At 40.3% G+C, this 127778-nt stretch overlaps 6 protein-coding genes across 7 annotated transcripts; 4 read left to right on the top strand and 2 right to left on the bottom strand.

Annotated features, from left to right (window-relative positions):
- The first annotated feature begins 9775 nt into the window (after positions 1-9775).
- Positions 9776-29553, top strand: LOC125178728. Its single transcript, XM_047883193.1, has 3 exons — positions 9776-10705; positions 29050-29267; positions 29488-29553. The coding sequence occupies exons 1-3, from the start codon at positions 9793-9795 to the stop codon at positions 29551-29553; spliced, it is 1197 nt and encodes a 398-aa protein (XP_047739149.1). The 5' UTR covers positions 9776-9792.
- A 33-nt stretch (positions 29554-29586) lies between these two features.
- On the top strand, positions 29587-42630 carry LOC125178729 (paired mesoderm homeobox protein 2-like). The gene is made up of 5 exons (XM_047883194.1): positions 29587-29927; positions 30349-30492; positions 34335-34392; positions 37697-37968; positions 41977-42630. The coding sequence occupies exons 1-5, from the start codon at positions 29640-29642 to the stop codon at positions 42448-42450; spliced, it is 1236 nt and encodes a 411-aa protein (XP_047739150.1). The 5' UTR covers positions 29587-29639; the 3' UTR covers positions 42451-42630.
- Positions 42631-45944: 3314 nt separating this feature from the next.
- On the top strand, positions 45945-69288 carry LOC108672215 (SAP30-binding protein). The gene is made up of 7 exons (XM_018159850.2): positions 45945-46370; positions 62705-62880; positions 63560-63632; positions 64126-64328; positions 65741-65893; positions 66751-66861; positions 67396-69288. The coding sequence occupies exons 1-7, from the start codon at positions 46139-46141 to the stop codon at positions 67594-67596; spliced, it is 1149 nt and encodes a 382-aa protein (XP_018015339.1). The 5' UTR covers positions 45945-46138; the 3' UTR covers positions 67597-69288.
- A 7577-nt stretch (positions 69289-76865) lies between these two features.
- On the top strand, positions 76866-86546 carry LOC108672203 (putative aminopeptidase W07G4.4). The gene is made up of 9 exons (XM_018159835.2): positions 76866-76898; positions 79684-79887; positions 80487-80631; positions 81096-81314; positions 82610-82788; positions 83033-83331; positions 83944-84102; positions 85213-85365; positions 85590-86546. The coding sequence occupies exons 2-9, from the start codon at positions 79728-79730 to the stop codon at positions 85725-85727; spliced, it is 1452 nt and encodes a 483-aa protein (XP_018015324.1). The 5' UTR covers positions 76866-76898; positions 79684-79727; the 3' UTR covers positions 85728-86546.
- Positions 86547-88292: 1746 nt separating this feature from the next.
- On the bottom strand, positions 88293-94995 carry LOC108672212 (pyridoxal phosphate homeostasis protein-like). Of its 2 annotated transcripts, XM_018159846.2 has the most exons (7): positions 94526-94995; positions 94363-94456; positions 93227-93445; positions 92428-92547; positions 91881-92045; positions 89503-89601; positions 88293-88581 (listed from the first exon to the last, which is right to left on the bottom strand). In XM_018159846.2, coding segments are annotated over exons 1-7 (771 nt in total). In that variant the 5' UTR covers positions 94528-94995; the 3' UTR covers positions 88293-88509. The 2 variants fall into 2 exon arrangements, with proteins under 2 accessions (XP_018015335.1, XP_018015334.1); XM_018159845.2 differs by having other exon boundaries at positions 94363-94995.
- A 3864-nt stretch (positions 94996-98859) lies between these two features.
- On the bottom strand, positions 98860-120470 carry LOC108672214 (zinc finger protein ubi-d4 B). The gene is made up of 10 exons (XM_018159849.2): positions 120358-120470; positions 112842-112951; positions 111855-111991; positions 111243-111440; positions 110660-110791; positions 109956-110085; positions 107153-107569; positions 103519-103758; positions 102913-103025; positions 98860-102294 (listed from the first exon to the last, which is right to left on the bottom strand). Exons 1-10 carry the CDS (start codon positions 120402-120404, stop codon positions 102166-102168), a joined length of 1653 nt encoding a protein of 550 aa, XP_018015338.1. The 5' UTR covers positions 120405-120470; the 3' UTR covers positions 98860-102165.
- Positions 120471-127778: the final 7308 nt, after the last annotated feature.

Here is a 127778-nt window from a genome sequence, read left to right on the forward strand (position 1 = left end):
AATTCGGAAAACATATCCGGCTGGTAGTGATTAAACTATTGAAAACAGCCATTTGAATCATAGTTCGCAATGATATGGTTTCTGATATATGAATACAGTTGTGCGCAATGCGCATCAGTGTACGTCAGGATGACTTTGCGTAACTAGTAAATCTCAGAGTTGCTGGACACCGCGGCAGGAATTTCCGTCTTGGATTTATACTAGTTCAACCACCCCATCCAACTGTGCGGCTTCACTAGCTTTGAATTGAGCTACGTTACTGTTTAAGAGAGCGACGTATGTCTTCGGTCTCCATTGCATCGCATATAAGGATTTTGGAATCGCTGCATAATTTTGAAACAGTGTTCAATCCGCGATGCTCTGAACGTGGCAGTGAAACATTTTGTGCGTTCAATGGGAGAGCGTTTTTTCCGAGGGCAGTGAGACTGTCACAATGAGTTTTGATTTTTTTGCGCGCTGAAGATTATATTGGCTGAGTGATCACTTTTGCATCGAGGTTCAGAACACCTGCCCGGGATATTATACGGAGTTAGGGAGAGGGAAATTACATGGAAATTTCCTTCCACTTTGAGTTGGAGGGGTGGGGAGGAAGGTGCAACCCATTAGTCGAATTAGTTGGCATTTTGCTTGTTACGTAAGAAGCTGTTCGAGTAACTGCTCTTTGTAGCTTCATTTTTATTTGTCTTTTATAAACTTTGATCTTCAAATGAGACATTCTTTAAGGAGTCGGGACATATTATCTCCCGATCAATATAATCTACTGCTATCCATAGGATGTTTTTCCCGTCATATAAATGGAAAACACTGATTGAATACTTGCTTATGACAGCTCGAAGCTGAGGTCGATTTGCTGAATCATGAACTTGTTCACAAATATATTCTAAATTTTAATTAGAACAAATTATTCCTGATACACTTTACCTTAAAATTATTATTTATAATAATTATTTAATTATTAAAAAATACAAGCACATACAACATGCCGCACATATCATGAACGTACAACAAATTTCTTATAATGGATATACCACACGTGCAATCCCTCACCCCACGACGCATCCCTCGTATCCACGTGCCAGCCCTCACCCCTCATCATTCACCCCTCATCCCTCGTATCCACGTGCTCTCCCTCATCCCTCGTATCCACGTGCCATCCCTCACCCCTCATCCCTCGTATCCACGTGCCATCCCTCGCCCCTCAACCCTCGTATCCACGTGCCATCCCTCACCCCACATCCCTCGTATCCACGTGCCACCCCTCACCCCTCGTATCCACGTGCCATATCCCTCACCCCTCATCCCTCGTATCCACGTGCCATCCCTCACCCCTCATCCCTCGTATCCACGTGCCATCCCTCACCTCTCATCCCACGTATCCGCGTGCCATCCCTCACCCCTCACCCGTCGTATCCACGTGCTCTCCCTCACCCTTCATCCCTCGTATCCATGCTCCGCAAGTCGATGGATGGCGCCACTTTTGCGACTATATTGTTCCTCTTGTGGTTCGTCAATACGTTTTTCCGTAGAGTTTTTCTGGAGGTCTCGAGGTCCGCCTTTAGTGGTTTGCTCCACCCAAGATTATAGCGGCGCCGCCCTCTGGCTGACATTTAGAGGGTTTACCCTCGGACTTTAACAGAGGTTCTTCCCCTCTGTCCAGCCCTCCGTTCCCCTAGACACGACCCTCGCTAACTGGGGATTGATTTCTTACAAGGTTTGTCGAGTTAGTGCTGTTTGCAGAGAATTAAGCTGGAATTAACTAATGCCTGGGCCAAACACGCCGCTCGCCTGCCGTTCTGTTTACTGTATTTTCGAGGGGACTGGAGAGGCGATCTCGCGCTGGGGACTTCCTTCTTACCCAAAGCGTGGGATTTTTTATGAAGCGGGGCAGGACGTGGGGAATGAAAATGTTTGATTGCGGCACAGCGCTGGAATAAACGCGATTACATCATTAGCAGCTGCTGCCTCTAGCTGGCGACTCATATAGAGCCTGGCGTTTGCGGTGAGATGCAAATTAATGTGTAGGTGAGGTAGTATATGAATTAATTGGCATTGATTACTTAATGGACACTTAATTTATTATTTATTATTTGTTTGTATAATGACTTTCAACTTTGAGTTGATAATTGTTTGAATAGTTTATGGTTTTAAAATGGGAACAATTTATGAATGTTCTGGAGAGGAATGTTTTCCTCGCGATCGGAAGACTGGGTCACAGGGTGTTGTGTAAATTTATCTTATCATTCAACTCGTAGAATCCATTCACTATTAGCAACTTAATATTATAAATACAACATTTCCCACGCTTCACCATGCAGAGTGCTAACTCCCACAACGTGCTCAACCTTATATGCAATAACTCGTAGCTAAGAATTTTCAGCCATCACCCACGTGCATATCGTGAGTCGAAGGTCTTGATGGTTATACCCGTAATACAAGGGTGACCACCAAGATGTCACTGCCACATAACGGTACTGTTTCCTCTACCGCTACTTTGTGCTAGCATCTTTACTTAAAAAGAAATATTCACCTATTTAACCCAAGATATAATCCTTCTCTTGCATCAAGTTTCATCCTTCCCTTTTCTACTGGAAAGAATTCCTTTCTAAAAGCTCCTTCTTTGAATTGAATTTTTTCTTTATCCGTTGTCATGCCATGCACTCCATATTCCTATTTAGGAAAGTCATCTTTCTCTAACCTGCAAATGTAACTTCAACTTTTTTATTTCACAGGGGAAGAAACCTCCTGTCTACCCGCAGGTATTACATCTTCTTCGATGCCTTGAAGTCCCACTTCAAATTCCCCTCTAGTATTGAACAAGCTCCCCAATTCCTCTAAGGGAGGTATATTCCCCCATTCCCCGCCGCCACTCCCCACGTTACGCCAGAAGCTCTTCAAACTTTGGCCGGCGAGGCTATTTTTCATGCAGTCAACCTAATGTTGCCTGTCACTCCTCAACCCCCCTTCCCAAGCTCCCCCTTTGATCCCCATCTGTAAACCCCGTCTGCTCCCAGCCTCTTCATCAGCACCCCATCCCTCTTTTATTCCCTCAGACCCTTCACCCTCCTCCCTCTAACTTCCCCTCTTTTCAAGGACATTGTTCAGCCTCTTTCTGCGGACCCCCACCCATTTTTGTGTGCTCCTCTTTTCCCCTCTGCTCCCCATTCCTACTCCAGCTGCACCAGATCCCAGGAGCCGCCCAGTATTCCATATTACCACGACTCCAATTACCGCCCACTGCCATTCCATTTAAATTCCAGACGCTCCGCCCTGCGCTCAGATAACATCTCACAGATTGCATGCTCCTCCTAGCAGCCAGATACAAATTTACGGCCACTCCTCCAATTCCCACATTCCAGATGAAATTTTCCGCTGCCAGCTTTATTCCCAGGTCACTGAATGATATTCCAGACTCCTTCTTCAATTCCCAAATTCCCGTCAAAACTGCTGACCTAGTCGCATCAGTGGAGATTCTCGTTGGAATTGAAGGAAACAATCCCGTAGGTTCTTCATCCCAGCATTACAACGAACTTAGAAGTCCATTAAACCACCATTAAATTCTGCCCATATCGACAAGACGATGCGAGTTTAACGCTCAGAGTCCCAGGCATTAACTGCTCATCGAATTCCCTCAGAATTCAGAGGGAAGATTCCGCCAGAATTCCGCTTCATGTTCATGACTGAGGACGCTTCATGACTGAGGACGCTTCATGACTGAGGACGCTTCATGACTGAGGACGCTTCATGACTGAGGGCGCTTCATGAAAACTATTTAGTAAAGATCATTTAATTATCTTCATATTGCAATATTAATTCTTATTCTGTAAAATTTCCGAAACATTTTCTTACTGAAATTCCTGTTCACAAGGAATTTAAAAGCAAAGAAAACGCCAAGAAAATTCACCATATCGATATTGAAAACGTTTCGGAGTCCAGCTCCATCATCAGTTCGACTAAACTAAAAATGAATAAAATCATTTTAGAAGTGTAAATTCAAATACTGGCAGAAAACCTAAACAAGACCTAAGATTATATCGAAATTTAATAAACACGACTAGATTGGAACAACTTAGTCCTAGGGGTTATTTCGATATAATTTTAGGTCTTGTTTAGGCAACAGGCCATGGGCCTATGTCTTCAACGCCGACACTTCTATTTTTTAGGTTTTATGTCTGTCTTTGAATTTTGACTTATAAAATGATTTTATTCATTTTTAGTTTAGTCGAACTGATGATGGAGCTGGACTTAGAAACGTTTTAAATATCGATATGGTGTATTTTCTTGGCGTTTTATTTGCTTTTAAATTCCTTGTGAACTTGCGATATAAGCAGACTGATAATAAGAAATTCCTGTTGTTAAGAGCGATCAGGTGTCAAAAAAGTCTTCTTCCGAGTTAAATTACTAAGCAACTAAAATTCCTTCACTTTTTTTTAAACCAAGTTATATATAAGTAAAAATAATGTAAATCAAACTAAATGAATCTAATGGCGCGAATATTGGAGTCTATAAGTCTCGTTAAGCGAGAATTTCTTAATTGCCAGTTTCTAATGACCTGATTATGCTTAGTTGTCTTATATTTGATTAGTCAATCGAATATTACGAGTTAAAAGTGAAATGAATAATTAAGTGTAAATGATTTCATGATTCACATCACAAAGTGCATGATTCCAGTGCATTAAGTTCATGAGTCTAAAGCAGCTAAAAAATAAGATTGATATCCAGGCTGAAGTGCATTTGGCGCGCAAAATTCAGAACTTATGAACAGAATTACACTAGAATCGTGTTAGATCTCGCAATGAAAACGAAGCTCCCCCCTGGGAGCGGCTTGCTTGGATTGCCGCCTGACAACACGCTCGCTCCCTCAGGTCTCCTGACGACGCCTGAACATTTCACGGCAAAAGCCACTTTGCGTTAGAAAGCGCGGTGTTGTGAGGTTACAGGAGAGACGAAGTGATAACTTATATTGTGTTGTACGACCTGTGACGTCTCTCCCGCCTGTACAAAACCTGCCGCGGCATTAGCATGTGGAAACAATACAAAGAGTTATACATGTCCAGTACGTGTCAAATTTGTGATGTACGAGCTGTGACGTCTTTTCCGCCTGTACAAAACCTGCCGACGCATCGGCATGGATGGAAACAATACTGCTGAGAGTTATAAGTATGTCCAGAACGTGTCAAAATTGAAATTTTCTATGCTGATGCAGATAACAGTATACAGAATGGAATCGATCGCTATGATGCATGAAAAAGTTATATATACATCGAAGTAGTCGTCGTAACTATAGGGATCTCTCAGGCTGGAACATGGAAATTAGTTGAATAACTACCTCTCTGGCGGGAAAATTAATGAACCACCTGAGATGATATATCTATATATGAAGACGCAAACATCTTACCTTACCCATATGCAAACATTTCCAAGCTGCCAATTCATCTTTTCGATGCAGATGTCAGATGTGAGGTAATCACCTCACAAGAAATACATCGCAGGTAATCACCTCACAAGAAATACATCGCAGGTAATCACCTCACAAGAAATACATCGCAGGTAATCACCTCACAAGAAATACATCGCAGCTATAATCACCTCACAGGAAATACATCGCAGGTAATAACCTCACAGGAAATACATCGCAGGTAATCACCTCACAGGAAATAAACAGGAAATACATCGCAAGTAATGACCTCACGAGAAATACATCGCAGGTAATCACCGTACAGGAAATACATCGCAGGTAATCACCTCACAGGAAATACATCGCAGTTAATCACCTCACAGGAAATACATCGCAGGTAATAATCACCTCACAAGAAATACATCGCAGGTAATCACCTTAAGGGAAATACATCGCAAGTAATCACCTTACAGGAAATTTATCGCAGGTAATCACCTAATAGGAAATACATCGCCCGCAGCGGATGAGGTGTGATTTAAATCACCTGAGGCTGTGATCAAATTTTTTCGACGCTCCGGAATCGTTTTTTACAATTTTCTCCTCCAGCGCCGGCAAACGCATCCACTAATCAAAATTATATTTAAATTTCCCTTTTATTTCTGTTCAAAAATTCCATCCTATCATCCGTAATGATATTAATTTCAAAACTCCAATTTAACGCATTAATCCCAGCGAACGAATATATTCTCATCCCAACAATGCTATTCTTACCTGACTAGTAAAATTAAACGGTGTCGAGGATTAAGAAGCAACGTGCGAGCTTCATTCTGAGTCCGGGCGTCGTTTTGACATCACAAGCAATCTGGAAATCTAATTAATTAGCCTTGAGATTAAGCGAGTGTTTAAGCCAGGCCCCACGTAATTGTGACGTGCGCGGTCCCGCCTCTGGGCCATAGCCCCGCCTGCCGCAGCGGCTGGGCCAAGAAGTCATCTGTGCCAGAATATTGTTGCCGGCGTCGCTGGCCAGCAGCACGCTAAAATGGACATGAATCTTGTAATGTGAGGACATATCATGCTTATGTGTACACTATCATACATACTTGTACACTGACATCATGTTTACTTGTCATGCGGTACACTGACATGCTTACTTGTACACTGACATCATGCTTACTTGTACACTGACATCATGCTTACTTGTACACTGACATCATGTTTTATTATACATGTCATGCGGTACACTTGCATCATGCTAATTCTTATATCCAATGACCATTCTTTTCTATGTCATTGCACGTATACAGATATTTAAATAAATTATTTGAATCTCTTTATAATGCTGATGCCAGCCGCTACTATGGTTGAGTTTGTCAGAATTTTGGGCAGCTATAGTGGATGAAGGCCTGACGATCGGCCAATACTGAGACATGTAAAATTTTTAGAGCGGTGTTAATTCTTACAACATATAAAAACTGTTCAACAAGGTAATAAAACAAATAAAAATAAACAGAATATTTTTACTGTAAAGAACTTTAGGATACATTTAAACGGTATTTAATTTCTGATATTATTTCATATACAATTTCAAAGACCATAGAAGTATTCAACATTTAAATTGCCAACAAGCGTTCATAATAGAAATAGCATCATTGGCCATGCAGGATACACGAGCTCTTGAGTGTCAGCGCCGACGTTCTCATCTCTCCCGATATTTTAAGACTTCTTAATTATAAGTATTCATTTATGGAGAGATTTATACCAAAAAACGCAAGTGTTCACACTAAATACTTCGGGCCTCAAATGATGCACTCACGAGGAGAGTTTCTCGAAGATGGCATGCATGGCTATCCCAAGAATGCGATGATTAATAAAGAAGGTATTTTGTAATTTAGAATTGAAATTAGAAGTAGATCGTGGCTCTCAATACACTACAAGTGATAAATATTTCTCTAACAGTAGTTGAAATGTGATTTTTAATCAAGCAATTGAGTTCAATTTAATTAATGTGTCCCCTCAATTCTGATTATCAAAATTCATGAAATTCATTACGCTTAAACTCGGCGCAAGCTTCACCTGATCTTCGACTCATGTATAAGCGAGCGACGCCTCCCGCCACATTCGCCTTTGTTCAGTCGTTCCTCTGTTGCAGAATATAAAAGCCTGTCTCTACCGACTCCTCCTCTGAAGGTTCCTCCCTCAGATCGTGCCTCAGGACTCCTCCTCTGAAGGATCTTCCCTCAGATCGCGCTCCTGGAGTCCTCGTAACCCTCGACTCGAGCCAAAACTCGTGGCCCTCTTAGCGGCGCCGGTGGCCGGTGCTGCCAGAGCCTGAAGACGATTTCACGAGCTGCGCGCGAACATCAAAACTTTCTATTCATAAGAAAAAATGCGAGTTTCTGTATTAATTTCAGGCCGTGAATGAGAACGAGGTTAATTCCGGAAGATTTCAGTTGAAGACTCGACGGTTTTATGTTTAAGAAAGAGTTTGCGATGAAGTGACTCAATACGAGTACCAAAATTGAAATCTGTTTGAACTCTATAACAGTACCGTTATTGGCTGTTCCAGCGCAGTAAAAGTATCGTTATTGAAGTTTTCCTTAGCCCAGTAAAAGTACTGTAATTAAAAACTGTTTAAACTCAATATCGGTGCTGTTATTGAAGGCTGTTTGGAAGTAGCAAAAGTACCTTTATTGAAGACTGTTTAAACTCAATAACAGTACCGTTGTTGAAGACTGTTTGAACGCAGTAAAAGTAACGTTATTGAAGAATGATTTAACTCAAAGCAGTATTGTTGTTGAAGACTGTTTGAACGCAGTTAAATAAACTTTATTGAAGAATGATTCAACTCAATATCAGTACTGTTGTTGAAGACTGTTTGAACGCAGCAAAATAAACTTTCTAAAAATGATTTAACTCAATAACAGTACCGTTATTGAAGGCAGGTTCGCACTCAATGGAGTTATCATTATTGAAAGCTATTTTCAAAGATGAAGCCTGATTCTGATCGGTTAATTGTGAACTCTTAAAATTTTAAATAGGTTGGAATATAAATTTTAGTAAGTTCATAAAATGAAGTCCTTGTTCTTTTAATTTATAACATGAACTAAAGTTGAATATGCCATTCACTGGCACAGGCTGTGTTAAGTGTGCATGATCGACTGACCGTTACTGGCTCAGAAAGCTGTAATTAACGTAAACTCATTTCATATAAACTTGAATTTTCTTAAACAAAACGGTTTGCGAATATTTCTTCGCGATATTTATGAGTTATCATTTATTCACGATATTGCAAAGTTGGCATTAGTTCTCGAAAATTTCGACCTAGCTTTTCTTTGCATTATTTTCGAATTAGTTTATCTATGTGATATTTTCAAGTTGGCATTTCTTTGCGATATTTTCAAGTTGGCATTTCTTTGCGATGTCTTCAAGTTAGCATTTCTTTGTGATATTTTCAAGTTGATATATCGTCAGAAGTTAACGTATATCTTCGCGATATTTTCAAGTTAGTATTTTTTATTGATTAGCATTAGTTAGTATTTCTTTAAGATATTTTTCAAACATGAAAGATATTTAACAGATTTTTTTACAGTATTTAATATGTTGTTAAAAACGGCATATTATGTTAACGTTAGTAATTGTTTTTAAATAAATTGATTTAGTTAAAAAAAGTAATTGTCGTTTAAAAAGCAGACTTTCTAAACCATCTTATCGCAATTGTTTTCAATCATAAGAATTTAATAATTATCAAGGAAAAGGTAATTTTTTCAATAATAAATGTTGCTAAAAATATCAATGCTTCTTAACACAAATGATTGTTAGCAGCAATAATAATGATTGTTTGCATATTAAGCCATTGTTACTTGTAATTTAAAGTAAACAATGATGATTCTTACCAATTCTTCACTGCTATTGTAATTCTATTAACAATAATAAATTTTGGTAAATAGGGTAATTATTACAAATTGGGCACTACTGTTGTAATTGTAGTTACCAATATTGAAGTTATTAACAATCATAATCGTTATTAAAAATAGTAAATATATATATGAGCATACTGCTAAGGTTATAAACGGTAGGACTTTAAATTTCTTCATTCGTCGTTAGCTGCTTTTCTTATTTAATTTATGCTCGTGTCTGACTTCTGCCGCTAAAATCTGTTTCCTGGCAGAGGGGCGAGCACTGCTGGGTGTGAAACTCCCTGCCATAACGCTTTAAATTTGATTGGGAATGTTCAGCAATATCTCAGTAGATACGGAGTGCTACATAGCGAAAGTTAATAGCCTTCTACATAATGAAATGTCATAATTTCACGTGAAAATTAAAGCTTGTGGATGGGATTTATATTACAAAGTATTTCCAGTTCTATCGAAGCGAAGGCCTGTCAGTAATTCCAGCCAATGCACGCGCGTTCTCTCAACGTTAGCTCCGACAATACCAAAATGGAGAAGCTGACAGAATTTGTTTCGAAATCTTTTGATCCGAAGAAAAGTGCACTGAGCGTTCATTATTTGGCGCAGTCAGCTGCTAAAACAGACCCAGCAAGTGAAGATCTCACTAAATCAAGCCACGTGAAGAACAGATTGGAGTTTCCAGATCAAGGCAACCAGGATCACTTCGAGACCAGCGATCTCGGTTTCGTGGAAGAGGACGAAGCTTTGCCTCTGGTGTGCCATAAGAAAGAAACTCCCTCACCCGTAAATCTAAACGATTCCCCGGACATCGACTCAAACGAATTCAATACGCATAACGAAACCATGCTTCTTGCAAAAGATGATCTTCGGAAAAGGGTTCTGGGATTCCCTTCAAATATTCCAAATGAACTTCACAGGCTAGCCAATCTTTCCCAATTGCACAATTTGAGCAGCCTGCTGCCTCCTACCGCGCATCATCCGTTGACCTACCAACTACCGTTGTTCTTCAGTCATCATCAGAATTCAACAAGACAATCGATAGCTGAACACCAAAAGGACTTTCACCAACACCTGTCATCCCGGGGTTTTGTATCCTTCCCACCTTTCACGTCCCCTCGGCACTCCCCCACACGTACACCAGAGGGTATTTCCCCTCCCACTCTTCCCCGAGTACTGAACCTCTTCCCCGATAGGAGCCCCGGTCGTTACCCTGACAATAACTCCAAAATCGGGGAAACAAACTCTTCTTCTCATGCATCCCCCGGCTCTGCGTCGCATGACGAGGATGAAGACATTGATGTAGAGGCACCTCCCTCTCCCAAGATCAACAAACCAATAAATTCGTCATCAGATAACCGAAGTGATTCACCAGTAACGGCTGAAGAAGGTCTGGTTTCAGGTAAGATACCTGTATGTTTTGCAGGGTATACCATTTTTTGTTGCTTTAGATTTACTTCTATGTTATCCTCTGAGTTCTCCTAGTGGATGTAGGTAGAGAATCAAATTTCTGGCGCCGCCACGCGATGCGGTACCTACGTCATTATTGTCTTCAGCGCTTGCAACCAAATGATAGCTGAGTTATTGCGTTCCACAACAAAAGGAGCAAAATATATGATTATAATCAGAGTCTATCACGCGTACCGAGCGAGGATGCGAGACTACAACTAATAAATTTTTGAGCAGGAACGAAGATTAGCCGCCAACTCGTTTTTCCCGCTCCAAGTTGAGTTGTTTTATTCGTTGCCAGGGCATGAAAAATGAGGGCAAGTGGTTCAAGTCACGGGCCCTGACAACGTATAAAACTAAATTTCATTTCATGAACTCCATGATAATATCATACAGGTTATTTGAGTGCGTTATCCATATACTCATACAATTGGTTTTAATCTTGGTACAATTGTTACTGTAACGTAAAGGAAACTATAACGAACATGAAGCGCTGAGTGACTGACTTTTCAGGGTGTCCCAAAAAACGATACTAAACTTTGAATGGCTGTAACTCAAAAAGTAATAGAGTTAAAAAATTTTGGAAGGTCAGGATTTGTTCCCTATGTTTTTCTGCATCTCTCCGCCAAAAATCAGACAGATCGATGTAGCCATAAGCGTTTGATAGAATTTTCAGTGACATGTGCTAAAATCGTGCTTGCGCAAAGTTTTGGTAAGATCATTTTGCATAATCATTAGGTTGTCTTGACATGTTTTCTTTTCGCCGTTTTATTTTTTGTATCTTTGGGGAGACAAAAACCTGGCAATCTTTGGTGAAAGACAATCATGGCAATCTTCGGTGAGACACAATCATGGCAATCTTTGGTGAGAGGCAATCATGACAATCTTTGGTGAGAGCCAATCATGGCAATCTTTGGTGAGAGACAATCATGGCAATCTTTGGTGAGAAGGAATTTCAAAAACAAAGATTGCCTTTCACCAAAGATTGCCATGATTGAGTCTCACCAAAGATTGCCATGTTTTTGTCTCACCAAAGATACAAAAAATAAAACGGCGAAAAGAAAACATGTCAAGACAACCTAATGATTATGCAAAATGATCTTACTAAAACTTTGCGCAAGCACGATTTTAGCACATGTCACTGAAAGTTCTATCAAACGCTTATGGCTACATCGATCTGTCTGATTTTTGGTGGAGAGATGCAGAAAAACATAGGGAACAAATCCTGACCTCCCAAAAATTTTTAACTCTATTGCTTTTTGAGTTACAGCCATTCAAAGTTGAGTATCGCTTATTTTAGGACACCCTAGCTGTATTTTAACTATATATTGACTATTTGTACAGGTAAGCGCAACATTTATTTTCTCTATTTTATTTGTAGAAAATTAGACCTCAGTGGAAACATATTATGGATTTTTAACAAAAATTATTCCAGAGACGATCGTTAGCCCAAATTGAAATTTCAATTATATGATGTTTGGAAATAAGGTCCAAAATTAACAATATTTTGTCGATAATGTAGGCTATTGATCTTGATCCGCTGTGGACTATTGATCCGCTCGCGACAAATGATTCCTGAGTAACCAAAAACTAATTTGCATGAGGTTATAAATATTCATTAATAGCATATATGTTTTAGAGGTATCTTTCAATAAAAAATCATTTTTTATTTATTTTATCATAAGCCCTTTCTTCCAATTACTTAATGGAAATTTTCGAGCACATTCCTCGCAGAGATTTAATCTTTCTTTAAAGTCGCATCGTAGATTCGTGAATTTCCTCGTAAAAATGTATTCTTAATAAGAAGCTTTGACGTATTTTTCCAATGCAGTTCTCGCTTTATTGAATCTTGCGGCAGGAAGATTCTGTTGTTGATCATTACGATTTAATGAAAACTTTTTGCGGCTGACGTTTTCTTTTATTAATTTTACCCGCAACTGTCATCACCATCAAGAAGATCCTTCGTTTGCGTTCTCTAGTGCACGCTAAACCACTTCCACTTTAATTTCTTAACCTGCTTGCCGGAAAATCTAATTTTCCCTCTAATTTAGAGAGCATTTAGAACCTTCATCTCTGGAGTGCAGTTGCATTTAGGAGATGATAATAAAAACTTAAGGGAACCTTGGCGCTTAGAAAGACGAAACTCATTTCCAGATGAGGAGTAATCTAAGATAGGTACAACCTGCAACCAAAGATCTGGCACAAACTCCTACTACAGATCTGGCACAAACTCGTACCACAGATCTGGCACATACTCCTACCACAGATCTGGCACAAACTCCTACTATACAGATCTGGCATATACTCCTACCACAGATCTGGCACAAGCTCCTACCACAGATCTGGCACGAACTCCTGCCACAGATCTGGCACGAACTCCTGCCACAGATCTGGCACAAACTCCTACCACAGTTCTGGCACATACTCCTACCACAGATCTGGCACGAACTCCTACCACAGATCTGGCACAAACTCCTACTCCTACCACAGATCTGGCACACTCTCCTACCACAGATCTGGCACAAACTCCTACCACAGATCTGGCACATACTCCTACCACAGATCTGGCACATACTCTTACCACAGATCTGGCACAAATCCTACCACAGAGCTGGCACAAACTCCTATACCAGAAATCTGGTACAAACGTGTACGAAAGATTTGTCACATATCCGATTAATAAAACAATAGTTATTTATGCGAGCGTCCCACGCATTTTATATTGGATGCAACATATAAATGATTCGGAATACATATTAGAAGTCAATTTCCGATGCACAGCGGAGTTGATTAAATGAGAGCGTCGATGAAATCTTTACACTAAATTCAGTTATTCATCGGCCCTACTTTTTGCGATGAAAGTCAAGCACAAAATTTCGAGGTTGAATAAGTTTTCAGTGGATGTTCCTTACTTTAGTTGAACATTGGAAGTCGACGTTTATATATGTTTATAATCCTTGTTGCCACAAAACGAGTGGATTGTTGAAATTGAAAAAAGACCATTGCCGTTAGATTGATGAATAAGTGACGAAGTTTATAGGGATTTAAACTAAGAAGAAAAATGTTCATAATTGTCATCTCAAATTTGCTTGAATTTTATGAGGTGTAATGAAAATTGTATAACAAGTATAGTTGAGTTGTAATTCAAAACGCCTCCCTAACTCCCAATACAATAACAATGCAAAGCACCGCCGTAATCCCATCTGACCAACTGCTGGTGTGCTGGGTAGAAGGAATGGGGTGTGGTGGGGTGTGGTGGGTAGTGGTGGGGTGTGGTGGGGTGTGGTGGGGTGTGGTGGGGTGTGGTGGGGTGTGGTGATGTGCGGTGGAGGTATCGTGGTGAGTTTTAGGAAATTTAATAATTAATCGGGATGTTTCGTCTGTCGGGATGTAAGGGCTGCGTTGGTGGGGATGGGGGGGAAGTATTGCAAGATGGTATGAGTGGTGTAAGATGTGTTAAAGAGGGGTGAAATGTTGTGCCATCGCACTCCAGCCGTGACTGTAACACCATCACACCGCAGCCGTGACTGTAACACCATCACACCGCAGTCGTGACTGTAACACCATCACACCGCAGCCGTGACTGTAACACCATCACACCCCAGACGAGACTGTAACACCATCACACCGCAGCCGTAACTGCAACACCATCACACCCCAGCCGTAACTGCAACAGCATCACACCCCAGCCGTAACTGCAACACCATCACACCGCAGTCGTGACTGTAACACCATCACACAGCAGCCGTGACTGTAACACCATCACACCGCAGTCGTGACTGTAACACCATCACACCGCAGCCGTGACTGTAACACCATAACACATCAGCCGTGACCGTACCAAGTGCCGTCACGGCCCATGATTGACAGCCAACGCACGGCAATGACGCGCGTGCGTTAGTGTCACGCAGCAGCCGTGACCGTACAAGTGCCGTCACGGCTCATGATTGACAGCCAACGCACGGCAATGACGCGCGTGCGTTAGTGTCACGCAGCAGCGACAGCCCCACGCGTCCGTGTCGCGTCCAAGTGTCCCCGCGGGGCTCTAAACAATCGCGCAGCGTCGACTTAACCAGATTAAATCACGCGACTTGAGCGCCTGACGAGTGCCGTACTACGCTGGTTTGGGGCGCTGACTGTAGTGCCTGTTGAGCGCCTGACGACTGCTGTACTACGCTGGTTTGTGGCGCTGACTGTAGCGCCTGTTGAGCGCCTGACGACTGCCGCACTACGCTGGTTTACGGCGCTGACTGTAGCGTCTGTTGAGCGCCTGACGACTGCCGTACTACGCTGGTTTAGAGCGCTGACTGTAGCGTCTGTTGAGCACCTGACGACTGCCGTACTACGCTGGTTTATTGAGCGCCTGACGACTGCCGTACTACGCTGGTTTACGGCGCTGACTGTAGCGCCTGTTGAGCGCCTGACGACTGCCGTACTACGCTGGTTTACTGTGCTGACTGTAGCGCCTGTTGAACTGCCGCTGGTTTAGGGCGCTGACTGTAGCGCCTATTGAGCGCCTGACCCGTACTAACGCTGGTTTAGGACGCTGACTGTAGCGCCTGTTGAGCGCCTGAAGACTGCCGTACTACGCTGGTTTGGGACGCTGACTGTAGCGCCTGTTGAGCGCCTGACGACTGCCGCACTACCGCTGGTTTGGGACGTTGACTGCCACTGGGGCAGAAGTCCAAAGCGCGTCTATACCAACGCTGGGTTTGTTTCAAATACACCGCCCGAGATTAATTGTAGTTTGGCACGGGTTTAGGGTAAATATAGTATGCATGGGTTTCAGCGCTAGTCTGTTTTTTAACGCATATGTTAACGCAACGAAGAGTAAGAATCAAGCGTTCAGATCACACTGAGTTAAAGCTCTCGTAGCACACTGAGTTGTAGCTCCCGTAACACGCACACGGGGTTTAAATTTATTCGTGTCAGCGTTGTTCCTTCACTTGTCTGTTAGGACGAAGTGAAGTTGTTCTGCCCGATTAAGGAGTGTGTGCCGTGCAAAAGAGAGCTGGTGGGGCGTGAGGCTGTCCCGTTCTAAAATGACCAGTTTACAATCATGAATTGCTTACCATAGCTGTAGTGACCACCTCACTACAGCTGTAGTGGCCTCCTCACTACAGCTGTAGTGGCCACCTCATTACAGCTATAGAGGCCACCTCACTACAGCTGTAGTGGCCCCGTCCTATACATCTGTCCTTCTTTACGCTGCACTGCTTCCTCTCCCCGTTTCCTTCAGCTCCATCCCCCCTAGACAACTCACGCGCTCCCCAGACGCCGATTATAACCCATTTACAAAATTGACCCCCAATGTTGCAGCTAACAGAGTCAAGCTCGCGCTACAAAATATTGGCGATTAATCGGCGGCGGTTCATCGGCCGCTGGCTGGCCATCAAGAGGCCAACTCCCCGGGCTGCGCGCCACGAGGCCCCAAGACGACGCCTGGGGCCCCGTTTACAGCCGCGCTTCAGCCGGCCTCTTAATCGCCGCGTCTGCAAGGTTCAAATAACGCAGCCTTTGTCGCCGATGGGGGATGTGAGAGCCTTTGTTATCGACTTAGAAGTGAAGGTCTTTGGTTGTGAGGTGAAATTGATAGCGTTTGTTTCGACAGTACAAGTGAGGGGATTTTAATTTAAAGTTGATAACAAAATTGAGAGACATTTTTCACGAGGTTAATTTAATAAAGTAAGTGAGATTGATACAGTGATAAGTTTTTGAGATCAAGTGAAAGCATTTGTAGCGTGGGTAGAAGTGATGACCATTCGGCCTCAAAGTGTGCTTTTCTTGCCTTAAAAAATTGAAAGCTTTTGTAGGCGAAATAAAAAAGAATATTTGATTCCGTCGAAAGGTGGAAGGTTGCATTATCGTGATAAAGGGTAAGGCCAATGTTTCCAAGCTATATTAGAGTAAAAGCCATTTTTGCATGCGGAGGTATAATAAGAGCCGCGCAGCTGAGTTGAAAGTGAAAGCCTTGATGGAACAGATCGATGAGATCACCTACTTTGGCTGCAATAAAATACGAAGATTTTAGTATTGTTGAACCCTGAGACGCGCGACAGAACAAAATTAGAAACAAAGTCTGAGCAACGACGTAACCGGCACCTGTCGAAGACGAAAGATGGGGTGATGGGTGGGAGAGACTCATGATCATGAGGTGTGTGGTGCTGGTTTGTGTCATTCTTTCAAGTTCCGGTAATTCACTTTTTCAAGATTGAGATCAATTTCATTTCCGTTTCTTAACTTCCGTCACCAACTTAAAAGATTCGTTTCGGGATAAAACTGGTACCGTGGGTTCAACTTACTTGTTTTAAGTGAACGATCAATGCGCATCTATGTGATGAGATCACTATTGTGCTTCGGTCACTACTCGACCCAGACGCAAGATCCTCCTGCATGCTCCTTATATAAACAGTATAGGTCTCCTGAATGTATTACAAAATATCTGTATGACTTCTCTTTATGACAATAAGTTTCTTTATTTAAGTAGTTTTCATGAAAATATCCAGATTGCAACGGCTGTTCTCAAGGCCGATGCTTCATTTGGCATTGCACTCGCAACTACCAGGGCAAAACTGTTAGTCCTCAGGTCCTACCGTTAAGTTCTGGACGTCCTAGCTCGCCCACGGTCACGCTGATGCGCAGCCTTCGTCGTCATGCTCCTCAACTACCAATTATAACTCCTCTTGAGTCTGGGTTGTTGAGTGAGTCCACCTTATTAAGATATGCTGGTATAGATGGAAGCCCCTCATCAGAGCATACTGTAACCGGGGGCATCGGCATTCAATGCGTTGAATTAAACACTTAGTACCAAATGAAGCTTACATGACTGAGTGCCATTCGCTGTAGTTTGATGTGACGGTGTTATAAACACGAAAGCTTTTCAGTATAGCAACATGAGCACTAAAGCTTCTTAGCATAGCAACAAGAGCACTACAGCTTCTTAGTATAACGACATGAGCACTAAAGCTTCTTAGTATATAGCAACATGAGCACTATATAAAGCTTCTTAGTATAGCAACATGAGCACTAAAGCTTCTCAGTATAGCAACATGAGCACTAACGCTTCTCAGTATAGCAACACGAGCACTAAAGCTTCTTATTATAGCAACATGAGCACTAAAGCTTCTTATTATAGCAACATGAGCACTAAAGCTTCTCAGTATAGCAACATGAGCACTAAAGCTTCTNATACCAGGGCATGAATGACGCGTGGAGTACGGCTGTAGTGGCCGTGACTCATACCAGGGCATGAATGACGCGTGGAGTACGGCTGTAGTGGCCGTGACTCATACCAGGGCATGAATGACGCGTGGAGTACGGCTGTAGTGGCCGTGACTCATACCAGGGCATGAATGACGCGTGGAGTACGGCTGTAGTGGCCGTGACTCATACCAGGGCATGAATGACGCGTGGAGTACGGCTGTAGTGGCCGTGACTCATACCAGGGCATGAATGACGCGTGGAGTACGGCTGTAGTGGCCGTGACTCATACCAGGGCATGAATGACGCGTGGAGTACGGCTGTAGTGGCCGTGACTCATACCAGGGCATGAATGACGCGTGGAGTACGGCTGTAGTGGCCGTGACTCATACCAGGGCATGAATGACGCGTGGAGTACGGCTGTAGTGGCCGTGACTCATACCAGGGCATGAATGACGCGTGGAGTACGGCTGTAGTGGCCGTGACTCATACCAGGGCATGAATGACGCGTGGAGTACGGCTGTAGTGGCCGTGACTCATACCAGGGCATGAATGACGCGTGGAGTACGGCTGTAGTGGCCGTGACTCATACCAGGGCATGAATGACGCGTGGAGTACGGCTGTAGTGGCCGTGACTCATACCAGGGCATGAATGACGCGTGGAGTACGGCTGTAGTGGCCGTGACTCATACCAGGGCATGAATGACGCGTGGAGTACGGCTGTAGTGGCCGTGACTCATACCAGGGCATGAATGACGCGTGGAGTACGGCTGTAGTGGCCGTGACTCATACCAGGGCATGAATGACGCGTGGAGTACGGCTGTAGTGGCCGTTATTCAGGCCCATAAAGTGCACAAGCTAAGGCAAGCATGCACTATTTGACGCACACTGCAGAATGAATTCATTGATGAATGAATTTTTCTACTATTTAAGCCTCCCCACGGTATGTTGAGAAGGGATACCGTAATAATTTATCCTCTCGCCCGCCGATGCGTGTTTGGACACAAAGGTATCCTACGCTCCTACACACCTCCTGAGTCACCATAATTCCATAATTCACCCTCGATAAACAGCGTCGGACCGGCCGCGCAGCACTCGAGTGGCCTGCTGGTTGATCAGTGTCAGGATGACTGGATGTGGCATCGCAGTCTTTCATAATAAGGACATGTACGAAGTAGGTCTTATGCTGGCGTGTCTGTGTAAAGATGACATGCAGTTCACTCTCATCTTTACACTCTTATGCATGTAAAGATGACATGTAGTTCACTCTCATCTTTACACTCTTGTGCATGTAAAGATGACATGCAGTTCACTCTCATCTTTACACTCTTGTGTAAAGATGGCATGCAATTGATTCCCATCTTTACACTGTTGTGTAAAGATGGCATGCAGTTCACTCTATCTTTACACTGTTGTGTAAAGATTGCATGCAGTTCACTCTCATCTTTACACTGTTGTGTAAAGATTGCATGCAGTTCACTCTCATCTTAACACTCTTGTGTAAAGATGACATGCAGTTAACCCTAACCAGCATGAACCAAAGCACGACCCAACATAGGTGCAGTGGGGACCCTTCGTCCCGAGCGTCCCAGATGTTAAACCTACCGAGCTGTTTCTCGGTCTGAGTCTGCATTCAAATATAGTAACCGATTTATTTGTATTAATTCGGAGTTATTAGGAGTCTGATTATAATTATGTTTATTTATTCATGTTACGCTGGGCAAAGTGGAGCAAATCCTATCTCTTGTTCCTCGCGGGCTGCTTACGTTGCATGGTTTCCAGCCGGCATTGGGTTGTATCTCAACGTTCGTTCGATCAAAAGCATGAGTAAGGAACAAGTATTATTATTGAATCTAAATAACTTACCTCAGTGTTGATTGTGGCTAGAAATTGGATACTTCATGGCCATAGTACTGAAATTCTGAACGTTTGGATAGGAATTGCCATGAACGAACAATTGAGGCTCATTAGGAAAATTATGACAGAATTGTTGCGGGACAAGAAGAGATGTACTTCAATGAAGTATCGGTTTTAGTTTAAGGAAAACAATCAATGGGAGGAACACAATGACCGTTGAGGACCTTATTGGAATAGGAGTGAGGAGCACAGCGATCACCCCAGCCAATCACTTAATTGATTGGCAATCGCAGTTGCTGGAGCAGGATACAGCGGCGCTAATCGCGGCCCTGATCCGCAGAGTGATTGGCAGATTAGCGACGCCTCGGCCGTCTACTTCGTCCTACTGGGGGAGGGGGGAGAGGGGTGTTTGGGGGCGTTTGTGGGGGGTGTGAGNGCATGTGAGTGGTGGGGGATGTGAGTGGTGGAGGGATGTGAGTGCTGGGGGATGTGAGTGGTGGAGGGATGTGAGTGGTGGGGGATGTGAGTGGTGGAAGGATGTCATGCAGTTATAGAGAAGTTTGACTGAAGGAAAGTTGTATGTGGTGGAAAAGTGAGTGATGAAAGAGATGTGTAGTTCCTTGTGATGATGTAGGGGAGGGATGCACAGGTGTTATTGATGTAGGGGAGGGTTGTAGAGGTTTTATATATGTAGGGGAGGGTTGTAAAGGTGTTATGGATGTAGGGAGAGATGCACAGGTGTTATTGATGTAGGGGAGGGATGCACAGGTGTTATTGATGTAGGGAGGGATGCACAGGTGTTACTGATGTAGGGGAGGGATGCACAGGCGTTATTGATGTAGGGGAGGGTTGTAAAGGTGTTATGGATGTAGGGAGGGATGCACAGGTGTTATGGATGTAGGGAGAGATGCACAGGTGTTATTGATGAAGGGGAGGGATGCACAAGTGTTATTGATGAAAGGGGGGATGCACAGGCGTTATTGATGTAGGGGAGGGATGTACAGGTGTTATGGACGTAGGGTAGGGATGAGCAGGTATTATTGATGTAGGGGAGGGATGCAAAGGTGTTATTGATGTAGGGGAAGGATGCACAGGTGTTATTGATGTGGGGGAGGGATTTACAGGTGTTATTGATGTAGGGGAAGGATATACAGGTGTTATGGATGTAGGGGAGGGATGTACAGGTTTTATTGATGTAGGGGAGGGATTCACAGGTGTTATTGATGTAAGGGAGGGAGGGATGCACAGGTGTTATTGATGTAGGGGAGGTAGGGATGCACAGGTGTTATTGATGTAGGGGAGGGATGCACAGGCGTTATTGATGTAGGGGAGGGATGCACAGGTGTTATTTATGTAGGAGAGGGATGCACAGGTGTTATTGATGTAGGGGAGGGATGCACAGGTGTTATTGATGTAGGGGAGGGATGCACAGGTGTTATTGATGTAGGGAGAGATGCACAGGTGTTATTGATGTAGGGGAGGGATGCACAGGTGTTATTGATGTAGGGAGAGATTCACAGGTGTTATTGATGCAGGCGTCCCGTTGGTCTCATGAGGCTCAGCGGTCAGATGCTGGCTGGGGAGATAACTCGAGTGGTCAAATTTCTTGGATAGATGAGGGCTCGTGAATCAATAAATTATCCATTATCAGTATTAGTAATATTTCATTATTATTATTTCCGCCACAAGTGTGGGACGTCTGCATAAAGGAGCAAAATTATGTCAATATGTTGATATTATGTTAAAGTTTCAGTAGTTGTTACAAGTTGCAACTTTGTTCTAGGTTTACGTTGTTAAAGAAGGTTAATTGACGCAAATCACTCCCGTCGCAATAGCAACACCTAATTTTTTCTTCCCTTTAAGAATTTTTGGTTACAAATAAAGAAATTTGCATTTCGATTCTTCTACCTTGATTGTAAGGTAATTAATTTATTGGGTAACTTATAAAAAAAAGATAGTTTAAAAACAAAACTAAACGTGCCTATTGTGCCTTATTCCCGCTGTTCATAATGAAGAATAACTAATTGTGGATTTGTTGCATTAACACAAAGCTATCTTCAGTAAATGACAACTTCTTGTCTCGAGAATATGCCGGAAATTGATCACTGATCAGGCCTTGGAATGGTAGCTTGAAGTGATGCGTTCAAGTCTACAGAATAATGGAATTACTTAGTGTTTAAATCATTAATAAATTTAGATATTTATATTTTGGCATGACTATAGGATTTACCGTTAATATTTATAGAGGTTACTTGAGGTTAAGTAGAATAATGGAATTACTTAGTGTATAAATCATGAAGAAATTTGGATAATTTATATTTTGTCATGATTATGGGATTTACCATTACTTTTTGTAGAGGTTAATTGAGGTTAAATTCGTGTTTTTATAATGAACACGGGTTGAAAGTTGATTTTCCTGCTAGTTAGTCCTTATTTTCTGTCTACATTTCATACGCGGTAGATAGCCAACCCCCTTACTTTCATACCGTATCAGTTCGCTGCAGGCTGTTCGATAACTTATACTTATTATTTGGGCATCTTTCCTACACTTGGTTCCTTGCCTTGCTAATTAATTTTCTTTTACTATAATATCTCTTTTACGTATTCAGAATTATTCTATTTTATCCCTCATAGTTAGGTACTCGCTCGATCATTTCTTCGCTTTCCTCGCTTTATTTTTCCAGCAGGACTCATCTAAGATCAACTTTCCTCAAGCGTCCGGCGCATTTACTTTTCTCTCAACTCTCCCTCCTTTATATTATTTCTCTTCTACCAAATTTTTGTTCTTTCTATACATCTGAATATAATGGATTTCAATTTGCCTCTCATCCAAATCTCCTCACTTCTCCCCTCCCACGCCTCCTTCCCCTCCCACGCCTCCTTCCCCTCCCTTAGTGATGGTCTCAGATCGAGGCCATGATGGATGGCCGAGTCGGAGCCGTCGCGGGCGACCACGATATTCCTGTCCTCAATATTGTAGCGATATTATTGTCTTTATTGTTATTATATTATTGTTATTGATGGCGAAGTCAATCACGCGCACAAACCTCCTGCACAAACACGTAGAAGCAGTAACACTGAATGAAGTTTAAGTAGTTCGTTGTATAGATAACTAATGAAAATAACTACGAATGTGACGCACCAAACAGACGTTTATACGCACAACAGGAATTATGGATGTTATAGATTACCCAGAACATAAAAAAACATACGACGAAAGCAGTGAAACATTCAACACATTTAATAACTGCATATCTGAACAGCCTCAGTATGGGTGTCATTGAAATGATCATGTAATACTAGAATGATGTAGGAATGACGACAGCATAAATGAACACTGAACAGTTCGCTAGTGTAGGATGTGAGGTTAGGTTGCTAGATTTCAGACGAACGCGCCTTAGCAATAAATTATTCCAGTTTGCGCGGTTTTCACGAAAATTATTGATAATCTTGAACTTGCTGGTGCTTCATGCATAATGAGTAGTTAAGGATCCTCACTTCTCGATTCTATAAAATTGTGAGCACATCACACATCAATGAAAAGGATCGTTGACAAATTATTGTATATTACGCATCAAATTTTCTGTCTCCTAAAGAATTCACGTTGGAAGATACGGTCAGCCGTATATCAACGACCGTATGACATCCTCTCTGTCACAACGACCGATTGTGGTTGCCGGCCAGCAGCCGTCTAGGCTGCCTGGTTGCCGGCCAGCAGCCGTCTAGGCTGCCTGGTTGCCGGCCAGCAGCCGCGCCAGGCTGCCTGGTTGCCGGCCAGCAGCCGTCCAGGCTGCCTAGTTGCCGGCCAGCTGCCGCGCCAGGCTGCCTGGTTGCCGGCCAGCAGCCGTCTAGGCTGCCTGGTTGCCGGCCAGCAGCCGTCCAGGCTGCCTGGTTGCCGGCCAGCAGCCGTCCAGGCTGCCTGGTTGCCGGCCTAACCACATTTGACTGCTGCTGCAGGCCTGGCAATCACATCTGCATGCGCCGCTCAAGTGCCTCGGCTTTATGTCTTTACGGCGCGCCGGAGGTCTTTACGCGCTTATCTTGTATGCATGTCAGTCTGAGTTATTCTCTTTATAAGCTTATTAAATTTGCATCCGCGTGCTCGGTAACTGGTGGGTAAATGCTGCTGGTATTCATGCGCATGTGAATTAACGAAAAAATGTTCATGTTTGATTGGATGTGAGGCGTCATTACGCGTGAGTTAGCGACTTCTGTATTTATGGAACGCGCGAAGTTTATATGTATTGAACATTGCGCGAGCGTAATGTATTGAACATTAGCATCATTTATTACATTAGCGCCTTTAACGTATAAATTGTGCATTCTAGATTTGATTAAGCTTTCACCTAGCAGCGTGTTGGCGAGCTCACTTCAACTTTTACCGTAAATATTGATAGCACCAAAATTCTTGTATCGCATGTTTCTTCAAAGTTGTGCATTTTTATTGCATGTGTATGTTTCTTCAAAATCACGTTTTTTTCGTGATGCGCGACTGCTTGTAATGATCTTTTTAATCTCCTTATATTCCACGCGCTAATATTAAACGCATAATTGCATAGGTATTTATGTTTCCATTAATACACATTTACCAAACCCGAACGCAAGCTACGAGCCAAGCACCGATATTCCGCCCCTACATAACTGGACATAAGTGAATCAAGTCGCCTGCCTTGATCTCCTTTCTTAACCAAGTCCACGAATGTCCGCAGGAAAATTTCCCGGGTTCTTGTCGCAAATTCGGGTTGATGTCCCTAAAGAACTGGTCTAGAAACGATTTTATTGCCATTGGCAACGTTTCTCTTTGGGGGTAATTAGATTACCGACGAGTTACCATAATACCAGCCCTCGGGACTCGGACTCATCGATTACTGTGTGGTGTAAACATGGGGACATGTTAGTATGTCCCGGAATATGCGGCATGACGTCCATAAACATGACCACTTTAGTGAATGCTTCTTGTGTAAGTGAATAGACTTATTTATCGTTTATGCCTGGAAATAAAGGATGAGAGGAACCGGCATGCAAAGTAAAGAAGATTGTACCTGATACTCCACTTGTAAGCTAGACCCACTGCAGTATAATATACATTATTCAGCACACACAGAATTGATGGATGTGCTACGAATCTCCAATTACCCGCTTCAATAAGGAAATATCCGTATTATAGAGAGAATAAATACAAGTAAACTGCAATGAAGAAAAAAAGTTTAAAGGACTACTCAAACGTTATATCTGAATGATATCCTCTCCTACATGCTTTTCATGTGCAAGCACTTGCCCTGTATTTGGTGAACTGCAACTGGAAAGTCAGAAAAGGGACTGAACAACATGAGCAAATTTCAACAGGTACAAACAGAGATAATTTCTCCTGCCAAACATTCGTTGCGTCGTCGGGACCACATCAGAGAAAACAAAAGGATGAAAGGATACAAACAGTGGCGTAAAAATCCGCCCCCATTTCGCTGGGATCAGAAAAGACTTCCATTTGGTCTGCGATGAATTTGTTATAACGCGACACTAAACTTGGCTCGCTCATCGGTCTCGAAGGCTGGCCAACTATGCGTCTTTAGTCTGCTGGTGCCGTTGCTGGGCCACCAGCTGGCTGAGCCCTACAGTCTGCTAGTGCCGTTGCTGGGCCGCCAGCTGGCTGAGTCCATCATTCTGCTGGTGCCGTTGCTGGGTCGCCAGCTGGCTGAGTCCATCAGTCTGCTGGTGCCGTTGCTGGGCCGCCAGCTGGCTGAGCCCTACAGTCTGCTAGTGCCGTTGCTGGGCCGCCAGCTGGCTGAGCCCTATAGTCTGCTGGTGCCGTTGCTGGGCCGCCAGCTGGCTGAGCCCACAAGTCTGCTGGTGCCGTTGCTGGGCCGCCAGCTGGCTGGGCCCATCAGTCAGCTGGCACCGGATCAGTAATTGCCTCTTAATTCCATTACGCTCGTCTTATTTCAGCTGGAATTACCGCGCTAAGTTCCAGATCTTCTCTAGACAGCGGAACCCCTCAACCGGGGTCCGTTTGACTGAACGTCATGTCTACTTTTATTCAATTCTGTCTACTTGGAGCCCGTCTATTTCTGTTTAGATCATGCCCTGTCTACTTTTGTTGAATTCTGTCTACTTAGAGCCCGTCTATTTCTGTTTGGATAATGCCCTGTCTGTCTACTTTTGTTGACTTTACCTGAAGTCTCGTAGACTGCAACACAAGTCAAGTTCGTCTCTTTGCATTAGCTTCTGGCGCAGTTTTTAAAAAGGCAAACTCATTCAAGTATTCGAGCAATAAACCGGTGAATCAAATAGCGAATATAAATTTCACGTCGTATGCACGAACTCAAGTTCTTTCTGCTTATTTAATAGTTCTTCAGCTTATTTCTTCTCAAAATTCATTTCCGTCTCACTACTCATTTCTTCTCTCGAACTCAATTCCTTTTCACGAACTCAATTTCTTCTCACGAACTCACTTCCTTTTCACGAACTCAATTCCTTCGCATGAACTTAATTCCTTCCCTGTACTCCCAGTACTCATTTATTCCCACAATTCAGTACCGTCTAATTACTCCTTTCTTCTAAAAAACTCAATTATTTGTGTTGATGAGTAATTGTGGACACTTAAAGTTCTGAGAGTCTAAAACTTCAGACTTTAGACATTCAGTGCTTCTGAAAAAATTTATTTTAGAAGTTGCTAAAATGCATTGTAAATTATCCAGCCTTTCCATCAGTTATCTTCCAGCTTCAAATGCAATTATATTGTGAAGAAACCTAAAAATTATTTAATGTAAGAATCCTGGTATGATTTCATATCTAAAAGTCCTTTATTTGTGCTTAATATGTCGTTACTTAAAACATTCTGGATCGCAATGAGGCTTCAGTTCCCGTGTGTGTGCTATAACATTTTGCTTATTTCGCGTGAATGCCAGTATTTGAAAACATTGTAACTTCCTCATCAATTTCGTATCTCTGACATAATTAGTAAGTCAATTCCCATGTGCGCTTCTAATTCGCGTGTTCTTCAGAGACTTGCTTGTTGCATCACAGTTGCAAAGACCCATCGTCTTAATGACCTCGTCTGGGGAAGGGGGCAAAGGTCCCTCTTTTGCGTCACCTTATTTGCGTCTTGCGTCTCTCCTAGGAACTCTCGTCCTGAAGAGATCGGAGGGCGACGATAAAGCGACGCATCTTTGTTCAGCAGCAGCAATTATCTGATTCTAGTTAAGCTTCCAATAGCCTAATTGATAGAACGAGCGCTCTTAATTACGGCATTGCTGCTCTTATTAAATTAACAGCCTAGATTACGCTGCAATTCTATTTAGTTACCCAAGCAATTTGCTAAAGTAATTCCCTTTAAATTACAGCACAGGATACACTATTCTCGTTTGTCTTACGCACGAATTTTATTCAACTGGAGTAAGTCTAATCAATGCTATTAATGGACAGAACTGAGGCGTTAATGCCGGCGGCGTCGAACTGCTCAGCGACGTGAAGCATATTAGACACTCTCTCACAATGGCTCTCTTGAGGCACTTATCTTTTCAATAACGCGTCAATTCAAGTCAATCTTTTCAATGATTTAGTACACTACCACTCCAGAGCGTGCCTACAGTGTGCTCTAATCTCGACACACTCTCAGTACAATATACTATTCCAGAGCTCGCCTACCTCGTATCTTGTATCTGTACCAAGACATGCGTGTCCAACTCTGCCGCGTGCACAACTCTGCCGCGTGCACAACTCTGCCGCGTGCACAACTCTGCCACGTGCACAACTCTGCCGTGTGCACAACTCTGCTGCGTGCACAACTCTGCCGTGTGCACAACTCTGCTGCGTGCACATCTCTGCCGCTGTCTCTTATACACATCTAGATGTGTATAAGAGACAGGTGCACAACTCTGCCACGTGCACAACTCTGCCGTGTGCACAACTCTGCTGCGTGCACAACTCTGCCGTGTGCACAACTCTGCTGCGTGCACATCTCTGCCGCGTGCACATCTCTGCCGCGTGCACAACTCTGCTGCGTGCACAACTCTGCCGCGTGCACAACTCTGCTGCGTGCACAACTCTGCCGCGTGCACATCTCTGCCGCGTGCACAACTCTGCCGCGTGCACAACTCTGCTGCGTGCACATCTCTGCCGCGTGCACATCTCTGCTGCGTGCACATCTCTGCCGCGTGCACATCTCTGCCGCGTGCACAACTCTGCAGCGTGCTCGGCCCGGCGTTACGCGGTGCTATCTTATTTATGTAACCATTTTTTCACAAGGTGGTCTATAAATGCTAGTTATTGCTATGGTTATTTGTCATAGAAATAACTGTAGGAGTGTAGGTGAACACAAGTTCAAATCTAAACAAGGAGTGATGAGCTAATCGTACCTCAGGTCACCATGAAGCATTTATAAACTAAGCAACTATGACGATTAAGGAAGCGCGTTCATATATGGTTGGTATATTTTCTTCTATTTCGTTTACGTGTATTTTTGACTCGCAATTTTTGACCAACTCTTTTGTTCATTTGTTGACATTTTGGTGATTTGAAAACCTTGCCGCCAGATTTAATCTAATATAAAATTACGGTTTATTAAAGGGCCCATCGCCCAGTTTTGTATTTCCATTATAAATTTAATTACATTGAAGTTAATCCAAGTACAAAAAATTAAATATAAGGTCACTAGCAAGCAAGAATTATTCGTCATAAAGGCACCACATCCTACCAGTACTCAGAATTTGGATGTGAACGGATATTAGGTATATACTTTTCTTGACATGAACATCGATTTGATTGATATTAGTTGAATTCAATAGCACGCAAACGAATAATGAAAATATAGTGTCACTAAAATTACGACTGCCAGAAATTGTTAGCTGCAAAGCAATGAGATTTTGTTTGTTCTATTTCAAACGTAACCTATTCCAACTTAACCTGACCTAACCTAACCCAGCCCAATCTAGCCAAATTTAGTACGAAAAGAAATATCCTTCAGTCCATTCATAATGTAACTTTTCAAAGAACATGAACGGAATTCGAAATTGAAGCATTGCAGTTTCCAATTGACGCTAAAAGTTTGTTATCAGCGATATTCATTTTTGCTTTGTACATTTTAATGATGTGCTACAACTGTTGATTGGTTTGAGCTAAAACAACATTTTGTTGAAACGGTTAATGTCACCGGATGATCAGGCTGTACCTGAATTCTATTCTAGACCAAATATTTTAGTAGAGCTAAATCTAACAGTGTTAACTTTCGTTCATTATTTCCAGAGAAGCCAGCAATGAACGAAAATCGGGAACAGGAGCGCGGGAACAAGAAGCAAGGAATGGATGCTGATTATTCTACGAGTTCTTCACTAAGCATAGATACTTTGAAATCTTTAGCGACTCACGATCAGAAGGATTCATGCAACGATGATTTTTCCAACTCCTGTGAAGTAAACACCGACAAAATTAACGTTTATAATAACAACAACAACAACCCTGGGGTTTTGAACAAGCACCGGGGTGGCGGCAGTTCAACTCCAAGGAAACAACAGAGTAAAGTTACCAGCTGGGACAAGAAACTGACAAGCGTTTCGATGAGAAAAGAAAAATGCAACCTAGCTTCTCAGAGAATGTTCACAGGAAACCAGATGTCTTTAGGAACTGAGATATCTATTGAATCTGATCTAAAACTCAAAAATAGAAACTCCGGTATATCCATAGTTTCTGAAGATCAAACCACAATCGAAGACCCGCCACATCCTGCAGACCTTCGCTGTGCTGAACTAGGATCTGTCCAAGAGAATTCAGACACCGTCAACAAACATGACATAACATGCGAAGAAAAATTGTCTATCAATCTTTCCTGCGATTCTATGGACATCGATGCAAGGACGGAAGCTAAAACAGAGGGTCCTGAAGGTCCTCCAGACGAAGCAATGCTCACCGATCAGGACGAGGGCTCTCAAAGGGACAACTTGAGCGCAAGATCTCCTACAGGTGGATTTACCGACACCGAAATATCGAAAAGTCAGATCACAATGGAAGCCCGAGGCTCTGCAAGTCCCAATGTTGAGTTGCAAGGAACAAGCCATTCTCCGCAGCCGTCATCTGCGTCTGAGAAGAAGGAATGCGAGACCAAAGAGGAAGCCCAGCCCCATAAGGTATGTGACTTAATCTATTTCATTCTTAACATGCTTAAATATTGTAACTTAATGGAAAAGAGTCAGTCTTTATGAAATGAAATCGGGGAAAGCGGTTGATATGACTATCTTGTCCGGTTTACTGGGGGCTCTTTCCAAACTCAATAGCAGTACGCCCGTCGCATAACCCTTCCTTTTGCACCATGCCCGTAAATAGCAGCAACACACCCGTCACGACGCCCATCCTGTCCCCTTCCTGGTGCCCGTACACAGTAGCAGTACCCCCGTCACAACGTTATCTCTAGCCCCATGCCCGGTGCCCTTACACAGTAGCAGCACCTCTGCCACGACACCCCCTCTTGCCCCATGCCCAATGCCCGTAACTAATAGCACTACCCTAGCCAACATGTTACCTTTTTCCCCACAACCGGTGTTCGTGCAGGTGAAGCAGCGTCGGTCTCGCACCAACTTCACGCTAGAGCAGCTCAACGAACTCGAGCGGCTGTTCGACGAGACGCATTACCCTGACGCCTTCATGCGGGAGGAGCTGTCGCAGCGCTTGGGGCTAAGCGAGGCCAGGGTCCAGGTGCGTAAATCAATTTTTAATTTTGGATGTGGATTTCGTAAGTTATGTAAAACGACCTGCTGGTTAGTGTTGATGTTTATGACTGTTAGTGAATATTTTATGACACATATAGATTTGAGTCCACTGTAACGCTGAGTCAATAGTTCATGTGTCTTGAGGACGAGAGCTTTGTGGGCGGAAGCACTAAGTCTATTAAAGGGCTGGGCACTTTAATAAGCCCTCCAGTAGCTTGCACGGCCGCAGCGATGAAGCACTCATTGTAAATGTACGTCGGCCTTGCGATCGATGGCCTTCAGACGTTTACTTGTACCTCCGTAATGCTAATGTATTCAGCCACCGCGTGTAAAGGTAAGCTAAGCTAGAATGAGTCTTACTTATCATTCTATTAGGTCATCGAAACCTTTTCCTCAGGTTTAATCTATCAAATTATGCTCGCTTTACCTCCTCAAATGCACCGGACATCGCGTTGGTCACGCCAATTAGAATTAGCTCATGTTACGACAAACCGACGTGTGGTACATCTTGTGATCGGGGGAGCTCATGTTATGACATACATGACGTGTGGAACATGGCGTGGAAGGAGCTCATGTTATGGCATACATGACGTGTGTAACATTTCGTGATCGTTGAAATTATTTACCTAGGAATATATCTACATGAAACTCGTATGCCGACATTCCATCAAACTTCATAATGCAGTATATTATTGCAATGCATTATCATCTTATAATGATATAAGATGAAGCATTTCAAATAGTTGATCGTTCTTACGTTGAAGTTGTATTGAAAAATTATTTGTATTTTGAGCGATTAGTTTTAGAATTAAGTAAGGAAACATCCTTCATTTGAACTAAATTCAAGTCAGAAGCATGTCATTATGCAATGCTTTAGAAGTAAAACGGTTGCTTGTATCTGCAAGCTTGAATTCCTACGTTTTATTGCATAATTCTGAATAATAAGTCATCATATCTGGCAGATATTTGAGCGTAATAGCCATAAAAAGAATCTTATCCAGCTCAGTGTAGAGCTTAATGATGTGTATGAAGCTCAGCCAACTGCGCACCTCATAAACCACATGGCTGTCAATTACTCGACATAACGCGCGCAGATATTCCTCATGGAGCTCCATGTGCCACATGGAATATTTCTGTACAGTGTACCGCTACAAGCCCGGCCTGCCGTGTCAACAGCGGTGTACAGAGAAGGCAGCAGACTCTGCTGTACCGCTACAAGCGTGCCTGCCGTGTTAACAGCGGTGTACAGAGAAGGCAGCAGACTCTGCTGTACCGCTACAAGCGTGCCTGCCGTGTTAACAGCGGAGTACAGAGAAGGCAGCAGACTCTGCTGTACCGCTACAAGCGTGGCCTGCCGTGTTAAAACCACCCACGCAGGAACATCACGCAGGAACACCACGCAGGCTCATCTGTAATTGGTTGATATGAACGAGCTGTGGGAGGTGAGGGATCAGAGGAGCGATGCTGGTGCAGTGCTGCTGCTGGGATTTTCCTGAGTTTCATTTATTGGGAACATTATATACTTATTTATTGTGGACACTATATTTTCATTGATCAATATTGCTGGAATATCTTGGGAAATTTCACTTGCAACTTCATACGGTTTAAATGCGAGTTTTTCCACCCTGAAATTTAAATATTTTCTGTAATTGTTGCTATTAATCTAATTTATTAATATTATATAATAAATATAATATGTTTTAAGCTAAAATATAAATGGAAGAACTCATGAATTGATCGTGAATTCGTTGAAGACCGGGCAAAAGATTCTAAAAGATCAATAGACTAAATGCAGATAAAGCATTAAACACTAAAATAGACAGTGCACTCGGAAGCAAAAGATTATGGACACGATAACAACAAAAATAAAGAACAAAAAGAGAAAACAATAGCAGTAACGAAGGATGTGGGAACAAGTGACAGACATGAAAGAGAGCAGGGAGGGGCGGAGGCTGATCAGTATAATCTGGTTAGGTTCATACGCCGCAGCGAGCCCCATAAGTTGCGAGGCAGGGAGAACGTCTCCGTAGACCTTCTGCTCGTGGCCGCACCGCGCACGGCATTACTACATATCTCATTTATCTTAATTATTATAATATATTGTTGAACAAACAAAACTTTCAATGGACTTCTGCAAATTTCTCCATATCTCTTCTATCTAAATTCTTCTAAAATATTCTTATAAAGAAGGGATTTCTATAATGGATTTTATTTTTTATATTTTTTTATTCTTATAAAATGGATTTTATATGGATTTTACGCCGCTAATATTGCCACTCTCCAATTCCCAATCAATTCCCACATTTATAATTTCATGTCTGTGGCGCACCACACGCCACACGGTCGAGGCAACGTTTATCTCTGAGCGACTTTGGAATCGAGGACCTCAACAATAGTCTTATTCTGAGACACGCCAAGATTGTGTCAGTTCATTTCCTCCATTTGTAAAAGTCAGTTCATTCTTCCATTTCTACAACTCAGTTCATTCACTCCGTTCATAAAACTCAGTTTACTTGTTTACGTAACAGGTTGAACAGCCTGCCTCATTGATATAGGATCTCTTGGCTATAGATTTTCTTTTTCGTTCACTTGCTTGCACTTCACCGGAGATAAATAAAAGTGGTTATGAGTTTGTTCTGACATTTGTTGCTGAGTTGATGAGTTAGGAACACTTGAGAACAGGGCGAGTGTTACGATCGCAACTTTGGATACATATTGTTTTGTAAGTTAAGGTCACTGGCAAGGCGGAATTGTTTTTTCTTCAAATTTTGACTTTAATGAGTAATTCCTTGGAAATTTCAGAAATTATTTCCGTATGGGTTATCAACGGATCTAAATGTGTTACAGGCAAACGTTTAACATATTGGCTTGTTGTATGAAATCGAGTCAGTATTTTACCATGTGATGCAAGCAATTATTAATGGATGATTTTCATATCATATCACAACGTTTAATTATTATTCATATCACCAGTGTGGTGATCACTTTTTGAATGAATAATTGCTGGAAAATAGCGGAAATAAGTTTAAGGGGTGGGAAGTTGGACGAGAAAAATAGATAGAACAGTAGAAGGTTTTGTTGCTTGAGAAATTTGAGATAAAGACTTAAGACTAAGATTTAAACAGTGATCTTTGCAAGTGACGTCATAAAGAAAGGCCCTTCTAGAGCAAAGACTGCTAAAAAAGTTTGAATAGGTTGATTTGAATAAATCATGAATAAATTAACATCACGAACATTTGAATTTGAATTAATTTGAATTGTAACACTTAAACTAAGTCCAACTTCCCAACAGATTGAATAAATTAATTTAATAGAGCAAAAAATAAACAAAACGAACCTCAAACGACATTCATACAAACCAAGGGATAGAGAAACAGGTTTAAAGCAAGATGGTAGAAATACTTGAACGTTGAAACAGGTAAGTTGACAATCGGTACGGTTGAATGGCTGATATAAGTGGCAATCGGCAATGATTACTGCAGAAATGTCAATCTTTTGAATCTAGATGAGAATATCGGGATTTGAACACAGATTTTGTCACTGGATACACGTATAATTTGATACAATCGCTAACAGATATTGATGAGGACCGTTAAGATCCGCGGTAGAACCCCTGATTTAGACTAATACTTATTCTTCGGCGGAAGTTAGAGAATCTGATTCTAGAAGCAAGATAATTCGATTAATAATAGATCATATAAACAAACCTTAGCATATATACTAATTAACGGTGAGAAATTAGGAATTTCTCACATAAAGTATGAAGGTGATAATACAACACAATAATTGTGATAATATTGTAATTGATGACTTGTCTACCGACCACAGGTGTGGTTCCAGAATCGCCGCGCCAAGTGTCGCAAGCACGAGAGCCAAATGCACAAAGGTGGGTTATTGACTGTACAAAGGTGGGTTATTGACTGTACAAAGGTGGGTTATTGACTGTACAAAAGGTGGGTTATTGACTGTACAAAAAATGGGTTATTGACTGTACAAAAGGTGGGTTATTGACTGTACAAAAGGGGGGTTATTGACTGTACAAAAGGTGGGTTATTGACTGTACAAATGGTGGGCTATTGACTGTACAAAAGGTGGGTAGTGGCAGCCGGGCAATTATGTGGTGGCTTATGCCAATTATTTTTGTACCTTTCACGTGTTAATAATAACCATCAATATTAATAATACTTATTGAATAAACTGGTGGGATATAATCCAACAGTCTGATTCCAACGATTCCATTGTATAGCTTTCTGTTGGATTAGATGAAGAACATGGACATGTTGGAAGAGTGTATTAAACTAACCCTGTGGGCAACACACTTACACCTCTGGAGGGCAACACACCTACACCTCTGGAGGCAGAACACCTACACCTCTGGAGGGCAACACACCTACACCTCTGGAGGGCAACACACCTACACCTCTGGAGGCAGAACACCTACACCTCTGTCAAACTACATAGGAAATCAGTCTTAAGAACATTACAAACTCGCGCAACAGATGGCTGTGTATTTTATTGACTTTTAACTAAACCGGGGCACATAATAAACGGATAATTTTCTAGGAGTAAAGTTTGCATTTGACGTCTGAAATTGACCGTTGACGCAACGATTTCTTGAATCAGATTGATGAACGCGAAGTATGAGCCAATATTTTCTGTTTCAAGAGAATCAGTATCGAAATTGTAATTAAGAACAACTCAGCATCGAAATTGTAATTAAGAATAAATCAATATCGAAATTGCAATTAATAATCAGTATCGAAACCATAATTAATTATAAATGTAATTGTATTTGTAAGAGATCGTGACCAAGAACAATCGAGTGTAGCCACAATCTCTCGATTGCATTTGCGCGTCCGGAGACAATCTCTGGAGGACAAAAACAGGAGGACAAAAACTGGTGGACAAAAAGCGCCGCTCTTGTGGACAATTTGTCCTAAAAAGCAGCGTAATGAGCACACATGGACTGAGGAGGGAGGGACAAACAAGCGTGCCTAACGAGACCAGGGACAGAACTGGATTACAGCCACGGGACAGACGGGGGATAAACGAGGCATGTAAGAGGGATGAACGTGGCACGGTAAGAGGGATGAACGTGGCATGGTAGGAGGGATGAACGTGGCATGGTAAGAGGGATGAACGTGGCACGGTAAGAGGGATGAACGTGGCATGGTAAGAGGGATGAACGTGGCATGGTAGGAGGGATGAACGTGGCATGGTAAGAGGGATGAACGTGGCATGGTAAGAGGGATAAACGAGGCATGGTAAGAGGGATGAACGTGGCATGGTGAGAGGGATGAACGTGGCACGGTAAGAGGGATGACAAGCTCCAGGTCTAAACGCACGGTATGAGGGATGTCAGGGATGTTATAACTCCCCAGCTCATTTATATTGGACTTTAAAAGCCCAGACGTTGGGTTTAATTTAGGATGGTGGGAGGTGGGTTGTCGAAGAGGGGGTCGGGGTGTTGGGGTTGACGAAGAGGGAGTAGGTGTGTGGGGGTTGAGGAGGAGGAAAATAAATAGAAGAGAGAGAGACGAGGGGAGACAGAGAGAGACATAAAATAAATAGAAGAGAGAGGGAGGCGAGGGGAAAGAGAGAGAGACATAAAGTAAATATAAGAGAGAGAGAGGAGAGGAGAGAGAGAGACGAGGAGAGAAAACAATCGAAGAATGACAGTGGTAGAAGAAGAGAAGGAATGATGGACGTGAAGAGATGAATACTGAATAACGAGTAGCGCAGAAAGGAAAGATGTCCGGTCAAATAATGGGTGAACAAAATGGAAACTTATTCACAATCTAGTAAATGTTCACCCACGCATACTTACTTCCTGATCTGCAATATGAATTACTTATGATGATTAACAGGCAACATTACAATTGTGATATTACAATATATTATTGTGATATTACATTTATGATGTTACTGCTGTAACGTTACTATTGCGAAGTCACACTTGTGATATCACATTTATGATGTAATTACTGTAACGTTACCATTGCGATGTCACAGTTAAGTGATCGATTGGTAGATGTAAGAATAATTAGGAATCTACCCACAATTCCTTGTTCGTTGACTTTTGTTAATAATTTAACATGACATTCTGGGGGAGAATGATCAAGGCGTTAACGGTAGACGAGCCCGTTGTGTTGGAGAATGACTGTGACATTAGCGTTAGGCGTCTCGGGGCGTTCATGCTAAACTTTGTCAGTCCAACTTCTGAAAAAAATATTTTTTGTTTTCTGTTGTATGAAGTCAGGTCGTTTTTGAGCGCCAACTAGCAACACTTGCTGCCTTAATGAAAACTAATAAAAACTACTAAAAACTAATAAAAACTAATCAAGACGCTCGCGAGACGTCATTAAACCTCAAGTTTCTGGAAGGTGACAGCCTGGTCCCAAAAAAAGTTCGACTTTTTGCTCATGTCAGAGAGTAGCGCAAGTTAAGCCGTATATTGACTGGGACTACACGGATTAAAACCTACTCAAGTTTGATTAACTTATTTCAACTTTTTACTACCGACCTCTGTAGCAAAGTTAAGTCACTTTACTGTAAATCATTTTTTTAATCCAAATTGTTACGTTAGGAAAATTCCACCAGATAAATCCTCCTGAATTTTCGACGGAAAATTCGTCAAGTTTTTTACTCGAAAAATTTAACACGATTCACCAGTGAGGCGGCGAACTAAAAGACCAACAGCCTTGTCCATCCTCCAGTCATATGTCTCATCACAAGTAAGGCGGCAAACTAAAGGACCATAAAATATGTTCATCCTCTAGTCGGATGTCTAATCATAGCAATGACGTGAACTACAAGACCAAAAACCCTGCCAATTCACCAGTCTGTAATGATGACAGTTCATTATCCCCCAGTTTATGTGAAATTAGTGTTTCACTTCGGGATCTTGACCAAAACTCTCACACCGTCCACGTTCGCCCAACGCCTTATTACATGGTACAATAAATCTCCAACATTGGAATTAGAAGCTTTTACAATTTCAGGATAAGTTTCAGTGTTCACTGCTCCATAATGTGTCAGATATTTTTTCACTATTTTCATTATTGCTGTGGAAGATATATTCGTTGTCCAATGGAGGAAAAAATAAAATGTTAATTAATTAGACTATTATGCACAAGCGAATACAACTTTATTTCTATGGGATATTAAGCTTGGTGTTTGTTATTCCTCAGGTATGCTGCTCTCCCCCAGCCACGGGGGTGAAGGGGTGACGGTGATGGCGTCTGGGGGGGTCCGGCTGCGGGCAGCCCCTGGGGGGTCAATGGGTCTGCCTGGGATGACGATCCACAGCTTGTCTGGGGGACTGTCGGGGCCCGGGGGCTTAACCCCCATGGGGATGGCATCGTTCGTGTCCCCATTGAGGCTACACTCCCCTCTCTACGATAGACTTAACCCCATCCCTGGTCTGCAGCTAGACCCCGCGCTGCTGTCTGCAGCTCACCAGGTGGGCTAGACCATGCACAGCTTACGAGAGAATAATTATTATTATTTTTATTATTATCATTATTATTATTATTAAAGTGGTATAATTAGAAAAACAATAATCTATTGCACAATAAAAGGGCATTGCCAAATAAATGAATTACATTTGAATTTCATTATACAGGGTTATTCTAGATTATGGATGCTATTTATTAAATTCGTATTTATACAATTATGAATTCAAAATAAATTATTCACCGATGTAAAGGAACAGATTCCATTTTTTAACCTATTCAAACGCAGAATTGAATTGGACGGAAGCTGCTGCGGTAGTTGCATTACTATTTGAATCAGTAGCTCCCCGAGCGTTGGGTAGGACGCATAGGAAATGAAGATCAGGCTCTACACTTCTGGCCACCGAGATCACCTGATCTCACCCCATGTGACTATTTCTTATGGGGTTACGTCAAGGAAGCTGTTTACGTCCCGCCTCTACCAGCAACTCTGTTTACGTCCCGCCTCTACCAGCAACTCTGTTTACGTCCCACCTATACCAGCAACTCTGTTTACGTCCCGCCTCTACCAGCAACTCTGTTTACGTCCCATCTCTACCAGCAACTCTGACGTGCATCACTAGAGGGACATATTCAACATTTATAAATATTTAGAAAAAACTGCGAATATTTCTCTTTTCATTGGTGTATGAATTATTCATTTTATTCATTCATTCATTCTCTTCTTAAATAATTATGCATTTATTGAATTGGGTCCATCATTTTGAATAACTCTGTACATTCGGTATCTTTTCGTAACAAAAGAACCATTGAAAAATGCAAGTAAGCCAATAGTGATAGTCACCGTACTCATGGTTTGCTTCATGGAAGTCTTCATAATAATGGGATATCTTTGCATCAATAATAAAGACTTTTGTATGCATAATATTTCTGTTTTTAAAGTGCTTCTATTTCAAAGTGCTTCGTTCTAAAAGTATTGGAGTCATTGAGTCTTTAAGTATAAAACATTCGTATGATGCATGAGAACAGATGTACCTATAGTAAAGTATTAACCTAAAATTCTTAAAGACGCATTATCACACAAGATGACAAGTTATTGCATAATAATTTGCTTATTTACCAAATTATTCCAGAATTTCATAGCAAAGAAGTAAAGTAAATTCATAATAATTCCTTAAAATACGCACCGGAGACCCTGCAGTTCCATCATTAGTTCAGAAAATTAGAGAATACAAGCAAAATTAATAGAGGAATGTCAAATTTACTCGAAAATATATTAAAATCAAAGTACCGAAAAATGTGACTTAATACATTATAACTTATCGAATAGCAATATCAAAACATTTCGCTCTGAACGAGACATTTCGCTATTATCCCTCTTATTCGTCTGCCTCACTCCGCTAGATCACTCCACGCTTAACCGTGCGACGGTTACTGTACGTGTCGGATACTGATTTTTTTGTTCCGTCTCTGGTGATTCTGGTTTAATTTTGAAACGTCTAGGTACATATTTTTCGACGAAACCACGCCTCAACAGCTCTAACCGCTTTCATTCTCATGGGATTGTTAATCGACAGCTTTCTCTTATGTTAATCAAGTTATAATCTATTTGCGTTATAATTTTGCTTTCATTTAGGGATGGTTATTATATTTTCTGAATTTTTGAACTGACGATGAGATATTTACGATATGGATATTTTGAATTTAACTGTCTATATTTTTTTCAAATTATCTAAATTCTCAGTTCATAACTGGACGCAAACCAAATCAAATGGAACATAACCAATGAATTCATGTTGGGAATGCTTAGCATGGAAGATGTAGCAAGTTCTATCTAGCAGCGCGCTGTATTAATGTTTAAATATTAATTAATTTCCAACGACTTTAACAAAAGCTAAAGAAGCTCGGGCCTAAACAGTTGCAAGTGGGTTTTCGGACCCATGATTCAAGAAACCCTTGCAAGTGGATTTCTTCAAGCCATGATCTATATCATAGGTTAATGCAGAACAAGTATTCAAGACATTTATCTCATACTAAGACATCGCTCTTCTTGAAACTTGTTATCTTCAAAAACGTAACAATGAACGTTCACAATCAGTGTTCACTTCTCTCAAAAGAAATATTCATGCTGCCGAGTACAATATTGACGTCAGACCGTCAATATTTTCGCTAACGTCCCTCTTATACCGCATCAATTATCTAATTCTCTGAACTCAAATCCAGAGGGAAAATATTTTCGCTGAAGGTCTGCAAATCTCACGGGAAGAAGAATCGAGGTGCTTCATCAATCGGAATTGGTTTGATGGGTGTTTTTGCGGCGCAGCCCATCCATCAATTGGCGAGCCAGATTTGTTTGACCAATGTTTTTTGAAGACTTCATCAATTGACGGGAAGTGTTTTTTCCAGCCAATGTATGCACGGGGAAAAAAGTGAGCTGTTGGCACCCGAGCGACCGGACGCAAAATGAATAAGTTAAAAGCTGGCAGTGAAGTCCGTAGATTAAAATGTTGAATATTGTATCAGTTCTACGGATTTTATGTGTGTAAATAAGTGATAAAGTTGGCATTTATTGATGGGGCTTCTAAGCCTGATGTCACAACTTAGCTCGAAGCATCTTGCGCATACCGTCTATCGCATGCTTTACTTTCTGTTGCATTCAATATCGTCTATCGCATTCAATATCGTCTATCGCATTCAACATCGTCTATCGCATTCAATATCGTCTGTCGCATTCAATATCATCAATCACATTCAATATCGTCTATCGCATTCAATATCGTCCATCGCATTCAATATGCGATAGACGATCAGGTAACTTACCAATTCAATGTATATTTTTCGTAAGTTTTGAAGTTCCGTCTGTTATTAAGTTCAATTGGGTAAAAAGTTCCATCAGTTATTCTGCATTCAAACTGATCACTATTACTCTAGTAACAAAAGAGTGAACTATGTACAAAGTACTAAAAGTCTACTATGTACTATATAATACCATACTAACTATATATGAACAGTAAGTCACGTATCCATGTCCAAAATGCATAAATGTAATATGCATGGTTGTGATGCATATAGTTTATATGCTATACAATAGAATTTGAATATTCCCCGTACGTAGTAGCTGCAGCTAAAGCATTACACCGCATAGTGCTTACTATTCGTCAATGGTACCACATAATCTGCTGGACCATCTTAGCTGTTCCCTGCTTTATCCAGTAATCTTGGTCGTAAATCACTATATATACCGAGTTGCAGTCGGTTCTAGCGGGAAACACTTCGGTTCTAGCAAGAAATATTCCGGTTTTAGCGAGGAACATTTCAACACTTCGGTTTTTATCGAAAAACACTTCGGTTTTTATCGAAAAACACTTCGGTTCTAGCAAGGTGCACTTCGGTTCTAGCAAGGAGCACTTCGGTTCTAGCGAGAAACACTGCGGTTCCAGCAAGGAGCACTTCGGTTCCAGCGAGAAACACTTTCGTTCTAGCGAGAAACACTTCGATTTTAGCGAGAAACACTTTGGTTCTTGAGAGAAACACTTCTGTTCCAGCAAGTAACATTTCGGTTTTAGAGAGAAACACTAACTTCAATGCACCACAACACCTACGTCGTCGACGGTCTTTAATAGAAAAAATCTTTTATTATGTGTAAAATTTTACAGTAAATTTCTAGCGATATCAATGTTAATCAAACCCTACAAACCATAGTTCTGATCAGCCAGTAATTTAAAGTTTTTATTAATGACAGTTTAGAATATTATTTACTGCTTGCAACTCGTGTGTTAGTGACAGTAGTTTCTCTTCATGCATTTATTTTGCATCCGTCTAAGTACAGAAATTCCGTACAGACCTTCTGGACTTCTGTTTTATTGTGCAGTCAGGTTCTTGAATAGCAACGCAATCTTATGGATTGGAAGCCATAATCCAGTAGGAGGAAATGATAATCTCTTCGTTCGATTGTTTGATGAACATTTGCCCTTTAATTCAATCATCTCATTGAAGTTATTTTGCGTGTGTTGCAGTACGCGGCCGCGGCAGCTGTCTCCATCAGCGCCTCCATCAGCAACATCAACGGCACCCACATCAGCGGGGACGGCCCTGCCGGGGACATGTCTACTGCTGCCATATCTACATCGAGTCTACTTTCCTCTTCTAATGACTCTAGTAGGGTCGGAAATCTACCCATACCTACAACAATTCCTCTCAGTCTACCTTCTACTTCTACACCGAGCTTGTCAAACCCAATGATGAATCTCAACTCCCAAACTGGTCTTCCTCCACTACCCTGTCTTCCATCAACTCTGCCCTCAGGTCTTGGTGGAGTGCCCGCCTCTTCCCTCCTCTACTACCCTCACCCCACCTACCCTCTTGCCCTTACTGCCCTCACAGCCACTGATAGAATATCTTCTAAGACTTCTTCCATAGCAGACCTGCGACTCAAGGCAAGGAAACATGCTGAGTCATTCGCCATGGCCAGCGCTTCGCTTCAGGACTGAATTGCTGTGCCAGTGATGAAAACAACTCAACGGCCGTGAACTGCTCCAAGAAAAGTAAAATTTATGCATTTTTGCATAAAATTGTTTAAAACACAAACATGTATAATGTTTTTATTTCAAATAAGATTACCCAAGACGAACTGATGTTCGTTATTAACGCTCACGTTGTGTTTTTGTTAGTGTGCAATAATAGTAATATGAACTTTACCTGTTATCGTAAAGACTGGAAATACCGACATAATTAATATCAAACTCTTAATTTAGGTGACGACCCAACACATGAACTATGCTGGGGCAAAGGTCCACGAGTTGCCGGGAAATGTTTTCGCTGTATGTTTCTGCCATGCAGATCTTTAATTGCGGTTCATGGGTTCTTTGTAATCCATTTTAAGAAGAAGTCTTCAGCCCTCGTTATTGTTAAAAAAAAGTATAGAATGAATTGGTGGTATTCTGAAGTTTTACTATTTTTAGCAAATCAATAGTTGGTTTTGTTATGATCAGTTGTGATCACAATGTTATATTGAAGGATGACCTACCCGTTCATCTGTTTTTAGCCGCTGCGTCATTTGGTTCTGGTAAGAGATGGTCAAGAAAATTCCCTTTTTGTTATGATTCGTTGTTGATTCTGCTTTATTTATATATATAGCAATTTCACTGTCGATGATTCTATTAGCAAAGACCTTTTCAATAAAATTTGCTTGAAATTTCTAACTTAGATATATAAATCACTCCTGGGTGAATGGGTCTTAATAGCTCGTTTGGACGAGGTCATGGATTGTGCTCGTTTGTAGTGTCCTGGACATTCTCTGGCTGCGGTCGATCGATCAGTCCTTCTCGACATCAACAGACTTTTAATACACTTATGTGACGCTCGAATAATGTATAACTTGGTCGAACATAGCTAACTAGGGAAGTGTAAGTCTCTTTCGAATTCAACACTATGTTTCAAGACAGCATTCCGTTCAAAGGCAGGACGCAGTTTTTCAGTTGTTCTTAATTAACCTTAAACGATAACGAAAATTTCGCTGACGTAAATGATGCTTGATCTGTTCATGCGAAAATTATTTAGTTTCAATTTTCTCTATTTATATTTACCCCGAATTGTAAACACTCCTCTCACTAGTAGAACGATGTTCACCAAACGAAGGCAGCGACCTGCATGACATCGAGGAACTTTCATACAACAGAACACGTAAACTTTATGTTCTAGAATCTAGATCGATTAACTGATTAACAGACCATGTACCAATACACAAATTAAATGCTCTAAAAAAACGTAATCCGCTCCATCGATACAAATGATGCGCTTTCCGACCACATCAAATATGAGGAAATATGCGGCGTTCTGGCGCGACGGAATCACGAAAAAAAAAAACTGAGGGGCGGTGGCTTGATGATGAACTGGCGAAACGTCGAAGTCGTAGGCAGAAACATTCTGTCGTACATATACGGAGAAATTTATTGCAAGCACTGATGTTTGCCAGTACTTTTATCTACGATTTTCTGCTTTTTTCAGAGGCAAGGCTTTGAGCGAGCGTTTCTTTTCAGTAATCTACGGATCGAGGAAAATAGCGTTGAAGGACCATTCAAATGCTCGGTCTCGCTGTTTCGGAATTTTGTATTAAATATTATCTTGAATAATTAAGAATGTCAAATTTAGCCAAAGGAATAAGTCATTCATGGTAACTATCGTGTTTTAATACAAAAACCCTCTCGATTTATCGCATAATTACCTTTTGCAGTATTGAATAATCTGTTTCGTTCTCAAGCATGTTGGTGGTCACCTGTGCATGGATACTGTGTTTGTGCTCAAGTGCAATAAAAGCGCAGTTTATAAATGATTCAGACACTATCAGTGTAGATTAGCAAACCGTTTGTAACCTCGCACATCGTATCGTCGCATACAGTGATTTTTTTTTAATTTGTACATACGTTTATTATGCTCTATTGTAACTAGTGTAAAGTGTGCATCTCATTCGTTCTATGTGCTACAATTCAGCAATATATAAGTAATGTTCTCTGTATAAATGTATATTATTCATGTTGAATACAATTGAACGTCTTTAAGGCTCAATTTATTATCCCGTCTTATTGAAGTCATTAAAAGTCGCTAATTTTATGCAGGAGATGTTCTAACTGAAGGCACATTCTCTACATTTATTTTTCACAACTCAACTTAGTGGATGTAAGAAATTCCTAAATATATCATTTTATATTTTGAAGCGTCTCTTAGTAAAATTAGTTCACACGGTTTAGGTATATATATTAGAAAGCGTTTCTGGCCAATGTAACATCAAATGTGCCAACATATTAATTAATATGATTGAAAGAATTTCCACGTGTCAAGTCAATTTAATAATATAGGATTACTTTAATGTGCAGCATTTTGATGCTGCTTTGTGTTGTATATTAGCTATTCAGTATTAAATATATTTTAAATTTAAAAATTAAATTTGTTAAATTGTAAAAATGTCATATTCGTTCTCATTGAAGGTCGAAATGAAGTTGTGGTTCCGAACATTCAGTATCAAAATTTTTCTTTGGACAAACTTTACCACATTCAGGACTTATTATTTTATTTAAATACCTTAATAGAACCTGAGGCATTTACTTCAAGGACTGACAAGTTGTATGACGAGGTGAAAGTTTTGTAAGACGAATCGTTGGCAGCAGTGTTCTCACATCAAAATAATTACATCGCATTTTGTGACTGCATCCTATTTCTTATACCTACAGGAATACCGCTTCTTCGCGATGTCAGATAAGTGGATAAGTCTGGATGTAAGTCAAGCTATCAAACCTCTTTAACAGTTAACGTATTAAATCGATTATATCAAAATTAAGACTCCTAGGAATAATATTGCTCAGAAATTTGACAGGAAATAATGTTAACAATAATTATGAATGGGTTGTTATATGCACCAATAAAAAATTCTGGTGTGCCCGGTATTTCATTTTTACGACTCATCTTCTTACAATCAAGTGGATCAGGGAAGGCATAGTGGTTACAGTTCAGAATCACAAGTTTGGAGGAGTAAGTTGCGAGTTTAGAATCCCAGCTAGCTGTGAATTCTGAGATGTCTAGAAACACCGACAAACCGGATTTGGGCTATTCAATACTGACCCCAATATTAAAATTTATGATTGATAAATAGAAAAACTGTCATTTTAGCGTGAAAGTAACCGTGTGCCACAAATTTAACTATTATATAATCCGGAGAACAAATTGACCGGAGAACTTTGATTAGTTAACTAGTTCAAATTGTAATTGTTGACTTTGTTCAATCACGCATTATTATATATAATGCGATTGCGTCACTTTTGAATAAATATAAATTCCTAAGCTGATACAAAGATTTTGAAAATGAGTATCATTAAGATATAAATTCATGGAACAAATGACGCTGTGAGATGAATCTCAAATTCATAAGAGAAATTGGAGGTGTTCACCTGAGTAACTTCCTGTATTGAACTAGAGTGCGAACATAAATATTGCCTTTCGGGCTCCCGTGTGTCGTGTCGTGTGAGTCGTGAGAGACTGAGAGCGAGACAGCAACTTCGAAAGGCGGTTGATGGTAGATTGTGTTCAATGCGTTGTGACTGTGTAATTTCTCGTATTAGTTGCAGAACGTGTCCGAAGTCCATAAAGGTTTATTGTTGCGTAAAAGTGCAATAAGTGGTTTTAAAAATGTCTTTAGGCCAGCTTACAGCTAACTATGCGGACTCAGACGAAGAGCAGTTTAATGATTCATTAGAGGAGAAGAAATCGTCAAGCCGCCGCACCAGTTCTTCAACAAAATCACCAGCTGACACTGGAAAAAGAAAAACCTCAGACGATTTAGAGGAAAGTGATACCAAAAGTAGTCACGTGGCACCAGAACTGCCTAAATCACTGGATACTTCAAGTACTTCTTTCACAGGTTAATAAAGTTAGGCCTAACTTTAATTGGTAGACCGTTAGTCTTGGTAATAAGATAAGGTTAGGGTAAACGCGGTATATTCCGACATCGTAGGTAATTCCGTCACCTCTCCAGCTTTTCCTTTACCTATATTAAGCTTTGATTTAGTTCCATGCGTTTGTTGATGGTTGAAATGGTGAGTGGTGACATCATGCATTTGTGAGTCAAAATCATAGTGGCAAACCAACGATTTTTTAGAATCAGTTCAATTTTAATTTCCTCATTCACACAAGAATTTAACCAATTATTTATAATGATAATTCTGGTATCCAAGATACTTTACTGGTCTACTTATAGGACTCAAAAATGAACTTGAGGAAGAGTCTAAAAAACTATCTGCTTTGCCACTATGGTCAAAATACTGCCAAAACACTAGGTCTTGGTCATCTAGTGGGAAAATATTGAGATCCAAAGAGAGACAATGCATGCCACATGGTGAGATCATCGAAAAATGTGTCAAATTTGACAGTTGACATGGCTCTACCAAATAGTGAATAACTGTTTTTATAGGAAGAATATTATGGTTTGAGACTTTTAAATACGTCTGTGATTACAGTGTGGAATTCTAGAGGGATAATAAATTAACCAGTACACATAGCATATTGGAAAGCAGGACCTAAGTGAAGTGTTTTGAGAGTCATGTGAAGGCAACAGAACTTACGTAACGCATACGTTTTTTTTATAGTTTTTCATTTCTCGATGCGTCCTTAATGTGTCGGAATATACTGCGTTTACCCTATAAGGCTCTTCTCAGGAAAATCAGGCAAAAATTTCCAAAAATTGCAGATAGCTAAGAAATAAATTATTCTATAGGTAAGTGATAGGATAATAGGATTATAGGTAATATATGAAAAATATAGGCAAAATACAATCTGGAAAATCTGGCAGTCTTATAGAGGTTATAGGTAAAAACAGGTGTTTTACTTACAATGGTTAGAAAACAGCAGGCAAAAATCAGCCATTTTTCAAATTATTTATGGAAGAAATTGGGCAAAGGCCAATTAGGCCATGGTCAGGAAGATGTGCCAGGTGTGCTGAAATTTATATTGTCAGTTAATCAACCTGCGCGGTGTGCCTTACTATGCCGGTAAAAAAATGCGCCGTGCGCGGCACTCATGAAAGGCAATGACTCATGAAAGGAATAATGAAAATAATGATGCGCAACAGCACTAGCTATCACACACCCGTCACACCGTACACACAAACGTATATCCACAACCACATTGTGTTCTGGTTGGATATGAGTTGACTAGATTGCTAACACGTCAACCCAGGTAGGAAGATTCTTTCATAGATCACAATTCAAGCGGACATGAATCACAGAATTAAAGAAGGCGACATCGCGTGAGATGTGCCATCGGATCCTCCCAGTGATTGACTGGTTGCGGCAATTAGGGTACAAACCTGTACGTCAACAGTACGAAGTACGAACCTGCTGTATGCCAACATCAGAACTACTTTCCTGACATCCTCCCGGCCGCCGGCCGGCAAAATAGACACAATCAATACCTAATAACAATGTGCACAAATGGACTACTGTAAAATGGTGTAACTTAGACCACTTTGTTTTATAAATGATGCCATTTTTTTACTAGCTAAATTAAACTTGAATTGAAACATGCAAAATACAGGTCTATACTCTAGCTTCACTCATCATAAATTGCTGGCTCCTGCCTCTCATAGTCTTCATGTCATTTCAAAAAAAGTGATGGTCTTTGTTACCCCAGCTCTTGGGGTATCTTAGACCGGGTGGTAAAATCAATTATATTTTTTTGTAAAATAACTCCAAATAACTCCAGGTTTTGGTGCATTGTAGTAGAACTCTTCTAGTTACATATGCAAATGACAAACTTGAGGAAAGTGTCATAGTTTGCAAATGGGGGGCGCCGCCCCATAATGAGGGAAATGTGACTACCTAATGGCAGTGCTGATGGGGTAATATTGACTGGCTTGGAAATTAAGTTAAAATTACCATATATAAGACTCCGTAGAGTCTGAAACATAAAGAAAAAACATAAATAGGCTGTCAAACATAAAATATGTTATATATAGTAATTATATATTAACTTCCAAGCCTTTCTATGTTACCCCATCAGGGCTGACATTAGGTGGTCTAAGTTCCCCCATTTGGGGGCGGTGCCCCCCATTTGCAAACTATGACACTGTCCTAAAATTTGTCATTTGCATATGTAACTAGAAGAGTTCTACTACAATGCATCAAAACCTGGAGTTATTTAACCAAAAAATAAAAAAATTGGAGGGGGTACTCTGACAGGCTTTAAAAAATAGCTTTTTTTAGTGGGTCACATTTTTAACCTATTAGACATGCAAATTTTTTATATCTTTCTATTGTGTTATGTAGCCTCAGTATTAGGCCTTTAATGCCCATTGACAAAATTTTTCTATGTCAAATAGTTTTTGAGTTTTGGGGGTTTTTGCTAAAAAAGCAAAAAGTGATCTAAGTTACCCCGCCGGTCTAAGTTACCTCATTTTACGGTATATAAATTAAGTCAATATGACATAATTATAGAGCGTAATTAGACTATGTGATATAAAACATTCAAGAAGAAATTTCGCTCTGCAAAATTTTCTTCCAGAGTCTGTAACTAATTCTACAGAACAAACAAGGTTATCATTACCAATAATCAATGAATTACTCTTCCTAATTTCCCAAGTACCGTACACAAGTATGATTGCTATGAATTTGTACAATATCTCCTATCTCAACACTGGATAGTATTACTAGAAGTTACATTACTGGACTGAGATCTTTCACGAAGTGAAGTCAGATAGTCCAAATGATTGCAAGTTAAACATTTGGGAAGGATGGTCTTTTCATTCAGGGATGGGTCGCAAATATCTTCAATGTTGATGGGTCTGAAATTTCCCTGATTCAACGACCATTAATCAATAGTGATGGTGTTATTGGTTGCAAATCATTGATATCTTCTGTAAGATAAGTCAATGGTCTGTCCTTTATTTTTGCTTCATTTGAGCAATTATGGTTTCCAAATCTGGGTGCGTTATGCTATGTTATGTATACTTTGAATGGGAAAAAATTGTAACTATAATATGAAAATTGTTACGTAGGTTATCATAGCACAAATTGCAGTAGAGTATCAAGGTTGCAGTTTTGCCACCACCCTTCATTGAATTATCCCGTCTTTTTTCTAAAATTCAACAATCTCTCTTCTAGCAAAGTTTTCGAAATTCATTAGCTACATAAAATATGGTACTCTGCAGCGGTGGTTGAGTTCCGGTTGACATGACGTTCGTTTGCTTGTTTGACACTTAATTTTGTAAAGATTGCTTCAGAAATAAATTAATCATTGTCATTCCCATGATTCACCCTCAATGTAATGTAGCTAACAATAGGTATTGAATGGCTTTATTCATACATACATGTATCTATTAAACTTTTACACAGGGTTGGCAATGATTAAATCAAAATGATTAAATCATGTGATTAAATCACTTGATTTTTTTATTTTATTTATTTATTTGAGTTTTTCATATATTTAATATGTTTAGTGACAGTCTTTAGTTTATATTAAGGTACCTATTGTTATTCATGGTTTAGTATAAATGTACTATGAATGACAAATTGGTATATAAACTTGTTGCCTTTAGTGTGTATTGGGTTCCAATAAATTGAATGTTTTTGGTACAGAGGCATCAAGTGTGCAATACATTGTACGTAGCTAGCAGCTTAGCTAATTCTTATAAGGCTATAAGTAGTCTTTGACTAACTATTTGACTATTTGTTATATATTAATACACAATATACAATTTAAATGTGTTAGCTAGCTTATACAGGGTGGGGCAGAACTGATTGAACAATTTTAAGGCAAAATAAAAGAGTAATGGAGGTACATAAAGAAGAAAGTTTATTTTCCTTGAGATTAGCATAACATACCATTTAGAATACTTATGTTTTGAAAACAATATCAGGAAGATGGTGTCTGTTAGCTGCATCACACTGTTGAAGTCGTTCTCGGAAGTTTCCTACAGCACGTTCACAAATATGGCGAGGTATGGCCACAACCTCTGCCGCAATAATCTGTCCCCTTAGCTGTGGTAGGGTGTGAGGGCAACTTCTGAACACCATTTCTTTTAGATGTCCCAAAAGAAAGAAATCACAAATGCTCAAATCAGGTGATTTCACAGGCCACTGTAAATCACCCCTCAGAGACACCAGACGTCCGGGAAACATGCGTTTCAAAACATTGAGTGACATTCAGGCTGTGTGAGCTGTAGCCCCATCCTGCTGGAACCACATGTCTCCCAATGCTTCATTTTCAACTATGTTTTCCTTCCTGGGCTGCAAGAAATTTTGCAACATTGCAGCATAGTGATCGGAATTCACTGTTACGGTTACTCCCTCCTCTGAGGGAGTGTAATGCAGTGTAATGCAGCTAACAGTGTAATGCAGCTAACAGTGTAATGCAGCTAACAGACACCATCTTCCTGATATTGTTTTCAAAACATAAGTATTCTAAATGGTATGTTATGCTAACCTCTAGGAAAATAAACTTTCTTCTTTATGTACCTCCATTACTCTTTTTTTTACCTCAAGACTGCTCAATCGGTTCTGCCCCACCCTGTATATTGAGAGGTTGAGATTGTATTGACCTTTTAGGCAATTAGAAAGATTTTCCATCCTAATACGAGTATTCTAATTAAAATATTTAATTTCAATCTTTAAATATGAGAATTTAAAACTATAAACAAAACAATTACAATCATAAGACTATATGTAAAATATTTAAATGCAGTGAATGGATATAAAATATTTGAATTGTGCACATGTTAATTTCAAACAGTGTTAGCTTTTCTCATAATTCAAGTCTAGTTTCAAGTCGTTTCAGAATTGTTTGGTTATCATTCAGTTTATGTTTAGTATTGGTTTATTGGTCTGAATTAAGTGGGAACAGTGCAGTCAGTCACTCAGTCACTACTAGTCAGTGTGTATAGAGGGTAGAGTCTGGTAGATTTATAAGACATAAAAGTAGTAGATCTATTGATAGTGCTGTGCACTGTGCTATCAGCTACATGTATATTGAAGCCAGTTAAATGGTCAATATTTAGCTCATTACCTTGCTCCATCCAAACTTTACAAAGCTAATGAATAGACTTATAAATAATTGTTTACCCAAAAATCCCTAAGTGGTAAACACCACCTTGGCCTGTTGGCCATTATTGAAGGCAATAAGTGCCCTTTTTAGCCATCCATTATGATCCATATACTGTTATTGTTAGTAGGCTAATTGCAACATAGAAAATAATACTTCAAAAAGACAAAAATGCTGAAAAAAATTAAAATAAATAAAAAAAATCATGAAAAAAATAAAAAAAATAATTGATTTTTGATTTTTTTGATTTAAAAAAAAGTAAAAAAAATCACCAACCCTGCTTTTACATTTTAAGATCTGATGGAAGCGGCGAGCATCTTTAACAATACAAGAATGTACATAAAAACTAATGATCTTGAAGCAGGCTTCACAAAAAAATGCAATTCAACATGGCTATAATTAAATAAAGATCATTACCACTACTTGTAGTTTAATAAACATGAAACCTCCCTATTAAAAAGTTAGATTTCATTGGTCAATAAAGTTTATATCAACTACGCCAGTCAAACCAACAATAATAAAATACAAGAAATGTTTGGGTTGCTTCTGGCGTTCCGCTTACTGGATACAGAACATACGGTAATCGTAAACTGCAGCTATTACAGTCACGGTAGGTAAACAGGCGGTGTCGCCATATGCTTGGAGAAAATTTCTTCTAAAATAAAGTTCTAGATTTCTCATTCACTAAATTCCCATGTCAAGAAAAATTATATATTATTGAAGGATAATTAAAGGCATACTGTAGTACTGAGTATTTTGTCTGTTCCTCAACAAACTGCTCTTGCGCGGCATAGAATTGATGGCCGGGATTGCGCAAACACCTGCGCAAAAAGAAAATATTTAGATAATTTTGCGCAAACTGCCCGAACCTATGACTTCCAAAAACTCATTATGCGTGTGAAAATTCCCCAAAAACCTACATCATCCTGAGTGTGGGGCAAAGGTGATTATACTATACAGGTAAATAACTAAAATTGTCTGCAAGCAAAAGTGAAGAATTATATAAAAATTTTATAGAAGCCACTCAATCGCCAGACGAATGTAAAGGACGGCTTAACATTGATCAAGAACCATAGTAACAAGTGGCAAACCAGAGATCTTTAACGCATTTTCTCATTTATGGAATAAATGCACTATCATTTGTGCTCACCATGTTTGTCTGTCAGTCTGAGACTTAATGTTTTTGTTGACGAGAAAATGCTCACTCTCTAACTCACTGCAGTGAGTACTGAGTTATATTTTTTTAGAATCTGCTCATTTTCAATTTCCTTATCTATGCACTTTGTACCTAGATGTAGTACGTTTAATTGCATCTTCTGCAAAACTGCAAATATATACCATGCTTCATGATAATTTGTAATGTTTCTTTGGTTGGTACATTAGCATACAAGCTATGTACCGTAAAATGGGGTAACTTTGACCACATTTTTTTTTCAAAATGATGCCATTTTTTTACTAGATAAGTTAAACTTAAACTGAAACATGCAAAATACAGGTCTATACTCTAGCTTTACTCACCATAAATTGCTGGCTCCTGCCTCTCATAGTTTTGATGTAATTTCAAAAAAAAGTGATGGTCTTTGTTGCCCCAGCTCTGGGGGTTTCTTTGACCGGGTGGTGAAATCAATTTTATTTTTTGGTAAAATAACTCCAAATAACTCCATGCATTGTAGTAGAACTCTTTTAGTTACATATGCAAAAGAAAAATTTTAGGAAAGTGTCATAGTTTACAAATGGGGGGCGTTGCCCCCAAATGGGCGAAATGTGACCATCTAATGGCAGCCGTGACGGGGTAACATTGACCGGTTTGGAAATTAAGTTAAAATTACCATATATAAGACTCTGTAGAGTCTGAAACATAAAGAAAAACACATTAATAGGTGTATCAAACATAAAATATGTTATATTGCTACCTATGGTAATTTTAACTTAATTTCCAAGCCGGTCAATGTTACCCCGTCACAGCTGCCATTAGGTGGTCAAAGTTATCCCATTTGCAAACTATGACACTTTCCTAAAATTTGTCTTTTGCAAAAATTTAAAAGCAAGGATTAAACCACAAATGTTCATATCTTTATGGAAAACGTTTCGGAGTCCAGCTCCATCGTCAGTTCGTAGAATCTATAATTTACATAGAAAGTCACAAATTAGTACAATTGAAAGCACAAAAAAAGTCACTTTATTAGTTTTAAAGCACTGGGGACACAAAAGAGAGAATTAATTGAAAACACAATAAATAATTCATTTGCTTAAATGCAGCCCCTAACATTCCTCCCCACCAAGTGTCTTTCACCTACTGAAAGCACTTAAGATAAGTCGGGACCCTGCCATGCATCCCGCAAGTCCTGTACAATTCCTAATCAGTAACTGGCCCAGTATCTAAACTATCCTAAACCGTTGATATGAATGAATTTTTTAAAAATTTGCTTTTATTAATGGTTACGTTAAAATTTACAACCAGTAAAACAATGACAACACGACACCAATACAAAGACAACGAAACTCAAGGTGATGACTCCAGACCACGAGATCCAGCCATACTTCGAACCCGTGCAGCACTGGATCGATAGCTCGAGGCTTCAGTACTGTTAGTTAACTCCCTGAACCGAGTTAAACTCCTACGTCGATTTTCCGCAATCGAAAGACGAGCGCTCTGTATAATGCGTCGCAAGTCCCCAAGATGATTAACTGCAGCACGCGGTTGAAAACCCTCAAAAATCGAGTCAGCACTTCGCGACCGCTGAAGCCCACTAAACCAGCTTAGACTGCCCTGGAACCCATCCACATCGAACCCAGAAAACCGAAACTCATCCACCCTGGACGAATTGCGCCTGACCGCATCAGCTACCGCAACGCTCTCACCAAAGAGATTCATACACAGATCTGCCATGCTCTCAAGCTCCTCTAACACACCACTTGCTTCCAACAATGCACCATCACAGGTTTCAACCACGTCATCAAAGAGCCACTCGGGACTATCAGGAGGAAAGACATCTGATACTTCAGGAGAACCATTGTGCAACACTTCACGAGAACGACCTTCAACCACTTCAGCAGGAACAGAATCAGATGCTTCTGGGACAACAATACTGGATGCATCAGGGAGGACAAGACCATCAAGAACTCGAGGCGAGCCCAACGGCTCCAGAACCGTGGATGATAACGGAACTTTCCTACACATATGAACAGCATCAACCGCGCTCTCGTCAACACGACTCAGAACTAGCTCAGAACACGGAAGCAATTCAAGCTCCTTTGCTACCCTAGGAACGGTCACGGGTGTAACACGTTTGCGAGCCCTCTTACTTCGACGCTGATTACGAATTTCCGGCAAACTCGGTACCCTTGGTACTGTGACACCAGCGTAAGAACACCTGCCCTCTGACCCTGATTGTTCAGACGAATCCCCTGATACAAAGAAAGAACCAGCAACCACAAGATCAGAATCAGAGTCGTTATCGCCAGGTACAACATCAGGACACGAAGGAGGTCTTTGGAAACACGGATGATCACGTAAGTAGGTTGGTGGTTCATGAAAAGCTTTGATTTGTCGGTAATGGGCCGACTTCTGCAGAACAGAACCGTCTTCTGTCTGCTTCTCAATCACATATGCCACCCCATTGCCATGAACCTTTACCACCCGATATGGACCAGTAAACCTTGGCTTTAGCTTGTTTGCCGTAAGATTGCCTGGATGTGGGACTTTGAGCATCACTCTCTGGTCCACCGCAAAAGGCGCAAAACGAGGATGTCCAGGTTTCCAAACACCCGTGACGTCGTCTCCAACGAGAGGCCTTGGTTCCGTGGTATGCGACTTTGACAACAAATACTCAGCTGGTGACATACCAAGTTCACGATGAAGAGTGCCATTGTACACCATCACGGCTCTCGGCAAATTCAAGTCCCACTGCTTACCATCCGGTACCAACCCTCGCAGCATCTCAGCTATGGTCCTATTGGTACGTTCAACTCCGCCATTTGATGCCGGACAATATGGCGTTGAATACGTATGTTTCACAGAGAACTTCACAAGAACCTCATTGAAGTTAGCCGAACGAAACTCAGGACCGTTATCCGAGAGAAGTCTGACAGGACAACGTGGAAGAATTGGCAAAACATTGAACTCCAAAGCATGCCCAACAGTGCTGCCCTTCTTATCCTTTAACGGCACTGCAACCAACCATTTCGAATTCTGGTCAACAACCATCAAGACTGCAACAAAACCTCTAGATGACCGTGGAAACTCAACCAAGTCGACCGAGATCAACTCAAACGGGCAAGATGTGCTCAACTTAAGCATTGGAGGAGCAACCGCTTGATGCGAAATCTTAAACATCTGACATCTGAGACACGATGCACACACATCACGTGCAACTCTCTCGACATCTGGATGCCAAACCTGAGCAGCCAAGATCTGCACAAGCTTATGCCGACCAATGTGTGCCATGCGTTCATGAACTGTGTAAGCCATTTCAACCAGAAAGTGAAACGTGACCACCGGAACAAATCTTCCCTCGACTGTGCACCACAAGAGTTCATTCAAGAACACCAACCGAGAAGAAAACCGGCAAAACCTCTGTAACATTGGCTCTTGCCAATGCTTTGGATCCTCCTTCATCACCACCTTCTCCGCAAGCATATGTAAACTCAGGTCACTTTTCTGCAATGCTGCCAAGTTTGTGTCACTGAAAATCAAAGATGGAAACTTTGGGTCAGCAGTGCTCAGGTCATTCAGCTCATGTGCAAAACACAGCTGAACCTGGGCATTAGAAGCTTCTTGAGGGCGGAAAGGACAGGCAAACGTTCCATCGTTCCACCTAACCGACATAGTTCGATTTGCGAAGTCTAGTTTCACACCATATGACAAGATGAAATTGGCTCCCAACAATACACAGAACGGAAGCATTTCACATGCTATCACTGCAAACGGAAATGGGTCAGTAAACTCACAGTCAAGAAGTTTAAATCTTAAAAAGACAACACTCTTTACCCCAGTGATACCCTTTCCAACTCCACTCACAGTCAGACCCAATGTGTCTCCATCAGTAAGGAGTTTCACTTCTTCTGGCAATGAGCATAGCACGTCTTCCCGAATCACCAACACTTGAGCTCCAGTATCAACCAATGCACAAAGATGGACAGAACCAAAGGACACCACAACTGTTGAACACCACGAATTACTACAACTACACGAAGAATCAATCCACTGAGAACCTACGACAATTTCAGGACTCTCTTCCAACTCATCAACATGGTCCAACAGACAATCTGTAGGAGATGACAAAGCCGGTAACGAAGCAGAAGTGATACCCAAATACTGCCTGGTTTCCTCAACAGGATTATAATGCACTCCAGCCAACCACTGCAAGTGCACTCTACCACCAGCATCTGCCAGAGGAGTGCCAAGAAGCGCATGTATCATTGGCTTCTCCATTCCACAATGGACCCATACTTGTAAGCCATACAGTCCACAGAATACCAGCAGAGCTTCCTCACACAAGAGGTGACCAGGACTCTTCATGACCATAAGCTCACGCCTGAGATTCTTGGATGGTTCAATGCCATATGCACGCCCATTAGTTAGTAATTCCTGAACCAGAGCAACTCTCAAAGCCTGAGTGGACTCAGGAACAACAAAATCTGGATTGACGTGGTTTCGGTGATTTTCCATAACGACCAGTAAGCTGTGAAGCATTGAGTCACCACCCCCAGGGACTTTCTTCAGCACATTAAGTCCAGGCGGCAAGAAGTCAGGATTTTGACATGTTGGCTGCAACGTCAACGATGTGCCAGATATGCGTGACAACGCATCGGCAGCCGTGTTATCCGTGCCCTTGCAGTAACGGAGTTCGAAATCAAATTCTGCGAGTTCTTGGAGAGTTCGGGCCACTCGAGAATTTTCACTAGACATATTGCGCATGAAAATCAGAGGCCGATGGTCTGTGTACAGTACGAAGTGAATGCCATATAAAAAGGGACGGAAAACCTTGACTCCCCATCGAATAGCAGTCAATTCACGATCGATGGTGGAATATTGCTGCTGAGGTTTGGAGAACGTCATTGAGTTGAAGGCGATCACCCTTCGTTCTCCCTGCTGGACTTGCGTCAGACATGCACCACATCCAATTCCAGACGCATCAACGTGGAGCTCAAGGGGGCNGCAGGCCTACCATTCATCATACCCGGACTCAGAGACCGGCCACGTTCCTGGTCCTCAGGATAGCCCTGAGCTGCGAACTGCCGACGTGGGCACCTGGCAACGCGATGATCGGGTGACCCACAGACAAGACACAAACCAAGTCTACGCCGACAATCACGCTTGACATGGCCTAGTTTATTGCAGTGGTGACAAGTCACTGCTAGGGAACGTTCACGCTCATTAAAGCTGATACCACGACCTTGGAAAGACGACCTCTCAAAACGCAAAGGCGGCATTGAACTAGAACGAACTCCCGACCCAGAAAACGAAACAAACCCGGAAGTTCCAGCCTGACATTGAGTTGCTGCATCCGCCTTTCTGAGGGACCCAGGCCGCACACCTGCCTGCATCACAGCCCACGAGGACTGAACCTCATCAGCCGAATCATCTGTGGTCAGAGCTTCCTCGAGCCCTCCAACAAGCTTAACAATTTGTGTCCACTTCAGTTTAGTTCCCTCAACCACTTTGGCTAGGCTAATGGAACTCTTGATTTGTTTCCTGAACCTACGTGGGATAGAGCTCAGAAACTTTTCCTGCAAAGTTTGGCTATTCTCTACCTGCTTCTTGGGGTAGGCAAGACGGAAAAGGTTCTCGAGTCGAGCTGCATACAGGCGAATTGATTCGTCTCCGCGTTTCGAAGCTTGGCCAAACATTGCCCTACTTCCAGCTTCACGGCGTGACTTAGACTCTTCGTACCATCTGAGCATCTTAGCTTTGATTTCCCCATACGAGTCAGAAGGAGCTCGATGTGCCAAGAACGCATCGTGCATGTCACCGCTCAGATAGCGCCCAAGCTCTGCAACCCAAGTCTTGTCACTACCACGAAAGCTATGCCGACAGTAATCCTCAAAGCTCGACAGGAAACTGCGGAAAGAATGACCAGTGGACCTATCATATGGCTCAGGAGCAGGTACTGAACGCGTGTCAAGGCGCTCTAACGCAACAATTAGCCTCTCCTCTAGCGACCCATGAGCAGCACGCAACGAAGCCAACGACTGCCTCTCTTCCTTGACTGGTATTCCAGAAGTCTTTGCCTTGAACAGCCTAGGTTTAACGTTACCCTCTGACTCAGAGCCAGACACTCCCTCGAACGAACTCGCTCCCACGGACGACTCAGACTCTGCAGTCATGGCCCCACGGACCCGACTACCATGTTCAGGAAAGGATGTGCCACTAGCGAACAAGACCATCTTGCCCTTCAGCTTCTCAACAGCCTGATACTCTTCACTTGGCAAGTCACCAGCCCCACGAGAGCTCAAAGCTGTCATCACCCTGTCAACATGACTGCGCATCTCCTTGACCACCTGAACCTGATCCTCAAAGGCCTGACTCTCTACTGGATCAGACTGACGAACCGCCCCACGAACCCTAAACTCCAAGTTACCATCAACAGGACCAACAGGAGCCTCTCTTAAACCAGCCGACGGGTTCATCACACTAGGAGCAACAACAACAGGAACCTCAACTCCAAATCCACTCTGGCTCGACTCGGCATGACCCAACTCGTCATGAACCTCCTCAGCCATCCCAATCCAAAAAAAAACTTCTTACTTATTCATATGCCACCATGTGGCCCCTAACAACGTTGGTAAAAAAATGCGCCGTGCGCTGTACTTTAGAAAGCTAAAATAGTTCTACTATTTTAGTCGACAGTATACGCGAGTATATTGACGACGCGAGTCAAACTGACAATAATAAAATGTAAGACATGTCCAGGTTACTTCTGACTCTTCCGGTTGTCCGCCTTGTCGGATACGGAATGTACGGTAATCGTAAACTGCGGCTGTTACACATACGAAATGTAAACAGACGGTGTTCAGTGTTGCCATATGACTTTGGAGAAAATTTCTTCTAAAATAAAGATGGCCGGGATTGCGCGAACACATGCGCGAAGATAATCAATTTTCATTACATTGCGCCAACTGTGCACAGCAATAGCTCAAAAAAAGTGAAAATGTGCGGGAAAATTCACCAAAAACATACATCATCCTGAGTGTGGAAGTTTTCTGCTACCACTTTGCAGCTCCAGCGCTCTGGCTGTTGCTGTCACTCAGCCTGTCAGGCATGACTGAGAGTCTGGAAACAGCACTACTACCACCAGAGTACACTGTACCCAGCTACTTTGAGACTTGCACTGTGTTTTTGGCTTTTGGCTTATGGAGTTGGTCTTCATAATATTTTCAATTTAAAAATGATGAATTTTTATAATTTTTCTCCTTTTTATTCATAAATTAATTATAGCAATCAAATGATCACAAATTATAAAATGTCAGTTTTTAGCAATAAAAATTGCATTTAGACGTATCCAATTCTTTCTCATACTATAACCAGGGTTGGTACTTTTTTTTTATTTTTTTCAGCTTTTTTGTCTTTTTTGAAATGTAATTTTTTTATGTTGCAATTAGCCTACTAACAATAACAGTATATGGATTGCTAATAATATGTGTTTAAAAATTACTTTTTAAAGAAAACACTTCTGAACAATCCAGTGTCTTGGATGTTACACATGTACAATGAATTTTTCATCTAATTTTCAAAAATTAAAAAATTAAGTTTTCAATTTTTTCAATTATATATAAAGTTTTTTTAATATATAATTTTTTTCAAAATTATTTATTCTGTTAATTGATTCATGCATTGCCTCTGACTTCACACAAGTGTGCAAAATTTCAGATCAATTAGATAGGTAAAAGTGTGTCAAATATCAGTTATAAGATTTGGAGTTGACAAAATTATTTTTTCAATTTTTTTTTAATTTTGAAAAAAAAAATTAATTTATTAAATAATTTATTTTGACATTTGATTCATGCATTGTCTCCAACTTTACACAAGTGTGCAAAATTTCAGATCGATAGGATAAGTAGAAGTGTATTAAATTTTGATTACAAGATTTATAGCAGACAGACAGGCAAACAAACAAACAGACAAACAAGAAGTGAAGTTAAAGAGAAGTGTTGTAATAAAATACTTTGAAAACTTTTTAAAAAACCACGTTTTTCTGAATGGAATAAAAAGTAGAAAATAAATTATGGTTTGCCCCAAAAAAATCGTGTGTCCGGCAGATTTATGATTAAAGCGAAAAGCACACAACACTTAAATTTTGGAAATTTGATGGTGAACGTACAGCCCGACCCACGTTTTTTTGGGGCGAACCATAATTTATTTTCTACTTTTTAGCCCACAAGAAAAACGTGTTTTTTTAAAAAGTTTTTTTAAGTATTTTATTTTCTACTTTTTAGTCCACAAGAAAAACGATTTAACCTATTAGATATGCAAACTTTTTAAATCTTTCTATTGTGTTACGTAGCCTCAGTATTAGGCCTTTGATGGCCATTGACAAAATTGTTCTATGTCGAATCGTTTTTGAGTTTTGGGGGTTTTTGTTAATAAAACGAAAAGTGGTCAAAGTTACCCCGCCGGTCAAAGTAACCCCATTTTACGGTAGTGACATACAGTGGAGCTAGTTGACCAGATTTATGACCAGAGGGGTGTGAAGCATAAAGAATTTCCAAGGATATACCAAAACTAATTTTTATAAACTTTCATGTTTATATTGGGGTAACTGGGGTAACATGTTTATATTGGGGTTTATAAACTTTCATGTTCCCAATTGGGGTAACTTCGGCCACTGGGGGGGGGGTGACTTCAGCCACATCTACAATAGAAACAAATGGCAGCAAAACAAAATAATATGTACACATTGGCCAAAGTTGCCCTGGTGGCCAAAGTCACCCCAGTCACTTTGGCCAATGTTTATTATTTTGTTTTTCTGCCATTTGTTTCTGTTGTAGATGTGGCCAAAGTTACCCCAGTTGACAGTAATATAGATGATTGTAGAGTGTAGACTTCTTCAAAATATAAACTCTATTGATCTTCCTAGCACAACCTTATGCTGCCAACTCACATGTCATCTACAATCTGGAGGACCTAAGAACCACATGCGGGAGGTTCACAATAAGACCATCAACTGAGCAACATTGGAGGCCTGCACCAGCATAGTTATGTGCTGCCCTAACACTTCAAGACTGGCAATAGCTAGGGCATTCAAAATCAAGACTGTTTCTCCAGCTATCAACTTTCAAACTACAGGATTTGTTGTGATGCTGAAATTATTTTTGGAGTAATTTTAGGCTTGGAAAGGTTTATATAAAAAATTTTATATATATATATATATATTTATATATTATATGCATGCATGGTATTTTGACTATTAGAAAAATCCCTGTCGTACATTTCCAAAGCTTTAGAAAAGATGCCATTGGCATCTTTTCTAATAAATTGTGATGTTCAATATTGAGTTCATCATTATAGAACAGTTCAATATAATGCAATATTCCCCTGTAAGAGTTGTCATTTTGCTGTGCAGGGGTGCTTATGTGTTATTGAATTAAATTAGATATGCACTTATATTTATTTTTGTTCTATGCCACATTTTATAATGCTGTTTTCTCAATCATACCTAGTGTGTGCTGTGTGGTATTGACTATAACACAAACTAGAGTTGTTTGTGTGGCAAATTTGGTTGTGTGAGACAGTGAGAGCCTGAGAGGCTCCCTGAAGTGATAATTATTATCACTAGTCTAGGAAAGGCTTAAGGTGCTGTAGGTATTTATGACTAAGCTCTTACGTGAATCACAAACTTCATTTCTTATAAAAAAGTTTTCATAATTTTTTACTCCACACTCCAGAGAATTGAGGCATACATATAGAATTTACTTAATTTCACAATATGTACATGAAGGTATAGTTTATACCTACTCACCAAATTTGGATGTCAAAATTTTCACAATGAATCAGAGTCCTATTGTCAGTACCTACTTTTCATGAAATTGCGTCTAAACTAAATAATTATCCATGAATTTACCATCATTTGGTGTATAGGCACAAATAGCATTTTGGCTGCTAATTTAAAGAAATTATGGAAATACTTTTTCATGCTTTTAGTTTTAAACTTATTATTTCAGAACTGAGTGGAGTCATAGAGGATGATGAAGATGATGCACCTCCACCATCATCTGCCAAAGCTTCCCCCATCAACTCAAGAGTTGAGGATCTGAGAGGCAGTGAAGGCAACGCTTCTGCCAAAGCCTCACCAGCCAGCAACACGTCAGGCTCCAACAAAGCTACGCCAGTTAAAAAAGTAAGCATGTCTGAAACACATCTTTGTATTCTGACCTCCAAGTTAGGGAAACATGATTCAAATAAAGCAGGACAATGTACCTATATATTTATTATAATTAATTCTGTCCCTGTCTGATTTATTCTAAGAATTATACATTTGTTCCAAGAATGTGAGTGAAGTGACAGGAAAATTGTTGTCCCTGAAACAATTATCTTAGATGTAAGTTCTAGTTTGTATTCCAGTTTTTAATATTTTTTTCTGGTGATTTTTTCACACAAACCTCAATGAAATGTTGATAATTGACATTCCCTCACCAAGTTTCTTTCTCTCTGTAATGGGCAACACAAAGGGGCTGTTTTGCCTATTTTATATATACGTTTTATATTTTCTTTACCATTGGAGTAATGGAAGAAATAATTCTCCTTACCATTTCTGTAATAATTCATTTAAATGCCTACTAATGATTCCATAGAGTACTTGCTTGATAGCTCTTAAGAACCAAAAATTTCCCAACTAGATAATAGAATCATAACAACGGCATTCACTATTTAAATCATTGCGCTGACTTTGAATAATTTCACATAAACTTTGCCTATTTGTGTACCCGTTATTTTTGAGACCTGGTTGAGAGGTTGATAAAAATGGACTACAGGACAGCTATCTTGTGCCTGGTTCCTGAATTCAGTATATTTTTCAGGTGAACAGACTCGTGTCGTATGCTAATGAGGAAGACGATGCCAGTGAGGGGAGCAACTCTGAAGATGATGAGGGCAAGTAATCAACGTAGTTCTAATGCATGCTCATTTATTTAGTTTCTATGATAAATGTAATAAGGGCTTTATTTTGGTCTGCTGATGGTAATAGAGTAGCCAGAACATGATAGTATTAACATGCCAACAGTAACATGCCAGCAGTAACATGCTGGCAGTTACAGCTTAAGTGCCCTATATAACACCAATTAAAAGTATATACCTATATATAAGGTACCGTATATACCGCTGATCTCTTGAGTTTAGCACCTGTGTACAGTGGAGCAATTTTGAAAATGAACAGCAAAAGTTCATCATTTTCATTTTCAAGTGCTTCATGCAGCTTGCTCCTTTTTGTTATGAAGGTAGTTTGTGACAATATAGACATATTAAACTAGATGATTTACCAAGAGTAGTTGTTGATATATCTAATTTAACCAAACTATATATCTAATCTAACTTAACTATATCTAATATCATTATACATATATCTAATTTAACCAACCATGTGCAGTATTGCACTCGGAGCCCATGGACACCGGCACCGATGATGACACCAGCCAGCCACCAGGCACACATTCCGGTGACTCTCGGAGTGCCTCGCGCCCCTCGTCTCCTGGTGGGGGCATCACTGTCACGGCGTCTGGACTTGTCATTATTGATGGCATCAAACTGCCCCCTGCTCCTGTGGGCAAGAAGTGCTCTCAGGCTCTGCAGGTCAGCGGGAAGCTTTTGTTACTTTTTTTAGCGCATTTTCTCATTTATGAAAAAATGCACTATTGTGCTCGCCATGTCCGTCTGTCTGTCTGTCTGTCCGTCCGTGATTTCATGTTTTCGTCGACGAGAAAATGTGCTCTCTGTCACTCACTGCAGTCAGTACTGAGTTATATTTTTTTTGCATTAATTTATATTTCTTGCTGCGGGCATCTTTTGTTTATGGTTTTATTTGCATTAATTTATATTTATTGCTGAAGTTCCTGGATTTCTGACACTCTGGGTTGCGTGTTTCTGATGTTAGGATTTGTTGATCATCTAACACTATCATTGTAACGCTCTGCTTGCCTACTGAGCTCACTCTGTTTTAATTGTTTGAACTGAAGGTTTACTGAACTTTATTTTCAATTGCAATAGAAACTTGAAAAGCCAGAGAGCAATAGATAAATTTATAAACAAGTATTATGTAGGTATTCAATCAGGAAGATATATGTATATATATAGTGATCAGCATTTCAAATGAACTTTAATTAATATACAATAATTTAAATAAAAACTGCTGAACAGTTCCAAAAATATAGTAGATGAATTGTGGTTGTGGATTTTGAATGGTAAAAAGTATTATCATAGCCTCAATTTTTGAGATATAATATATATAGAGTTGTTTAATTGTAACATGTGCAATGAACGAAACAATATCCCAGATTTCAATTTTAACTGTCCCAGCTGAGAAAAAACTGTGTTAACTAACGCAAATTAAAATATTCATCAAAGTACTGCTTGGTACACACTTAGAGTAGGTACACTTGTTAACTAATTAGTTCAGTACTTATGATTGGTATAGCGCTTCAGATCAAGCTATATTGCGCCATATGCCGCACTGGGCACTTATCCATCAAGCAGCGTTTTAATTGAAGAAAAATGATGTCAAATTGCCCATTTCTCTATACTTTTAGGCTTACAATTATATCTTAAGCTTTATTTATATCAAACATAGATAACTGAATATTCCTTAGGCCATCATACACCTGTCCATTATGTATACTATTTATTTATCGTAGCTGATGCACTCTCCTATGCTCGCGCGCCTTGCTCACTGCGGCTGATAAGAGTGCAATCGGGAGCTTATTTTGCATTTACCTGCGCGTTAATAACGTGCATTGCTACCAAGTTAACCTGTACTGCCTTATATTAATGTGTGTTGCTGTACCTATTGCAGAATAATGATGTGTATTGCCCGAGGATGAAGAGTATTGCCTTGTAAAAACGTGCATTTCCCTATAACAACGATTACTGCTATACAATGAAGAGTATTGTTATATAATGTATATAATGAAGAGTATTGTTATATAATGTATACAATGAAGAGTATTGTTATATACATAATGTATACAATGAAGAGTGTTGCTGTGCAGGAGAAGGTTGCGAAGGCGGTGGCTGCGGTGCAGCGGGGAGAGCAGAACTACAACTACTCAATACAGCACAAGAAGGAGTTCCGCAACCCCAGCATCTACGAGAAACTTGTAGAGCATCTCAGACTTGACGAGAACGGCACCAACTACCCCGTAGTGAGTGACCTGTGACCCAATTAATTAGTTTTTTAATGATGAAATAGCATGGCCAGCAATGAGAGAACTGCCGTGTTACTGATGAAATAGCATGGCCAGCAATGAGAGAACTGCCGTGTTACTGATGAAATAGCATGGTCAGCAATGAGAGAACTGCCGTGTTACTGATGAAATAGCATGGTCAGCAATGAGAGAACTGGCGTGTTACTGATGAAATAGCGTGGTCAGCAATGAGAGAACTGGTGTGGCTTGAATTCTTGCAGTTCATATAGTTACGGGTTGAATTCCATAGTTAGCAATGAGAGAACTCATTCGTCATTACTGATGGTGAGGCTTAATTATATATAGGGAAACTGGTGTGCTCTTGGTGAAATATGTTGCATAATTGCTGGTTTTTTAATTTTCTGTTATTTTAAATATCAAAATTGCTTCCACATTTATAGCAATTTTCAATTAAATAAAAGAAATGACACTCTCTAATTCTAATGAGATTAAATGCGTGTTAGAAAATAGCATGAGAGAAAGTGGACTTGAGGGCTCGTAGGAATAGCGTGAGAGCGAGTGGACTTGAGAGAATTATTTCTCTGGAATAGCGTGAGAGGAAGTGGACTGAAGGACACGCAGTAATAGCGTGATGTTGGTCACTGCCTGATGGGGAGGAGACGGCCCCCAACTTCGTTCCCTGACTGATGAGTGTATAACATTGATGAGTGTATAACATTGATGAGTGTATAACATTGATGAGTGTATAACATTGATGATTGTATAACATTGATGAGTGTATAACATTGATGAGTGTATAACATTGATGAGTGTATAACATTGATGACTGTATAAACATTTCTGTCCCGTCACAGGCGCTGTATGACCCGCACTGCTGGGGCAAGGAGAGCTTCTACGAAGAGCTGGCGAGAATACAGAAAGAGGAGATGGAAAAGAGGGAGAAGGAGAGGAAAGAGAGGACCAAGGTATGCTTCTGACTCGTTATTACCATTTAATCCACTAGTGACTAGACACTAGTGGTGCAAAACACGGTCATCTTGCTCTGTGGATGGGCAGAATGTGCTTATCATTCCATTCAAGAGCAATAAAACATATAAGTAGCTGTTCATTTCTTACTTAGATTTTCTTCTATGATTGCAAAAGATGAGGCTGAGATTATACTGCTAATCTGCTCTTTAATGATTGTTTGATACAACTTTACCTACAACAAGCGTTTCATTTGAAGCATTCCCCGTTACGAAAATCAAAGTTACTGCCTCTAATTCCTGAAGATCTTCATCGCAGTTAATAATGTACAGAATGCTGGAGTACAGCTCCTTCTTTTGAAAATGTTTACTTATTTCAGGCATGCTTAGGCCGTGTTATATTAGAGACATGTTTAAGACATGTTATATTAGAGGCATGTTTAAGACGTGTTATATTAGAGACATGTTTAAGACGTGTTATATTTAATACATATTATAGTAGAGACATGTTTGAGACATGCTCTTATACCCCAGGTTGACTTCATCGCTGGGACAAAGAAGGTTGTCGAGGAAGAAACGAAGAAGCGCAAGTCTCGCTTCGACAGCGGCCGCCCCGACATGGCCACGTCCATCGCCAAGCCCGTCGCCCTCATGTCCACCCTGCCCGCCCCCACCTCCGCCCCCAAGACCACCATTGATGCTTTCGGCAGTCTTAATAAGAAGCTCAAGTCCTAGTGACTCTTGGGCATTAAGTTCTAGTGACTAGTAACTTGGGTATCAAGCCCTAGGGACTAGTGACTGTTGGACATCAAGTCTTAGTATGACTATTGAGTGTTAGCTAAGCCTCGATGCTCACTATAAATAAAAATTGTACATTGTTAAGCTAAGTTTGTCAGTATTTGTATAAAAACTTGTATAAGTTGTATGGCTATGCTTTGATGTGTAGATACTTCGTTTCTGTTCGGAAGAGAAAGAGATAGTCAATTCGACAAGATCGACTCTTCGAAACATTACATTCTTTAGCTCCGTTCCAATACAGCTCATAAATATTATTTTCTTGATGGCAGCGTGACATCAATTGCAACCTAATCTTTCACTTTGCTTTGGCTGATGTAAAGTCATCAAATTGTCACCTTACTTGTGATTGAAATAAACTCGAGGTGATGCACGAATCGTCCATGTCTGTGTAAATAACTGTAGCTTAACAGAAATGTCAGATGTAACATCCATACTTTCACATCTTTATATCCCCTCGAAGCTTCCCAAAAATATAAGTAGGCTTTTGTTGAGGATACTTTGATCTAATGCATTGCAATGCTATGTCTCAATGAGGTTTTTTTGTCTGACTCCATTGAAAAGAACTCGCATGACGCCAGTTGCAATTTCCATGCCGCTACTTTGGCTCGTTTACTAGCGTTGCCCTAGCATTATTATTGCCTTCACATGATCTCCTGTTATGACGCGCCTGCAGTGCGTCATCAGCTGAACAATTTATTTCAGCAGTTCACTGAATAAATATCATCTCTGCAGCGCATACATAGTTTGTACCTCTCCTTGCATATGTTTTGTTTGCCACGCTGAGGCTGTTCTCAGCCCGTGCTGCTGGTCAGATCTGACCATTGCCGCCCAGCCTGTCAGATGGTCAGATCAGCTACAGCAGTGGGGGGGGGGAACCATCGCTTAGTCAAAGGTCGCTAATAACGACCGTTGAAATTCATTTCTAATTCCACTGTGTTCATGTGCGAGATTGTTACTAGATAACGCCTGATTTTCTCTTAAAGAATATTCGTTATATCTACTAAGAAGACCTGATGACTTAGCGTAAATTCAAGTTTAACAACCGCTTTCTGCTATAGTGTGAAGTTTTATAAAAGATCTTCTTATGTAGAATATTCTGGCATTCCAGAATTGGGTGGAGAGAACGATGACCTCTTTAAATATTTCTGATTGTAATTCAAGTAAACGGAGCCACTTGTTATCCAAAATATTTTATGCTATTTGAACAAGTGTAAATTGTAAAGAGTAAATGAATGATTATTAGCTTCACTTTAGGATTTTATTCATGGTTTTCATTGCAAAAGAACGTCAATGGAAATGGTAATGTCCAGTTCCCGACGCCGTCCGTGGTTCAGCCCTCACGAATGCAGGTGAGAAACGCGTTCTCATCCTGTCGTGAATGATGAATAACTTGAATGAATAGCTATGAAAGATGATTTACTAGAGTGAAAAGCAATAAATGTTAAATAACTGGAGTGAATAACTATGAATGCTGAATAACTAGAGTAAAAGAGTACGGTCGCGGAGGGTGGGTGTGGTGACCCGCAGGGAGTGCCTGCCTGGCGCTAAGGGATCACGAGCTGCTGGCCGTCCCTCGGTTACCCTCGCCGCCTCACTCCCTCGAATATTATGGCCATGTTAGGAATACTATGTTTGTTATATTTATTGAATTTAAAATTTTCTGAGATTTTTGACATACTTCGGGGCATCCTTCGTTGTATAGGCTCCATGGAAAGACATGCAGGTCGCGTTAAAACATGGCCCTTGGAATGAGGAAGAGAATGTTAGCATTTGATCGTTGAAGGTTCCAGGCCGAGATACATTTCAGCTTTATAATTAGAATTTTACAGAATATTGTTGAAAGTATTCTTCACAGAAACTAGTTTTACTTTATTCTTCTGTAAGTTAGTCTGTGTTATTTATTTTTTGTTGCTGCTGACGTAACAGACAGGCTCGTGCCTAGTTACCGTATTTGATCATTTGCTCTGCTCTGATATTAACACTTTTTGAACCAGTGGCACCTAGACAACATCTTAAGCATTGATTATTCTAATGCTTTGTACCATCATGGATCATGCTGGAATGTTCTATAACATGCTTTGTCAAATAACAGCTCTGACTTCCACACTAAACTTTAACTTTTCTTGGCTCGAGGATTGCACCATTTATTTGATGGAAGAATATAATGGTGAGTGAACGATTCGCGGTATGGTGACTCAACCTTCACAGCCACGGGTGAGTATGAGTAAAATTTGAATCACCCATACGCTTCGTTGCGTCTACAAGTAGGATCACTCGTACGCTACGTTGCGCCTACAAGTAGGATCACTCGTACGCTACGTTGCGTCTACAAGTAGGATCACTCGTACGCTTCGTTGCGTCTACATGAAGGATCACTCGTACGCTTCGTTGCGTCTACATGAAGGATTACTCTCTTACTTATAGCGAGGTTGGCTAAACGAGTTAGCAGCAAGCACACTTAGCAAGTAAAATAAGTAAATAAAAAGATACCTCTTTATATTCCAAGAACATGGCGAAATGTTGGACTTTTAAGTAACACGATTAATTACATCTAATCAATCGATATACTGTAGGCTTTAGTACACATTCTGTACACGTTCGAACATTCATATTAGAATTATTAGTACACAATAGCGATTAACAATTAATAGCGATACAATTTTAAATACAATTAAAGGATTTGTACCGCTTTATACTGCAAAGGCAAATCACTTACATTAATACAATCATTCTAGAATATCTTGCAATTGATTTTGTATTAAAATGTATTGTTGCTCATAATGCAATCAGACCTGGCAAGTCTTCACTTATGTTAATGTTTTTAGTAACAACGGTTTATGTATTCGTTACCTGTTCGTAAACTTTAGATGATTACATATTATTTAAATAAAGTTTAGGACTTTTGCAAGTTTAAATAAAGTTTAGAACTTGAGCAAGTTTAAACGAATTTTAGAACTTAAGCAAGTTTAAATAAAGTTTAGAACTTGAGCAAGTTTAAATAAAGTTTAGAACTTAAGCAAGTTTAAATAAAGTTTATAACTTAAGCAAGTATTGTACTACTTCGCTTAATATGATTCATGTATGGAAAGAATCTGCTCGATCAAGTCAAACTTGAGTCTGCCAAGAAACCTGGTGTAGGCAAAATATTTTGAAGATATTAACAGGAAATGCTATGATTAATGTTTAGGATTGAATTTGCTGACACGACCGTTTCTCATCAACAAGAAGAAGGATTTAATCCGATTTGATTGCTGAAATGTGACTGCGGAAGCTTGCTTTCGTAAACAAGTCATTCTCGTTGACCATGAGAAGAAAAAAGAATTTTCCAAACACATCGCCTATGTTTACCATCAAAGACAAATTGAGTTCAAAAATCCTTGTGATGTTATGGTCTAACGAAGGTTGAAAGATCGTCTCGGTTAACACTTGAGAATTGTACCGTTTACAATGTCTGATTCTTCCGTTATTATGTTTAACATTTCTGTTTAACCAGAAAATGGTTATCGCAAATATCTCATGTTTACCATATTTTGACAATACTATAAAACATTCTGGTTCGTACAGGCTACTGAACCAGATTGTTTTTAATTCAATTCTGTGATATATGCTAACTGAAAGTTGAAAGCCCATTTAAGCGCAACACGAAATCAGTACAAATATTTGTCGCAATATTATGAACTAATTATGGTAAAGTTCTTATAACTTATATATTTTTGCGTCAGCAAACAAAATATGCCTAAAAGATTTCTAGAAAATAATCATGCAAATTTACAATCGTGCAGAAATTTTTTGCTCAATTTATTTGCTTTCTATTTGACGAGAAAAGTTGGAATTCCAACTTGTTGAATCGATACTCTGATGATTATAATTGCCCATAGAATTATTCATCACATATTTTTATCATATCGTTATCTTGTTATTAACAACAAATATTAACAAGCCATGGTTTATATGATGTTTCGTTAAGCATAGATTAGTTTCATTTTATAAAGAATCGAACTTATTTCATTGATTCAAACTTATTTATTGCATCGAAGTTATCGATTATCGCGATTCATCATTAGGAAACGAGAACTTGTCACCCGTGACTTGCATCCTGAGTTGGACTCTGAGTCACTTTCTCATGGCCATGCTCAGGCTCTTCATCAGGCTATGCATGGAGCTTAATTAACTTTTAATTGAATTTACTCGACTCTCGTAAGCACGTATGCTATAACGTCGATTTTTCATTCAACATTTCGTCAATCCCACATCCATACACGAAATTCTATTTACCATATAATAATAGTGTGCATAATCGTATTGCGACATTTATTATATAGCATTGTCAATTTTAAATTGATCATGAAATGCCCAAATTTGACTATTTAAGTTATACAACATTTATTTTATGCTCTATATGTTGTAATTTTTGAGCAACGTGAAAATATCAAGATGATAATTCATCTCAATAACAGTCTTTCTCACATCTCGTTTTCTGCATGCGTACTTGCGTGCACTTGTCTAGCTATTGTTTTATCACATCTTGTTATATTCTAAAAGAATTACCATTTTACAGTCTTTCATCATGAAACATCGTTACACTTTGTTACATCCAATACTATGATTGATTTCGTGCCATTTTTGGTAACGTAATAGTAGCGTTCAGCGTGGTAACCCTGTCCGTTATTTAAAATTAACTAACTAACTGTCCGTTATTAAGGTTTAGAGACTTTATTGCACATTTTACTCTCTTTAAGAAAAATAATCACAGTACACATTAATATGTTTGTATCAATGGAATTCTTTATTTAAGTAATAATTCTATCACATTAAATACAATATCGTGACTACGTTCTCTGAGAACAGTATTATTACCTTGGTGCTAGTAAGCAAATGCTCGTCATGATCGACGCGATCTGCGGTCACTGAGTTTCTCTCGGGCCTGCTAGTTAATTACTAGTGCAGTATCGATTTTGCTAAGCATGCTGCAGTTGCTAGTGCAGCATGCTTAGATGCGAGGCCTTCGCCTTTGATCTCTGTGTGTACGTTTCACGCACATTCGTCTTATGTTCGTACCACTGGTGTACAGCAACAGCATTTGTAGTTTGCTTTGCTCGTTATGTTACCGTTATTCACGTGGAATTTTAGTGTTGTTTTTAGTAATGTTACGTGTTGTTGTTGTAGTGTTGTTTTAGTAATGTTTCACGAGTTAATACTGAGTTAGATGAATTTAAATAATAAAGAAAACAGCTTTTGAATGATTTCATGTATACAAAAATCAACATTCACTTTTAGTATATCAACATTTGAACAGAGTAAATGAAATTTGCAACGTTCATTAAAGCTTCAGTGAATAGAAATGACTAGCTCCATAAACTAGCTGTGCCGTGTGCTGGTGACAGCAGACCAGCCTTTATGTCTAATATATTTTCCATGTTGGGTCTTTAAGTAAATGAACCATAGTTCAGCTGCTAACTTCCTTTTTAAGTTGCATATACTTTAGGCGATTACGTCACACAATTCGTAGATAGCCTACGTAATAATTCTTGCTTTTTAACTAGAAAAGCGAGGAAGTTTCAAGCCGCAATGTGGCCACGTCCCCCCATAATTTCAATATGAATGTACTGATACTTCCATATGTACTAATAATTCCCACACGAATGTTCGAATGTGTACAGAATGTGTACTAAAGCCTACATATATTGATTGATCTGAATATAATGCTAGTATGAGTATGAGTAAAATGCTACTACTGCTAGTAGTAGTATGAGTAAAATTTGAATCACCCATACGCTCCGTTGCGTCTACAAGTAGGATCACTCGTACGCTTCGTTGCGCCTACAAGTAGGATCACTCGTACGCCTGTCTCTTATACACATCTAGATGTGTATAAGAGACAGCTCGTACGCTCCGTTGCGTCTACAAGTAGGATCACTCGTACGCTCCGTTGCGTCTACAAGTAGGATCACTCGTACGCTCCGTTGCGTCTACAAGTAGGATTATTTTTTTTTATATTATTTTTATATTAGCCAGACCTGGCTTTGCCCGGTTTGGCTAAACGAGATATAAGTAAACTCATTTAGCAAGAAAAATAAGTTTCCGTGATTAGTTATAATTTTACGAAAGAATTTTATTCCATGTTCATATCCTGGTGCATTTCTCAAAATTTAGTGAATATGATACGTAAATCTTATCATGTAAAGGAAACAGAGCGATTTATAATTTATCAAAAAATGCAACTGTTCCTAGCGCCGCTTGAACTGAGTATGGTTAGAAAACGTGCATAAGTAACGTGTTCGATCCTATGGGGCAATTGGCAATGAAGAACAGAGAGAGAGAGAGAGAGGCACTAACCGCTTGCCTTCGACGATTCGGTCCGTCGGCAGGGCTGCGCGTTTGGTCTTTTCCCGCGAAATTCGCCGATTTGAGCCTTCCTCCGACAGAGTTAGGCGGTTAAAATGTAGTATGGCCTTAAACTTGGTGCAATTGTTAAATAATAACAAATGCTAAATAATGAATTGCTGCAATTTCAATAATACAAATTAAATTGTTTCCGTCTTTTTATGAGCGGATATGGCCTTTTTATCTTGCATCTGGCAACGCTGTATGTTGTTCCAGACTCCAGACCGTCCACGGTCGTGACTCGTGACGGACTGACGGTGCACGCGTCCAGTGTTTATGTGGCTTCTTTGGGGTGTGGTTGAGCACGGACACGTTGCATTCACGGCAACGTGTTGATCGGACTAGTGAGGTTGAACCGGTGATGTGATTTCACTTTTTTTTCCGTTCATTTCATTTACCTACTTTTGCGGAAGGTCTCCGAATGGTGTAAGAAAGATTTTAAATTTATTTTTCTTAGTAAAACAATGTCATAAATTTTTTGGATAGCGTGTTTGGTGAACTTGGATTTGGAAATGATGACGTTCGTGCTTTTTATGCACCATGTAGGAGATCACGGAACTGAATTCGTGAAGTATTTTGTAAACATTTTTTTTCCGACTCGGCATACACGTCTTCAATCCAAAGCAGTGTTTCGTGACTTGTTTGTGGAAGGAAAGTTAAGCCATAGTGTCGCGTGAGCTTGCATGTCATTGACTTATTTCGTGTTGATTCAACGACGTACAATATGACCGGATAATAATATTTATTTATATGTACTGCATTCGCTTCCCGTGCCCTGACATTGATTGTTGCGAGAACTGAATAAATCGTCGCTATCTTCTTAAGCCGTGACAATTATTGCGTCATCTTAGCCAGATAGAGGCTGACCGCTGACTCACGTGAACCAAGCCGTCGCCGAGACATGACTTTAGCCCCGTCCTCACGCTCAAACGTATCGTCAGTCTTGCATGTCATGGCGAAGTTTGACCGACAAGACGGAAAACTTGACTAGCGTCTACACTGTTCGAAACTTTCCTTCAGTCTATTGCGCTCTCGGCAATGGAGGAACTAGTGCTGCTCGCTGCAGCGAGCAGCACTAGTTCCATTTCTCAATTCTGCCACCAAAATTAGGTTAGAGCGATGTAAACGTACGTTGTGGTTCCGAAAATGGTTTTAAAAAATACGACAATGAGGGTTGATAGCCGGCATCCCTACCAGCACCAGACAGCATTGACGAGTGACGACTTCATTTTGGCACATTCTTTCCGATAAAGAGTTTATTTTTTTCGTTACAAAGTCTTTGTTTGCTGTAGGATCAACTTTGTACTTAGCAATCAATGTCATTGCCGCATAGGCCAGTGCTCTCTTGTTCTTGCCACTGTGGCTTTTTGATCGAATTCACCAGAAACAAGGGAAACTACGATATAATTCGATAAACTCACCAAAATAAATCGCGGTACCAGTGTCGGATATCTTGAGATGTGAAAACTAGAGCTAGCGAGGAACAATGTCCCAGCTCTCAACGTAAATAAGACTGAGATAGAGTAAACATTGAGCTAGTATTAGCCGCGAGTCTTCGGGCTCCAATGTCTTTCTGGCCGAGTATTTGGTAAACTGAATAGTAGAGTATTTGGTTAACTGTCCGCAGGTACCGTGGCAGACTGCCGGTGCCCGGTGCCAGACTTGTCAGAGGTGTCGGACAAATTTACGGCCAGATTCGTGCCCGTCTCACGACCCATGGTTGAACTATATACGGTACCAGTTCAACCATGTCACGACCAATATCCAAATTTACCAATCCATGTCACGTACCAACCATGTCACGACCAAACTCCAAATACTAGTTCAACTACGTCACGACCAATATCAAAATTTAATTTTAATTGACCAAGGAATATCTCCCCAACTAATGAACGCAGCTTGATGAAGCTTGGTATACCTACACGTATTTATTATGACCTAACGGTGATGTTTAGTTAGTGAAAAAATTCCATTTCACCTTAATTCGTGAGTTATAGAACATTTCGTGCCGAAATTTGCAGTGACCAAGAAATTTCTTCTAAACTACTGAACAGCTGATTTGAACGAAACTTTGAATATTCGAACCTAACCTCCCAACGGCGATGTTTAGCTCGTGACAAATTTTTCGATTTTCCTTTCGTTTTCCAGTTTTCTATTTAACCTTCATTCATGAGTTATAAAACAATTCGGGCCGAAATTTGCAGTGACAAGAAATTTCTCCTAAACTACTGAACAGATTCGAACGAAACTTTGCATATGCAAACCTAACCTCCCGACGGTGATGTTTGACTCTTGTTAAATTTTTCGACTTTTTCTTTTTTGCGAGTTATACGGCTATACGTATACGGCTCTTTGTCAATGCAAATTTGAAATCGGCCTCAGAAATTCCTTTCGTTTCTCCGTATGTCCGTATAACTCGGGAACGAAGGCAAAATCGAAAAAAATTGTAACGAGCTAAATATCACCGTTGGGAGGTTAGGTTTGTTTCGCTCATATATTCAGAGCTTCGCTCTTATCTATTCAGTAGTTTAAAATAAATTTCTTGGTCACTGCAAATTTCGCCACGAATTGCCGTATAATTCACGAATAGAGGTGAAATGGAAAAAGATCACGAGCTGAACATCACCGTTGGGTCCTGTTGAATACGTGTACCAAGTTTCATCGAACTTCGTTCATTAGTTTGGGAGCTATTCTTTGGTCACTGAATTTGGAGATTGGCCGCGTGTCCGGCCGTAAATTTGTCCGAGACGTGAAGTCGTGAACGTGATTGCCAGTGCCGGACTGCCGGCAGACGGCAGTGCGTCGTTGGAAGCCGTCGAAGGAGGTCGGTGCGTGGTGTATTGTGGACCGCAACGGTAATGACAAGTTTGATGAAGCAGTTGCTGGCATAGTTGCCAGTCAGCTACTCGCATAAAGAAGAAGAAATCATCATAATATTTTGAGTGCGAATAATCGCAGATTATACCAGCCCCGCTTATAACACCTATAGGCACATTTACGCAAACGCAAAAAACTACGATTTCCAATTCGGATATTTGGGAAATAAGGTTGAGTAGCTCTAAATCAATCAGTGTTTAGTAAATAATTTTGTGTTCGTTTTGTGCCGAGACCCAACGGTTGTCTGGGTAATATCCTGCCGGCTTTTACTTAACTGAATATTATTTTAAAATGTCCGACAAGGGACATGAGTTTTTGTCTGCAGTAATCTACTTGACGAGTTCTCCTCTATTTAATTGCTGTGTTTGTGTGACTGCCTGAGAGTTGATACGCGTAATCTTACTCGTGATAAGGACTGAGTAATCGGGCTGTTGTTCCTATGCCGGGCAGCCGGAGTGAGTAGGTACCTCTTCGAGATCACGTACAGTCGCTGCGCACCGCCAACTAATACTAAATTTTAACCACTCATATTCAGTATTAGTGGCCTTAAATATTTTGCTGATAAATTTTTCATTAAGCGAGTGTTAAGTCGACGGTGGGCCGCTGAATATGCAAGGGAGTGGCGTGCTTAGTGCCTAGCGTGTCTCAATAGTCGCATTCATCGACAGTTAATAGCATCTTGGGCAGTGAAATTTTTTTGAAACGATATCACTTGGTAATTATTATTCACGACATTGAAATGGTCGGGTACCTCCTGTAAAGCTCTAACGCATCTTTAGGGTAATGGTACCAGTACCACTGCTTGGGACTTCTGGTCAAACTACGTGGACATATCAAGTGCTCGCTCTTGAGGTCCAGCGCACTCAAGACTGCACAGACTTGTGCCTTATCATATCGCTTAGTTTATTCGATATCAGAAGTGTCTTGTGGTTGAGTGATCTTCTACTCTTTTAAGTATCTCTGGGCAATATTTATTTAATAAGCATCTTGTTTCGTTTTGTGTTAAACTCTCACTCTTTATTTTGTCTTTCAACTGGATTTAGTTTTCTCATTATTTTAATCACGTATATTAATTATATCAACATTTTGCCCATTTTCTTGAATTAGGAATTGGATTTACGTTCTGGAATTCGTTTAATTATTATTTTGAAATGTTTAGCTAGGTTTATTGACAACACTTTTTTGAAGGTTTATCATCAATTTACTATAGAAAGCAGAGTTACCAACATAATTCTATTGTGCGGAACATTCGCGTACCGTACCAAGTCAACATTCGCGTACCGTACCAAGTCAACATTCGCGTACCGTACCAAGTCAACATTCGCGTACCGTACCAAGTCAACATTCGCGTACCGTACCAAGTCAACATTCGCGTACCGTTGTATATCGATTTCCAACAAAATTTCATTTGAAAAAATTTAAAAATCGCATGAAAGTATTCCTATGCTCTCATTTATCTCTTCATATATATTTATATCACTCACGCTGCTCGTATCGTATCTTGAGCAACAGTTTTTTTTCTATAGATTTGTGAACATTTCAGGAGCCATTATCGTGGACCGCTCAGCACACGATAACGATAACATGGCCGCCCCACTAGACATCTGATATTAAATCCACGTCGAATTAAACGTTATTATGTTGAATTAACGTTTATTTAACGTCATTTGCCTGGTGGGACACACGTCGCTCCTGTTAGTACACTCGTCAGGTTCTTTGCACATCAGGTCCATGTTTTTCTTTCAAAGTTTTCGTTCAGATTCTGAACAATAAGCTAAATGGAGTTAAAACGAGATAATTTTTCATTCTTTTTAAGTAAAAAATGGTTATTGTTACGACAGAAATGGGTGGGAACGAAAAATGAGTAGGTATTGTTTTCTAACGCTTTGGTTTTCCTTATACGATCAGGATATTGCTTTCTGGAAATTATTGCCTCAGGGAATGTTATTGCGTCAGGGAATGTTATTGCGTCAGGGAATGTTATTGCGTCAGGGAATGTTATTGCGTCAGGGAATGTTATTGCGTCATGTTATCTAGGTATATGACGCTGACCGCAGCGTCCGCCCCGAGCTCGAGTTACTGGCGCTGCTACACGAGCGGGTTGCAGGGACATCTCTACTTTGCACAGTTAGTTCATTTATTGCATGTTTTGTTGAAGACAAAATATACTAATTCCAAAAAAACAACTCTTTTGCTGCTCCTCTTTTATTTGTGCAATTTAAAATTATAGCAATAAGACATTTAGTACGCTACGAAGTTCGAAGATACCGACGGGTAAGTTGGTTTGGGAAGTTCGGATTTAGGAAATCAACAAATTCTGCCCAATTCTACTAAATTTTGGTTATCCCACACGTTTATTATTGGCGCATATTCTTTTGCGCTTTATAATTTACGAAGTAATATTGATGTCAGATCAACGTGTTCATGCCTTCCCTGTATCCTGAGAGATACGTACGGCAACTGTTTTCCCCATTATAAGGGCATGTGTCTTGATAAACAAGCGACCTATTAGAGATTTACGAACTGGTCGATGTACGAATGGTTTCATGTTTAGATTTACGAACGTCCTAAATCATAAATACGGCTGGTTTACTATGTAGCTTAACTTATGGTTAAATTGGTAGGTATAAAAGTGGGTTCAAATATGGATTATTACGAAGTTTTTTCATGTTTTGATTTGAGAGTTATTTTTATTGAGGAGACGGAATTGAAATTACCGTCTCCTAACCTTACGTGGTTCACTAACCCTATTTTCGAATATAGGTCCTACAGAACCGTAAGAATAGTTAGTACTATATTTACTAGAGATGACTAGTGCAGTTAGTGTGGTGCAGGCCACTAGTCTGAGTGGTGAAGGCTCGGACTGTGTGGTGCTCGTGACGTCATCACTAGACCTGCTCTCCTCCATCAATTACGTAGCAGCTTCTGCTCCTATAAAAACTGCCATCAACGACCAAATCGCCCTAGGTCAGTTCCATTTGCGTTAATTTCTTATTTTCCACTGAAATATCATCAGATGAAGCTGATTAATATCTCTGCATTTCTTTAAATATTTCCTCAACTCTTGTTTTTACATACTTTTTGGTTAATTATTCTACTTGCGATGACATCATTTGTTCCGGTGCTTCTGCCTGAGCGTTCTCACCTTCGTAGTACATACAGGAAAATGAATGGGTTGTTGTGTAAAAACTGAGACATAATTTCTTACCAACAGCCAGATAGAGAGCGGACGCAGCATTAATAAATCCTTTTGCCTTGCATCGCAACTTTGACAAAATCTCACTCATTTCTATGAGTGTAACAGCAGAGCATCACGACGTGCCGAAATTTTAACTTTTTGGACTGTGTGGCGGATGTGGCGGGTGGCGGGGTGCGTGGTGCGGGTGGCGGGTGTGGCGGGGGCGGGTGTGGTGCAATAGTTTTGTGCTGTACAGACGCATCAGCCGGTAAGGCGGGTTGCGTGGTGCGGGTGGCGGGTGTGGCGGGAGCGGGTGTGGCGGATGGCAAGTGTGGCGGGAGCGGGTGTGGCGAGTGGCGGGTGTGGTGAAATGTTTTGTGCTGTACAGATGCATCAGCCGGCAAGGCGGGGTGCGTGGTGCGGGTGGCGGGTGTGGCGGGGGCGCGTGTGGTCTACGCACCCACCGGTCCGCTGGACCGCGACTACGATGATGCCCGGCGCTGGACCGAGGCCGCGGACGCCGGCATCAAGAGGTCGCCTCTCATTTTGATCTCTTCAATATAATTCTTCAGTATATTTTATCCTACATAACTATTATAATAGAAGCACCATTAAACCCATGAAACAACATCTCTTTGCTGCTTGGAAAATAACATAAAAAGCTAGGCGACCACCGCCAAACTTTATAAATACCTGTTCGTAATCTGCTGCACAATTTTCTATCAACATATTACATTATGACTTTTCGTGTACGTATAATGAACTGAGAAAAAATATTGTAAACGGAATTTATATCAACATTAAATTTAGACATTTCGTGTATAATGAACTGAGAAAAAATATTGTAAACAGAATTTTATATCAACATTAAATTTAGACATTTCGTGTATAATGAAATGAGCCAAAATATTGTAAATTGTAAACAGAGCCCTAGGATTTATCAAAATTAAATTTAAACTTTTCGTGTATAACAAACTAAGAAAAATATTATAAACAGAGCCTTAGGATGCGGTTGCTCACGCCCCCTGCTGGTGGTGGTGGGTCCGCCCTCATGGCGGTCCGCCGCCCTGCTGGCGGTGGTGGGGGCGCTGGACGCGGCGTACGTGCCCCTGGAGGTGCGCGAGGCGCGGCCCGACAAGCGCGTCAAACTCGCACAGCTCGCCGTGCTCGTCGCCCCCGCCGTCCTGAAGCTCGCGCAGCAGCTCGACGCTGCCAAGTGAGGGTGATGTGTGGTGCATTAGGCGTGGCTGGGACTTGATTTGTGACTTGAGTGTGACTTGACTTGTGACTTGACTTCAGTGACTTGACTTCAGTGACTTTACTTCAGTGACTTTACTTCAGTGAGTTGACTTTAGTGACTTGACTTGTGACTTGACTTGTGACTTGACTTGTGACTTGACTTGTGACTTGACTTGTGACTTGACTTGTGACTTGACTTGTGACTTGACTTGTGGCTTGACTTGTGACTTGACTTGTGACTTGACTTAGGACACTCTACTTATTACCTGACTTCAGTGACTTGAATTAAGCCCCCGTCCACACGCTCAAACTTATCGTCAGTCATGCATGTCATGCCAGGTTTGACCGACAAGACGGAGCGTGTGGACGCTCAAAGTTTGACGTCTTGCATGACGGGTGGGCGGAGTTTGAGGTTTGACAGACCTGGAAAAGACGGACGGGCGAGACCTTTGGGTTCATGCAAGACTGACGATAAGTTTGAGCGTGTGGACGGGCAACCGACTAATTGGTCAAACTTCTACTCTATCTCAGTCTATATTGATGATGCGAGCTGTGACTTTGTTCCTCGCTAGCTCTAGTCTTTCATATCCCAGGATATCCGATACTGATTTCACGATTTATTTTGGTGAGTTTATGGAGTTATATCGTAGTTTCCCCTGTTTATGTAAACTCGGTCAAAAAGCAACAGTGACACGAACAATAGAGCACTGGCCTGTGCGGCATTGATCGCTAAGTGCAAAGAAGTTGATCATACAGCAAACAGAGACTTAGTAGCGAAGAAAATAAACTCTTTATCGAAAAGAATGTGCCAAAATGAAGTTGTCAATGCTGTCTGGTGCTGGTAGTGGTAGGGATGCGAACTATCAACCCTCATTGTGGTATTTTTTTAAACCATTTTCGGGACCACCGCATACGTTTGCATCGCTTTAACCTAATTATGGTGGCACAAACTGCGTTCACTGCAGCGAGCAAGGCAGCAACCTCTTTGAACGAGGATAAGTTGGAGCCATTCATTGTATTATGACCTGCGCTTCACGCTCACATATATTTTAACAGTGCGCTTCGATGAATATTTCTGGTCGTAGGCCACTCAGGATGAGACATATAACATTAAAGGTAATTCTAAAGAATTCTATTGATTTGTTGATGACTTATTTTTTTAGGATATGCGTACATTTATGTTTAAGGATAATGCGCGTTTGATGAAAGGTTAAAAGTTGAACGTTTATTATAGAGTTCTTCATTTATTTAATATTTAATTAAATTCTTCAGGAGCGTGGCAAAAGACATCGGGGGCAGCGACCCCGAGCGCATGGCCCCTCCCCGTGTGGAGGAATACGTGAGGCAAGTGTTCGGCCAGAGCTCCTGCGTCAGCGTGGAGGTCGTCAGCGATGATGAGGAGCTGTGTCAGCACTACCCTCTGTTCTCTGCTGTCAACAGATGTGCCAAGGGTGAGACTTGTCAGCAGTCCCCTCTGTTCTCTGCTGTCAACAGGTGTGCCAAGGGTGAGACTTGTCAGCAGTCCCCAGGAGTCACCGCATTTTCACAAATTTCCTCTTACTCTTCCCCCCACTTTACTACCTCTCCTTTCTTTAGCCATCCCCACATCATCAGCTGTGACCAAGTTCTTGTATATCCCTATAAATGTCACTCTCCCCTCTCTAAGTCCCCCTCATTCCCTCTCCTCCTCACCAGGCGTGGAGCGCCACCGCGGAATCATTAATGAATGCGTTGCGTCTGCGTCAGGTGGAAGGAGCGTTGTGCGTGGTGCGCAACAGCGTGGGGCGCGATCATTAATGAATGCGTTGCGTCTGCGTCAGGTGGAAGGAGCGTTGTGCGTGGTGCGCAACAGCGTGGGGCGCGACTGCTACGTGGCGGACGAGATCATCACGAGCAGAGCGGGCGTGCGCGTGCGCATTGGCAACACGGACGCTGAGGGGCGCATGGCCATGGGTGATGTGCTGGCCCGCATGAAGGAGAGGGCCCTGGGGCAGGTGAGTGGGGAGAGAGGGGCAGATGATGGTGAGTGGGGAGAGAGGGGCAGATGATGGTGAGTGGGAATTGCTTTTACAGGTTTTTCCTTCTATAAAATAGGTTTAGTTTTTTTGTTTGAAATAAGTTCATGTTGAGGAAAAATTCATCAAGGAATGTTCCCTTTATACATGAGAATCCTTAATTGCTGTGACCCGAGTCACTTTTATTATTACATTCATATTCCTTTACGGAATCCGTTCCATCGCCTCAAGAAACTACATTTTCTTCTCTTTTAATTAAAAACCTGCAATTCTCGCTCAATTAAACTCTATAGATTCATCATCTTTAGAATGTCGAGGGAAGGTTTCTTGGTTTTGCGTATAGGAAATATTATTTGCAGTTGAGTTCAGAATATTATTTGTAAGTTGAGGAAGCTTATATCACAATAGCTTGTTTATCAGCATATTTTCTTAAAATTGTACTGCTGTTTCTGTGAAGTATACGATATTTGCAGAGAATCTTGAATATTCTTTTTAATTTAATTCAGTCCTTCGCACAATAGATTGTTAATCATCATAATTTTGTAAAATTTTACTGTATTTTGTAAAATATAAAGGGTTTTTCTCTCGCAGCCTGATCCTCACTTGTTCACGTGGGCGACGTTAACGGGCCACTGCTGCTTGGCGGTGGGCGACGGCTACACCGCCATCATGGATAACGGGCCCGCCAGGGAGGCCGACGTCGCGAGGACCGTTCAAGAGGCGGGCGATGCCATCGCTGAGCCCGTCGAGGTGATGTATTGTTGCGAACGGACGTCTGGAATTTTTCTATTTTATTTTTGGCTGATAGACGTATTTCTTGGATAAACGTTGGCCTTATGGAAGTCGGCCTTACTAGCAAAACTCGCTTATGTGCACGTAGCGGTCCAATGTACATGTAGCGCCTTAAGTCACGTAGAGGCCTCCGTACACGTAACGACCCACAGTAAACGTAGCTGCCCAAGTAAGTACACGTAGCAGCCCAAGTACACGTAGCGGCCTACAGTACACGTAGCAGCCTACAGTAAACGTAGCTGCCCAAGTAAGTACACGTAGCATCCCAAGTACACGTAGCATCCCAAGTACACGTAGCAGCCCACAGTACACGTAGCGGCCCACAGTACACGTACCGGCCCAAGAGACACGTAGCTACCCAAGTAAGTACACGTAGCAGCCCAAGTACACGTAGCGACCCAAGATACACGTAGCGATCGGTTATTTGTCAGTGATTGTTGTGTTTAGTTTGAAAAGTTATTGGCTGGCGGAGCTACGGACACACCGCTACTTTTAATAATACGACTCTGCAATGATGGCCTCTAGGACGAGCTAGAGCTCCCAATATAGCTCCCACCGCGCTCTCTCCAGATATTGCGCATGAGAGTGATGGTGAACATCATTACTTCATCATCATAACTTTCAGGTTTCTAATCAGGTTCACAGAAATGAAAAGGAAAGTGTCGTTAGACTTGACAATATTAGAACGTAGTATTGCGAAAGGGAACCAATTATTTGTATCTTCAAACAGGTAATGTTATCGCTTCTTGCATGTGTAAAGAGACGGGAGGACTGCAGTTTATTGGCTGCCACTAACTGGCCACTACCCGCAGGTCTCGACCATCAGGCGGGAGGACTGCAGTTTATTGGCTGCCACTAATTGGCCACTACTTGCAGGTCTCGACCATCAGGCGGGAGGACTGCAGTTTATTGGCTGCCACTAACTGGCCACTACCCGCAGGTCTCGACCATCAGGCGGGAGGACTTCAGTTTATTGGCTGCGACTAATTGGCCACTACTTGCAGGTCTCGACCATCAGGCGGGAGGACTTCAGTTTATTGGCTGCCACTAATTGGCCACTACTTGCAGGTCTCGACCATCAGGCGGGAGGACTTCAGTTTCCACGCCGGCAAGAGCGAGTACGAAGACGTGCTGCAGTGCAACAACCAGCCGTCCTCACGCACCCCCCGGGGGCACCAGAGCCCCGCTGCCTTCCTCATCCTCGCGTCGGGGCTGGACAAGGTGGGGCGGTGATTGGGGAGTGGCATGCGTAGGAGAATAAAACTTGCTGAATAGTATTCTATAATTCAGTTTTATTCGTAAATAAACATCGTTGGGCTTAAATCTTGCTATAAAACTTATTGAATGGTATTCTATAATTCATCAATTTTATTCGTAAATAAACATCGTTGGTATCAAATCTTGCTAGGCTTTTATTCATGAGGAAATATTGCGGGTGTTCACAGCATGGCCGCGACTCCGCCACTCCTCTCAAGTACAGCCACGTCGACATCGCCGCCTCTTCGGGGCCTTTCCCTGGCCTTCCAACCGGGGCTCCATTGATGGCCTTCGCACGGGCCTTCTCTCCTGAGCTCTTTGAATAATTTCCTTCTCTCCATGCTTACATTTATTGCTCTTTAAATGGAATATTCTGCTGTTTAACTTGAACCCTTCACGGGTTATCGTTCGCGCTACACGCGAATATTCTTATGGTTTATTGTTTCAACAAAAATTTGCTAGGCCCTCTGGAAGACATTAAGGATATTTTTTATGTCAGTCGAATAATTCTTGCCATTTACATTAAAAATGTCACGAGATGTAGTGCTGGTAACAGCAGCCAAGTTCCATCACTTGATGCGAACACATCTGTCAAGCCTCACGACTAACGTCGTTCTATCTCAGATCCACGACTGGCCTTGTATTGTTAGAAATTTTCCTCAATTATAATCTATGTGTTGATAGTCGCAAATTCACACGTCACACAGATTGGAGTTTCGATTCAGCTTTTGAACGGATGATTATTGTTTGAACATGATTAATTGATATCTATATTGTGATATTGCAGAGCTTAATGCTTTTTTGGCATTAACATCGTCTGCTGGCAAGAGAGACTTAACTGTTGGCTTGTGGTTTGCAACGTGCCGTGATCCACAATCATTTAAATATTCACAATTAATCCATTAAATATATTGCATAGTGTCGCCATTAAGCATTTATTTGGTACTTATTACAAGAAACTTTTGAACCTACACATTTTGCTAATAAATACAAATAAACTGTGCTGCTTGTTCAGTACTGTATCCGGTGCAGTGCGACAGATCATCTGGAGGCAGGTATTACGGAGACCTAAGATGCCTGGAATCCGATAGATATTTAAAGTTTATACAAAGACGATTTACAATACACGGTGTCTGTGATGGGTATTGCTGAAGTTCATTTTCCTACGGCATTCAGCAAACGGCATCAAAGAAGGAGGAGACAGCGGCAACCGAGACGCTTCTTTCCATTTATCAAATAATTACTTAGGAACGTTCTCAATGTTATGTAACGACTGAATTACACGTCTGAACATACATTCATTCAAATTTAACATCAGAAAATTGAGTATTGCACTTGGCGGTTTTATATTTATTAGTGACATTCCAGTATTTGTGTCCAATGCGATTGATAATGCGAGAACTGACGTTAATCTGCCAAGAAGGCAGAATATAACGAACATGCGTGACTACACACTCGTAATTTTAATACTTGTGTACTAATATACAAAAATTCGGATTTTCTAAGAACTGAAAAGAAATAATTCAGCAAGTAAGTTTAAATGTAGAGGAAGTTGTACCTCATCGCAAACTTTCATTAACGAATTCAGTTTACACTAAAGTTATGGGTGCAATGTTAAAAATTATCACAGGTTGCTAGTGTCATGAACCGCGCTGCTCTAATTATTGACATCCGTGCTGCAATTATATATACAGTGTAGATAGTATCCGACACTAAGGAAAAACTTTATTTAAAGCTTATCCAACAAAATAACATAATAAACGCTATTCTAATGTAAATTTACACGGGAAATACAAATATTGTATCAAAACAACAATATTATTAAACGTTGACATGACAATTGCAATTTTGTAAACGTTAAGCTTCAAAAAGTATCAAACACATCGTAAAAAAAAAGAATTTCATTCGCCAATTATTTCTCATTCATTATGTTCGGTTGAATATTCTGGAACCAGAAAACGTTGAAATATTCTAGAATGCATAAGAACTTCATAGACATCTGTCTAACTGCAGTCACTCATTAACTGGCATCGTCATTAGAAGGTGGCCTGAATTTTACGCTCTTCAACAATGCCCAAAACTGCAGAATTGTCTGAATCAACTAGAAAATCAATTATTCAGCTACACAGAGATGGTTTTGGATGTAGAAAAATTTCATGTGTGTTTGTATAACGTCCCAATTTCGCCAGTTGGTGATACTGTTTGGAGGTGGAAATCATTCCATATTTCGATTGGTCTGCCTCGTTCAGGGCGTCCTACAAAAATTTCTGACCGTACGGCTAGGAGTTTGGTTTAAAATGTACAGAATTATCCTCGACTGACTCGCTCTGAACTGTAAAAGGGCTTGCAATCAAGTGGGACAAATGTTTGCAAGAATACATCAAGGACAGTTTTTCGAGAGAGGATTCCACTCTCAGCCACCAAGAAAAACCCTTCTCTTGAACGAAATTCACGTAAAGAAATGCCGGAACTTGGCTAAAGAACACGCGAGAAACCTTTTGTGATAAAATATTTTTGCTTTTGTGATAATAAATTATGGTGAGATGAGACTAAAATTGAGTTGTTTGGTCGGAATTGTGTCAGTCGTGTTTGGAGACAGAAGAACTCTGCATTTCACCAGAAGAATCCCGGTCAGCGTCAAACATAGAAGTAATATATAATAGCGCAAAATAAATATAGAATTAGCAGGTGGACTAGTCGTTACTCAGCATAGTCTTGGGAATCTATTCCAGTTTTGAAGTCGCTTTCCCTGCCATTATAATAGAGCTCTAGTTTAATCGAGAAGAAATGGAAGACCCGTTCAAACCTTCAGCAACTTCCCTTCTAAAATTTGATAAAATTCATGGTCATGAAAAAAAATTTTGAATAAATTTTCTAATATCACTTCGAGTTTCAAATTTTAATCTAATCTACTCAATGCCTTTATTAATAATAAATGATGCCGACGTGGAAACGCGCTTGAGGAGCCCCTATATATGCTCTACGCACGCCTTCTAAACGAACACTAACTAAAATACGTGGGAGAAAAAATTTTTTCTCCCACGAAAGAAAAAAAAGCCGAGAGAAAAAAGCCGAGAAAAATTATCTCGGCCGGGACGAAGGTTCGCCTCACTGAGGCTCGTGGCTCCTGGATCCGAATATGACGCTTCCTACGCGCACGTTCGAACTGCCCACGCTGATCTGAAATTAGCCAAAAATTCCAAATAAATTCTTCGTCAAAAATTCATTACAAAATATATTCATTTAAAAATAAATTCTTCAAAATTTCAAGCGACGTCCGCTAATGGATTCAGAATTACTCAGCTGCTTCAAAAACTGATATTTAAAAATATACATTTTGTTTCAATGAATTTGATTTCTAAACTCTACGTTGACTGTTAAAGAAAATATGGCGGGCAGCGACAATTGAAAAAAAAATTGAACATTATAATTCCATTCCTTCACAGTGGCAATTACAATTGAAGCAGAGTTGAACCAAATTTTCCCTAAAGAAATTTATAAGGAAGGAAATCATAATAATTGTAAAAAGCTGAATCAAATAAGGGACTCAAATAAGAGAAGAAAATTTTATTTGGGCTTAAGCTAAAAATCATTTTAGTGGTCAAGACAACAAGCATTCAACACCAACGTTGATGCAAAGCATTTCAGTTGATGGCGTGAAAGCATCAAAGATTGACTTGATGCATCTCGCATCTCATCAATAATGGCAACTTAAAGACGAATAACACAATGAATTATTGGCGTTTGAGGTCAAATATTTTAAGCATAATAATAATAATAATGATAATAATAATAATAATAATAATAAATATATTATTAGCGTTTTTGAGGTCAAATACGTTCATTTATTTAAATATTGGAAGCAGTGCTGGTGCCAGCTGGAAAAAGAAGACTAGGCAAACTTCAATGACGTCTTGATTTGATGTCATTACCGGTGTACTTATCGCGTTAATAATCTTGAATATTCGAAATAATAATATTCACCATGAACATGTTTGGGGCCACGTGCGCTAAACAAGCAGGTGGTTGATATGGTTATGATGAAGCATTACTATTTCCATCATTACAATTATGATGATTATGATGAATGATGACACTCACGGCGTGCTCGTAGTCAGCAGACATGCCCATGCTGAGCTCGAGCTGATGGTGATGAAGGGAGTGATGCGCGCACACTGCATCCCTGCACTGTAGCAGCCTCTGCACACACATGTAATAATAATAATAATATAATAAATAATAATAATAGTAATAATAATAATAATAATAATAATAATAATAATAATAATAGCGGTTTCAGCGTTTATTAGGCCGTAGGCCTGCGCCGATTCTCAACATCGCAGAACATTCACAGCAACTTGCGGTCTCGAACTCGCAACGCACTGCTACAATTCTGCTATGCTTAACCGCCCGGCCTTCTCGCCGATTCTGACCAGAAACTGGCGCACAGAGCTGGGATCGAACCCGCGCCTCTCTGCGCCAATCTTGGTACTCTGAACTTTAACCACTGGGCCACCCATCGTCTTAACACTCGAATTATATTCGGACACATAATCTTAGAAAAATCAGTCCGACTAACGTTTTAGTAGACGGCCCAATGACGTGAATTACTAAAGCACCAGCGTAATTTTTGGAAGACTGGCGTGCAAAGAATGAAGCTCAACCTTTGGCTAAGTAGCGCCACGGCTACCGAGATATGGTGAAAACATCGATGATCTCTGCACTAACAAACATAACCGGAGGTTGCAAAAAGGTGGGGTCATGCTGGGGACACTCCTGCGTTTGGTGATTTTAGAGCATTTACTGATTTATGGAAAGAAAGGCGCTATTGTGCTCGTCATGTCCGACCGTCCGTCCGTGACTTCCGTCCGTCCGAGAAAATGCGCTCTCTGTCACTCACTGCAGTGAGTACTGATGTATTTTTTTCCATTCGAGACGAAACGAGACAACGGGGTTTGTTTCGGTTGGGATATAAACTGGGACCATTTCAAACGAAAGGTTCCGGTTGAAATATGAGTTTTAAAATTTCCCCAAATTTACATCTTTTATAACGAGACTTACTAGTTAATCCTTAACATGTAACTAGAATAATGAATTGTTTCAGAAATTATCTTATCAAAATTTTATCTGTTGACGTTTCAGGTATGTTACCATGTACAGTGACATCGCTATTGCCTATCTAGCAAATTAGAAGAGCCAAAGGGAAATTGATTGATAGAAATGCGCAGCTGGAGGAATTATTACATATTTCAATGTTATTCGTTTTCGATTGGAACGAAAAAAAAAATTACGCAAATGAATAGCTCACAAGTCCCTCAGTTCTGAAATTTTTGCATGAAATTTAAAACATATCGAATTACTAGCCAGACTTCGCGGTATAAGTCTACGTAAATTTTTGCGTTGCTTCGTTTCAGATTTAAACTACGGTCTGTACTAATTGTCACTAATTACCAGGCTGGTGGCCTCGTGTGCAGGGGTACTGCCTGCTTCAGGGGTTAATAGCGAGTAGCGGCCAGTAGCTGCCCGTTGTGAGCCTTTAGCTGCCCGTTGTGAGTTTTTACGAGGCTTTTTTCCAACAATCTTTGGTTTAATATGAAATGACCGAGAGGTCAAGCGAACAAGTTCAAAGAGTGTGTGGTGGTGCGTTTTATACTTGGTTGGGATAAATTACTCTCATCTACGGTAGGCTACAGGTGGTGATGACACCAAATACTTTATTAAATGCTTCGCTGAGGTGTAAACTTTGCCTCTACTTAACGGACATCATTACTTATGACTTATTTACATACTATTCTAGTGTGGATTTCTGCTATTAACATTCAATGAAGCTTTATCAGCAAAGCAGATGTTCTAAAGTTCGTCTGATGCCGTATCAGTGCCGACCGGCATTGTTTATTTTGCCGGCCAAAATATTTTGGCCGGCCTTACGTTTCTCCAGCCTTAGAACTAACCAGCGACGGCACGAAGAAGGTGTGTCCACGCATTCCCGATTGTCATCATTGACCCTGTAAATATCGCCACAAAGTTTGCACCCACTATTGGACTGGTCAATACCTCAGTCATCATGAGTCTCGCCTGTTCTTTGCTCTTCAAAATATTTTCAGTTACCACATGAGTTAAATTCGTAGTCAACGGCTGCGCTGGTCCGAGAATTCTATAGAAAATTAAAGTCCACGGCATGAAACTACGTGCCAACATAACAGAGGGCAAAAATATTAGTTGACGGTTGATATAACCTCAAAATGATCATAAGTTCTATACTGCGTATAAAGTTAATAAAGAATCTAAGTAGCAATCAATAATCCAAGATTCGTTTCGATATTTATACATATATATTTTCTTTTGAGGTCGATCCCAAGTTCTATGCTGCGGGTAAAGTTAATAAAGAATCTTAAATACCAATCAATAATCCAAGATTCGTTTCGATATTTATACTTTTAGATTATTTCATTGAGGTCAAATCCTGCCCGACTCCCCACCTGAAAGTCGGGGTTGGGGCCAAGGCTGAGGTCGTAGTCGTACGCCCCAATGGTCATGAGCCCCAAGAGGTTGAGGTTGGGGCAGTTGTTGATGACATGTTCAGTGAGCTGCGTTACTTCCCCAGGCGCTACCCCGCTCTTCTGGGCCTCCTCGCTCGTATTGACCTGTGTTTTGTCGTGGGGAAATTAGAATTTAAAATTCGAACAGATAAATTCGATAAATAAAAATAAAATTAAAATTCAAAGAGGAGATATATTAGATAAATAATTTAAAATTCGAAGAGGTTTAATTTTCTAGATGTGCTCAGCCGCAACATTGGGACAATTTATTTAAGGTTAATTGAATTATAATAAACTTTAGGGTTCAAATAAGTTCCTATAGTAAATTTCTTTATTAAAATAAGCCGTACGTGCCAGCAGGTACACGTAAGTACGCTCCACGTACCTGTACGCGTGTCAGCAGGTACACGTAAGTCCACTTCACGAACCTGTACTTCACGTACCTGTACTTTACGTACCTGTACTCCACGTACCTGTATCCACGTACCTGTACGTATATGTTAAGTCTGTGCTGGTGTCCAGCTTTGGCCCAGATGGCGTCCAGCAGCGAGGCCAGTTTAGCGGAGTGGACCGTCTCGATCAGGAATAAATTAGGGATGGACAGAACCTGTTCAGAAAATTACTACTAAATACACCTTCGTAAAAAGGAAATGAGCGTTGCATAAAAGCAGGCATCAATTATTACAGTTCAAAGTTTGAATTCGGAAGAAAACGGCGTTTTGCACGATGTTACATATGAAAGATTAGAAAATTTTCGAAAGGGTCTATGTCAATGATAACTTAAGAGGGGGAAAAAAAAACTCCCGAGTTTGGTCGATTTTAATAAATGAACATTGGCACCTTCTCTATGCTTGAAGGTCTTTCATTCTTACTAATCTTTGGCCTCATGCACGCTTACAGCCTCATTAGCCTGCATAAGGTATCATTTTCTTATTCAATATGTCTCACCAACAATATGCTTTATTGATCTACGCGGATTATTAATTAATATAATATTGAATATTATATTCAATAATATCCACCCATCATGTCCTGACCTTCTTAGCCTCATATTCAATACTAGTCTTGACATTCTTAACCTTATATTCAATAATAATCCTGACTATCTTAGCCTTATATTCAATACTAGTCCCCACCTTAGCCTTATATTCAATAATATCCACCCATCAAGTCCCCACCTTCTTGGCCTTATATTCAATACTAGCCCTGACTTTTTAGCCTTATATTCAATACGTAGACTTGACCTTCTTAGCCTCATATGCTATAATATTCAGCCTAGTCCCCACCTTCTTAGCCTTATTGCTCTGCATAGGACCGATCATGTGCCAGCGGATGTCAGGACACCGCGTCAGGATCTCAGGGTCGGCAGCCTTGGCCACCAGCTCCTGGACGTAGTTCTCCCCGAAGTGCCGCTGCCCCGCGAGGTACGCCTCGATCACCATCTCCTTAGGCTTCGTCTTGCTTACCGCCACCAGCCGCGGCACTGCGCACCATTCGCTTACCTCCTGCGCGGTGCACGTATATACGCCTCAGTGAGTGTTGCTCGTAGTTGCTAGTGAGCAGGAAAAACACGTTTGCGGCTCATATTTGATGATGAGAAGGAAAAATCCGTTTAGGTTGTTCATTGTGCGCGGTCCACATACAAATGCCGCAGTGAGTGTTGTTCATAGCTGATAATGAGCAGGAAAAAACACGGTTTGGTGGTTCATTGATGAGCGAAAGTTCGTATAAGAACAAAGCCGATCATTTCGCTCATACATTCACGACTTTTCAGTCTGTCATAAGGACAACGACAAAGGTGCGCGGTTTATTGTATGTTCTAGACTTGTGGCAACTGGAAAATTGATACATTTTAAAAATTTATAGTTTGACTCGTAACTTTACGTGACGATCACTGAGTCAGAGATGAACTCTCAACTTGTCCCGTCTGGCCAATTTGGTAAGCAATATAATAAAAGTACAATTTGGTACTTTTCTCTTCACGACGAAAAGATTGTCAGACAACAGTCCCTAAAAAAGGAAAGCATAAGAATGAATTTGTAACTAAACTAAAACTTAGCTTCGAAGAATCAATTTTCATTGCAGAATTTGACATTTTTTTAATCTTTGGCCTCTCTGAAAGCCGGCAAAAAATTCTAACACTACGAATCAAAAATAAAATAAATAGCGTGAGAAACCTATAAGAATTTCCTCAGTTTCCCGGACCCGATGCCTGGCCAAACATGCTGAAGAAAATTCAGTCATCACCTTCAAATAAATCATCCGTGCTAAACAAGACTCACCCGGGCTACATTAAACTCACACGCACTAAATAAGACTCACCCGGGCTAAATTCAACTAACCACGGCTGTACTCAACAAACCCGGATTAAAGTAAACAAATACGAGCTGAATTAAACTCACCCGAGCTGAATTCAACTCACCGGGGAGCGAGCAGCAGTAGCAGCTTTGATCTTCAGGACGACAGCTCTGAGCGCCTTGGTCACCTCGCCTCCATCGCCCGCCATCACACGGAACATCCACGACGTCGTGAGCAAATAAAGCAAGTCTCAGATGCACGCAACTGCTACCAACATCGCACGGAACATCCACGACGTCGTGAGCAAATAAAGCAAGTCTCAGATGCACGCAACTGCTACCAACATCGCACGGAACATCCACGACGTCGTGAGCAAATAAAGCAAGTCTCAGATGCACGCAACTGCTACCAACATCGCACGGAACATCCACGACGTCGTGAGCAAATAAAGCAAGTCTCAGATGCACGCAACTGCTACCAACATCGCGGCAACCACGTGAATTGGTGGCGTAATTCAATACAAACTCAAGACGCGTATCGTTGATATGTTAAATCAATTTCAATGAGTATTCCTGGATAAAAAGTTTCGTTTTATGCCACTTTTTCTCGTTCCTCAATTTTATTTTATATGTATTATTTTTAATAGGTACTGCGATGCATTGCAAAACTGTTTTTCTGGACCAATTTCCTCGTAACAGGGTTCGTACCGGTATTTTGAAAAAAATTTCATGACTTATCCATGACTCTCCGTGGCCATTAATATAATTTTCGACAGGCTTAGCATGACTGAAAGACTAACCGTGCATATTCTATCATCTCCTACAGTTGATAAATATCAAACGTGTAAATGCATAGCTAGTATTCATGGCTCTGCAAAGCTGCTTCCCCCATATTTGACACATCGAAGTCTTTCGAGCACAATGTACATATCGCCATACCTTCATGCTCGCGATGGCGAGCGAGCCAGTCACGATAACATTTAGTCTTCCACAAGTCATGAAATTTACACTTTCCAGACATGGTGATGTAGAAATTGCACGCTGAAGATGGAACGCTGCCACTGCACATCAAAAAGTTGTCGAATGCAACTGAGCTTGGTAAGTGGTAACCGAGTTCACCATAATACGGCTGTTTTTTTTTTACCAAATGATGCTCCGTTCAGCTGTTTCTCTTCTTCAATGTCGAGGTCTGCACAATTCGCTCACGTAATAGCACTGTACCGTTCGCCTACTGAGAGTCAAATGAAATTTGCCTATACTGATATGATCAAATAATCACGTGACCGACGGTCACGTGATTGGAGAACGAATCAGAACGCATGAAACAAGAGACTGCACAAACAGTGAACACACGCAGCACAGAAATACATTTCCTTTTTTTCTTTTATTTGCAAATTCCATTACTTTCCATAACCTGAACTGGAATTCAATGACTTTCCAGGCCTGGAAAATGAAAAATCTAATTCCATGACTTTCCATGACCAGTACGAACCCTGTCGTAAGCATGCAATTGTATTATCACGTGTATAGAGAAATATATATGCACATAATTTTAATTTCTTCTACTCAGGTACTTATCATTACATAGTTTATTTCACATATTTACTAGTGATTTCTAATATGCAAAAATCGCTACTCCAGTGGTTAGGAGCCCGGGGGTGCCCACTGCGAGTCCCCAGCACTCGATCTTCACTTGCTTGCTCGCTCTTCTTCACATCAAAGACAAACTCGTCTTGGGGCAGCTACACTTGGTCAGATAAATAAGAATAAAAAAGTTCGTATCGGATAGGCGGTAGGCGTTTGGCGAAGTGGAATACACCGCATACTTCCCGCTACGTCAATCGTGCACATGCGATTCGCTACACTCCCTCATACGTGACGTGAACCATATAATTTAATATATATTCATTGTAACGTCAACTTTATAACCATTAAATGATCTGGACCCGTTACATTTTCTTGACGATTATTGCTATAGCGGTAACGGAAAAGATTGTAATTGACTGCGGCCGTCAATTAACTGATCAAAGATAACCAGTTACAACAACTTTGCTTGCTTGTAGCCACTTCCGCTAAAAATTGAACTGATGTTTTTCCGGCAGAAGCTTAAATTATTCGCATGAATGATTTCTCGGTCTCAAATTTCTTATTGCACATCAATTGATCATCCTACTGGGCCATAATGATAGCAAGGTAATACGCAATGGTAGTTAGTAATCAATACGCAATGGTAGTTAGGAATGGCTGTTTCAAGGAATCTCCGAGAAACGCAAGCGAGATACTCGGGAGATGCTTGCAGTTCTGCTAACGTCGCGTATCACTTAGAACATATGTAAGTATTTATATCATTAAGTTAAATTGTAAGTTCAGCAAGAATGAAAAGGCAAAGAAAACGCTTTGGAATCTTCACAGAGAACTAACTTTATGGCCTCCACTTCGCTCCACTCTTAATTTTCTCGCGCGTGCAACGTGAAGATCGAATGCTCCATGCGGGTGTGTACAGACACGTACAAAATATACAACACAAATATGTTGGAAGTAATAACACAATGTTATTACTTCCAACCATACAAAATAACTCAGATAAATTCATAACCTATACTTTGCTTCCGGTAACATTCATCCTCCCTGTGTCTATCGAAATGACGAAAAATGGCATCATTCAAAGAGAATTGCGTGTAGTTGGCGTGGAATGAAATGCTACCTCCAAAATTATACTCTTTTATTCACTAATTATCTCGACAGTATACAGAAAATTTGGAGAGCTTATCACGAACAAATGAGCTTAAAGTAGAGAAAAGATTTAAAGATTAATTACTTCGTCACAAATGCTCGAAGTCTCCATATAAGAAAATAAAATTGATTTTAAAGATACACTTACGCTGGACTTCTTACAAGCTCGAGTTCTCATACACACGAGGATAGAAATACTAATTCAAAAAGTTTATTCTAGGAATTTCTGTCAAATAATATGTGTTTAAATACGTATAACATAATGCGGGAAATTTCTACACCAGAAATAATGATAAAACGCATATAATAGAGACAATACAGTAATTATTTAGACACAAGTCAATGCAACAGATTAAAGGATAACGTTTTCTCGCATCTTCTCTTCATTATCGTTAGAAAAAAATCACCAGCCAATTTACATACAGTCACGAGATCCGAAATTTTCTAAAATAAGTTCCTCACATAATGCAGACAAATCCAACTCAAAATAATGTTACCAGAAACAATAACTTCACGTAATAATACAATTAGTAAACGGAACAACTAATGTCGCAGGCTGAAGACCAAATGCTATCTGAGACCAGAAGCTTGTAAAGACCAGGGCCTATACTTCCAAAAAAAGTTAAGAGATCGTAAGTTCATCAGCCAATCATTGACGGCCTTTCAAGCCAAATCCACCAATCGTAGACAAGAAAATAGAGCGTAATTACTTACGTTCATTTAGCGAGTTTTGAAAGCATGGCCCCAGGAGGCCAACACTGTCCATGAATATCAATTGATTTGGGTGATGCATTAATGATGAACGGATCGACTTAAACTTGCGCAACTCTTGAGCGCGTGAAAACCTGCAAGTGACTCATGCGTTGATGCGTGCGCTTACATGCGTAGATGTAAGCTCGATCCGACAAATAGTAAGCTCGATCATAAAATAATTAAACTTAAAAACATAAAAGTGACAGTCAAAATTTCGGCTAATGCGACACGCTGGCAACCACGAGTACAGTCGTGCTGTGAAATTATGGTAATTCTTTAATTAAAACAGCGTAGAAATAAAGTATTTAAACATTCCGGACATTCAGACTAAATTGAATGGAAGAGAGAAGTATGGGGGATGTAGAACTAGAGAAGCCTTGTACTATGAGCTATAGTTAGGAGACCTTGAGTATTCAATACTTGCCACGAGTCTTTGCATAGATACAATACTTTGGCAATGTCTACACGTATGAGAAACACATCAACTCTAATACTCGGCCCAGTAGATGCCATTATTCAATATTTGCATTTCATTCACTCAACTCGTGCTAACACTTCATGATAATCACACCATCATGAAATAAATGAATAATTCGCATTTTACATTTTGCAATAAAATGAGAAAGTAAATTCCAGCTACGACGAAATTCAAGATTATTTAAAAGCAAAATCTAGAAGCCGCAACTTCAAGAATATTTTTGACAAAGGCAAGATAGAAAGAAGCTATACTGGGCCTATACCTTAAAAAAAGTTAAGAGATCGTAAGTTCATCAGCCAATCATTGACGGCCTTTCAAGCAAAATCCACCAATCATGGACAAGAAAATAGAGCGTATGTACTTACGTTCACTTAGCGAGTTTTGAAAGCATGGCCCCTGGTACATGACTATACGAGCTGCTATAATAGATATCGTGACCGATGATAAGTGGGCCAAAAGACGGACACTCAAAGAAATAAGTCACACAAAGCGTAGAGACAGCCACTCTAGTGGAGACGAACGTTACTTTGATTGCTCAATGCATATAATTGCTAGGTGCGAATTTCTGAAGCCACACGAGCCAAATATTAACACTACTTTACAAACCCTGAGATTATAGATGCCCTTAATGCTAATGAATCTTATAACATAAATGTTGATCTCATAACGCAATTCTTGTATAGATGCCCTTAATGCTAATGAATCCTATAACATAATTGTTGATCTCATTACGCAATTCTTGTATAGATGCCCTTAATGCTAATGAATCCTATAACATAATTGTTGATCTCATTACGCAATTCTTGATGCCATCACACATTATCTAACCTACAACATCTGTATCATCACGAGACGTTGAATAAATCCAAGTGAACTACAATTTGAAGCTCCCCTCAATTCAACATCTTAGATCCGTTTACATGTTATGCATTTATTTACACTTGACTTCCCTTTATAATCTGATAGAAGATCGATCGACAATAGCAGGATGCTTGCTTGTCTCGAACGATCATTCTACTCAATACTGAACTGAGATTCACGCATACATCAATTTTAAATAACGGAGTGGATTCACCCGAGAAAATCCCTTCGTGTTTCCTCTGGTCTGCTGTCTCGGTCGCATATAACAGGATGATCATTTATGATGTATATGTATCGAATTCGAATTCTAATATTAAATTCGAATATTAAAATCGAATTTAATGCTATATTCGATATTCAAGAAATATGCTCGCTCGATTGCTGTGGTATGTCTCTTAATTGCGGATGAAACGTGGTGAAGTTTTTTTTTCAGTCGTCATATAAGACAAAAAAAAAATTGTCATGTAAGACCAAAAAATTGGGCTTTACCACAGCACAATTTATTGGCTTGTAGATATAACTTGCAGCAAAGATTACATATACCGCACACAAATTCTCGCTTTTAAAGCCCTAAAGAATTAATTTCAATAGCGAATATAGAGTGAGAAAATATTACACTGCTAGTTAGCTCTCACAATGCAATAAAAATAGGAAGTTTAATTCACTGAGAATACCACAAGTCATTGTACAGGTGCATTTAAATTAATAATACTCGTGTCATGGACGAAAATAATTGACGTTGACGCTATAGATAATAATACTTTGTAAGACTAAAGCTGTTTTAATGTTTTTTGTGTAATGTAATGTTTTAAGAGGTACACTATACGAAGAGAATAACTTAATTCGTACCTTCAATACGGATATTAAGAAGGAATCTAATTCTGTATACTTCGCTATGTCGCTTTCATGACATATCAATTGATTAAATACCAAATTAGGTTTTTTCCGAAACATGAGTGAATTCGAAAATGGAAGAAATACTTAATTAAGATAAAATCGATGTGATTATCCACTCTAGAGAAATACTCTAAACTCTCCTTTACAAAAACCGTACGAATATTTTAGTTGCAAGATTTATTCGATTTTCAACACTTTGGAAAGGAATGAATCTACACGATTTTGTTTCTTCAAAATTCACATTTTAGCCATGAAATGTGTTTTTAAATTAGGCAAAACGGAAGAGCGCCTCTCTAATTATGAGAGATATTATTAATTAGAGAGATATTATCTCTCTAATTATGTAACACGGGCCCACACGGCAAGCCAAATGGCTTGCCAAATATGGCGGCCAGTAAACAAATGCTCACCAAGTAACTAAAAAATACCACGGCAACACGTGTACAAATCTTTAACCTGAGATAAAGTCGTGATATAAATTCAGGCACAATGACTGTCCGGAAAAATCACACCGACGCGCGTTCTCGTGATTATCGCCGTGGAGGGAAAAGGGAACTTTTTTTTATTTGCCAAAGAAATGCAAACAAAATATACAAGAAAAAACACAGCCTCTCAGAAATTACACGAGAAACAACGAAATAAGAAATTCATTTGAACGCAAAATTGTGCGTAGTTAGTACCATATGTACGCTCAAAAACACCTTAAAATATATAGTAAAGAAATATACACTGCAGAATGCTGGAACACTGGCCGACGTGAGAAGAGAAGGCAACTGAGTAGCAACAAATGATTACAGTAGGATGAATGTACCCAAGTATGTGTGTGCGACGGTGGACATACGAACGAAAATGGCAGTTTAAACTGTTAACACTGCACTCACTGCGTCATTTCAACACAGCAAATGGCAGAGTTTACACAGCAAACACAGCACTCACTGCGTCATTTCAACACAGCAAATGGCAGATGTTACACTGCAAACACTGCACTCACTGCGTCATTTCAACACAGCAAATGGCAGAAGTTACACTGCAAACACTGCACTCACTGCGTCATTTCAACACAACAAATGGCAGATGTTACACTGCAAACACTGCACTCACTGCGTCATGTCATGGCAAGTAAAATAATAAGTTCGCAACTGAACCAGAAGTCGCACAAAATAAACATCAGGCCTTGCATTAAAGCTGCCGCATTTTACAACAAAAACAAGAAAGCCAGCGGCGGGAATAGAGGAAACTGTGTACAAATTCAAGCAGCTGCCGGAATAAAACATATTAGAAATGAGATCAAAAGAACTGAGAACAATTGAAGAATCCGCGACTAGATTTAGATGGCAGAAAAAAGCTGCCACGAAATATTGCGCTTCATGAGATTAAGAAAGTTTGGTGGAAAATTTACGACTAAGTGAGCTTTGATTAGTGACGGATTGACGTAATAACTTCCATGCGCTAGCAACGAGCGCAAGAAAATCAAAACACAAAGTGCAAATGTAATCAAAGTAGAAATGTAACTAAAGTACAAATGTTATCAGAAGAGAAATGTAATTGAACTACAAATGTAATTAAAGTACAAAGTAATCAAAGTACAAAGTATCTTTCCTTCGGATAGATGAGCACGAGCTATAGACTACAACATCCCTCACAGTTCAGATCAAATTTTCAAACTAAACATTCTGAGAGGAGAATGAAGGTGAAATTCAAAAATGATGAGCAAAACCAAACATTTTCCAAACACGTCGACCGTTACAAGCTTTTTTTCCGACCGTCACTCCAGTAAAGTTAATTACAAAGGAAACGGACGCATTACATTTTTTATTGAAAGAAAATTTAAAACGGACGCATCCACACGCCGCCTGCCTTGCACAACACATAAGAGCACAAATGTCATATGCTCTCATATTATAGTCATATCTTGTCTCCTCCTGTTCAATACTTTCAAGCTACACTGTCGTCTTGTATGCAATATCAAACGAATATCAATTGTATTCAGTATTTATTCTTGGAGGTAAGAGTTTAATCGATCGATGTTTGGGGTAAGAAGAGCTGAAATAAAATAACACAGAGAACGCACACTGAGGATATGCCGCTAAGTAAGTAGGAGGTGGAGCAGGAGAGGTACAATCACATTGCGATGGTGAAGTGATGAGAGCAGGAGGCATGGAGCTCACTTAGAGCGCGGCGTGTGGGAGTAGAGCTCACTTGGAGCTCACTTGGAGTGGAAGTGCTTGATGCAGAGGGAGCAGCTCCACTCGCCCTCAGGAGGCTCAGCGAGGGGCGGGGCGAGGCAGTAGAGGTGGTAGCCGCGGTCACAGTCGTCGCAGAACAGCAGCTGGTCCTGTGAGGGGCGTGAGTGTGAGGGGCGTGTGAGGGGCGTGTGGGCGAGTGTGGCATGAAGGAGGGCACTTTATACACAAACTGTCATGGCTGACGAAAAGTATACCTAACCATTTCCCCCGCATGAACTGCTGTCCAAAAGCCATTTCCGTGAAGAATTGACGTCAAAAGCCTTTTAACTACATAAACTACCGCGAAAAAGTCTCGACACATAAACTGCCATCACAAGCCCTTTACATCACCCGAACTGCCATCACAAGCCCTTATCACTCCATGAACTGCCATCACAAGCCCCTATAGCTCCATGAACTGCCATCACAAGCCCTTATCACTCCATGAACTGCCATCACCAGCCCCTATAGCTCCATGAACTGCCATCACCAGCCCCTATAGCTCCATGAACTGCCATCACCAGCCCTTATCAATCCACGCACTGCCATCACCAGCCCCTACAGCTCCACGAAGTGCCATCACCAGCCCCTATAGCTCCATGAACTGCCATCACCAGCCCCTATAGCTCCATGAACTGCCATCACCAGCCCCTATAGCTCCATGAACTGCCATCACAAGCCCTTATCACTCCATGAACTGCATGGCTATTAAAGCTCTCGTTACTCACGTCGTTCTCAGAGGTGCCGCAGAGGGTGCAGGTCTTGCACTCAATGCACTGCCAGCGGTAGTTGGAGACGCTCTTCATCATATTGGTGGTGAACTGCAGGCACGTGGGGTGACCTGTGCACCACAGCGTGTCATCACACAGGGAGGAATCACCACTCAAATATAATATATAGAGGAGCACCGTAGCAATATAGCAGCCATGTCTAAGCATCCTAAAATTAGAACGGTTCAGCGATATGTCGTCTCCATAAGAAAGTATAAACATTTAATATAACCGCTACAGAATTTTTCGTAAATTAAAGAATCATCGCTAGGATAATAAAATAATAACTTACCTCATGTCTCGTCCAACGCTCAACCGGCGGCAGCCTAGGGAATTAAGAGCCGCGAGAAGGCCCCCCAGTCAAGAGAAGAGACACCCAGCCCAGATAAAAACCCGCCCAGCCCAAATAAGGGCCTCCACAGCCCAGATAAGGCCCACCCAGCCCAAATAAGGCCCCCACAGCCCAAATAAGGCCCACCTAGCCAAAAAAAGACCCACCTAGCCAAAAAAGGCCCACCTAGCCAAAAAAAGGCCCACCCAGCCCAAATAAGGCCCAGGACTGACCAGATCTGCCACAGTCTGCACAGGACACGAGGCCTTCAGGCGACAAGGTCTTCTTGTTCATGGAGCTGTCGCCCAGGCAGAAGTCACAGTAAGGGGAAGCTGAGGCCTTCTTCTTGCCTTCCCCCGGAGGAAGGTCCGAGCCTCCATCAGGTCCTGGGGGACCGCTGCTGGGGGCGCCGTTAGCCTTGCCCTCACCCGATGAGGACTTGCTGGAGCCCCCAGACTTGCGGACATGGCGGCCTGAGGGAGGCGAGGGAGTCAAGTCATGGGTGAGTGATGCTCGGGCATATATTTGTTTAATCTTGCAATCCTGGTGTCTACTCATCGATACTAAACATTATAATTATTAACATAAGGTTACTAATCGATGATTGATGGCACGTACGGTTACTAATCGATGGTTAATGGGCACGTACGGTTACTAATCGATGGTTAATGGCACGTATGGTTACTAATAGATAATTAAAGGGCATGTACAGTTACTAATCGATGATTAATGGGCATGTACGGTTCCTAATTGCTATAATGATTAATTGTAACGACGGTTTCTAATCATTATAATGATTACTGAGCCTGTACAATAACTTATATTTATGATTAATGGCACGCACGGTCACTAATCATTATAATCACTGAGAGCTCTGCTCCTGAATCAAACATTTCTCCCGCTTACATGATTGATTATGAGCATAACATAAGAAATGATCAACTTTTGATGAGCTCTTTTAATAATTTCAATTGATAAAATTAAAATATGATACTAATCAAGAAGAACCATGAAGAGGCAAGATGCTATTCGAGAACTGTACGAAGAAACATCCACAGATACGATTAACTACGACGCCAAGCTGCAAGTATAGAGAATAAACAACGAAAGAACCAGAGAGAATACGAGAAATTTTTCACACACGAGATTTCAAATCCGCTAAGTGTCAAGAACGCAAACATCACAACCGACAAAGGAACAAGAGGAGAGACTCTCACAGTCAGCGACTCGGGGGCTCGAGTCCTCTTTTGGACAAGTTCTTTCGGGACATGACCAAATTTTGCACATGACTAAAACAGCCGTTCATACATGTCTGGTACATAAATGAGTGTTAGATACGTGTGAAGTATCGTGTAATGCAATGTAATGCTTGTGCTGGGTCAGCGGGCCAGTGGTGGTCGTGAAAGAACTAAAAAACTCTTCGATCAAAATTGGGACCAACGATCACTCATTCCCTTCACAAGTTACCGCTACCGATGGGCAACACAATTGAACAGGTATGCACAGGGCTGCTCGGAAGGGGCTGGACTAAATTCTTCGAAAATAAATTCGTCCAATCAAACGTTGAGAGAAGAATTAACTCGTGACCACATCACGCTCCCTCGTTAGATATTTGCACTCTGGAGAGACAATTTCGCGAAGACATTCATCACAAGTTGACAAAGTTGGACCGCTGCCATCACTGCAGTTCGAAACGATGGTTGGGGTTTCATTGGACAACATTCTTACTCACTTAGGTGAGGAGTATATCTAGCTGATAATGTAGGTCCTATAAGCTATAAGTGGAATAAACCGAAGTGAATTACGTACAATGCTTCTTCGGATTACTTAATTAATACATTATTTGACTGAAGACCCAAGCGAAATAAAAATGTGAAGGCAGTGAGGTGAAGTGAACGATGCGTGGCTGTGTTTTCAAGTTGATGTAACAATGAATAATCATGATCCATGATAAATAAATGAAGAGTTTAGAGGGAAGCAGCGGCTGCGTCTTAATGTGCTCGCCTCCACATGCTTACACTCATTCCACTATTGTGCAATTCTCCGTAGTTAAGCGATTAGTTAGTTAATAAGTCAAAGGGATGTGACAGCATGCAAGGCATGCAGACAAACATGTAACTAGAACAAAATGACATTAAAAATACTTTATGTAAATCATGCACAGCATGCTATTTAGAGTATCATAAGCGAACCATACACAACATGTGGTACAAGAAGCCCAGTATGTCAAGAGAAGCATTACGTTCTCTTATGACACTCAAAGTTTAGTATTAACATCATTAGTAGCATCAGGTCACTTAACTAGTGAGTGGGAAGCCAACGCCAGGATCACTAGTTCTAGATGCGTGTAGCGCTAGCAGAAACTACGGGAAACATTGGTACTGGTAGCTGTAATGATAATGGAGTCTACAGCTACATTCACAACGCATTACATAAAACATTATTAGGTAAAAGTCCAGCGATACGTTTGGACGCTTACATATTTAATTCAGGCCTTCAGTAATAGCATGGTTTTCCAGCGCTTCAGCCATCAAACTATTTCGCACCATGCAGAGGTCAAGATTCAGCATCGCCGGCAAGGCGTAAGGTCTTTATTATTGAAAATTTCTCTTATTGAATATAGGTAACTGCAATGTTGAAGTCCTTACAGGAATAGGAAGTTCATAGAAAGAAGTTCGATATTTTCTACAGCATTAAACAAAAGCAACTGAAGTAAACTTATAGGGTTTGTAGCGATTTAAAACCCCTGTTCGTGCCATACCACTACTTTCGTCACTACTTTTAGAACTACTTTCATTACTAGGTACTATTACTACAATTTGCATAACCACTATTATTATTACCTCTATTACTACAAAAACAGGATAAACGAGAGCATCGCAGCAGCCGGACACGACATACACGGGTTAATTTCAAATAAAGAACCTATCTGCTTTCGTACTTGAAGATCATTTTTGATAGAGCAGAACAGATCCATGGAAGCATATACTCGTAAAATAATTCTTACTTTATTTCCGATTCAAACAATTCATTCCATCAAATATTCAAGACATAAGCTGAGCATTCGGCCATTGAATATCGTCTATCTTGAAATTAATAAAAGAGTAGAAATGCAAATAATAAAACATAACACAAAAACACATTGCACATTTTTCCCAGCAACATGACTTTATTTTACTCGAAAATATTTTTAATATTCTTCATTTATTTACTGTTCTCTCCGAATCAAGCGATGATCAAGCAGTAACAAAATTCGACTGACTAGCTTCTTTGGTAATTCAGAGAAATCGTAAAAAGATACCAAATACTACGAAGTGAATAAAGGCAACCGCAAGGACATACCAAGTCAAACCACGATCAAACCAGCAAGTCGAACACCGAAGGTCTAATTTCTCACGTAGTGCCTTCTCAAGAACTAATCTCGTAGTGAATGCAAGCATGTCAACAGAAAAAAACGAAGAGCCCCAGGAGTCCATTCAAAAGGAAGGCAAGAAGGTCAACAAATTGGACAGGCAAGAACAAGAAACTGCAAAATCCAAGCCAAGAGCCAAAAGGCTTCAGGAAAACCAAGTAGCAACGCGTAGTTGAGACCAGCAACTCCAGCAGCTTTCTGGATTTTTGGTATACGCTAAAAAATCCATTTCGAGAAAAAATCCATTTCAAAACGAACAACAATTGAAGCAGATTTTTTACCGAACGGCGCTGACTGATCATAAGTGTGGGACTAAAGAGATCGAAGCAGATCGATAGCGAACAATTTTAAACCGGAATAAAATTCCCAGGAAAAAAATTAGGGGCGAAAGAGACACAATATTGAGACAAGTTATCTTGGGCGGGAAGAAGTAGCTTGCTAAGAACATGTCAAACCTGCAGCATCAGGACCATCAGCAGGTGTGTTGCGGAAAGGGTGGTGAAGAGCCCCCGGTGCTGGTGATGACGCCGTGGGGAAATGTGGTGGCAGGTGGTGGGGTGGAGCATAGGGCGGCATACCCATGAGCGGCGGGTATTGGGATGACGGCACAGCTCCCCCAGGTGCCCCGTAGGGATGAGCGATATTGGGCACCCCAGCCGACGGTGGAACACCCGCTCCCCCAGCCCCGACAGGCGGGGTGCCTGTAGGTGGTGGTGGTGGAGGTGGGGGTGAAGTGGTGGTGGAAGAGCTCTTGCTGGAGGCGTTAGAGGAAGAGGATCTGTTCTTTGGCGGTATTTCCATCTTGTGCTCTTTATGGGAGTGCGCGTAGTGATAGGTCAGGCCGGGCCGAGTCTTGTAGCGCATGCCGCAAACTGAAACCAAACACCGCGCTACTGCCTCCGATAATATCCTTCATTTACATTTCATTTACTTACTAATAATATATTAGCAATAATAGTAAACGACTCACTACACATATAAAAACAAGCAAAAAAGACCATTGAGTGTCGCTAACTCCGAATACATACTAAATGCAGTCATTGTCAACTTGGTTGCGATACGTTACGTCATTAAGCTACGGCAAAACGAGACTGCTTCTCGCGGCGATATAGAATTTATTAGCACACAATATATAATGTATGATTATCTTCTCCAATTATTTTGTATCAGCTGACATCCTGAGTCATAATAATCACAACGACTAGAAAACGCGCTCATTTCCCTACAAGCAGCAGAAAATAAAACTTCAAGTCAATAATTGATTTAAACGAGCACCTAAGCAGTAATTTTGCACGTAGTTTATTCTTGACTTGCAAACGAAATAAGTGCATGGATGAGACCAGGGAACTTTTTTTTCCTGCTTATAAAAGCTACACAGAAGAGCACAGAAAAACCCTCGTTCATAATGAACCATTTGTTCCTGTAATTGGTCGTAGCGGTGCGCAGCCATTAATGTTATTAATGATATTATATGCGTAGGAATATGAATCATTTCAACTGCCCTGCACTACTACTCTACGAATGCCTGCACCGCGGTCAACAGCTCGACGTCACTCGGAGAAATGAGCAAACTTTGTCCAAATAATGATGCATTTTAGCCCTCATGTGAATCATCGAGATCCAGTTCAGCGTGGTATGCGTATCAGCGCTACGTGCAGACAGTGTTTCACAATTTAGACAATAGGAACCATTGATTTGTATGAGTATGCCACTGCGTACCACTTCTACACAAACTAAGTTATTGCAATTACAACTTCATTTCTTCACAATAAGACAATTGCTCATTGTTCCGTCATGGGCTGGCCATGATACCGATAATTCAATTTAATCAGGAATAATTAATAAGAGGCTTTTCTATGAACAATCAATCGGTGCAAGTTTCATCGGAAAATTTAGTGAGTCATTACGTCATAGGAAGGCTAGAAAATTTTACCAAGCTTGGTAGTGAAAATTTTCGTGAAGCAAGTAGTTTTTAGTGAGATAATTTCCAAGTAAACATTCAGTGCATGTAATCAATAGATAGAGAGCGAATAAAATTTTCTTCTCTCGATGTCCCGTCAATTTAATGTTGAACAAATTCTGGGTAAGAGCTACTGGCAAGTAGAATTCTTCGATTATTAGAGTGACACATGGGATCGAATATCCGACGCTTAATAATCCTCAACTGCAAAATAATAAAAATCATCGTTACCGAAAAGCATTACTCAATAAAGAATATGCCAGATGCGCCAGTGAATTACAGATTACAGGGGCTATTGTGAGTCGGTGCACATTTAAGCCAAATATTAATTAGCATTCCTTACATTGCGTGGTAATTTGCGTCGAGAACGGACAATTGATTTAAGTTAGGAAGTTGAGTAATAAATAAGGTAGGGTTATTAGTGCAGCAAGAAGCTCATGCCACGCACAGTTAGTGGCAACACAAGGTAAGTGTGAAGGGTGAGTGGAGTGCAAATGAAGAGGTAAGTGTGAAGGGTTAGTGGTGTGCGCATCAGAGTTACGAAGTGATTCGTGTGGATGAAGAACTTCTTATAAGGTGGATGATATACTGTACATCCTCCTGATATAAAGTATGGTCTGGTGGATGAAAGATATCCTTGCGGAACAAGGGCCACAATATGATGACAGAACGAGAGGTTTGTAGTGAACAACAGTGAAGAGAAGCCAGGTCAGCGTGAACTGATGGCAAGAAATTGGCTTCGTGAAGCGAAACGGAGAGAAAACGAAAATTTTACAAGACGAGCCTATAATGAAGAACTGCAATGAAGTGAATAGTAACATTGAACAGAATCTTGACAATTGTCAATAAACTGAAATAATTTTGATATTCAGACAATATTTTTGACTGCATCGGGGTACTAAGTGGATGATCAAAATCTGATGTCCCTGGACCGACATGGTGCCTGGACCGACACGGTGCCTGGACCGACATGGTGCCTGGACCGACACGGTGCCTGGACCGACACGGTGCCTGGACCGACATGGTGCCTGGACCGACATGNTTTGCTCTCAGGGCATCACTCTCACGCCCCCAACATGTCCCAGAGAACATGCATCATTCTCACGCCCCCAACATGCCCCAGAGAACATGCATCGCTCTGACGTTCGCAGTGGTAAGGTTTGCTCTCAGGGCATCACTCTCACACCCCGAACATGTCCCAGAAAACATGCATCACGCTCACATCCCGAACATGTCCCAGAAAACATGCATCACGCTCACATCCCCAACATGTCCCAGAGAACATGCACCACGCTCACGTTCGCAGTGGTAAGGTTTGCTCTCAGGGTCGTCGTTGTCCTCGACGGGCGGGGGCGGCGCCCTCGCCTTCTTGCTGCCGCCAGACTTGCCCCCCGGCGTCTTGGGCTGACTCTTCTTCTTAGAGGACTTCTGCGAGAGGGGAATGAGGGTGAGGAATTGCGTAAATAGTGAGGGGAGAAATGGCGTTAATAGTGAATATTGAATAACGGTGGAGCGGAAAATAGAAAGACATTAATAGTGAGGGGTGACGCGGGGAACGACAATTATTTGTAATGAAGAGGGCAATGACTTTGATTAACATGAGGCGAGGAATGACATTCATTGCACTGAGGTAAGAACGAGGTCAGTGACTTCCCGGGAAGGCATGTCAGATGGGCATCATATCAGACTGACGGTCATAAGTGAAAGATTATTGCATTAGTATTTATTTCATTTATGAAAATATTGAACAATTGACAAGAAGAGAGACGAAACAGATGGAACACATTCGTAGAGAAGCACAAGGGGGAAGCTTAACTACAAAGAGAAATATAACTGAAGCAACAAATTAAGGCATTAAAGCATCTGATGATAAGACGTGCAACTACAACGAAAGCCTGAAACTGAAAAAAATATGGATTTTCAAGAGCAACACATGGCAGATTATCAGTACTAATAATGAAAATAATAGCAACAAGAATATTAATAACAATAAGTTTCAGACTTTGCTCTTCTTGGCGGGCGTCTTCCTCTTCCTGCCCTTCCTGTCATAAGTCTCGTCGTCGTCGTTGTCGTCGGTCTCGATGTCCTCCTCCAGCTCCTCGAAGCCCGTGTCCTCGTAGTACGTCCACGGGTCCTGCAGGTAGTTACTAGTTAATATAAGAACTCTTGATTTTAATTAATAATAGTACCGTTGATCATAAAGTCAATACAAGTAAAATAAATCGCGAATAAATTAATCTAAATACTATTGATACTCAACAAATTAATTAAAGTACTAATGATTGTCAACAAATCAATCAGTGACACAGACCTTTCCTATCAGTCTATCATAGACTATCATCCAGTGACGACACTGAATGAATAAAAGGTCTGTACAAATACGGTGCACCATCATCAGACCAATAGGTATCACTAGACGCACCACGCGTCATGACAATGCATCACTAGACGCACCACGCGTCATGACAATGCACCACTAGACGCACCACGCGTCATGACAATGCAACACGCACTACCCCAAGCACCACGCACCACCCCAAGCACCACACACCACCCCAAGCACCACGCACCACCCCAAGCACCACCTTCTCCTGCAGGAGTTCAGGTTCAAGGCTGCCGTTGGTGTTGCTCACGGCGGCCACTACAGGAGGACCAGCGGTGCCACCAAGTGCCACCTGAGCAGCAGCTACTGCCTGAGTGGCACTCGTGGCAGCAGCGATGGCAGCGGGGTTCTCCACTGCAGTGATGATATGCTCTTCTGGGTCACGCACTATTGGTGTTGGCTGTAACAGGTCAAGTCAATTATCTGTTATTGCATTAGAATACTTCCTACAATGTATGAACCATAGGGGTTGGCTGTGACAAGTCAAGTCAATAGACAATAAAAATTGCTTTAAAAGTTTCCACAGTAGTATGTGATTTAATTTCATTCAAGTTCAGTTCTCAATTACTAAAACATTACTAAACAAATTACATCAGTTCTCAATTCAAAAAATTCTCAATTACTTGATATCACGATATTATATAAGTAAACAAGCTAAGCATATCTTCTAGACAAAGTGGAACATTGGAATGAGGATAACATTCATGATAGGCAATGTACAGTATGTATTTACCCTAACAAAATTTAGAGTCATCTCAGCTTCTGGTAATCCACATCAGAAGCTGACACATATCTGTAAATATTCACTTAGTACCTGTACAAAAGCTCTGAGATAAGATCTGTGCGGTGCCTTCCATCTTCTCTGCGGGTACGAGAAGATCTGTCCCTGCTGCTGCCCTGGCTGTCGCTGCCGCACACTCACAAATAAGTGACAGTCCCGCTGGGCAACACCTGCAGCATTTTTGAAATTTATGCCACAAAGTTAGATACATTTCACGTATGTAGACATTTCTCACATATCATTCATGTAAAATACATGGTGAGCTCCAATGCACTATGGTGGGCATTTTACACTTGCTGCCATTCACAAATTTGTGATAATGTGAATTATTTGATGCAAGATACAGGAGAAAGCTTCAAAACATCAGATGAATGTAAAATAGATATGATAATAACTGCCATAAAGCTGAGAAAGGAAGTAGTCAGAGGAATAACAGTAAAAATGGCAAACACTAGGAGTATATGGAAACAAAATAATTATAATAGAAATGAACAAAACCAATTTATAGATGTGAACAAGTTTTATTGTCTATAACACACCAATACCCAAGAAAAGTTAGTGTTAGTTAGTCTTAGGTAGACAGGAACTATCTATGATCAACTACATGTTTAGCTATGTCAAAAATAAACATGAAAAGCATCAGTGCGAAGAAGCTTCAAGCTACAGGTGCCATACAGTGATAAGGTTCCTGACATCAGCCTAAGTAAGAGGATGCTTCAAGCCACAAATGTTATACAGTGATAAGGCTCCTGACATCAGCCTAAGTAAGAGGATGCTTCAAGCCACAAATGTTATACAGTGATAAGGCTCCTGACATCAGCCTAAGTAAGAGGATGCTTTAAGCTAGGTACTAATGTTATACAGTGATAAGGTTCCTGACATCAGCCTAAGTAAGAGGATGCTTCAAGCTACAAATGTTATACAGTGATAAGTGATAAGTAATTAAGTGATAAGTAATTAAGTGATAAGTTATACAGTGATAAGTAAGAGTTATACAGTGAGAACGCTCCCGACATGCACCTGTTTGACCGTCAATGTAGGGCTGCCTGTAGCGTCTGTCTCGCCGTATCCGCACATTAAACTTGGCTGTGCTGTTCACGAGCTCAGTGTAGCTGTTGTCATTCATGAAACTGCAAACACATCAAAATCAATTAGCAAAATGTCAAGTAAATATCATATACAATTTTCCTTAAAGGTCCACATGTGACTCCTCAGTTTAGTGTAGACAATTGAAAAAGGAAAGTACAGCAATCCCTTGATTAATGCGGTTAATAAATCCCCGAGTTTTACCGTGTTAAGCAAAACCGCGCTAATCAAACTTAAGAATATATGGGAATAATTATAATGAATCCTCAAAAATAGCAAAGTTACATAATAATTTTGTTTTCCACTAAAATTCATCATATTTTGTTTCTAAATAATAGGAGAAATAAATAAATAAATGTGAATGAATTTATGTATCGTTTCCCGTGCGTATTGTTGACTCGGGGAAACCCTAGGTCTTCACCAATCTTCGTTTTCGTTTCACCATTATCAAAACGCTTAATTATTTCAAGCTTAGTCTCCAAAGTGATGTTTTTACGTTTAAGCGTTCCCTTTTTGTCCATAATGACGGTAATTTATCAAGGAAAATTATGTAGTTTGATAAAAATGAGCAGTAGATATGGCAGCGATCTTGACCAGTTAAAGGCTAACGAGTAACTAGAGTACCGGCATGGCGCACTTACCGGCGAACGTTGCCAAACTCGACCATTCGAATGAACGAGAATGAACGAGACAAAGCGCGGTTAAACCGACTCTGTAGTCAGCACAAGTGCCGACGAAACGGGACCTTATTTAAAGAATTATTAGCTGAAATTCATAAAGTAACAACATTCGGCAAATTTTTCCAAAAGTCGTAACAAAAGTAACAACATAAGATCTAATAAGCAAAAAGTAACACTTTTGTTACGAACGTAACACCTCTGGCTAGAGGCGGGAAAATGATGCGTTGTGAAAAAAAGTCGCGCTAATCAAAACTGGCACCGCGTAGATTAAGGGTAGGTTGCAAATTTTTTTTCTGCGGTAATCAAAACCGTGCTAATCAAGGGATTGCTGTATTGCAGGATCAAAATAATACAATTCAACTAAATGAGGAAAAGACATTTTGCAAATTCAAATAAAAGTATTGAAATACATTTGGTGTTGGAGAGAAAACCCATTGAACAAAATGCAGGCCTATAAGCATGTATGCTGGGATATCTTTTTCAGTAGGCATAGATGAGGTAAAATCATTCAAAATACCGGTAATTCAAGTTTCTAGTGGAAATTTTATCAAAATACTTTGCTGCTAACTGGTTTTTATTTTGTTAACCAGAGCCTTTGCTAACCAAGGTTCTACAGTAACTACGTTTTTAGGAGTGTCCCATATTACCCCCAAAAGTCTCATACTAATGACCGCCATTTTGTTTCAATTGAGATAGCTACACAAATTCTGCCAATCAAATTTTAAAGCCAACATCTGTCTGCAAAATATTTTTTGGCAAAATTTGTTGATACTTCAAATACTTTTTATTACAGACCTAACAGCAGTACCGTCAAACGGGATAAAAAGGGATGGTTTTGAGCATTTTTTGTTAATAACTTCTTACCATGAAACATTTCAGAATCAAGTTTAGGCTCATTTTATAGCTCTTTGCGAGGGCTATCCAATGGCATCTTCAAAAAATTCCATATGCTATTCGCAGGGTGCCAGAGGCAAAATAAAACCATCCCGATTTACCCCTGGGAATGGGGTTATCCGGGACACTTGCAATAAAAATTAATTTTAAAACGTTCGAAGCATGCAGAGTGTACTCATCCATTACTAACAGTACTCTGAAGTCCTCCTCTTTCATTGTAGATGATGTAGATGTAAAATAAATGACATTTTCTGTGATTTTTACTTGTTTTTCCTTTATTGATATTATATTACCATATTCATTAATTACCGTATTATTAACCCATTCATGGGTTATTTACCATATATGATCACTTGAAATCGCGTCACAAAAAGCCTCACCACGGCTTCCTGTTTGTTTTTGAGGCATCCTTATAATGCCTCCGTCAATCACTAATTATCTGACCATTGTTCTATCTATAGCATCACCAGCTGCAAAGTCCACAAATTGAAATATGAGCATTTAAATGAAGGTTTTGACTCGGACAATGGAATTGATGCTCTTTCCGCATTTTCTTCAAAATTTGGAAGTATCAATATATATATTTATTTATTTTGGCAACTTGATTAAACTTTATAAAATTAAATTTTTATGTGTCTAATTTTTCATTTGCATAAACTGAATTTTAATTAAAAAGAACAATTTTGTGTACTGATTGCATTTATTGAATTCTTCAAGTGCGATTTAAACCTTCAATATGGAAAATTTGCAAAAATTCATATAAATAAATATATTGTACAATACTTCTTACTGTCTTGAAATGGTTTCTGAAATTTAAATTTCTGGATATTTCAATGCTTGCCCGCTAAAGGGTTAATGTGATATTACTGTATTCATAAACATGCCATTGAGCATTGACAACAACCTTATCCACTGCAAGCTTCATATCAGCAGCTATGTAGCATTTCTTCTGTACCTATAAGCTTACAGGAGGATTTGTAATTTTGCACAATTTTAATCGAGTCAAGTGATTTCACTACCTATAACAAAAAAGATCATGAAAAACATACATGAAACAGAAAATAATGTTTTAGTGACAACCATCATATGTTTTGGAGAAATAAATCATAGTTCAGGTCAATTACATTTCAATCTATGATGCCCAGTGCACAATTCTATATATAGCATTCTATGTACAATTTTGTTATGACCAATGATGCACTAATTTTTTGATAAGTGAATTTTTTTCACTGTGTGAGGTAAATGTAATCAAAATTCTTTGTTGTTAATCAACTTTTTTGTTAACTGGAACCTTTGCTGAGGTTCTACTGAAAATGCATTTTTAAGGGTGTCCCTAATTACCCCGGGGGGGTGTCCCGAGTAGCCCCGCCGTGCGAAAATGGCTGCCATTTTTTTGGAATGAGATAGGCAAATTCCGTTAATTACGTTTTCAAGTCGACACCTGGGTGCAACTTTTATGTAAGTAAAATTTTTTAATATGGCAAATATTTTTTTTGCTCCAGACCTTAGCAGAGGTACTTTTCCAAAATCGCACTTTTCACACTTTTTTTCAGCAATTTTTTAGAGATGGTAAATGTTTTATTTCTTGACTAGCTTTATAACATAATAGATAGGTATAGTCAAATGGGGTAAGACAGGATCGCAGCCTTCATGGGGTAAGAAAGGACCAGCCCATGGTGTGCATTCTAATTGCACTAAATTTAATTTGACAAAATAATATGTTAGAGCAATCATTGCCTGTCATTTCAGTGTTTGTTTCAACCCTCTTCTGCAAATATTGAATTTCTGGTTAATTTTTAAAGAAAACCTATGTGAATAAGGGTCACAAAATAGTTAACCCTGTTCAGGAAATAAGCTCTGTCTGATGACAAAAAATTTTTTGGCCAGGTTTGTGGATGTAGGCAGGTAACCTCAAGTAATAAGCAACTTTTGAGACATACCTGGCATTCCTACCTGCTACCATCACTGCCTGACATGTATTCTAAAATGGGGTAAAAAAGGACCGGACATGGGGTAAGACGGGACCACTAAATGATCCTGTTTTACCACACAAACAGTCCAGTCTTACCCCACAAATGGTCCTCCATTACCCTACAGTATATCAAAAATAGTTTTTAAATGAATATATTATTATGCAGTAACTGGAGTATTTTGGTCAAAATTTTTATCTTTTGCTCACTTTCACCAAATTTCTTTGAAAATTTCAATCTCGAATAAGGCATTATTGCTAAAATACTGGAGTTTCTTGCAAGTTTCTCGGACTTCTTATTATTGCTAGCAAAAGTAAAGTATAAAATGATAATTAACTATGCCAGCTATATAATATCATCCATATTTTTTGCTCAAAAGACTAAATGGATCATATGGCTGCATTTAATGACAACAAAGTTTTCTCGTGACAAAACCTCCAATGTGACTGATATTGGAGTTGACTTCCCACAACACAAAACAGTAACAAGTGGTTGTTTAATCAAATAATGTGTTTCTAGATGGATAATATTGAATATCAGAATTGTACTTTTATTAGAAACCTTGTAACATAAGAATTACCAGTTGGTCCTAGTTGGTCCTGTCTTACCCCAGCCTGGTCCCATCTTACCCCAATGGGGTAAGATGGGACCGGCTCACTTTTTTTAATCTGTACAGAAAACTACGTTAGATGCAAAACGTCTGAGTTGTAGCTTAGAAGCCCATTGCATAAATGCACCTTGTGATAGGTTTAGGGTTTTTTAGTTATTCATGGTATAGATGCTACAGGCTTGTTAGTGATTTTGGTCCTGTCTTACCCCATCTGACTATACTAAAAATGTTCAAGTTTACACCACTATTTTTAGTTTTGCAATATTTTGATTAGTTTAGCTGCAACAACATTTCTACTAAATGTGGGACGTGGGTCCTGATTTACCCCGCCCGTCCCTTTTTACCCTGTTTTGGCGGTACTATTTTTTTCAAAATATCACTTTTTAACATTTTTTCCAGGGATTTTCATAGCTATTAAATGTATGATTTCTTAACTTAATTTATGCTATATAGATAAGAAAATGTTTATGCCATAATTTTTAGTTTTGGAATATTCCAATTAGTTTAGCTGCTATACCATCAAACGGTTGTGCTATACCACACATAAGAGATGGTTTTGAGCATTTTTTGTTAATAACCTCTTACCATGAAACATTTCATAAAAAAGGTTAGGCCCATTTTATAGCTCTTTGCTAGGGCTATAGAAAGGATATCTTCAAAAAAATTCCATATGCTATTCGTAGGGTGCCAGACGCAAGATAAAAGCATCCCAAATTACCCCTGGGAACGGAGTAATCTGGGACACTTGAAATAAAACTCACTTTTAAAACATTTGAAGCATGCAGAGTGTACTCATCTATTACTAACAGTACTATAAAGTCCTCCTCTTTCATTGTAGATGATGTAGATGTAGAATAAATGACATTTTTGGTGTTTTTTTTTACTGTTTTATCCTTTATTGATATAATATCACCATATTCATTCATTACCTTATTACTGTGATATAACCGAATCCATTAACATGCCATTAAGCATTTACAACAACCTTCTCCACTGCAAGCTTCACAGCAGCAGTCGTATAGCATTTCTTATGTATCTGTAAGCTTGCAGGATGGCTTGTAATTTCACACTATTTTACTTGGGTTAAGTGAATTCACTTAAAAAAAGATTGTAAAAAACATACCTATCTGAAATGAGATGGAATATTTTAGTAACATCATATGTTTTGAAGAAATAAATTACTGTATAGTTTAGGTTAATTACTTTTCATTCTATGATGCCCAGTGCACAATTCTATATATGACATTCTGTGCACAATTTTGTGATGACTGATGATGCAATAATTTTTTGACAAGTGAAATTTTTTTCACTGAGCAAGGCAAATGTAATCAAAATTCTTTGTCATTAATAAATTTTTGTGTAATCAGAGCCTTTGCCAACTGAGGTTTAACTGTAAATGCATTTTTAGGGGTGTCCCTTATTACCCCGTCGTGCGAAAATGGCTGTCATTTATTTTGGAATGAGATAGGCAAATTCCATCAATCGCGTTTTCAAGCCGACACCTGAGCACAACTTTCATGCAAATAAAATTTTTTAATGCAGAAAATATTTTTTTTTGCTCCAGACATTAGTAGAGGTAGGGTAAACGCGGTATATTCCGACATCGTAGGTAATTCCGTCACCTCTCCAGCTTTTCCTTTATATTAAGCTTTGTTTTAGTTCCATGCGTTAGTAGGTTTCCATTCTAAAGGCTTTTTAATAAATATGGCAACATTTTGTGACGTTTCATTGTTGCTGACGCGTAGTGAAGTGTTTTGAGAGTCATGTGAAGGCAACAGAACTTACGTAACGCATACGGTTTTTTTTATAGTTTTTCATTTGTCGATGCGTCCTTAATGTGTCGGAATATACCGCGTTTACCCTACTTTTCCAAAATCAGACTTTTCACACTTTTTTCAGCAATTTTTTAGAGATAGTAAAAATGTTCAAGTTTACACCACTATTTTTAGTTTTGCAATATTTTGATTAGTTTAGCTGCTACAACATTGCAACGAAATGTGGGATGACCATCCCGATTTACCCCACCCATCCCTTATTACTCTGTTTGACGGTATGGTAACATTTTCCTGAAATGATGGAAGATTTTCCCAATTTACCCTGCCAGTCCCTTATTTTTTTAGTAATTAATAAGTGGCTAAATCCTAATCTTGCAAACACATTAATCTGAAATAGGCAAAAAATTTCAAAACAATTTAGGTGGACTCAACATGCGTGTACCCTAGTATGGAATATATCTACTTGGCGAGCCGCGACTGAATTTTTCAAGCCGTGGTTTCATGGATTTGCCAGCCGTGATTCCATTTCTACAAGCCATGATTCTATTTCACCGAGCCGTGAATTCCATATCTCGGCCATGAAAAGCCATTTAGGAGGTGCGAATGTGAATTTATTTACAAAGTTTATGCACGTGTTACCCCAAATCTTTAATTTTACCCTTAAACAGTCAAACGGCAACAATAAAATTTGTCTCTACTGTAAGTTCAGCACGTGTTAATATACAGTCTGACCGCTTTGACAGCTTTTAAGTGTTACCCTGACATGACCGCAACTATGCGCGATCTTCAACAAACGTTTTGTTTATTTGTTTACATTACGATGTTTATGTTTTTTCTGGAAGATATTTTTGGCGGAAACGGTAAAGCAATGCGGATTGCGGAAGTTGAAAATTTTATGAAATGACATGTTTGCGAAGTGCAAACCGCGATTTTTTAATCAAACAAAAATTTATGACATTCGAGCCGCGAGATTTCATACCTACTGAAATTATATGATATTAGAGCCGCAATATTTCAGACAAAAATAGGACTTTTCCAGACTAGCGTGTACCTAATTTAGAAAAAAATGCAAGAAAAAATATGGCATTATCTCATATTTTATTAAAGAAATTAAGCAAGGGTTATAATACCAGGAAAAACAGACTTCAGGCATGGGCATTTCTGTCTTAATTGTGGTCACTCCATCCTTACTGCAGGATGCGTACTGATATTGAGAAAAAAAATTCCATGACTTTTCCATGGATTTGACCACACTGGCCGAGGGCGAGGGGCATCCCACATTTTAAAATTTAAACCTAATAAGCATTAAATATCGTTAATTTAATTTTGTTTCTGTTACAAATTTCAGCTCAATATGTAAACATAATGGGATAATCGAACAAGTAAACAATTTTTAAAATCATAATGATAATAGGTACGGTACCGGTAGGCGGTACTTTGAGTCTGTTCTGCTGAATCGGTACTGGTTATTTTTCAAGCGTTCATTCATGGCACATACAGCATAAGAATATAGAATTTTACCTTGAAATTTTATCCAAAAGTGGATTTTCAACGGCAACCCCTGCCATTACTCAATCAATTCTTCGATCACAATTTATCTCACCATTCCTCTCAAACAGCTGCCTGTGCTTCGCTGATTGTTACAAAAAAAGACACACACAAACAACGTTGCCATTCGATAAAATATTCCCGCGCAAAACGATTGATCATTTTTCTCGCTATAAATGGGAGACACACCGAAAACTTCGAATCAGACCTCAATATACAATGAAAATTTGATAGATTTATGTTATTTAGTAATTAATTTACAGCTTTGTTTCAAAATAAATTTGAGATACGAGCGATGTTATTTGATTCCTTATTACCATGAGTGCTAACTCTACGCGTTATTAGGTGATCCAAAGTAATGAACGGAATTATGGTACCCAAATATTTATCAAATACAACTCTATTCTTTATTTTACATATTTTAGCATCAGTCTCTTCCCCAACCAATTTGACAGAAGTGGGCGATTCGGTACCGCTACCACTGTGCCTACAGTAGCCTCGATCTACAGTGTGATTTACGAAAACTTCCTGTTTTGCATTTCGCGCCAAGAAGTCAGATGTTGTAGGAAAAGAGCAGGGTGCATTTCATATGAAAAACAAGATTATGAAGTTTTTTTTGTCCTGCCTAGTAAGTTGCCACTATGCATTGGACAAGTGAGCAGCGTGCGTTGGCCATTTGTATTATTGGACAAATGTTGGCCATTACTTTTGTAATGGCCATTCCATTATGGCTACTCAACGAACAATACTCGGTTTCGCATCCGTCCATCAGGTCGGGTTACTGATCGGAAATAGATTGTTACGAGGGTGAACACATTTAGGGCACTACTATAAACAAGCAAAAAATGCGTTATTAGAGTGACAACAACTTACGTGAACTCCATCAGGGCCACTTCATTGTGAATGCGTAATTGTATGGTGTGCGGTGCCAAAAGTTGGCACAATTAGCCCTTATTTCTTTGAAGAAACTGAACGGGCAGTAGCGATGAATGCTGCTTGGCACACGCAAATGATTGACGCCTTTTGTGCCGAAATTCGCTAAAATGAATGTAAGGGATGTCTGGCTCCAACAGGATGGAGCCACGCCATACACAACGCGATGTTCAATGTATCTTCTGAAGTTCTGAGACAACATTTTGCAGAGTGCCACATTTTCTCGAGCCCGAGATCTTTGGCCAGCCCGATCCCCCGATTTGGATCCGGTTTATTTTTTAGGGTTATATGATATCAATTGTTTTCAATAACTGTCCAAGGACCCTACCTCATTTGAAGAACAACATACGCCAAGCCATCGCCAATATTCCCATCGATGCCAGCGTTATTTACAGACTCATAACGATGCTGATCATAACCTATAAGCAAGAGCTCTAAATCACGTTAAGAAAGCTGTCGCATAGCAGTGAAAATGTTCTAAAAAAAGTTTGCCATAAATGCTAAAAGCCTTCTTTTGCCTGGTTGCTCTAAACCCTAACTGGTTATGTGGACCCGACCGCTTCAATCCCAGATAACTAAAAGATTTACCAAACGTAAAAAATGCCCTCTGAGGGCATTGTTTCAAAAAAGCCTTTGAACGAAGGGATCTTGTCGGCTGACTGGAGAGAAGCTCAAGTGACACCATTGTTCAAAAAAGCTGACGAAAAATGCCCGAGCAAATATCGCCCTACGAAAAATGCTGACGAAAAATGCCCGAGTAAATAATAAGTGTCGTTTGCAAGGTAATGGAATCTGTTCTGAGGGATCGATTGATCGATTACTTGACTGTTAATGATCTCCCATCAGACTGTCAACATGGCATCATTGCCGATAAATCCTGCACCACTAACCTCTTGTTTACATTGACTGAATGGATTCGCCTGCTGGACGAAAGGGAGCCAGTAGATGCAGTGTACCTCGATTTTGCCAAGGCATTTGACAATGTCCCGCATGAGCGGCTGTTGCGTTAAATGAAGCCTTTGGGAATTGAGAGTAATGTACTAAATGGATCAGAGATTTTCTTGTAGGGAGACGACAACGCGCCAGTATGAATGGGACAGGATCAGCCTGTATGCGTGTGCTCGATGTATGCTGACGACACAAAAGATTATAATACAGTGAATAATACGTCGCGAAAAGGTACAGTTGTAAGGCGATCTTGACAGGTTAGTTGACTGGGCTGATATGCGGCAGCTGCGTTTTAATGCTGACAAGTGTTAATTAATCCACCTTGGCTAGAACAATGAACACCAAGATTACGAGATGATGTCGAAGTCGACAACGAAAAAGATTCAAGAGTTTATGTCGATAATGAGTTGAAATTTTTTAAACATATTGAAGCTGAAGTTAATAAAGCCAATAAATTTCTTGGATTGATCAGACGCTCTCACGAGTTCCTAGTTACAGAAGCGATTAAGCTGTTGTTTGTTGCTGTCGTACGATCGAACCTAGAGTTTTGAACGCCGTGCGGTCACCGAAACTTGAAATAGACAAAAATTGATGGAGAGTGTTCCATGACGTGCCACAAGGATAATTCCAGTCTTGAAAGGCAAGTCCTATAAAAAAAGATTAAAGATTATGAAGCTTCCAAGCCTCTGTTATCGACGTCTGCGTGGGTACCTCATTGACGTGTGCATTTATATCCACGCTTTATACAAGGTCCCAGAAGGATAACTAGAATTTGAAACAAGAACCAACACCAGGGGCCACGGCTATAAACTAATAGTATGCGTTTAAAAATTAATTTTTAGAGACAACACTTCTACAAAATACAGTGTTTCCGATGTTACACTTCTACAATGAATTTCAATTTTATTTCCAAATATTAAAAAAATAATTTTTAATTTTTTGTAATAATGCGAAAAAAATTAAATTTTCAAAAAACTTTTCGGAAGGAATTGAGCTACCAGGGCGTGACGGAAAATCGGCTCAGCGTTCAACACCATACAAGAATACTGTTCCTACAGTGAAGCTGTCGTGGCGCACACGATACCGCTATTAAATACGAAGCAACCACTTCATAGGAGCCTTGCGTGATCGCAAAGTTTTTGTAATGTACACTACACTTTGAGGATAAAAACGAGACACTTGTGATTCCTGACGGTAAACTCATAAACTTTACACAGTGTACGTAGGAATTTCTTATGTGGAATCCTCTATTCGACTGACTCCCATCCAAATATTTTACATAACGACACATCCTTCTCCAAAGAACCATTTGTTTATTTCACAATTGAAAATAATACTTTTAAAACAAATTAAGGAAATCAAAGATGAGCTCAGAAAACTCCAGAGAAGCAAAGATATATACCGATTTAAATAAACAAATAATTATTATACGGTATGACGATCATAACCAAGTTTGGTGGCGGTTCGATTATGATCTGAAGGTTTTTCTGTTCAAAACTTCCAGGAGAATTGAAAATTATTGATGGCAGGATAAATGTGCGGATGCACAGGGAGATTCTTGAAAAAGCCTTAAATCTGCTGATTCTTTGGGACTTGGACGCGATTTTGTGTTTCAAGATGACGATGATCACAGAAATACAGCCAAGCTCACGAAAAAAGGGCTTGAAGATAGGGAAATTGATGATCTTTATTGGCCTAGCCATTCCCCAGACCTCAACTTCATTGAGAACTTGTGGAAATTGTTGAAGAACAATGTTCACAAAAGGAACCCAAGTAATATCAAGCAACTGAAGGATTTCTGTACAGAAGAATGACACAAAATATCTGGAAATGTAAGCAAGAAACACGTCTGCAATTAACCGAATCGATATGAAGAAAACTGTAATGTTTCCAATACTTTTGCGTATCCCTGTACGGACTAAGCATCGTCCTGTGGAATAATGTTAATGTTACCCAAGAAAATTTGAGCTTTTAAAACAATACTTCTTCCGGAAGTTATGACAGTTTATATCAAAAAAGTCTAAAATTATAACATAAATGAAACCCAAATTAAGAGTTATACTCAGACATTGTGATTATTCTTTGATTTGAAGAATCAAAAGATATTTTCTTCGTTTCGTCGTAATTTTGGTTGAAAATGTGAGGTGGGGTGTGGAAGCCCACCGTTTGGTATTGATATCTAGAATTGCACCATGTAATTTTGCAGCTCCAAGAAGCTAAAATATAGATGAATGAAATTAGGCTGTAGTGGTAATAAATTATCGTCGTCTCTGCTGCGACGTCAAGAAGGATCCCAAATATTATGAATTAGATTCCTGGTAGGTGTGTTCAGGCCAACTCCCATGCGATGAGCAGATCATGAAGGAGCTGCCGAGATACTTGCCGTTCATCAAGCACATCTCCTGCGTTGTCGAACTGAATTGCATGTAACTCGACGCACTCTCCCAGAGCGGCGGAACCCTGACAGGAGTAACCGTCTCGTCACATCCACCTGTCACTTGTGGGGTTAATCGGTCGTTAAATAGTAAACTAGAGCTTATTTTGGCATGAACCTACATTTAATCTCTCTACTATTCTTATGGTTATGTACTCATATCACAGAAACAATAACAACAAAAAAAAAAACGAAGTTGACAAGCACGAAGACACCAAGAGCGACAAAGCTACCAATACGCACAAGCGCCAAATGAGAACAGAGTGCAACAACTAAGAGAAACAAAATATGAGTACATAACCATAAGAATAGTAGAGAGATTAAATGTAGGTTCATGCCAAAATAAGCTCTAGTTTACTATTTAACGACCGATTAACCCCACAAGTGACAGGTGGATGTGACGAGACGGTTACTCCTGTTAGGGTACCTCCGCTCTGGGAGAGTGCGTCGAGTTACATGCAATTCAGTTCGACAACGCAGGAGATGTGCTCGATGAACGGCAAGTATCTCGGCAGCTCCTTCATGATCTGCTCATCGCATGGGAGTTGGCCTGAACACGCCTACCAGGAATCTAATTCATAATATTTGGGATCCTTCTTGACGTCGCAGCATAAACGACGACAATTTATTTGCTTTACTGCCTTATTTTATATATTAACTATTAGCTTCGTTGAGCTGCAAAATTTACATAGTGGCAATCTAGGATTTAGGCAATTAAGTTACTTAGATGTTTTCACCGGCTTGTATTTTCAATCAATTTACTTGAAATCAAAGAAAATAACGTTTGTTCGCCAAATCCATATTTAATTTCAAAATCTGAGTATTTGCTGATATTTAAATAACATTTACCGTATAACTTCATTATTCTCAGATACAAAATTTAATAAATTTCGAACAAAGTTGCGTTATAAAAGTTCAAATTTTGTTGGATGACAATTATATTATTCAACAGTTCGAAGTTTGCACCTATTTCTGCACGAAGTGTCAAAGTTCATGTACTGATCATGGCATTTCTCAAACCTAAAATACTGTCTACATTCAATCAGATTTTAAATGATTTTTGGCATAATTATTTGTTAGTTCTTTCATAAAATTATCCTCTCTATTTTTTTACATTTCAGTAAAATCGTAGGACAGAATTTAAATACATATGCTTCCATAAACTTGTGTACGTATTTTTACGAATCTTTTATTCATTAACGAATTTTGCAACCTAATAAGTACTCATTCGGGATTTAAAATGATATTCTTATCAGTTGCACAAGTGCTCCTGCTTTAATCGTTCACTGGACGAGCAGCTACTCAGGTACACATGCCTACGAAAACATTGCCCGATTGAATGTCGAAGTTTACGTGGCCCAATTGTGTCTGAACGTAACGAGAATTATACATGGCATCAAATTCTGTTTGCCTCTGATTCAAGCAGAACTTTCATTTCAGTAATATTAATCGTATTTAAGATCTCATTTTGCCAGTACGAGGTTTTTATGTCCGTTAGTAAATTATAAAAAAATGGTTCCCGATGTAGAAATTATCGATATAGCTTCATATTTATTGCTAAAATTTCTTACCAATTGTTCGAAGTTGAAGCCTGAGGGGAGAAGAAAGGACGTGTAATTTGAAATTGTAGGTTATTAACTTTCGTTGATTTCATTCCAGATACACGGAATGTCAAATATACTTTACTGTCCCCTCAAAATAAATTGTCTATGCGTCGCTTGTTAGGAGAAAACGTATTGTCCTTGAGGGTATACTATAAAATACTGTCGTCGTTATATTCTATATCAGGAGGACGCAAACTGTCACTTTATTAAGTTTATTTTCTAAGAGAACAGAAAAAGAGCTCGAGAATTTTTTCCGTAACATATCATAATCGTGATAATAAAGAGGTTGATTGAATATTGAACGTGTCTTGTGCCTTAAAATGTGTATGAACGAGTGTTCACTAGCGTGTAATCAAATCAATTTCTTTGTGCGTTTTTCAAGCAGAAATTAATCGGTGTATGAAAACTTTCCTGTAAATAAACAGCGCCTTGGCCGGCTCTATAACAGTATTCTTTAAAAAAAAAAAACTTAATAGAAGGGACTTTGCCGGCCAAGTGGAAAGTAGCTCAAGTGACACCTCTGCTCAAAAAATGTGACAGAAGTAGCCCCGGTAAATATACCGTCCTGTCAGTCTCACAAGTGTTGCATGTGTGTAAGGTGATGGAATCGGTTGTGAGGGATAGAATTATCGATCACTCGACTGTTAATCATCTTCTGCCAGACTGTAAGCTTGGCTTTATACTGGCAGGTCATGCACAACTAATATCCTGTCTACCTTGAGTAATTGGAATCGCCTGCTGGACGAAAGGGAGCCAGACAGCCAGTGGATGAAGTGTACCTCGATTTTGCCAAGGCATTTGACAGTTTTCCGTATGAGCAACTGTTACGTAAAGTGAAGTCTTTGGGAATGGAGGGAAATATACTCCAATGGATAAGGGATTTCCTAGTAGGCAGAAGACAACGTGCCAGCATTTAAAGGAACCGAATCAGACTGGGCAACTGTGCTCTGAGGCGTGCCGCAAGGAAGCGTTATTGGGCCTGTTTTGTTTGTCGCTTTTCCAAACGATCTACTAGAAGTAGTGTCAAGAGTGTGCTCCATGTATGACGACGACACAAAATTTATAATACAGTTAAGGATGCGTCAAGTAAAATGCAGCTGCAAAATTATCTTGATAGTTTAGTTGACTGGGCTGATGCGTGGCAGCTGCGTTTAATGCTGACAAGTATAAAGTACTTCACCTCAGCTAGAACAATGAACAGCAAGCTTATAGCATAAGAAGACATGGTTGCAACGAGAGAGTTATGATTGAGAAGTCTTGCGTGGAAAAATATCTTAGAGTTTGTGTCGACAAGGAGCTTAATTGCTAGGCAAATTGAAATGCAAGTTAATAAAGTTAATAAATCCATTAAACTGCCAGCTTTAGCTTGGGCTGATCAGACGCTCCTACGAGTATCTCCGATGTAGCTGTTTTTCATCTCTGTTGTGCACCCGAACTTGGAGTTTGGAAACGCTGTGTGGTCACAGAAACTTGAA

This window comes from Hyalella azteca, unplaced genomic scaffold, assembly GCF_000764305.2.
Source record: "Hyalella azteca isolate HAZT.00-mixed unplaced genomic scaffold, Hazt_2.0.2 contig12211, whole genome shotgun sequence".
In the NCBI taxonomy this organism is placed as follows: domain Eukaryota; kingdom Metazoa; phylum Arthropoda; class Malacostraca; order Amphipoda; family Hyalellidae; genus Hyalella; species Hyalella azteca.

Bases quoted from the DNA above. Each gene is read 5' to 3' on its own strand.
- LOC125178728 (XM_047883193.1), top strand. From the start codon at position 9,793: ATGCACGCGCGTTCTCTCAACGTTAGCTCCGACAATACCAAAATGGAG. The intron at 10,706-29,049 runs GTAAGATACCTG...CATTATTTCCAG, and splicing joins TGAAGAAGGTCTGGTTTCAG to AGAAGCCAGCAATGAACGAA. The intron at 29,268-29,487 runs GTTTTGAACAAG...GTATATCCATAG, and splicing joins ACAACAACAACAACCCTGGG to TTTCTGAAGATCAAACCACA.
- LOC125178729 (XM_047883194.1), top strand. From the start codon at position 29,640: ATGGACATCGATGCAAGGACGGAAGCTAAAACAGAGGGTCCTGAAGGT. The intron at 30,493-34,334 runs GTGCGTAAATCA...TACCGACCACAG, and splicing joins TAAGCGAGGCCAGGGTCCAG to GTGTGGTTCCAGAATCGCCG. The intron at 34,393-37,696 runs GTGGGTTATTGA...GTTATTCCTCAG, and splicing joins CGAGAGCCAAATGCACAAAG to GTATGCTGCTCTCCCCCAGC.
- LOC108672215 (XM_018159850.2), top strand. From the start codon at position 46,139: ATGTCTTTAGGCCAGCTTACAGCTAACTATGCGGACTCAGACGAAGAG. The intron at 62,881-63,559 runs GTAAGCATGTCT...TATATTTTTCAG, and splicing joins AAGCTACGCCAGTTAAAAAA to GTGAACAGACTCGTGTCGTA. The intron at 65,894-66,750 runs GTGAGTGACCTG...GTCCCGTCACAG, and splicing joins ACGGCACCAACTACCCCGTA to GCGCTGTATGACCCGCACTG.
- LOC108672203 (XM_018159835.2), top strand. From the start codon at position 79,728: ATGACTAGTGCAGTTAGTGTGGTGCAGGCCACTAGTCTGAGTGGTGAA. The intron at 79,888-80,486 runs GTCAGTTCCATT...TGTGCTGTACAG, and splicing joins CAACGACCAAATCGCCCTAG to ATGCATCAGCCGGCAAGGCG. The intron at 81,315-82,609 runs GTGAGGGTGATG...TAAATTCTTCAG, and splicing joins CAGCAGCTCGACGCTGCCAA to GAGCGTGGCAAAAGACATCG.
- LOC108672212 (XM_018159846.2), bottom strand. The intron at 93,446-94,362 runs GTGAGTTGAATT...TGCACCGCGCAG, and splicing joins CTACTGCTGCTCGCTCCCCG to GAGGTAAGCGAATGGTGCGC. The intron at 89,602-91,880 runs GTGGGGAGTCGG...ATGTGTGTGCAG, and splicing joins GCCCCAACCCCGACTTTCAG to AGGCTGCTACAGTGCAGGGA.
- LOC108672214 (XM_018159849.2), bottom strand. From the start codon at position 120,404: ATGGCAGGGGTTGCCGTTGAAAATCCACTTTTGGATAAAATTTCAAG. The intron at 111,441-111,854 runs GTACTAAGTGAA...GACCTGTTACAG, and splicing joins ATCTCAGAGCTTTTGTACAG to CCAACACCAATAGTGCGTGA. The intron at 102,295-102,912 runs GTGAGTAACGAG...CGCCCCTCACAG, and splicing joins GCGGCACCTCTGAGAACGAC to GACCAGCTGCTGTTCTGCGA.